Here is a 144,179-nt window from a genome sequence, read left to right on the forward strand (position 1 = left end):
TGTCATTATTATTAGCAGGCATTGGTAATTGCAAAGGCTTTCTGTCACCTTCAAATGAAGATGTATGACCCCACGTCTTTCCCAGTTCGAGTGGCACTGTGGATTCTCTGGAAAGTTGGTTTCTTCATTCTGTATTCATTTCAGTGTACAAAAAAGGAAAACATCTGCAGAGGGTGAAGGGCTTGTCATTGGAGGACGAATGAGGAGAGAAAGCGTGTTATTTGCATAAGCTGTCTCAGCATTAGCTATAAGATGGATTTCGCATCACTAGCTTTGTGATCCCCGACTGTATGAGTTTCTCTGAAACACCAGACGAGATGAGACTTGATTTGATAGCAGAATCTAAAACTGACACTCATCAAATGCAAGGAAAACTTTTTAAAAAGTTGAAACATTCTTAAAAATGAAGGTTCTTTCCCAGCATCTGTGGTTCCATTTAGAACTTTAAATATCCTTGGATTCTTTCCATTGCACAAAACGTTCTTTATAGTGGAAAAAGGTTCTTAAGAATATTTCAAAATTCTGTTAAGTGGTTCTTTTAAGAACTTTTCCATGCAAGGTTTTTTGAGGAACCCAATCCTTGGAACCTTGGAAGCTTTATTTTTAAATATAATAAAAAATCCCAGGTAAAAATAAAGTATACTTGAATGCACTAACAATCACTTACATGCAAGTATGTTTGTAGTACATTCTTATTTTTTGTGCTAAATAAAATTGTAAAAGTTATACACTATAAATACACCCATTTCTACTTCAGGGCATTTGAAAAAGTATACTAAATATCACTAATACTTAAACTGATTTTAGTGCATTAAAATAAATATACCTAAAAAAAATTTGATTAGTGTGTTACTTAAAAGTGCTTAAAAAATTATTTCAATCTTAGTAGACTTGATGTAGTAATCCTAAATTTAAATGAAATGTTATTAAAAACATATTACTAATGTACTAGCTATAAGTACACTTAAATACACTTAATAACTAATTAGCACTAAATAACACTTAAAAATTGATTTTAAGTGTAGTCAGATAAACTAAATTAAATATGCAGAAGTGTTTTACTTAAAAGTGTGCTATGAATGCTTTACATGTAATTTAAGTGGATTTTTATATTTATATTTTGATGGATTTTCATGAAAAAAAAACAAAACATTAAAATTACAAGTAAAACCATTAACAATTTTTTTTTTTTTTTTTTTTTTTTTTTTTTTTTTTTTAATTAAATCATTTATTTAAATCATTAAAATTATTTAATGTATAAAAATATATGGGCAATACATTATAAATACATTTTATATATATATTTATTATATATTATTCTTATATTTCATATAATTCATAGGTCTATTTTCCATGTACGATGACTATATTTAAAAGTGTATGAATGATGGGTTCAAGTGTACTACAAGTGCTAACTTAACTTTTAACTTTTCAGAGACAGTATGTTAAAGCAACGTTTTAGTTCATATTCATGGTGTTACACTATAGCACAGTTGAGCACTCTTAGATGTTCTTAAGATTATCTTAAGAAGTGCTAAAGAATAATTTTTAGCATATTAAGCACAAAATTGTGCATGAAAATAGAGCACTTTAAGTACATTATGGAGTGTACTGAAGTGTATTTTAATGCATTTTTTTCCACCTGGGATTATTATAGTTTTTTTTTTAAATTAGCGATAAACAATATGAGAAAGTCAAAGTGTCTTTCAACAGGTTACACTAGTAGATTGCATAATTCAATTATTCACTTAAGCAATTAGTTTAGGTGACAAGTGAATCGTTCAAAATCGCTGGATTCATTTAGTAACAAAATGTGAGTCATTGATTCATTCACTCAACTGATTCATTCAAAACACTGATTGACTACTTTCAATTGCTAGTAAATTTCATAATTAATTACAAAGAAGTCGCAAGTAACATTAAATTAAACATGAAATTTTGATGTTTGAAATAGTATTTTCTTGAAAAATGTACCAGTTACAGTGAACTGTAAAAATAAGCTGAAGTTGTACTGTAAATAAATCACAAGTTATTTAAGTTTTTCTTTTTGTTGAGTCACGCAATGATTAAATCGGCTTTGGTTCATTTGGAAATCAAGTGGAACAAAAAAAGACAAAGTAACTAGCAATATTTTGTCTAAAATGTCAGTTACGTAACATTAGCTTTTTGTTTATTGAACTGCTGTATTACAGTGATATCACACAAGTGAGGACACAGAGAGATTGGTTAATATATAATGTCTGAAACAATAACCGGCTCTGTTTGCCGCAAATATACAAGGGAAATATTTCTTTGTCACAGGGACACGACTGTTTCATTATGAAATACTGCAGCATACGGTTTCATGGCCAGTAAGAAAAATTTATGGCCTGTAAATTTTCTCAATTCACCTGCTTTTGGCAGGCGAGTCAGAAAGTAATTTTTCGACCCAGCTTGTTAACTCTTTCTATTATATATTCTGCTCTGTTTACCAAGATGGAAAGTAGGATGTAACACATTGGTGAGACAAATGGGCAAGCCAAGGAAGCGCCACAAATGATTTTTCAAAACAAATTTGTACATCGATTCCCTCAGGTTGTGGAACAAGAGTGCAGATTTAATTGGGAAGATGCCCTAGAATAGGAGCTCACCTGGAGACGACCATTTTTTACACTCCTTGCTCGTCTCTCCCAGTCTCTCTCCCTCCCTCTCTATATTCTTTATCTCAGTCTGTCAGAGAGGCCCTGTAATCACTTCATCTGTTATCAGTCATTGCCACTGTTTCTGCCATCCCAGAACGCTCGGCTCTCGGTTGAAAGTCTCCTCTATCGACAGCCCCGGGTTATCAGCAGCCTGTGAGGGAACATCGTTCGGATACTTCGTTTGCTCTGCGTGTCGCTTCTAGATTTATATTGTTTTGTTCTTAATCATTAAACTTTTACTCAGACTTTTTTGTGCACATTTCATTGGTTCTTCTTAGCAATTACATATATATAAAATCTGGAATCTGAGGCTGCAAAATATTAAGGAAATCACCTTTAAGTTTGTCCAAATGAAGTTCTTAGCAATGCATTTTACTAAACAAAAATTAAGTTTTGATATATTTACGGTAGGAAATTTACAAAATATCTTCATGGAACATGATCTTTACTTAATCTCCTAATGATTTTTGGCATAAAACAAAATCCAATCATTTTAACCCATACAATATATTGTTGGCTGTGGCTACTTCGACTGGTTTTGTGGGCGGGGTCACACACACAATTCTTTTTTACAAATACAAATGCAATCATTAGCAAATCTTAAAATAAGTGTTTGTCATACTGTATATTGTTTATTTTATATATTCTTATTGTAAACTGTACTGTATATTTCATACTGTATATTTACAATGATTTTATTGGTGTGTGTGTTTTATTTTTTATTTAGGCAAAATGCACCCATAAGCTCTGTCTCACTGGTCGTGGACTTTATACTGACAGCTACTGGTGTGGATGTATGGTTTGTTTACTAATTTCTGCCACTTCTTATTCATAAAATGGTCTTGGAATCAGTCCCAGCTGGGTTTTGATGCCTTTTAATGTGTTTAATTTGTTTATTACCTTTGAGAGACAGTAACTGAGTTGCTTTTTAAAGTACAAATATTCTCTATGGGTTTTAAAAAGACTTGTAGAATGTAGAAATTGCACAAATTGCAGTTTTTAAGACGCTGAGAAAAAAATTGGTGAGAAACAAATGGCCATGATTTTGTAAAGACAGAAATAATATTTTCTTGTAAAACATACTGTAGTAATTTTTGTTTTATTTATTAGAATATTTAATAGAATAGAACAGAAAACTAGACCAAATTATGTAGCTGCACTGGAATATATAGTCATAATTTGGTCTAGATTTCTATGAATTATTAACATGTATATGTTTTAAAACTAGACCACATTATGTAGCTACTGCTGTTCAAAAGTTTGGGATCAGTGAGATTTTTAATGTTTTTCTTTTTTACGTATTTTACATCGTCAAGGCTTCATTTATTTGATCAAAAATCCAGAAAAACTGTAATATTGCGAAATATTATTTCTATGTAAAATAACTGTTTTCTATGTTAATATATTTTAAAATGTAATTTATTTCTGTGATCAAACCTGAATTTTCAGCATCATCACTCCAGTCTTCAGTGTCACATGATCCTTCAGAAATCATTATAATATGCTGATTTATTATCAATCTTGGAAACAGTTGTGCTGCTTATTATTTTTTTGGAATCTGTGATACTTTTTTAAAAGTATCAACACAAAAAGAACGACATTTATTTAAAATTAAATCATCAGAATATCAAATATCAGAATGATTTCTGAAGGATCAGACTGGGGTAATGACTGATGAAAATTCAGCTTTGCATCACAGGAATAAATTGTGTTTTAAAATACATTAAAATAGAAAACCACTATTTTAAACTGTAATAATATTTCACAATATTACAGTTTTGATCAAATAAATGCAGCCTTGATGAGGATAAGAGAATTCTTTAAATATATACATTTTTATTTTTGGATTAGGTACCCCTCAAAAGTATTTTTCAATTATTTATGTATATCCTGGCATATAAAAAATAAAATAAACTAGCTTGTCTGCATGTCTGCAGATATTACAGTACAGCATTGTTTTACAGTCTGCATCCATCACCTTGATTAGGAACGCCGTCCTGGATGCGGTTTGTGCTGTCGGATCTGTTGACTTTGATTCGCCTGTTGTCTTATTTGCTCCCTTTTTTGCATCGGTTCCAAATCCATATCATGACTCAGCCCACAAGCAAGCTGTCCGCGTCTATATTTGCACCGACTCAAAAGCGCACCGTTAAGTGGGTCACATCTTAGGAAACTTTGGCCTGCTTTGCCAGTTGGACCCATGGTAATGAGGACAAAAGGAGGGCGAAATCTGTTGGCCCTCACGCCGCTGACTCATAAGCGAGAGCGATGCGGTCGTACCGATTTTGGGGCGCGAGGGTAGCCCGTATGACCTCATCGAGCATCCTCATAAATCAGAAAAGTCTGCCGTCTAAATTTTATTTTCCGGAAAGTTCGTTGCATAGAAGCGGCTAAGCAGAAAAGCCTGTGAAGGAAGCTCAGTTTTATGACTTTGCAGCTGAATTAAATGAGGCATGTTGATGGCTTTGTGCCTGGAGTGATAAAAGGGATTTTCTTTTATTTTTCGGTGGTACAGGTAGCCTCAGTACTTGGCTTGATGGGCCCTGTCCATTTTCAGCTCGCTTTTGCTCTAGTGGAGATGAAGAGGCCGTGATTGTGCAGAAAAAAAAAATATCCGGGAGTGCGTGTGCCCTGAATCAACCCTCGCTCACTTTGCTCGACAGTGTAAGGTCGCTCTCGACGGCTGGAGGGAGGAGGGGACGTCCTGCTAATCCAAGCTCACATGTAGGGATTACATCCTCGCTTTACATTACGACGGTCGGCCCCCGTGCATCTCGCCGTTGACCTGTTCTCTAAGCCGGAGAAAGAACATGACCAAAACACATGCTTAATCACGCCGTCTCTCTACAGCTGTTGCGTTTGCTGTACTTGAGGAGTTGCTATGGCGACAGTCAGCCATGTTGGCCTTGATGTTTTCACAGTCTCCTCTAATTACGCTCCGTGGTTTGAAATGACTCAGGACGTTTCGGTGCGCCGTGCAAATGCTTTTGACAGCACCGTCCACTGAAAGATAAAGGGACTGTGAAGGTAATGTTTGCGCCATGAAAACTTGAGGACAGCGTGTTTGATTCAGTGCACATCCTCTCTTCAGTAATAATGTGCATGTGTTTTTGTCAATATGACTGGTTCTCTACTTTACAATCATCCATGCCAGAAACAATTATTAAGACAAATACTATTTTTGTAAAATTAGCATTTAAATTAATGTAGCATATAATAATAATAATAATAATAATAATAATATATAGATATATATATATTATTATTATATATATATATATTGTTTATATATATATATATATATATATATATATATATATATTTTTTTTTTTTTTTTTTTAAATGAGGAGTTGTTAATTATATATATATATATATATATATATATATATATAATTAATCATAATAATATATTTCTTAAAAAGTACTTGTTTAAAAAAAACTGTAAAAACAATTCTGTTGGATTTGGTCTGATAAGTCGATAATTATTTTAAATATCAGTATTTGAAATTTGTTTTGGCGACACTCAATAAATAGTTTATGTTATAATTTAAATGGTTAAATATTAAAATAATTTATATCAAAATTCCAAAATTAATAAATTTATATATATACAATTTGTGTGTAAAACCAGTCAAAATTTTACAAGTGCTACAAATTTAGGCATTACAACATCAAAACTTTATAATATACAGTATGAAAATATTAGGATATGAATGACATTAATATTAATATTCATTTTGATATTTTCTAAAAATTATATTTAATGCAATTAATTTTAAGTGAGGTTTAATAATTTAAAAAAATAATTAAAATGTAAAAACAAAGGAAATGTGCAAGAATAATTAAATATTCAATACTGAATCCTCTAATAATGGAAAATATGATATTAGTATGTCATCTACCCAAAAATTCTAAAGACAAATACTATTTTTCTAAAATCAGTATTTGTAAAAAATAAATAAATAATAATTATAATAGGTTTTTTAAAACTACTTGTAAAAATGTTTCTGTGAAAAAAATAACATTTTGTTGGATTCTGTCTGATAAGTTGATAATTATTTTAAATAACAGTATTTTCAATTTGTTTTGGCCGACAATCAATAAGTAGCTGATATTAAATTTTTTGATTGTTAAAATTTAAGTGGTTTAATATTAAAATGTTTGACATCAAAGTTCTAAAATAAATAAATTGTTCATATATATATATATTAAAATCAACTTTAAGTGAGCTTTAATAACAGCTAAATTCATCCAAATGTAAAAACAGAGAAAATGTGCATGCATAATTAAATATTCAATACTGAATGATAATGATGCTTTTGAATGATAATGATGATAATTTTATTTTATTTATTTATGTATGTATGTTTTGTTGCTTTGTTAAGCTTTTTTCACTTTTTAAAAATAAAAATAATCATAAAAAATAAAAAACTGGTGTAGAAACAATTTTCACTCAGAAATTGAAAGTTTTACAATTACTTACCAAAAAATGGCAAGTAACACACTGTATTAAATTTGAAAATTTTAAATTGTATTTTCTTATAAAACATACTCCAATAATTATATTTAGTCTGATCTACAAGTTAAAAAAAAAAAAAAAAGTGAGACATTTTTTGGAGTGCAAAACAATTACTCTAAAATGCTGGGTGAAATATAAACCCAGTTTTGACCCAGTGGTTTGATTAAATGTTTAACCCAGCCTGCTGGGTAGTTTTATTTAACTTAACTATTGTTTAAAAAACTATATGGCTTTCTTAAAATGAAACCAAAGTAGATTGCAAATTAAAAATCAGACACATAATTACTAGAAACAATAGCAATAATCAAAATGTGAATATTTATTAATAAACTTTTTTTTTTAATCTTTATATTTATTTATAATTTATTCAACTTAATAAATGTTAATTTATTGAACACATTAATAAATGTCTTCCAATCTATTTTGGGTTCACTTTAAACCATATTTATAGTAATTTTTAAGCAATAGTGGAGTTAAATAAAACTACCCAGAAGGCTGGATTGAACATTTAACCCAACCGCTGTTTCAAAACAATCCAATCGTTGGGTTCGTCCGTATTTTAGCGCTGGGTTGTATTCATCCCAGCATTTTTGGAGTGCACTGAGAATACTTGATGAAACTTGATGCTGTGTTGCTGTGAAAATCCATTATTAAACCTGCCATAAATATGATCACATTAACTCTCCTTGAAATGTCATACATACATCATGCTACATAAGGCTTTGTGTGATTCAGTCATACGTTTCATTCATCACTGGGAACACATGAGCGTGAGATCCATCAACAAAATACAGGCTCTTGTGGTGCGCAGTAGATGTGAGGTGGCCGACACTCTCTGACAGCGTCTCAGAGAGGGACCGCTGAAACCAGCCCCTCCGGCAAACGATTTATTTTTAACTCTCCCTCATCCCACCGTCTGCAAAAAAAAGCTCCCGGCTCTCCATTAGTGCGATCACGTGCCGTCAGCGATGCACGGGCCAGTGGATGGCAACAAGGGACCGAGAGTCCCCTCTCCACATATCCAATCATCTCCTCTCCACGTGAGGGGTGATGCCCACAACTTGCGTCTTCACCTTGAGGGTTTGTGGTTATATCTGGCATTTTCATCAAACTAGCTTGGACAAGCTTAATCTCTGGTTTTAAAAAGCTGGTTTCAGGCAGTGTTTGATGTTTTTTTAGGTATAGCCTGACCATGATGACACCAAAAGCTCAAAATGTTTGGCTGTGTTTATATGCATGTGGATTCATTAATATGGAGAGCACAGCTCAGATATTTCTGTCTTGGATTAATTTGATAAGAAATCTTTGATAAGAGTTCATAATGAGATTTCTTGTAACAGTGGGAGTGAGTCGAGAGGCGAGCGGATCCAAATGCGAACTTTTATTCATCTGATGAGACATAGACATGGTCTGGCAGACAGGGTCAAAACAGTAGCAAACATAAACACAGAGCACAAGGAAAACTAGGAACAAGGAGCAAGGAAATACAGGACATAAACATTCAATACACCGTGACGTGCAGGGGAAAGTCCGGGGCTTTTATACTGTCGCTGATTGGTAATGGGGGCTGACGCAATCAGAGCGGTGGAGGATGGGAGATGCAGTCCGAGATGCAAAGCGACAGTCAGAGTGAGTGGGTGGAGCGAGAGTGACATCTGGTGGTGAGTAGACAACGGGACACCGACCAGGTTCGTGACATAGCCCCCCCCCAAGGAGCGGCTTCCAGACGCTCGAAAGAAACAACAGTCCAGGGGAGCGGTGGGATGGGAGGGAGACAGGGCGAGGGCTGGAGGACCAGGTCCATGAGGGAAGCCCAGAGATTGAGGCAGGACCGACAGAGCAGGTACCCTCCAGGGAGGGGCTGGAGGCGGAGCAGGAAGCGCAGGAGCCCTCCAGGGCGGAGCAGGAGGCGCAGGAGCCCTCCAGGGCGGAGCCGGAGGCAGAGCAGGAGGCGCAGGAGCCCTCCAGGGCGGAGCCGGAGGCAGAGCAGGAGGCAGAGCAGAAGCAGAGGGCGGAGCCGGAGGCAGAGCAGGGCAGGAGCCCTCCAGGGCGGAGCCGGAGGCAGAGCAGGGGGTGCAGGAGCCCTCCAGGGCGGAGCCGGAGGTGGGACAGGCGACGCCCGAGCCCTCCGAGGCGGAACAGGAGGCGGGGCGATCCTCCAGGGCGGAACAGGAGGCAGAGCAGCCCTCCGGGGCGGAACAGGAGGCGCAGCGGCCCTCCGGGGCGGAACAGGAGGCGCAGCGGCCCTCCGGGCGGAACAGGAGGCGCAGCGGCCCTCCGGGGCGGAACAGGACCCCGCTTTACGATCTGGGACCTGGGGAAAGCAGAGACAGAGGAGACAAACAGAGAAGGGAGAGAAGCAGAGAGCTTGTAGGGGGACGCCACCTCCAAGGGAGGATCCACAGCCATGGCTGACACCTCTGGAGGTATTGGCGCAGCTTCTCCGACCAAGTGGCACTCTGGAACAGGCTTGTGACCAGGCGAAAACTCTGGAGCTGGCTTGTGACTAGGCGGGCGCTCTGGAGCAGGCTTGTGACCAGGCGGGAGCTGGGGCGGAGCAGGAAACTGCGTTATGGCCTGGGATCTGGAAACGGCAGAGACAGAAGAGGTAGAAAGAATTTGGGGAGAAGCAGAGAGTCTGTAGAGGGACGCCGCCTCCATGGGAGGATCCACAGCCATGACACCTCAGGAGGCATTGGCATGGCTTCCTGAGGGGCACTCTGGAGAGTGACCAGAGGGGCCTCAGGGATTGACTTTGGAACAGACGTGACCTCAGGAGCTGACTTGTGAACAGGCGTGGCCTCAGGGGCACAGTGTGCAGCCCACACACACCTGGAAATGGCAACCGCCATTAAAGAAGAGCAGCATCGGGAGGTTGAGGTGGATCCAGTACGCTGGCTCCATGATAGGCCGTGATCTTGGGATGACTGACGAGAGTGACAGACTCATCGGACGGGGAGTGACCTGACTCTGGGCGGTCAGACGGGACCTCTGGAGCAGACTTGAGACCAGACGGGACGTGGCCAGACTTGAGGCCAGACGGGACGTGACTTGACTCTGGGCGGTCAGGCGGGGCGTGACTTGACTCAGAAACCGCTTCGGGAAGACTGGCCATGATAGGTGCCGACTCAGGAGCAGAAAACATGACGTGACCAGGCTGTGGCTTGACTGAGATGGCCTGAGCAGGCTGTGGCTTGACTGACGGGGCTTTAGCAGGCTCTGGCGTGGCAGCCATCTTGTGCGGTGGCTCTGGCGTGGCAGCCATCTTGTGCGGTGGCTCTGGCGTGGCAGCCATCTTGTGCGGTGGCTCTGGCGTGGCAGCCATCTTGTGCGGTGGCTCTGTAACCTGACTTGAGACAGGAAACACAGCTTTAACCTGACTTGACACAGGAACAACAGTTCTAACTTGACTTGCCTTAGGAAGAGCAGCTCTGACTTGACTTGACACAGGAAACACAGCTCCAGCTTGGTTTGACACAGGAACAGCAGCTGTAGCTTGACTTGACTTGGAAACTTGACTTGAATCAGGAAACGCAGCTGCAACTTCATATGGCTCAGGTATAGCAGCTGTGACATGACGGAGCTCCGTTCTCGCCGCCATTTTGCGAATGAGCCCCATGTTCGCCACCATTTCGAGAAGCCGATCCAACGCGGCCACCCCTGCTTGAGCGTGCTCCAGCAGGGCCGCCGTGTCGTGAGCAGGCCAGGCGGCCGGCGTGTTCGTGGCGTCGCGCTCCGGCGCGGCCGCCATTTTGCGAGCCGGCTCCACATTAGCCGCCATTATATGAGCGCGCTCCGACGCGCCCGCCACTCCGCGAGCGGGTTGCGCGACCGGCATCACTGGGGTATCGCGTTCCTCATTAGCGACACCCACCGTGAAAGACGAGCCCACAGTCAAATAAGTATAGTCCATACCTGGATGATGTCCGTGAAAAAAAGTTGCTGGATCCTTGTATGACGGTGTATTCTGTAACAGTGGGAGTGAGTCGAGAGGCGAGCGGATCCAAATGCGAACTTTTATTCATCTGATGAGACATAGACATGGTCTGGCAGACAGGGTCAAAACAGTAGCAAACATAAACACAGAGCACAAGGAAAACTAGGAACAAGGAGCAAGGAAATACAGGACATAAACATTCAATACACCGTGACGTGCAGGGGAAAGTCCGGGGCTTTTATACTGTCGCTGATTGGTAATGGGGGCTGACGCAATCAGAGCGGTGGAGGATGGGAGATGCAGTCCGAGATGCAAAGCGACAGTCAGAGTGAGTGGGTGGAGCGAGAGTGACATCTGGTGGTGAGTAGACAACGGGACACCGACCAGGTTCGTGACATTTCTGACTTTCAGTTGCAGACTTTCCATCTGGGCAAATCTAAGGAGAATTGTGAGTTTGAGATCTTCTCTGAAAGAAGATCTGTTATCATCTAAAAGAGATGAGTATGAGATAATTTGGGTGTTTTTCTTAGGAGAAAATTGTCTGGGTTTCTATTTTCAGCAGACTGAGAATGAATCAGATTTTTTGAAAGAAAGTAATACTTTTAGTCAGCAAGGTTGCATGGTTTGCACAACAATATGAAGCAGCACAGCCATTTTCACCTGTGATAATAATAATAATAAATGTTTTTTGAACAGAAATCAGCATATTAGAATGATCATTAAATAAATTAATATATATATATATATATATATATATATATATATATCATGCTGATTAAACTTTTTAAGTTTCCTCAACTCAGATATCCAAGTTATCACGTAGTACAATTTACAGTGTGTATGTTTTTTTTAAACAATATTTAACTTTTTTTAAATGTATTTTTGATCAAATAAATCCTTGGTGAGCATAAAAAAGTGACATTGCTTTTTATGCTTACCAAGGATTTTTTTGATTAAAAAGTAAAATAAATAAATAAATAAATATTTTGCACAATATATTTTAGATTTACTATATTTTCATGAGTTTTTTATGCTCACCAAGACATTTTTGATTAAAAAATGCAATTTTTTGCACTATATTTTAGATTTACTGTATTTTTGCTTACTTTTCACTTTTTAAAATGTATTTTTGACCAAATAAATCCCTGTAAAGAATAAAAAAGTGACATGGCTTTTTTATGCTTACCACAGATTTATTTGATTAAAAAAAATAAATAAACAAACAAACAATTTTTTTAATTTATTTTTTGGCACAATATATAATTTTTATGCTCACCAAGATTTTTTTAAATTAAAAAATGCTATTTTTTGCACAATATTTCAGATTTACTGTACTTTCGATCAAATGCACTTTTTTATTCTCTCGAAGATTTTTTGTTTTATTTTGTGATAAAAAATGCAATTTATATATATATATATATATATATATATATATATATATATATATATAGGTTTTTTAAATAATAATGCAGTTGTTGTTGTTGTTGTTTTTTTAACTGTATTTTTTATCAAATCAATCACTTTTTAATGCACACCAAGGATTTTTTGAATAATTAAAAAAAAAAAAAAAAAACAAAAAAAAATTATATATATATTTACAATATTGTAGTGTTTTTACTGTATTTTTTATTAATTACATCCTCTGTGGTAATAAAAAAGTTACATCACTTTAAATAAATAAATAAATAAATGACTTACAAACACAAATTAAAAAATGCTACTTATCCAAAACTTTTGAGAGTATATTATATCTGTATATATTAAACTGTAGGTGAAATCTAAATCAAAACAGCAGAATTTCTTTAATGCTGCAAGGCAGCAATGATATTAATAGAGACTTTATCCTTATTATCCAGTCTCTTAGACATTTCAACTAAGTAAAAGACCCAAATTATCTCTCATTCATCTCTCTAAGACTTTCTGTAAGAATTTCAGCATTTTAAAGTATGCTTGAATTTACCAAGACACTCAGTATGAACTCTGAAAATATCTATCCACTTTAAAACCATAGCTCTATACATGTATTGCCTATCAAAAATATTCTCATTTGCGTCTATATTTATATTTTCAGGGATTGTAGAAGAAATATCAAGATAATACTTCAAGGAAACATAAATGTTGCTCCACTAAAAGACAAAATGGAGTTCTTCAAAGCACAACCATAGAAAAATAAAATTCCTGCGGTGGGAATGAATATTTGCAGTTGACAACAAAGATGAGACGGAGCCAATGGATGATCGACGGAAACATGACAGCACTGGAACACAAGAACCGCGTGTAAGACGACATGTTTGTGCGTTAGTGATGCTTTATTTTGTCGTGCCAGCTCCAGGACTGCCAGCTGTGCTGTGCTCCAGTTTTAAAAGCCGAAGAATAGTCTCTCCGGAGAACAGAACATGCAGTCTTAGATGCAGGAGAGGAACGGACGCCCACTTTCCAGCATTAACGTGCTTCAAAAACAGCTTGGATGCATTAACCATCTCTGGTTAATATTCTGAGTGTGTGGTGACCCTGATAGAGCGCTGCAAAAAAACTCCCACCCGTTTTGCCATGACAGTCGTGATCTACGGGCGAGCGTACGACCGTGCGTGCGTGTGAGGCCACGGGTGTCTTTTTTACGATTCATTCTCAGAGCAATCAGGCATCTCAACCGCTGTGTCTATTCTGTCATTACCGCTTTAATGAAGCGTGAAAGTGGCTCGCTTGCTCACCTTGAGTGTGTGAGCGCGCGTGCGTGTGTGCATGGGAGGGGTGAAGAGTGTGTCAAGTGTCCGCTGCTGTGTGTCAAACTGACTCACCAATCAGGAGAGGAGGTGGATAAGTTCATGGCTGTGGCGGTGGGCGGACTATCCGAGCTCCTCATGCAGTCCCATCATCTCTTTTCCTCTGTGAGTGTGTGAAACTCTTCAGTGGGTCCTTATGCAATGGCCTAAAAAGAGTACAAGCCGCTGTTAAAGATGCATTAACGTCATTGCATTTGAAAATAAAATATCAAAACAAGGTCTCTAAGGTTTCAGCTGAGCTGAACAAGAACGTAACTGGTCATGTTGCCCACAAACAAACATGGTGCATAATGGTCTTCATTCACCCCTAAAGTCTTGCTATTTGATTAAAGAACATTTTTACATTTACAATTTCCAAAATTATATATATACATATATATATATATATATATATATATATATATATATATATATGTATATTTATAAAAAATTGTGCAATGTGACAAAAATAGGAAAAGTTTTAAAATATATAAATGAAATAAAATTACATTTAAATATATATATATATATATAAATTAACATATATAAAAATATACAAATTTAAATGAAATAAAACTATATATGTATAAACTGATTTTTTATTATTTTATTTATTTATTGTTGATATTATTTGTTTTATATAAGTGTTAACGCACTTACATAAAAAACGTGTATTTTTTATTATTTTGTTTATGATTATTATTATTACCTTTTAATTTACATATATACATTTACATATATATATATATATATATATATATATATATTTTTTATTTAATTTTGTTATACATATATTTTGTAAGATCTAGAGCATTCATATATATATATTTTGAAATATGAAGTACAGACTATAGACTGAAATTAAATATATATATATATATATATATATATATATATATACAGATATATATATATCAAATGAAATAAATATATATATATGTTAAAATAAAACTATATATATATATATATATATAAATGAAATAAAAATATATATAAATTAAAATAAACCTATATATATATATATATATATATATTAAATAGAAAGTAGAGACTATAGACTGAAATATAAAGTAAAATATTTGTGTAATGTGCAAAATATATATATATATATATATTCTTTTCTTTTTTATACGCATACACACATAAATTACAGTTATTTTAGATAAGAAAAAAAGATATTTTAGACAGAAAAAAAGTACCTGTGCAACAATGTGGAAAAACTAAATCTGGGAAATGTGCCATGTAGTTTAGTTTCAGAAATCTATTAAAATTCACCTTGTTGGTTTAAAACCACTGCACAATTTGGCTCAGAAAAGTGAAATTAGTTTTGAAAAAAGCTCTAGTGACATCTGCTTCCATTCGATGCCACTTGGGTTGATATTTTATTATCTAACACAATGATTTTAAAATGTAGCTTAACCGTTCAAAAACGGTTTGGGCCACTGTATCACTCTATTCCCATCAGTTCCTATGGAGCCTGTGCATATCTTAGCAAGAAATAAGGACAGAGGAATAATCACATGGCTGTTCTCTCTCTCCAAGAGTTTTGGCTGAGAATCAAGCCTCCCCAACACAAATTCTCCCTGTCTCTATCTATCTAAACGCCTGCTCTCCTGCTTTGCTGAAAGAGCGCTCCCAGGGGGCTCAGTGATGTCTGGCTTAGGGGAGAGGAAACTCTCTGACTAGGCCGGGTCCGACGCAGGAGGAGGGTAAGTGGCGCTTGGCTCGTGGTGCTGCCTTGATTTTTTCCTCTCGTGTTCCCCGACTCCCTCTGGCCGTGGCCGTAGAGCTCTGGGAGACATGAAGGGTGATGAATGGAACGGTTTGTGTTTTGGGAGGAGCGGCGTTCCCTCCCGAACCTTTCAGCAAGACGTGCCATCACTCATGGCCGGCTGGCCAGGAAAGCGTAATCCCAGGTGCTGCTGGCTGCTGATTTTCAGCCAGTTTTTTTGGCAGACTGCTCAACACAATGGATAATAGAGTGTGACAAAAAACAGGACTCACTGGTTGAGATATGCTTCTCCTTGCATGAGCCTTTGCATGTCTGCTCAATGCAATGTAAAAATTTATCTTACTGTGTTCAACCCTTCGTTGGCGCTCAAACAGCATTTCAATCAAACAAACCTAAACCACTCCTAAAATCGGAAAAAACACCCTAAAATCTAACTGGATGACAAAAATATTGTCAGGATGAACAATGACGTCTTATTATGCATGCATAATGCATTTATTATACATCTAATGCATGCAAAATGCAACAAAAATAACAAAACGAACAGCCTAACTGGATGCATATTTTTCAGTTGCACTGATTTTATGTATTGAATTGCACATAATTTAATGTTCAGTGCTGAATGTTTATGCAATATAAAATATGTCAGCCAGGGTCTAGTAACCTTGATTTGTGTATGGCATCAAAACACTCTAATGAACACATTTTCAATAATTCAGTAAAAGACCACTGATAAAAATATCTTCAGTGTAGATTTGCAATGCAAAGCAGTCCAAAGCTACGTTTCTAAAATACCATCATGCTATGAATTGTGTATGCATATGCAACATGCTCAATCATTTTTAATTAAGACTTCGCAATGGGCTGAATCAGTGCGTCAACAACTTGTCACCCTACTTTACATTAACCTTTGGTATATTAACTGGTTGAAAGAAACAGTTATTTGACCCTGAATACTTTATATGGCATTGAGAAGCATGAGGGACAGGACCACCTTCTTACGCTCCATCTGTCCAATGTGTGATCAAGCGGCAAACTGCTGACTAAGGCGACGTCCTACTATAGACTCGAAATAACTTGATTTGGGTCAGGTTGTCACACCTACCAACAAACCTGTTTTGGCAGCTAATATGGAAAGAAAATAATTTACATCAGCCTAAGCTGGCGTGCAGGTTTCTCAGCCTGGCCAAAGCTGGTGTTTTGCTGGTTTAGCTAATCAAAAATGACGAAAACTTCTCTACAACTGTTAAACCAGTCCACGAGACAAAAAACAGGATGCTTTTTCAACAGGATGATTATACTCACCAATTAAAAGTAGAAGACAGGTGACAAACTTGATGATCAACTCTCTCAATTCCCAACAACCTCATGTTGGACGATGTAAGAAAGGTCGGCAGGGCTATTAAAGAGGAAAAAGATGGGCTTTTGATAAAAAAACTGTCTATTTACCCAGTATAAAGTCAGTGTAAAGGCAATTCAGAGAACTGTTTCTAAACACATTATAAAAGTATTGCTGAAAACAAAGACTGTGAACTATGTAGTACTAAATCAACTCGGCAACACTGCAGCTCGGTCTCCTTATTAAAATTTACTTGTTTTTGACAGTTGAGTGATGCGTCAGCTTTCCCATAAGTGGGCGTGGCTTCAGCACAGACAGTGGACACGCCCCCCAGCATTTAAGAGCAGAGAATACTGCTTATTTTTTCAAGATTTAACTCATTTACTTGTCATTTCTTCTCATTCAAATTTGGCTGGGTGGTTAACAACACATTTTTCTGTGGTGTGACAAACGTAGAACACATATTTAATATTACTTTACAGACGTTAAAACTGATGCTATGTTACTAGAGAAAACAGAGAAAAAGTACTGTAGGGTCACCTATTGCCAAAAACGTCAACACCCATAAGGCTGGACAACAAAGTTTAGAGTTTGATGGTACATTTACACAACAGTTATGTACTATAAAACAGAAAAATTGAAAAGCCAAACAATACCCATTCACAGATCCATAAAAATGACAAAAAATGCTGTATTATGCACGCCAGGCCAGTAGTTGGCGGTGTCACTTTGTAAAAAAAACACTACGTGTTTGTGCACATATTATGATTATCCATCCTATTTTTCAACGCAGAAGTAAGCCTATGGGCGAGGCTTCCGGTTTATTATCTGCTGTAGAAATGAGAACAACATCGTGCAGTAAATGGTAAAATTGTGTTGTTTCCTTATTAAGATAATACATTAAAATAATATGGTAAGCAACTGACAATTTGCAATGTCAACCAGCAAAACAACCTGTTTTGTACAGCTAAAAATAGCTGGATGCAGATGAGACCAGAAGCTACACCCATTAAAATTTACAAATGCCGCACCCAATCTTAAGGGAAAAAATAAGGTGGATAGACAGAACTCGTAATATGCACATGCATAACGTCAAAGTTTTGTAGTTTACATGGAGACAATAACAGTTTTCAAAAACTTGTTTTCAAAAGTTTTCAGACCCTAAACGCAGTTGTCATGTAAAAAAACTGCTAAAATGCACAAAAAGTTTTTAGTTGAAAACAATGTTGTGCATACACTTCCTAAAGTTTATAATGGACTGGGTTTGACCTGTGAGCGTTTTATGTCATCTGATTGACTTTTGCTAACAAATAAACAGGAATATCTCTGTGCAGGTAACTCAAGAAGACTATGTAACTAAAACTTACAACTAATGAGATCCTTACTGTATCTCCAGTGTGTATGCTCTCAGAAAAAAAGGTACAAAAGCTGTCACTGGGGTGGTTTTCAAAAGCTATGCTTTTGTATCTTTTTCACACCTAAAGGGTGCATATTAGTAACAAAAGTGTACCTATCAGTATCTTTTGAAAGTGTCTGACCTTAGTCGCAACTTCTGTACATTTTTCCTGAGTGTAGAACAACTGAAAATTCAATAATATGACTGAAAGGATCATTTGACCCTGCATCCTACATCGTCACTGTCATTGACAGGGGATCGTGGGGCATCTGAGATCCGGCCACCCTCTTACACTCCATCTGTACGATGTGCACTGAAGCGCCCGGACTGGAATATCACACGCCAAACTGCTCGCTCAGCTTAATTGATCTGACGATTCACATTTGGAGCCAAGAGGAACAACTGCATCTTTGCCTGGGATTCATCCTAAGGGATCGATTGCATTTACTTCCAATCTTTGATCGGTGAAAGTAATGGCTCGGACAGAGAGATGCATGCATGTAACCTCTGAATCCTAATCAAGCGGAAGATCACCGGTCAGTTCAGATAAACATCACCGTACATCCCATTCTGAGGGTTTATTGAATGAGCGTAATACATTCTCACCAGAAGATCTCATCAATATTTCATTTATTTGATCATGGATATGGTGACTAACGCCTCCTTATGTTAGTAAGTTAATAATTCTCTCCACTGGCCGTGATGGCCGTATTATGGTCGTACAACAGCCCGCAGTCCCGTCGTGTAGTTTTAGCTTCAACAAACAGATTAATGTTGAATTGCAATTTCCTCGCAGTCACCTCGATTAATGGATCCCGGCGTCATTTCTGCAGCTCAGCGGTATTGAACAGGTCAGATTATTAAAAAGCCATTTTGGCTATACATGAAGGTGATCTACGAGGTCAGCGGCATGAAAGGAAACGTCTTAATGTTTAAGATCAACCGTGATACGATTGTCTTTCTCTTTTTATTCAGAGAACACACTGTGCAAAAATGTACAGGAGCCAAAGACAAGCCAAGTGTATATTCAGCACATGTAGGCTGGAATGGAAATTGCATTTTGTTGCTTCAAGTCGATTTTCTTTTTCCTTTCCGGTTCTGTCAGGGAAAATCTGACATGATTAATTCATGCTATATGCTCAAATGTAACACACCAGAATGAGACACAATGTCTTAAATGGCATAGCGTAACGTGCTAACTGAAGCACTTTATGCAAGACACAGCATGGTTTTATACACCAATTCCTGACAAAGACCTGCAACATTCATCCACAGAGACTGACGAGACGTCGTTCAGATGAAAGATTGTCTTTGCCCTGAGATGGATGAGTTTGAGGTATTGTGAGGTGTAGCTTTAGCATTCAACAGGCATTAATCAGCATCCTGAATGCCAATATATTTAAATACATCACTGAGATTTGACTCCATCCCTGTCTTTTTCATTTGAAGCCTGACATGCTTCTTGATTTAGGCTGTGATGTGGCTGCCTCTCCAAACAGCCTCTTTATGAGACTCAGTACATCATATTGATTTCTGTGGGAATGAGATTTGTAGCGAGCAGATCGCTTGTGCTGCTGATGCTGTGCTTGTCAGATGAAGGTGATCGTGCACCAGGAAAAAGAATGGAAAGATGGAGTTCGGTGAATCTGACCCCAATACCAGGAAAACGTGAATTAAGTTGGCTGTGTTTTGGCTGTATTGTGGCTATGGTTTATTACTAGTTCCAGACGGTAAACCTACAAAGCACCCACAGTCTGTTCACTGACTGTCTGAAGCATTTTGCACACAAAATTGCAAGAACTGACTGAAACAACCGGTTACAATCTGATTATACATCTCTATGGATCTTTCCAGGAGTCAGAGTACTTCAGTGCACCTGGAAATGAAGCCGTATCTGGGTCAAATGACATAAGAATGTCTATAATAAATGTAAAACTTGAAAAAGAGAGGACAAATATGCCTTAGAAATGTACTGAAAATATACAAGAATTTTATATTTTCCAAAGACCTTGAATACATGTGATTGTACACAGCTTCATCATTATTAAAATATATATTAATATTATATAATATATATAAAAAGTGATTTATTTGATTAATTTATTAATGTCATAAATCATTAACACCTCTTGAACTAAAAAATAAAAAGAAATTAATTTATAAATGTAAAAAACCTGCTCACATAAAAAAGTGTATTCAAGTCTTTGTATGTATAAGCTGTATTTTTTTTTATGTATTTTTAATTAGAAAGTCAAAAAAATGCATATAATTTTCAAGGTTAGAGTCTTCAAACCTTTAAAAATAATAATGCTATATTTATATTTAAAAATAAAAACTAATATTTTTTTAACTGTCTGTGCAATAATCAGTGTTTATGAATTTTAGATTACTATTAATTTCAGATTACAATGCCCATAGAGTGTACATAGACATTTTGATCAACATTTCTGTGCAATTAATTTATTTGTTTATTTTACCAGCTACTCCAGATAAACCTGTTCTTAAACAATACTTGAAACCAAAACAAACTAGAGCTGCAAAACGATTAGTCGAGATTAATCGATTTAAAGTTAAAGTTTGTTTACATACTATATGTGTGTGTACTGTGTATATTTCTTATCTATATATAAATACACACACATATGTATATATTTTCATAGGTATTGTATGTATTTGTATGTAAACACTTGTGTATAATTCATATTATATACAAATATAAATATTTTACATATAAATCTAACATATGTTTCCTTAATATACACTACCGTTCAAAAGTTTGGGGTCAGTAAGACTTGTAATAGTCTTTAAAGAAGTCTCTTATGCTCATCAAGGCTGCATTTATTTGATAAAAAATATAGGAAAAAAACAGTAATATTGCAAAATGTTTTTACAATATAAAATAATGTTTTTTATTTTAACATACTTTAAAATAGAATTTATTCCTGTGATGAAAAGCTGAATTTTTATCAGCTGTTACTCCAGTCTTAAGTGTCACATGATCCTTCAGAAATCATTCTAATATGCGGATTTATTATTAGAATGATCAATGTTGGATAATATCAACAGTTGTGCTGCCAAATATTTTTTGGAACCTGTGATTTTTTTTTTTCAGGATTCTTTCATGAATAACAAGTTTAAAAAGTACAGTGTTTATTCAAAATATAAATATTTTATAACAATGTAAATTATTTATTATTAACTTTTAATAAACTTTTAATTATTAACTTAATACATCCTTGGTGAATAAAAGTATTAATTTCTTAAAAAAAAAAAAAAAAAAAAAAAAGAAACAATAAAAATGTACTGACCCCAAACTTTTGAACGGTAGTGTATATACGTGTATGTGTGTGTATTTACATGTATATATAAATAATAAATATACACAGTATACACACATACAGTATATAAACATAAACTTTTTGTTTTGCAGCTCTAAAATAACTTTGACTTTTGACTTTACCAAAAAAAATATCTGGTTAAACTGTTTAACAAATATGACTTTTCTGGCTAAACTAGTCAAGAACAATCCCAGATGCTACAACATAAGCCTAAGTAAACAATAAACACTTTTTCACACATTTTTTCCCTCAGTGCAGCAGTATTTGACCTATACGTTGTGTGCATGGTTAAGCAGGACATACAATTAATTAGAGCAATTATCCTCTCTGGAAAACATTTAGTCAACATTCAAATCAAATTCAATCAGCCTGACTGAAGAGGCTTGCTGCTCTTTTTTCAAGTCATGGTGTTGAGCGGAAGAGCAGTATTTATATTTCATATGCCCCTTTTTAATGTGATGCTACATGCAGGTTCCCAGGTGGTGTGGAGGTGTACAGGTGTGCATAATTCATAGGTTTTTTCTCTCTTATTTTCTTTTGCGGAGGAGGAAGATGTGGATGGAGTCATGTAGCCCACAGAAAGTCCAGAAAGCACACATGCATTGAATCCTGCATTAATCCGACACGTCTAAAAGAGCCACATAGAATTATACGTGCATGCTTATTTGTGTTTGACTGACTCAGGAAGCATTCAAACACTTTGGATGGCACAGACCTCTCAATTATACATTCAACCGTCAGCGCTAATTAAAAAAAAGCCCACATCCCCTTTGTTGCACTTATCTTGTTCCTTCAGAATTACATGGCCTATTTTGTGAAGAATGACCTCAATATTTCATTCAAAAAAGGTGAATGTGGACTAATTGGGTGTATTTATAAAAGGCTATGACCCTTTAATGCACTCTGAGACGTGCACAGTTCTCTTTATTTCATCCTTTCTTCATACGTCTATATTATCATGTGCGCACACACTCGAAAAAGGCTCAAACTGCTATCCCACACATGCAGACAATCACATAAACCAGCTAATCTTCACTCTATTATTGCAAACGGTTCTGATGAGCAATAGAAGCAGCTTTTACACACAAGCATCAAAGAGCATGTTTTAAAATATCATTAATTAATTTGTACACAAGGGTGGAATAATAAGAAACAGACAAATAAATAAATAAAATGTTGAATATTTTTAAAATAATTTCAGAAAAGGTGCAAATGTGATATCTATAATTGCATGTTGTCTTATGAATAATATGCAATAAAAAACGAATTAATTACAAATATGGATATTTAAGTACAAGTCAAATATGACCAATTAGTCAACATTTACAGTGATTTAAGGTTAATTAACTTTAAAGACTCGAAATGTAATGGTTATGGTAAAAATAACGGTTTAGTGGGAGAATGAAATGTTGACTCGGTAGCGAATCTGATTCACTAAAATGACTCATATACCAGCCTGATTCAACTGGTACTTTTCACGAGCTTTTTACGAGTGATTATAAGAATCTGCCCGTTTTTGAAGGATTAGTTACTTAATAATTAACTAACTAACTAAATAAACTAAGTATATTGTGGGTAGGTCAGATTTTCAGGACAACAGCTCATACGAGTCATTTGCTCGTGAATCAGGAATCACGCACTTGCGCTGATTATACATTTTTACGTTTTGTCAGAGGACAATTCAATAAAGACGTTTTTTGACATGTCATAATAAGATGGTCGTGGTGATTTTAAACTATTTCGGTCAGAAAATGTCTACATGTTTACCTGAAATAGAGTCGTTCACTAGCTGAAGGTGTTCATCTTCATAACCCTGGTGAAAAAACCAGCATATGCTGGTAGGTATGTTTTGATGCTGGAATGCTGGTCAGGTAGGTTTTGATGCTGGTTTAAGCTGGTCCTTTGCTGGTTTATGCTGGTCCTTAGCTGGTCCTTTGCTGGTCATGTTGCTGGTCAAGGACCAGCATGAACCAGCAAAGGACCAGCTTAAACCAGCATCAAAACCTACCTAACCAGCATCCCAGCATCAAAACATACCTACCAGCATATGCTGTTTTTTTCACCAGGGAAAGTCCTTCCTTATTGTTACAACAAGGGATAGGATGCATTTTCAGCCTTGGTTTCAATGGACAGTTGGTAAACATCAATTTCTTCCAGCGCTGTTTGTGTAAAGCACTCTTTTTACAGTAAGTTTACTGTTTCCGCAGTGATAAACGGCTCCAAATGATTCAATCTGTGAGCTGTTCGAACGATTTAGAATGAATCATTGCTGACTTTTTAAAATTAGAACCGACTCAAAAGAATTGATTCATTTGCAAAGCATCGTTAATTCTGATTCTAAACAGAAAATAATAAAAAAGCCGAAACAAGATATAATAAAATATTTGCTGGTATATTGAAATCTTCTTTGCCAGATCTGGGGGAAGAAATGATAGAAATTAATACTTTTGTTTAGAAAGGATGCTTTAAATTGCTCAAAAGTGAGAAGACATTTATAAAGTTACAAAATATTTCTATTTCAGATGCTTTTCTTTTGAACTTTCTATTCATCAAAGAAACCTGAAAAAATTTTACTCAGCTGTTTTTTTTTTTTTTTTTTTTTTAACATAATACATGTTTTTGAGCAGCAATTCAGAATATTAGAATGATTTCTGAAGGATCACATGACTGGAGTCATGATGCTAAAAATTCAGCTTTGAAATGACAGGAATGAATTACATTTTAAAATATTTAAATAGAAAGAGTTTTTTTTTGAAATAGTAAAAATATTTCACAATTTTACTGTTTTGCTATACTTTGGATCAAATACATGCAGGCTTGGTGAGAAGAAGAGACTTCTTTGTGTGTGTGTGTGTGTGTGTGTGTGTGTGTATGTACATATATATATATATATATATATATATATATATATATATATATATATATATATATATATATATGACAGATTCCTTCATTTTTAGTGGGGTCATGCACCAGCCGAGCAACTGCCATTGAGATGAATGAGAATAGCTTTCTCTAGGTATTATAGACCTTCTTGATGTAGGTAGTAGACAGCTATGGGAGCTCATAACTTCTCTCTCTTTCTCTTTTCATGCTTGCAGAAGTTTGTGTGGGAGGCAGCCTGTCTTGTATTTACCCAGTCAGGGAGCTCCTACCTACGCAGGAACCTTGGAGAGAAAATGCCACACTTCGCTAAGGTTCCATTTTCGAGGCTGATCATAAAGGGAGCGGGAACGAGCCGCTTCACCTACTTTAACTTCACTGATTACTGTTTGCCACCGTGTTTTAAAAGCATACTGAGAGATTTATGCTTTCTATTATAGAGGTTTTATTTATAATGCTTGATTTTAAGTATTTTATTTCAGGCATAAAAATGAGAAATGATCATAACTGAAGCAACGTATCCCCAGCTTATAGCCTGCCCATCATGAAAGCATGGAATTATGTGTTTTATTATGTCAACTGCGAAAATAAAGAAATAATAATGCAGGGCTTTATGTTTTTCTTCACGAGAAACTCTCAGCCCACAGATACAAACACTTAAGTTATTTTATGTTATGTTAATATCTCACATCCTAGGGTCAGAACCTAGAACCAGAAAATTTCTTTCTTTTTATTTCTTTCTTTTTTTATTTTTTTTATAAGTGTATATGAGATTATTTTGGTAAATGGAAAAAGGCATATATATATATATATATATATATTTTTTATATATATAAAATAATCAGTCTTAAGTCGCTGGGGTATATCTGTAGTAATAGCCAAAAATACATTGTATGGGTCAAAATTATAGATTTTTCTTTTATGCCAAAAATCATTAGGGAATTAAGTAAAGATCATGTTCCATGAAGATATTTTGTAAATTTCCTACTGTAAATATATCAAAACGTAATTTTTGATTAGTAATATGCATTGCAAAGAACTTAATTTGGACAACTTTAAAGGCGATTTTCTCAATATTTTGATTTTTTTGCACCCTCAGATTCCATATACTAAAATAGTTGTATCTCAGCCAAATATTGTCCTATCCTAACAACCATACATCCATGGAAAGCTTATTTATTCAGCTTTTAGATGATGTATAAAGCTCAATTTTGAAAAATTGACACTTATGACTGGTTTTGTGGTCCAGGGTCACACACACACACACACACACACACACACACACACACACACATATATATATATATATATATATATATATATATATTCAATAAACAAACCGACTGATTAAATATGTGCATTAAATATGTAAACAACGTCAACGCAGATTTTACGCTTCGCCTTTGACCCTTCTGTGCCGCCGTAGTTTGGAGTCCGGAAGCATCATGGATATGGGGAAGCTAAAAACTCGTTGTCATAAACAAATGTAAGAATAATTCATTTTCCACATATTATTTGTAAACGAAGATTAACTGAATTACAAAAGGCAGTCGTTAATAATGTTCTGAAGTGTTGCCGCGATATTTGACTGCCTTCAGAGTGTTTACAATGATAAAGTTGAGAGTGTCTGGTCTGTGCTGTTTATGTGGCAGTTTCACATCTGACATCTATTAATCCTGAACTTTGGCACTCGTATTGTATTGAACAGGATCGGTCAACATAGCCTATATCTGTTATGCACACATCGTCGTCAAAAAATCGTATGATCGTTTAACTTTGCACAAGCATTATATGCTTAAAGCATGTCATCCCATCTCTCTTAATGTATGTCTGTATATGAAGCCGAGGCTCGGGCTAGTTGTCACACTTTTATGCTGTTATTCACAGATGCAGTGAATATTTTACAGGTTTGGGATGTTTTTGAAAGTCAGCATCCAAATGGAAACTGTATATTCTGCCTATATGTCTATTCTGCATAAACAACTGTAGATGATGTAAATAAAATATGCACATTTGTGCAGTAATTGGACTTTAGACTCAAAAACTTGTGATTTACGTGACATCTATCTATCTATCTATCTATCTATCTATCTATCTATCTATCTATCTATATGCCATTCTGTAGAAGTGGTGCAAATTGCTGTCCCACAACCAAAAACACATTTAAAAGCATTTTATGTATACGTGTCTTAGTTCCTTTTATTATCTATTGAAACCCACAATTATATAATAATAGAAAAAATGTATTGGGTACTTTCAGTTGGGATGTGTCTGTCCCAAACACTAACCACTAAATGATAACTTATGAACATAATATTAAAATAATTTTTGCATTTTATTTCATTGTAGTTTATATATATATATATATATATCTTTGTAAATTATGTATATACACTGTGTGCATAATTATTAGGCATGTTGATGATCTGGTCATATTTTTTTACCAAGCACATTTTACCAATTCCAAACCACAACAATCTTAATAACTACTATTAATTTTGTATTTAATCATTTGTAAGTGATATATAACTGTCCGTGAAGGCTGGAAGTGAAAAACTCCTTATATTCAGGTGTGCATAATTATTAGGCATGTTTTCTTTTACAGATAAAATGAGCCAAAAAAGAGATTTAACCCAGACTGAAAAGTCCAAATGATTAAATGCCCATGAGAAGAATGCAATACTAATGCATTACAAGAATTTGCAAAGTTAAGGCTTGACCATTGGACATCGAAATGCTTGTTGAGTCTGCATGGTCAGAAAAAACAGGTGGAGAAGAAAAGATGCATGTTAACTGCAAAAGAATTAGGAATTAAGGTGAAGAATTAGGTGTGACACCATCAGGAACCGTTTAGTCTCCAGCGCCACCATTTTCCAGAACTGCAACCCACCTGGAGTCTTCAGAAGTTCAATGTGTCAGGTTCTCAGAGACTTTGCTTGGTAAAAAATCCTAAATGCCCCTGACTTAATAAGAATAACAAGCTGAAGTGTTGTGAAATACATGAAGACAGTTTTTTTTTTTTTTTTTTTTTTATAGGCTTTATAGACAGATAAATTGAGAGTGACTCTTGAAGGACAAGCATCACATTCTCTTGTAGCTCTGATTCAAGAATTTATCTTCCAAAATCTGGCAGTAAGTTTTGGGAGTTCATTTTAGTCCATCTCTGCAAGACTTTTCAGGATAGAAGACTAAACATGAACTCCCAAAATGTACTGCCAGATTTTGGAAGATAAATTCTTGAATCAGAGGTCCAAGAGGATGTGATGCTTGTCCTTCAAGAGTCACTCTCAACTTATCTGTGTATAAAGCCTATAAAAAAAAAAAAAAAAAAAAAAAACGTCTTCATGTATTTCACAACATAATATATATCAATATATCACTTACAAATGATTAAATACAAAATTAATAGTAGTTATTAAGATTGTTGTGGTTTGGAAATGGTAAAATGTGTTTGGAAAAAAAATATGACCAGATTATCAACATGCATAATTTACTTTGTATATATATATATATATATATATATATATAACTTTGTAAATTATGAGACTTTACATAAAAAATGTGTACCGCATTTTCATGTCACTACCGAAACACTGTATGTTTTATTCCATTGGCTGAGACTGATTTAACACTACACCCTTACATTTATGATCAGGAAATATTTATGTGCCGCTTTCTCTCATAGCTACATGATGAGTAGATAGGCCTCTCATTATGAGGAAAATGTGTTCAGAAGTCTGAAAAATCTGTGTCTGTGTCTAATTTTAAACAATGCCACTACCAAACACCATTTTTCTATAATTAAACACACTTTTAGTTTTTACTGTGCTACTGAACTGTGCTAACTAACCATGTGCTGATTATCATCTTTGAGCTACGTTCAAAAGTATCTAAAATTGTCACTACCAAAACATTTGGTGGAGTTTCGGTAGTGACATCTTTGTTTTTTGGGTGTTACCCCATGAAATTGCCACTGTCCTAACAGTCACAACCGAAACATTTCATCATTGTTTCAGTAGTGACAAAAGGGAACACATAATCCTTTAATTGGGGGAAATAAACAAAATTTTAGACGTCCAGTCACTACCAAAACATGGGATGTTTTGTTGAAAATAAACTACACTGAATGTCAGATGTCATGATAGTGTTTGATTTAATGTATACAAACTGATAAATCCTTAACATTGAAATGATCAACTTTTTGCCTTTTACAAAGAAAAAATGGATTAAAAATACAACAAATCTCAATAATCACACTTGAAATATTGGTAAAATTGAAATTGTTATTGAATTACCTGTGAAAACTTTTTAATAAAATAGAAAAAATATATTTACAAGGAAGATGTAGGCAAATCGTATAGGTCAATATATTATAAATTACTGTGTTTCATTAGTGACAAATTTGGGGAGAAGACAAATATTCCAAAACCTTTTAAGAGTTAACTGCACAATTACTAGAAATGTGTACCTTGGATATTATACAACTTGCATACATACAAAATTTGTGTTTTTTAAGATGTTTCCAACTCTGACTTTGAACCAATTCTTTAGAATGGCCTATATAAATTATATGATTGTGTTTTTGATGTTTTGTAATTGCTGACTTTAGTACTAACAACTCTTTGTTTTATTATTGATTTTAGCGGAATGCATCACCATTATCTTTCTTAGTCTTGGAGGAGTGCAATCCTCTGTGATCATACTGAAAAATGTCAGGCCACGAGGAGTTGGACAAGGGTGTGGACATGTGGTCCTCCCTTCGCTGTCTGGGGTATCTCTCCAGCTTCAACCTGCTGGTAGCCGTGTGCTTGGGAATGTACGTACGATGGGAACAGACTTCAGAGCCCATGATTCTGGTCATCTTCATCTTGGGTTTGTTCGTTTCGGCCATAGCTTGTATCCTCTACTACTACTTTTCAATGGAGTCGGCCAGTTTAAGTCTCTTCCACCTGTGGTTCGGCTTCCTGCAGGGACTCCTGTGCTTCCTGAACAGCCCGTCTCTGGAGAAGGACATAAAGGAGCAGGTCACAAACTACCTGTTGCTCGCTAGCGTGGCTGTTCGGACACTCTGGGCCCTAACAGAACGTCTGTGCGGAAGCGCTACGTATAAACCAGTCGTTCTCACGTCGTCTGAGCTTTTAGAGCTCCTGGGATTTGGCGTTGCAAGCATCAGCTTGGTTTTCCACAAATCACTGGCCATGATTGCTCTGACGTTCTCGTTGACGGCCCTCATCGTTGACCTTCGCATGAAGTCGCCCTTGGCTCTTCCTAATCTAGCCTGCTTCGCTGTGATCACCGCCGTTACCTTCTTCCAGTCCTTGGCAATCCAAACAAACCCCTTCGCGCTCAGCTGCTACCTGGGACGTCTTATCTGCGAGCCCCTTCTGGACGTGTACTTCAGCAGCTTGTCGGCGACAGAACGCTGGAAGCAGTTTCTCTCAGCCGGTCGTCTTTGGAGGAGGTTTTCTCTGTTCCCGCTGACATTCGTTGAACTGGCGTTCTTCGTGCTCTGTGCCTTGAAACTGGGCGACCTGAAGGCCTGGTATCTGGTCATCCCTGGCTTCTGTGTCTTTGGCCTTTTGTGGATCCTGTGCCACATGGTGTTCCTCGTCACACTGTGGTGCTTCCACACCAAGCTAAGCGAGTGTCAGAAGGCGTGGGCGGCCCAGCGCTCGCAAACGCTCAATTTGGACAGGATCATGGCCTCCAGGGGCATGCGTCATTTCTGTCTCATCTCCGAACGGCTGGTGCTCTTCTGCCTGATGTCCACCATCATACTAGGGGCTGTCTCATGGCAGGTAAAGCATGTTGAATAATGCTTTCAGTGTCATTCTGATCTATTTAGATATCATGAATCCTGTTTGACAATATTTGACATTAACGTCCCACTTCAATTAATCATGGAGATGCATTATGATCCTATCACTCAAATCACTTTCAAAGGGGGTAAGAGCACCAAAGTAAAAATATAACATCAAAATGAAAATTATTAGCCTGATGTCATTCCTCAGTACAACACAAAAGATATTTCTAAAAAATATATATATATTTTTTGGTCCATACAGTTGAGGATAAATTTATGGAAACCAGTTTCGCCATTGAATAAAAAATGTAATTAAAAAAGCTAATTGTGACTTTTTGTCTTACAGTTCAGATTTTTTTCTCAGAATTGTGTCGTTTAAACTTATAATTGCGAGAAATAGTCAGAATTGCAAGATAAAAACTGACTTTCTTTCTCGCAATTCTGACTTAACTCGCAATTGTGAGTTTATATCACACAACTCTGAGAAAAAAGTCTGAATTGTGAGTTTTTATCTCACAATTTTGTTTATTCAAGCAATTCTGAATAAATTATTCGAATTGTGAGTTTTTACATCACAATTCTGACTATTTCTCACAATTAAGTCAGAATTGTGAGTTTATTCATGCAATTCTGAAAAAAAGTCAGAATTGTGAGTTTTTCTCTCACAATTCTGACTTTATTTCTTACAACTGTGAGTTTATATCACACAACTCTGAGAAAAAAAGTCAGAATTGTGAGTTTTTACATCACAATTCTGACTTTATTTCTAGCAATTAAGTCAGAATTGTGAGTTCATATCTCGCAATTGCGAGTTTATTCATGCAATTCTGAAAAAAAGTCAGAATTGTGACCTGTATGATGTTCTTTCTTCTGTGGAACACAAATGAAAATATTTTAAAGAATGTTTCAGCTGGTTTTAACCATACAATTAAGTCAATATAATAAAAATTGTTTGATTACCAACATTTTTCAAAATCCTCCTTTTGCGTTCTGCAGAATAAAATAAGTAATGCAAGTTTAGAATGAGTAAATGATAACATAAATGACTTCATATTTTTATTACTATATGCCATAATATCTTATCTACACCAATGATGCATATTGTTAAATGGGGACAACACAGGCCTTGGGCACAAGTGCCTAATCTAACCTTTATAGTAATCCACTTGAGATTTAATGTTAAGATATGAATGCTGCGGTGAGTCATTAGAAGCACTTCCAATATTGCTAATGTTATCCAGCGTGTAAAGCAAATGCAGTGTTTCATTTTTTATAATGTGATTTTGCTAATGAATACACAATGCTGGTGAGTCAGAGGTATATTCAGGCTGTAGTACACTTGATTAAAATGAAAAGGTCTGAAAACAAAAAGAATTCTAACTTACTACTCACTGAAGACTGCACTGTGTGCACTATTTTTAAAACAAATTGCATGTGAAATTATAAAGATAGCATGCAAGAGAAAAAAAGTAGAAATTACATTAGATTCATGTGACGTCATCAGACTGCGTGTTTAATTTAGCGAGTGGCATCTGGCAAACTGATCAGGTAATGAGTCGGGAAACAGATTGTAAAATGGTGGCTGATAGTCAAGTAACTCTGCAGTCTTTTGTGCAAAATTCTTAGCATTCAATCAATGTGTTTTATCTGTATGTGAGTGTCCTGAGAACTGAAACCTTGTCCATAGCGTTGCTAACACCATGCGACATGAGCTACAGGATCTAGTACACTAGTAATAGTAGATCAAGTCAAGCATATATCAGTGTTTAAATTAGTATGCTAGTATGCTGTTGCCACCATAGCCTTTTTAATTGTGATTTTGTGACCATGTGCAAACATCAAGATGTGTCAGTCTTTTTAAACGCTGCCTTCAAGTTAGAATGTGTTTGCTTGGATGTACCTTTGAAAGTTGTTGATCACTGAGGGTTCCTCTCCGCAGGTCACTAATGGACTCTTCATGAGTGTGTTGTTAGTGGTGCTGCCACTGGAGTCTCTGGCTCATGGACTCTTCCATGAACTGGGCAACTGCTTGGGAGGCACCTGCGTTGGATATGCGGTTGTAATTCCCACTTGCTACAGCAGGTAAATGCACATACACATATACACAGTAATGGCATACAAAGGCATTTTCTGACTTTCTGCTTGTTCACATGGTCACAAGTACATAGATAGAATAAGGCAAGAATAACATTGATATAAATAACCTTGCAGGAAGCATCTCATGTATTGATGTTTTATATAACATTATTGCCTGAGAAACTGGTTTTCTTATTTCTTACAATCACTTCACATGCTCATGTATGTATCTAGCAGAAGCTACTTACAACTTGGAAACATTTTAAATTTATCATACAGGGATAATATTAGCAGCAATGGAAGAGTGAACTTCAAGAACAATTCAAAGAATTAAAAAAAAATGGATATGCTATTCATACTTGTCGATTAATTGTTTCTTCTGTTTGTGTCTATCCTAATAAGCTAAATATGTGTACCCACTGCAACTGTATATTTATATGTGACCTTGGACCACAAAACCAGTCTTAAGTAGCACAGTATATTTATTGCAATAGACCAAATAGTTGTATCTCAGCCAGATATTGTCCTATCCTAACAAACCATACCTCAATAGAAAGCTTATTTATTCAGCAAATTATGTAATACATTTAATAAAACTGACCCTTATGACTGGTTTTGTGGTCCAGGGTCACACATAATAAATATTAGGTGTTAACTGGGCCATGTTTTACATATTCAGAGTATTTTCCCCCTAATGTCTACTTATAATCAGTGTTGCCAGATTGGATGGATCATTTCCAACCCAAAAGCTTACCAAAATCTGTCCACAACTGTCCAACAACAACTGAAAAAAAACAAAAACAAAAAACGGACAAAACTTTAACTGTCAAAATAACGTAAAGAATGTCATTGACATGTCAGTCAGGGTTTGATGAGAACAAATAACTTCTTAAAACAAAATAATAATGACAAAATAATATAAATATAGCTAAATTTCCCAGGAATACAGATCAAATCGGGACCAGAAGAGAATTATCAAATATGACTAAAATATGCAATCAAGCAATTAGCCGATACCCTCGAAAAAAAACACATGCATCATTTTCAATGTCAAAAGCCAGAAGAAGCCAATTTAAATGCAAAAGCACCCAATATAAGTGATCATAAAAAGCAACATAATTATCAAGTATTTCACACTCGTTCATGCACACATCATGCCAGCCAAAACCACCAAACTGACCCCAAACCATTTAAAATTTTGTCCACCTGCCCAAATCAATTTTTACCTGCACAGACAAATTCAAAACCACCCATCTGGCAATACTGCTTATAATGTTTGTCTTAGTTTGTTGCACTAAAAACAGTTTTACATGACTTCTTCCACCTTATTCTGACTCTTATAATTAAAGTTTTTCCTACTGTACCTTTAAGTCTTTTGACATTATATGCAAATTACTTACATTTTGATTGGCCTTTATTTACCAGCATAGTTCACAATGTTTTTCTAAGTCAGGTCAAGATGCTGAATGCTGAATAGCTTTAGATATTTGAATCTGGCCATGGTTGTGATTTCACTATGATGATGATAAAGTAAGTTAAAACTTTGTTTTGGTTGTGTAGCTTAATTCAGAAGATGACTAAAGGGTTAGTTCACCCATTAATTATTCACCCTCATGTCATTCCAGACCTTTAAGACCTTCATTCATCTTTGCATTTCAAGACCCAGAAAGGTAGTAAGGACAATGTTAAAATAGTCCATGTGACATCAGTGGTTCAACTTTATTTTATGAAGCTACAAGAATACTTTTTGTGCGCAAAGATGCAATGTCTTACTACCTTTCTAGGCCTTGAAAGTGGTAGTGAAAGTGGTTGATATCTTAATTTGTTTTCTGAAGATGAACAAAGGTCTTACGGGTTTGGAGCAAAATAAGAGTGAGTAATTAATAATAGAATGAAAGCCTTTAATAATCATGATTACACTATCAAGGGAAATAATCTGCTTCCCCACTCTTGCTCATTTTAAACATACGTCTTGATCAGTCCATTGCCAAGTGTCTAGAAAAACAAGGGTGGAAAACCACCCCAGATTGGATCTCTATGAACCCATGTTGACGTTAAATAAACTCATAGCCTTTAATAAACTTGGTCTATTGCTGGTCCCACTGGGAGAAGCATGTGCCATGCATACTGAGAGAGAGCGAGGGTGGGGTACAGGGCAGGCCTTCAGTCAGGTCGCTGATTATGATGTCGATTAGGATGCAGCTCCACAGCCTCTTCACGCTCAGTATTCCTGCACTCCAGGAGAAAAAGGCTCTGTGTGGAGCGGATGCATGAGGGGAATGTAGCAAGGTGTAATCTTCCATCTGATGGGTACAGATCATGTTTTTACCATGACGAGAGCCTCTTGGGAAGATGAGAGGGGAGGGAGGGATGAGAGAGAGAGAAATGCTCAGGTTGACGGGCTCGCCTTCAACAGCAAGAGCTCGTTTTTATTCTTAGCAGGAAAGAGCTCTGGCCATCATCCAGATTTTCAGATGCAGAAAGCATTTTAATAGTTTATATAAACTGTGAACAATTTATTAGCCCTTTTAATTAAAATCTTGTTTATCTGTTGTGATAAATGCCTTGCGGCTACTCGTGAAATGTTGTTTCAGCTAAAAATTTGCCTGATATTATTTTAAAAATGCTGTTGTGTTTGGGAACGAGAGGCATTGAACCAGGAATGGGTTGAGTATAAAAAATAGAATCTAAAGTGGTAGATAAACGCGAACAGGAAGGCTATGAGATTGAAGGAAAAGGAAAGAATCCTGACAAACGAGCTCAGAGAAGCGGTCATTTCCGCTTGAATAGCTCAGCACCTGCCTGGGTAGTTTTCATGGGTCACTGTGCCTTAGACTTGCCATTTCAGTTTTCAGCAAGCATGGGAAATAATCTTTCAACACCGCCACCACAAAGAGTTGGTCTTGGTTTTATAATCACAATCTTTGGAGGGGGGATCATAATGGTCTTAATTAATTGTCGACTTATTATTAGCGAGGGTGATATTTACAGCGGAAGCTTTGCTGTGCTCTTTTAGAAAGGCAGAACAGGTTGACTCTGCGAGGAGCTGCTTCCTTGCATTTTTCAAATGGATTAATGCCATCCTTACTATGGCCTCTCTCCTCTTCTTTGTACCTTTTTCTGCATCTTACATTTTCAAGTCTATTTTGAAATTACTCTCCATTGTGCCTAACCTTCTTCTGGGTTGGCGTACACTCAGAAGGTTAAGGTGACCCAGTTAGCAATTCAAAAGCATCAGCCTCCCTTCCACAATTCACCCGTCATTTTATCCTCTTTTTCTCAATGGGATTCAGTGCGGATGGACAGCTGTTACTGTTGCCTCCGGGGCAAGCCCAGGAATTGCACTCTACTGCTACTCTGAACGCTGTTCAGCGACTCTTCTCCCACCACCTCATCCAGACCTTTGGATGTGACTACTCCACCAGTCTAAGCCTGGACACCCTGCAGAACAAACTTCGCTCCTTTCTGGAGCTCTGTACCGCTGAAGGCCCACGGCACGACACCTACATCCTCTTCTACAGTGGCCACACACTTCCCAGCGGAGACTGGACTCTGGCAGGTAAGAGCAGGCGCAAATGGTAGGACAGGAATTATCTAAACTAACCGAGAGTTAAGGTTATGAATTGTAGCATGTGTAGGTGGTTTCATATGGATGAAGACCCAACGGAAGTTATTTATATCATAGGTCCTTAAATGCTAAAACCAATACTTTTTCAGGTAAAAGAGATCAAGTCACGAACACTTTTATTTTGGCTGGGCTATAGCAATTTATCGCTATGAAAGCTCTCCGAACTGTAAAGATATATCATGGCTCCATCTCTCCAGCATGCTTTATCTTCCCGCCTGTGTGCGCGTCCTGTAACTCGGCGAGGTATTAATCCTTATGAGCGATATGGGATGTCACAGCCTCTGTCATACTGTTTGATCAGACCGGGGTGGGTGAGAAACAGCCAGGAATCCTCATTCAATTTTTGAACGAGGGTACTTGCCGAGCGCTATTCGCAGTCTTTCCCGCAGCATGGCAAACTGTCAGATTTTTTTACACCTTTGCCGTGTTGCTCGCACCGTCTCTCTCCATTTCCCCTGCAGCAACAGCCCGTCACCTCTTGTCAGCGCTTTCTGTATTTGTGAATGGGAATTTCTTTACTGAATTCAAGCTGGTGCAATGATGATTGAATAGTCTAGTTGTTTGAACCGTTCTTGAGTTGGCAAACTCTTGGCAGTAAACAACCAAAGGTCTGGCACAGTTGATTCTGGCCACTTGGACATGAAAAGACCTTAAAGGATTAGTTGACTTCCAGAATAAAAAATTCCTGATAATTTACTCATCCCCATGTCATTCAAGATGTTCATGTCTTTCTTTCTTCAGTCGAACAGTAGGTTTTTGAGGAGGATTTTTCTCAATGTAGTGGACTTCAGTTGGAGGCAACAGGTCGAAGGTCCAAACTGAAGTGTCAGTGCAGCTTCAAAGGATCCCATCCGAGCAATAAGGGTCTTATGTAGTGAAACGATTGGTCATTTCTAAAAAAGATAAATAAATAAATAAATAAAAAAGGTATATACCTTTTAACCACAAATTCTCGTCTTGCACTAGCTCAACTTTGCGCATTACGTAATCACGTTGGAAAGGTCCAGCGTAACGTAGGCAGAAGTATCAACAAAGCGAGTGTGCAAAGGCAAGACAATTTTTAAGTTGGAGGAAAAAAGAGATGGAGTTTTACGCCCTACCCTACCTTTTGAACCGGAGTACACAGACTAACCGCACGTGACCTTTCCAACGTGATTACGTAATGCGTGAAGTTGTGGATGCGCATTGCAGAGCTAGTGCAAGATGAGCATTTGTGGGGTTTTTCTTAGAAAATGACCAAACGTTTTGCTAGATAAGACACTTATTCCTCGGCTGGGATCGTGTAGAGCTCTATAAAGCTGCACTGAAACTGTAACTTGGACCTTCAACCCACTGTCCACTATTGAAGTTCACTATATTTAGAAAAATCCTGAAATGTTTTCCTCAGAAACCTTAATTTCTTTTCAACTGAAGACAAGAACATCTTAAATGACATGGCATTAAGAAGCACCCGTCTTTTCTATTGATTGACTTTCGTCCACAGGTGGCGAGTGCTTGCGTCTGCAGCAGATCCTTGATATGTGGAAGGAACGCAATTCCAGCTTCTCCTCCCGCCTCATCCTGGTCCTGGACACTGAGAATTCTGCGCCGTGGGTGAAGGCGGTGCGAAAGGTAGAAAAGATGTATGTGGCAGTGCAAGGAGCCAAGATGAGCCCCATCCAGGATGCCGAAGCCCAGGAAGCCCCTCGTTTGGGAGACTTCACCGCTGAGTGGGTGAAATACAACTGCGATCCTGAGAGTGGCATCCAGTGGTCAGAAAGAGGTCGGGTCATCTCCGCGATATACGGGGTGTCCAAACCCTGGAGTGACTACGCTCTCCACCTCCCCACCGGAAGCGATGTGGCCAAGCACTGGAAGACGCATTTCCCCAAGGCCACGTACCCATTGGTGGCTGTGGCGAACTGGTGCTGTGGACTCAACCTCCTGTGGCTGTGTAGCGTGTGTTTGCGCTGCGTCAGGAGACTGAAACTTTCTTGGTTCCCTCCCAGCATACTAGACACGGGACAGGGGATTAAACTAGTACGATCATAGGTTGACCGATTGGTTTGCTTCTACACAATGTATATACATCACCATATTTTTTTTCTATGCAACTTTTGGGATATCCTTTAGTGAGTTCAGTTGCCTGAAGTTCACTTGCCTTTACAAATTGCTATAATCAGACAAACGTGGATCACTCAATCCTGCTTCTAAAGATATACTTTCCTATAGAGTTTAGAGTCTCACATACTTTTCAGATCAACCCAAAAGACTTTGATTGGAAGTTTCAAGAATATTTGCAGGTAGGTTGATCTTTAGGAACAGGATTAAGCTCCGTTGTCATACGAAAATGCCTTTGTTTATCTATGTGCCCTATATTGCCACTGTCTTATCTCATATGAATCTGTGATACTAAAAAAAGCATCTGCACAGTGTTGAGACAGTGCCAAGTGCCTTGTGTTAATTTATTAAGTCTAAAGTGGCTTTTCTCTGGATTTGGGTGAAATTTGTGTATTGCAATGCATTCGGTCTCAGGCAAAGTCAAGCAGGAAATCTAGCTGTACCTTTTTTTTTTTTGCCAAACTGTCTGGTTTAGTTGTTTCTTTACGACTTCTACAAAAGCCAATGCTTAAACCATACTGTGCCATATTTTATTTTGTATTCTTTGTCGGGTTTTTGTGTTGAAGAGTTGACCTTTATTAGTTCTTTTTCAACAGACTAGTGTCCTTTAATAAAGACTGTTTAAAGTAAACAATTTGGTAAGTAGGTGTTCTCTTTCAAGCCAAAAAAATGGAGGATGACTGCATATAGCGCTGAAAAATCAATGACGTTTTAATGCATACAATTGAGTCATCAGTATCCCAGTCTATGCTGGCTCTATCCCCATTCCAATGCAAATTCATGCTTACAATATCCTGATTCAGGACATGGGGAACAAAGGCAAGTAATGGGATGCAGCACCTGACTTTGTTTTATATATAGCTATAATGTACATATATAGCATTTCAGTAATGTTAAAACAGGGCATGTGATGTCATGGAAACAGTGATTCTGTCAGTTTGTTCATTCTTGTCCTTTAGAGAGCACGACCTGCGTTTCACTGCAGCTGAACACGTCTCCCAGGCAACATTTTAGAGTCACTTTCATGCATTTTATTAGTTCAGCACAGCAGGTGGGTGAACTACGGCTACCTTGAGGCTGTTTTTTCAAAGTGAGGGGGAAAACCTTTCCTTGCTTGTCTCTTAAATGTATGGAGAACATTTATGTCAGTTTTATTACCTATACCCTCCAGAACGCAGTTCCTGCTACTTGATGACATTTCTCTGTTGTTAGCATTTTTGCTAAGGTCAGTGATTCATGTACATACGACAGAACTGTTTTATGCAATGATTAGATTAAAGCTAGCTTCATCCTCTAAACTGAATTAGCAGTGCTCTGCTTCACCTATTGAGGATTGCTGAGTCAGATCACGATGAACAAACACACACGCACACTCATCTGGACCTTGTGCGTCTTTCCAAATCCAGATACATCGGCTGTGAGCAAGCAGATGTCAGAGTCATATTATGAAACTGCACAATTGGGGCAGAGTCATAACATGGAAATGCACAAGGTGCTCAACAAACAATTGATTTAAAGACATTCAATGCACAATTTAAGACAGATTCCTCTTGACCAAGCAGGTCTATACCTAGAGAAAGCTATCTACGATAGCTTGCACAGCCTGTGGTAAAACATATACAATAATATAATGCATTTTTGATTTATATGTTGCTTGTGAAAAAATTTGTTTTATCACAGTGCAACTCTTGGCAACTTTTGAAAAGCTGTCAATGGAGAAAGAAGCTTTTTGGCTAGTCTCAGCCTCAGGCATCACACCCACATACTGCTGGCTGAAGGTCTGATGCATAAGGCACATAAAATGGGACACACATAGGGAGTTTTAAAGGCATCACCTGATTGGTTGAATTCTACAGGATCTCCTGGAGATGTGTTCGTCACGTTCTTTAGAAGTCAGTTTGGAAACAAAGTTGTTGTGACAGCAAACCCCTAATGGAAGAAGAAAACCATCAACTGTGACAATGAGCACTTCAGAATCAACTACATGTTGGATTTTCAACAGTATGAGAGGTTCACAGGACCCCTTGTTGGAGTCTTTACAAAAAAAAAGGTAAAACAACGACGTCGGACAATTTTGAAGTTGGAGGAGAAAATTAGATGTTTTTCGCCCTACCCTACCTTTTGGAACTAAAATACACCGACGATGAACTAACCGTAAGTGACTTTCTGACGTGATTACTAGTTGAGCTAGTGCAAGGTGAGCATTTGTGGTTAAAAAGTATAAAAATTTGGGGTTTTTTCCTTAAGAAAATTACAGATTGTTTCACTAGATAAGACCCTTGTTTCTCAGAGATCATGTAGAGCCCTTCAAAAGTGCACTTTGGAACTTCCAACCGTTAATTCCCATTGAAGTCCACTATGTGGAGAAAAATCTTGGAATGTTTTCCTAAAAACCTTAATTTCTTCGGTTTCTTAGTTGTCCATCTGCTGGGGAAAAAAAATTGTTTACCAGCAGCCATGATCCCCGCTAGCATATATAGTCCCAAAGCTCATAGAATATGGACTTTTGATTGTGATTTCAAATTATTTATCTGAGCAGCTGGAGCAGAATAGCTTAAATTAAAAGCGTTGATGTAGCCAAATAACCTTGGAAGGGTAATTAGCTCACCTGTCATGAGCAAAGCCAGGCAGAGAGACAGAGCGATGGCAGATAGAAACTCACCCAGTGGACTGTGTCTAAAATAGACTCTCCCCGCAGATGCTTTTGATTGAATATAGTCATTTAATTCAATGCCAACAGGAGTTTCAGACTGCAGATGAGGGAGAGTCTTTATTGAATCACCTGGTAGCATGGTTTTTATTGAAAGGCAATAATGTGCATCTTATAATCTTTTTGTGGTGTGGACTTTAAACGAGGATAAATTTGTGTTTGCAAGATACCAGACAGTGAAAATGAAAGCTTGAAGGAAGTTGCTGGGTTTGCCAAAGTATACAACTATTTTTACATCATTTGCTTTATAGCCAAACTCATACATTGTCTGCTTGTTTCTTGTTTCATTTCTTGCTGCTCTGTAATTGTGCAGTACTGTGGTATTATATTGTGTACTGAAGAAAGAAAATGAACTCTGGTTGGTTGCTGTACAAGCTAGGCCTATCAATTCTTGATCAAAATATGACCCAGGACCAAAAAAAAAAAAAACAGTCATAAGGGTCTTTTTTTTGGAAACTGAGATTTATACATCATCTGAAAGATGAATATATATACGCTTTCCATTGATGTATGGTTTGTTAGAATAGGACAATATTTGGCCGAGATACAGCTATTTGAAAATCTGAAATCTGGGGTGCAAAAAAAAAAAAAAAAAAACCCTCTAAATATAAATATAAATAAATTAAGTTCTTAGCAATGCATATTACTAACCAAAAAAAAAAGTTTTGATATATCTACAGTAGAAAATTTATAAAATATCTTAATGGAACATGATCTTTACTTAATATCCTAATGATTTTTGGCATAAAAGAAAAATTGATAATTTTGACCCATACATTGTATTCTTGGCTATTGCTACAAATATACCCATGCGACTTATGACTTATTGTGGCCCAGGGTCACAAATTTGTCGTGAAGTGGACCAGACATTATGCAAATGGTCAAAACTATCATCCCTACCAAGAAAGACTTTGAGAACTGTTTAATTTTAATATTAGCATGTGCCTTTTTTCTTTTTACCAAGAAACTCCTCTTTCTCGGTTTTTCTTAGCTATTGGGCAATTGGGCAGTGGAACGGAATAGCCTAATTTAGAGGCAGCTGACAGTGACTGTGCCTGAATTTAGTGTGTGTGTTGGTGTGTGATTTTGAAACTACACATACTTGGTCGCTGATACACGCTGTTCCCTTCAGAATAGCTCATCCTTTATGTGATTCAGTAAGGTGCCAGTCCTGAATCTACTGCTAGTAAGCTTAATGATGACTGACCTGCCCACAGATGGTAAAAGCTGTATAAAAATAAAAAAAATGTCAAATGACTACTTAAATCTTAACATTATAGTTCCCCTGATATAAGAACACAAGAAATAATTACATGGACACAGTGCATTTAAATGCAAAGGTTTATCTGTAGACTACTCTCAGATGCTGAGCAAATATTTTAACCTTGAAGCACTGAATTATAAATATGATTTAGCACAAATCACATAGTGGGACTCGTTCATGAATCACGAGCAGAATAAATTTCAACAAGGTTGTATAAATGATTCACCCCAGAAATTTGTGTAATTCTATAACAAATCCGTAAATGTACTGCATTAATGCAAACACACTGATGCATACACAAACATGCATATGAACTTGAGGTCTCGAGGTATCTGAATTGTCCTCACAAGACAGATGGTGAGATCGCACCCCTGTCTCTGCTTCATAAGTGGAATCGATTGAGATGAATTTCACGTGCTCAGTGAGTCTCGTGTGGTCACAAGAGGGAACATAAAAGGCTTGGTGCTTTAAAAAACCTCTCTCTCCCTGTCTCTTTCATTAAGTTATCTCTTTGACAGTGTTAAAAATATCAGTAGAACTAGTCTTTGATGAGCTTTAGTTAAATAGCCCATCTTAGAAACTCCATTTAGATTAAGCAGCTATGTATTTAAAATAAAAATCTTATTTTATCATAAAATGAGTCGAAAGTAAATTCTCAGCCCAAGATTCAGGTATATAAAAAACACCCTTTTCACATCTGTATGACTAGTGAAGATCAGTTACATCTCTGTAAAGCTGTGAAATACAATTTAGGTTTCTTCAAGTGTTTTCGTGGCCTTGGAAATTGAGTAGGTGAATAGCCTGCACACAACAGTCACGAATCAATAATTTCATTGAAATTGTTTTGCAGGTTTTGTACATGCCTATTCATTCGGTTGAGTATTGGATATCGCACTTTGAAATGTGTCAACATTTCTCCTCTCTTTTTCACAGATATTTACAATTTCAATAGTAGAATGAAGCAGGAAAAAATGTAAGTGTGGCTTGTCTGTGGAAAACTTGATTGACGTGATTCTAAGGTGCTGTGCGTGGTTGTCAGGTAGCTGCTAAGCATTTGCTAAGGTGTTCAGAATATTTTATAGCATGTTTCTATGTGGCTGCTAGGGGTTCTGGGTGGTTGCTAAGTGCTTACATCCTTGACAAAGTCAAAATAGTGCACTTACAAGTCTTTACAATAGTCAAAAGTCTCTAGAATTATTATTCTAATCTGCAAAAAAATAAATAAATAAATTACAGACCACGAAAACACTTGAAGAACAGTTTTAAGTTATCATTCTACAGAGCCCCACACCATAACATGCAGAACAATATATATATATATATTGTGGCCACGAGTAAAAAATTAATTCCCACAAGATGTTTATTTGTGGCCATGATTTACTAATTCGTTCCTAGTTTTAAATCATGACCACTATTTAACATTTCGTTCAATTTTAGCTGTAAAACGTGGCCATGATTTACTAATTCGCTCCCTAATTTTAAAATCATAGCCACGATTTACTAATACATTCAATTTTAGCTATAAAACATGGCCGTGATTTACTAATTTGATCTCTAGTTTAAAATCATGACCACTATTTACCAATTCATTCGAATTTCATTGTAAAATGTGGCCGCGATTTACTAATTTGATCCCTAGTTTTAAATTCATGACCATGATTTATTAAATAATTCAGTTTTAGCTCTACAACGTGGCCACAATTTACTAATTTGTTCAATAGTTTTAAAATCATGGCCAAAATTTACTAATTCGTTCAACTTTAGCTGTAAATCCTGGTCATGATTTACTAATTTGTTACCTAGTTTCAAAATTGTGGCCACAATTTACTAATTAGTTCAGTTTTAGCTGTAAATCCAGGTCACAATTTACTAATTCGTTCAATTTTAGCTGTGAATCGTTTACTAATTCGTTCCCTAGTTTTAAAATCATGGCCACAATTTACTAATTCATTCAATTTTAGCTCTAAACTGTAGCCATGATTTACTAATTCATTCCCTAGTTTTAAATCATGACCACGATTTACTAATCTGTTCCATTTTAGCTGTAAATTGTGCTATGATTTACAAATTCAGTGCTTAGTTTTATTTAAATCGCAGCTGCGATTCACGTTAGTTAAATCAAAATGAGGAAATTAATTAGTAAAACGTGGCCATGATTTACTAAATAAACGCATCAAAGTAGTAAATCACGGCCACTAATTAAAAAGTCGAGGGAACAAGTTAATAATTTGTGGCCACAATTTTGTCCTTCGTGTTATGTGCAGGGCTCCATATCATTCAACAGTGCAAAACGATTTATGTGCTTAAGTTATGAAGTACAGAATAAGATCTTATGCAAAAATTTCAGCTATTTTTTCTTTCACATTCATTAATATACTGGGTCTAGGCCAGGACAGCCTCAAGCAATGGACATGATTTAATATATCGAGTGAACTATGCAAAATTCTCATCAAATGCCCCTTCAAGGTGTGTGTTCAACTGTAACAGAAGCAAATAATCAATCCTGACTTCCCTTATCAACAAAATGACTGGATGTTCAGAGCATACAGATTGTGTGTTTATGACTTTGGAGAAAAAAAGGCTGAAAAATAAACCCAAAGTGAGCTTAAACCATCTTTTGAGATGTTCAAAAAGCAAAAGCGCCTCATAAATAAAGTAAATAGTGCTGTTATGGCCACATTTAGTAAACATGTATGTATACCAGTCCCAACAAGTGTAACATTTGCTTGTATCTCCATATCATTAGCCTCACAGGCATGTGTTTCAAAGCATTACAGACAATTCGACGGCTGAGTAACTTAAGCTCAGTGCTCTAATAAGACCTCTTCTCAGATGGATGAGAAAGCAGTAAATGCTGTAATTACATTTAGAGTGACTGCTCAGTGCTTTCTGGACAAGCAGTTCTCTGCATTAACATTTCCCAGACGCCTTCGGATAAACAATCCTGTCATTTCAATTTGCATTTTACGAAAATTAACATTACCCTTATGAATGTTGGTGTTTAGATATTAATCTGCCGTTATCCTGCTTAATTCCATCTAATCAATAATGCTGAGCCCTCAATGTAGAGGGTGCATAAAACAGATTTGTTTTGTCATTAGCTATAAAAAAACTGAGATAAGCTACACAAGAACACCCTATTCACTATAAATGTCAGGAATCAGCTTGCAGGACACATACGTCCGAGGTTTTACTTGGATACTTGGAAGTGCCATTTGAAATTTTCTTCTAAACTGAGCATTTTTATCAGCCAGTTTCAGTAATTTCACTTCAATGGCAATGAATAGATTCACTAAGTTTTGAAATAGCACCAAAATCTCTTTTTATCAGTACAGTAGGAGTGCTTACCATTGTAAGTTCCTGTCCTTGCCATTGGCCCTCAAAAGATTTAGTAAGACACAGTCACCTAGACCTGCAAGCCAAGCATCGCACCAATTTCAGCCCGGCTAGCAAGTGTACGAGACGTCGTCTTGTGTAAGTTACATTGTGGTCCGAGGCAATCCCACATAGTTACTTTCTGTCTGACCTGGTAATGATATTTATGCCCTGCTCGAAATTGCTTTTCATTTCTCCTTTGGTGGGACTCAAAAATGAGCCGTCCGACTGGGATCCCGGGTTTACGCGGGGCTGAGAAAAGGCCCGGAGCCGTGGTCGTCGAGCATGCTGGGGTGATATTATAGAATTGATTTATATGTTCAGAAACGTTGCACTCCTCCTAATAGAGGCTGACGACAGCATGATGGACGGCTCTCTGAATAGACTGCATTGGTGCATTTCTGCGCGTTAAAAGCGCAAAATTTATAGTGGCTCTGTCGTGATAAATTAAACACACGCACGAATTCCGCATCCAAGGCTTTTCACTCTAATCAACAGCGTTGTAACACTGCCAGATATGTCACAGCGCTGTGAAGCCCTCTCTTCGTTTATTGGAGGAATAATGAACACTTTCATGCTTTCCATCCCACGACGTGATGGTTTATTTGTGGCTGTTAACAGATAAAGTACTTCATTGCATTGAAGAGACCCTGACTGCTCCTTGCAGTGAGAGCAATATGACATTTGAATATGAGTGAGAGGACTTAATATCTGTTATTACTCCTGTTTCACATTTGATTCAATTACTTAGTCCAAACCGAAGTTCATTTCCACCCTTCTCCCTCTTCTGGTTTTTATTCACCTCACAATTTTGGTTGGAACCACTACTAGTTTACCACTGAATATAGTATGAGATTCAGTAAGGACTAGGGCTGAAATTGATAGACATTTCCGATTCAATTTGATTATGATTCTGTTTGATTCTATTCTGATTCATCTGGATACATCATAATTTATCATACTGATTTTAACGCATTTGTAATGATTCATTTAAGTGATAGGATTTATAAGAGTCATTTGTTAGTGAATCATACCACTCTGATTGTGCTGTATGGTTTTGATTCACTAAAAAGATGCAGTTCATAAAAGTCGTTTGTTCGTGAATCATACTAGAGTGGGTACATTGGATGGTGTTGATTCACTAAAACGAACCAGTTTATAAGAGTCATTTGTTAGTGAATCATACTTCAGTGAGTTGTGCTGTATGGTTTTTATTTACCAAAACGAACTGGTTCATAAGAGTCATTTATTTGTAAATCAAACAAGACAAGTTGCATTGTATGGTGTTGATTCACTAAAAAAAAAACGGTTTATAAGATTCATTAATTTGTGAATCTGACAAGACTAGTTGCGTTGTATGGTGCTGATTTACTAAAAAGAACTAGTACATAAGAGTCATTTGTTAGTGAATCATACATAACTGGTTGTGCTGTATGTTTTTGATTCACCAAAAAGAATTGGTTCATAATAGGCATTTATTAGTGAATCGTACTAGGCTGGTTATGCTGTATGGTTTTGATTCTTTTTGAAAGAAGCCGTTTTGTTTATGAATCATACTACACTGTGTGCACTGCATGGTTTTGATTCACTAAAAAGAACTGGTTAATAAGAGTCATTTTTTTTGTAAATCAAACAAGACAAGCATTGTATGGTGTTGATTCATAAGATTCAATAATTTGTGAATCAAACAAGACTAGTTGCACTGTATGGTGCTGATTTACTAAAAAGGACCAGTACATAAGAGTCATTTGTTAGTGAATCACACTACTCTGGTTGTGCTGTATGGTTTTGATTCACTAAAAAGAAGCAGTTCATATAAGTAATTTGTTTATGAATCACCCTATAGTGGGTGCACTGCATGGTTTTGATTCACTAAAAAGAACCGGTTCATAAGAGTCATTTGTTTGTAAATCAAACAAGACTGGTTGCAATGTATGGTATTGATTCACTAAAAAGAACCGGTTCATAAGAGTCATTTGTTTGTAAATCAAACAAGACTGGTTGCAATGTATGGTATTGATTCACTAAAAAGAACCGGTTCATAAGAGTCATTTGTTTGTAAATCAAACAAGACTGGTTGCATTGTATGGTGTTGAATTACTAAAAAGAACCAGTTCATAAGAGTCATTTGTTTGTGAATCATACAAAACTCGTTGTGCTGTGTGGTTTTGATTCACTAAAATGAACGGCTCATAAGAATCTATTTGTGAATTGGACTACACATGTAATGCTAACAGTAAATGCCAGTTTTATCTCATCTGATTCAATTCAGATTGCAAACTTAGGGAAAATTTGCACAGTAAGTTTTTTACTTTATCTCAAAGGGTGGCAGTAGATGATGCTAAATATTTAACTTTTACACTGCCCACTCTTTCTCTTTTATATGACTATGGGCGGCCATGTTATTATTCCAAATGAGGATAATTGTCACATTTGGGAATTGAAGTTTGGTATCCTCACAGTTGTAATCCGTGCTTCTAAGTGTGTGATCCAATCAGCTGTAGCGATTCGCTGCAGCCCCATTCATGTGATTGGAGGAGTCCTTAGCATATCAGAGACTGATTGACCCTCGTGAGTTCTCCGCAAAGTCGTCTAAAACTCATTCACCTAGTAAATGGCACAAATCTGCTCTAATCACATAAAGTTATGGAGAGGGCTTTTTTTGTGATTTTTCAAGTGCCAGGATTTGATTCAGCCATCAAGGACTAATGTGTCTTGAGCCCTGACTCCGCATTTATAAAGCAGAGAGATAGAGCTGTGGAAGCACACATAAGGACTTCGCAGGGAAAACGGAATTGCTTTAATTAAAAAAGGCTACTAGCACGTACCAGCTGTTCGCGTTGTGTGCCGCTAAATCTAATGAGCTTTTTCCACTGCTGCCAGGCAACTTGACTGAGACGCTTCTCATACTTGAAGCTCCTTTCACAGCTCCTCTTTAGTTCCACAGATTATTTCTCAGAGCAAATTGTGTTCAACAAAATAGGACGCTTATGCTGTTTAATATTTCTGTGACATGACATCGGACAGTGTTGCGCCCTATACATGCGAAAATCAGATCCCATTCCCGCAGGGCCTGATTAGATTTCTTTGCACGCAGGACTAAATTTATAAGACGTAGCAGACAGTCTGTGAGTAGCATTTAAATAAATTGGGAGTTTGGGAAGTAAGAAATGTTATTTTGCCATTGTCTTGAGAAAAGACACTAATGCATTAATGTAGTTCTGTCATGACAACTCTGAGAATTTAGCTTGGTAATATACATGGCAGTGTTAATGTGTTTGGTCTTGGCAGAACAGATCTGCTACGCTGCTGAAGCTGCCACAGTACCAAGACTTGCTACTGCCAATACATCCACAGACATGCTGCTGCACATATAGCATATGAAATAACCCAGTAGCAGATCTATACAGGTGGAGCTGGGGAAGGCGGAGGGTTTCTGAAGCACGCCGCAACTGCTACAGCAAACAAAAGACAGGTATCTGAATGTTGAGCAGCCAGCTCATTGAACCAATCAGCTGTGCCATGTGAATAATGATGTCATTATGTGCCATCTACAGTTTCATGACAGAACTTTGTATTTAATTTAGTGTTGAAAGACAGAAATACAGCCAACACAATAAATATATCATGTCTCTTATTTATTTATTTATTTGGATGTATGGATATGTCTGTTCAACAGATTTAGCCATTTCAGTGGTCCAACAATTTTAATTCATTAATCTTTAATTAACTGAGTAATGTACATATGACAAATTCTGAATAAATGTGAAATACTTCATTCACATTTAACTTAAATAGTCAATTAAAATTAGCAACTACATTTGCTTTGGCATTATTTGAAGTAATTTGAAATATTTATACTTTAAGTTATAAGTTTATATTTGTTTATATTCAGTTTATATTTTAAATAAATATTATTTAAATAAGTAAATTAAGTGATTTAATTTATTGTTCTTTTCTTTTTTCTTTTTCTTTTAATTTTCCTTATATTTATGTTAATTTTATGAATTTTTTTATTTTTTTATATGATTTATTTTTTCTTTTAATTATTATTATTTTTTGTTACTTATGTTTTATTTATCTCTTTATCTATTCAGGCTTTATGTTAAATGTTTTTATTGTTATTTTTCTAACCTGCTGATGCAAATAAAATAAAATAAAATAAAAAGTTTTTTTTCTTTACACAATAACATTTTTATTTTTGACTCTATGGCTGGCATCAACTCATATATGAAAACACCTGGACATTTCTATGTAAAAATACATTTCTGCATACTTACATTTGTTATTTTGTATGCATAAAATGTATTAAAAGAATTACAATGTATTTCTTTATTAAATTAATAAATTATTATTATTATTAAAATGTCTTTATTCATGCATTTTTCTTTATGTTATTTTTCCTTACATTTAATTTTTTTAGTATTTTATATTTTCAGATATTTTTATATTTAGATTTAATACTTAGTTTTGTTTATTACTTTATTTTTTCTTAATTTTTGTAATCACTTATGCTTTTTTAATTTATTTATCTATTCAGGCTTTTTATAAAATATTTTCACAGTTATTTTTCTAACCTGCTGATGCAAATAAAATAAAATAAAATAAAATGTAACATCATTAAGACGAATTGTGATTTTATATTCATAATTGTGAGTTTATATCTCCCAGTTACTTACTTCTCACAATTGCATGTTTTTTGCAGGTCAAACGTAAAATGCAAAATGTGATGTTATGGCTTGCATAAACTCATAGCTATGAAAACACATCTGAGTCTGGACATCTTCTCTATGTAAATATACATTTATGGATACTTACAGCTATACTTACAAAAGTAGAGCAAAAGCAATTCGTTAAAAAGCCAACCGTATTTGTTAAACACAATGACAGGTTCATTAGAAAACTAGCTTAGCAAGCTAGAGTGATGAAGATGTTCTCTACATAGACAATTTAACCCACCAATACGTAAGCTGCAATAACAAAATGACTAATGCAGTCCATTCCCTGTTAGACTGAGTTTCTGGTGTATTGAACACTCAGTTATGACCATGAAGCGTAGGATACGGGCGTCTCTGGAGCGCCAGCGCTCTTGACCTTCACTGCGGTTTTACAGCAGCACCCAAATGGCTCCATTGGGTGTCATTTCTAATAACCACCCTCTCCCCCCACTTCAGCCCACTCTCGTCCCGATACCGCAGCTCAATGGACTCAATGAGTCAATTACACCGAGCACAGCCGCAGTTGAAGTGCTTTGTGATACAGCTAAGTGAGCGCGGCTCTGTGGCCTGAAACATTTCCTGGGACGGCCAATCGTCTGTTCCCGCTGGAACCACTCAGCCGCCCCATTATGACCTCTCTGTATATAACAGCGCTGCGGTGTGACGGTCCTATGGAGCAGATGCTGGCCCAGTGATGTTCTGGCTGAGGGCCAGAGCCCTGTGAGATACCGCAAAACTAGTTAAGATGACTTCATCAATTTGCTGAGCGACCTTTAACCAAGATTGTTATCTCGTGTTCTCCACGCCCGAGGATCGTCCGTCGCACTGAAATTATTCATTAGCCGATCGAGCGCGAGCTTCAAGGTTAAGTGTATGTGTGTTGACGGGCCCCGCGTCGACAAAGGGGTCACTGGGAAACACGCAAACGGAGCCACCGCAACCAAAGATGATCGATCGATGAGTTTCGTTTACTTCAATAGATGAGAATGCAACTCAATTTTAATATGCTGACTGCTGTTTTTTATTAGATGAGATGGTATTGATGATGAAATGAACAGCTCTCTGCATCGATACACAGATGGAATATTGGTAATGGTTTGAATAAAGCCAAATGTCAGACGTTTTTCATTTTGTATGCAGAGAATGTATTAAAATAGAATTAAAATGTTATATAATTGAAATGTTATATATTTTAAAAATTTTTATTAAATTATTTAATAAAATGTATTCATTTATTTATTAATTATTAATACTTATTTTAATTAAGATGTGTTTTTCTATTAATTTTCATTGTATTCATTTTTATTCTATTATTTTAGATTTCTATATTACATATATTTTCCATTTAGATTTAATACTTATATTTAATACTTAACACTTAAAACTTTTGTTTATTACTTTATTTTTTCTATCTATCTATCGATCTATCTATCTATCTATCTATCTATCGATCTATCTATCTATCTATCTATCTATCTATTTATTATGCATAGATGAATGGATGGATATAAAATGTCTGTTTAATATATTTAGCCATTTCAGTTATCCAATTCAGTAATCTTTCATCAATTTGGTAATCATATTACAGAATCTGAATAAATGTGAATTAGTTAATTAATTAAAATGAATTAAAAATAGTTTTTAGAACAATTTTGTCTGCATAAAATGTATAAAATTGTAAAAAAAAAAAAGTATTACAATTTATTACATTTATTAAATTAGCAATTTATTATTATTAAATTGTCTTAATTCATTTATTTTTCATTATATTTATTTTATTTTATTATTTGATATTTTTATTTTATATATTCATAATTATATAATATATTCTATATTATTTCTATTTAATTATATTATAATTATTATATATTCATAATATTTTATAACTATTGTGGTTTATTATTTGATTTTTTAAATTACTTTCTTTATCTATTTATCTATTCAGGCTATATGTGAAATGTTTTTATTGTTATTTTTCTAACCTGCGGAATAAAATAAAATAAAATAAAATAATAAAACAGAATGCATATTAAATATATATATAATAGTGTGTGTGTGTGTGTGTGTGTGTGTGTATATATATATATATTGTAGTAAATTAAGAATCAATAAATAAATACATTATTATTTATATATATATATCAATAAATAAGTATATAAAAAAATGAACAAGTTTTTTTTTTACATAAAAAGCTTCCAATTCAGTAAATTAATATTACATTTAACAATTATGTTTAAAATTAATTATTTATGTTTTTTATGTTTCCTTAATGCAGAATACATTAATTATATTATATTATATTTTTTGCACCACCTTAGTGCAAAATACCATATTCTAGGCCTTAATATTTTGTTCATATTTGTAACAAATATGTTTAAAATACATTAATGTAGTAATGATTTGGAGGTGGACTTGTTTGTCCAAAACATTTTAGTCAGCGATTAAAAATACTTATATTTGCCTGAAGTGTTCGGAGTATTGCATGTAAACAGTCCAAAAAGATTCACGAGAGAGTCTCAAACGTGGGTCATGAACATGTTTTTATCCCGTAAACAACAATGTAAAACTCCATTAGGACCGTCGTCGCTCTGCCGGCTGTATGTTTTTGCGTGCGCCTCAGGAAGATGAATGATCATCTCTGTATTCACTTTGCTGATTCAGTCCACCCACTCTACCTCTTAAAACCATTTGCTTCTCTTCTTTTCCATTCCCCTGCGACAGTCATTGTCTCGTTCATTCATTCCGAGTCTGAATTTCTCTGATTTCAAGCCGTGACCCGTGCGCGCACGTAAAGTTTCACCAAACCGCGTGGAGAGTTTAAAGAGCAGCGAGCTTTTTTGAGTGCCATTTCATCGAGGATGTGGAGCGTTACAGTATTAAACCCTCCTGCAGAGCCGGTGCACGCAGGAAATGACCTGGATTTAGTAATACATTAACCCCTTAAAGCCCTCATAATGGTCCAGCCACTCTCTGTGAGTTACATCCACAGTAATATGACACATTATCCGGCTTTAAATGGCTTCCCAAGACTATCGATTTGCCTACTTGTCGTATTGTGTTTCAGATCATAGTATTTATTCGAGCCGTGGATAGATAACCGTTCCCAGTGTGTTAGCAAACAGTAATGTCCCCGTGTGATTTAACTGAAGCTCACACGCTTGAGATCTTTGTCGTCCTGCGGGGTGGCGGATGAGTTACACCCTTGAACCGTCCTGCCGCACGCGCTCATTTCATCTCTAAATTGCCTCCCAAAAGTCCTGCCATGCAATAACATTAAATCACTGAGTGAGAAAAAATGATTTTGCAGTTTTTAAAGGGCAAGCAAGCTCAGGCGGTGAATTAAGGTGCGTGGGGTCGTCCCGAATCAAAAGGCCAATCAGAAGACATCAATAATGGGACGTCTGAAGACTGGTTTGAGACCTAGAGGTCAAAGGTTAATAGGCTTTGTGCAATGAAAAGAAGTAACTGGAATATCAGGTATTGCTGTGAATAGCACTTTGCATTGACAGACTGCTGTAATAAAATCTCAGTTTGTTTAATGCATAAGGATCAAATACACGGAAACTGTTTACTTCACCTTCTGGCGATTTTAAAAAAGCTTATGAATATTATTTATAAGGCACTATGTTTTAATATTGAGTGTTTATGTACTGGTGCATCTATTTCCCTAACCAAAGAAACATAATAATGTAAATACAAGCCGAGCTGCCTAGAAAACGAGGGAGCTCAGTAGGTTTGGAACGGAGCCGCAGAGTGTTGTGATGAATGCTATTCAACAGGTTAAAAATGGAAACAGCCAGGTTTGGTTAGCAATGGTCTTAATGATGAAATTGTAACACGTCTATTTAATTTAGGAATATTCTGGTGCTTGTATATCAGTTTTGTGGATACAACATCTGGATGCTGTGACGGTATTTGGCAATGTGGAAGATGTTTCTCTTCAGCCTGATTTCCATAATGAGATTATGCGTTGTGATTTATGCCTGAGTCACAAGATATTGTCTATGGGGTATGATGTTCTGCTCAGGAGGGACGGCAGATAAATTAGACGCACAATGTCGCTGAATTATGCTCAGCCGTCTGTTTTCTGTTTGTCTGTGATAGGTGAAAAGTCAGGGTATACTGGAATATTTTTGTGCTATTTATTTATTTATTGCAATATTGTTTGTTTTTTCTTTGTTTTTTTGCACACCTTAATGCAGGATACCATAATTGTAGGTTTTTATACTTTTGTGCTATTATTTATTTATTTTGTATTTATTTATTTATTTGCTTGTTTGTTTGTTGCAATATTTTTTGCACCACCTTAATGTAGGTTTTATATTTTTGTGCTATTATTTGTTTTGTTTTGTTTTGTTTTAATTTATTTTATGGCAATATTGTGTTTTTGTTCTACCTTAATTCAGAATTCCATATTGTTGGCCTTTATATTTTGTGCTATTATATTATATTATATTATATTATATTATATTACATTATATTACATTATATTATATTAATTATATTATATTGGAATACTGTGTTTTTTGTAATACCATATTGTAGGCCTTTATATTTTTATGCATGCTTGCTTATTTATGTATGTATGTATTTATTTACTTTTATTTAATTTAATGTAATTTTATTGCAGTATTGTGGGTTTTGTGCTACCTTAATGCAGAATTCCATATTGTAGGCTTTTATATTTTTTGGTATTGTATTTTTTGGTGTTATATTATATTATATTATATTATATTATATTATATTATGTTATGTCATATTATATTATTGTGTTTTAGTAATACCATATTGTAGGCCTTTACTTTTTTTATTTATTTATGTAATTTTTTTTTTTTTTTGGTTTTGTGGTTAATTTATTCATTTAATTTTAATCGCAATATTTGCAATTATTTTGTTTTTGCACCACCTTAATGCAGAAAACCATACTGTAAGCCTTTATATATTTTTTTATATTTTTGTCCTTTCTTTTTTTCTTTCTTTCTTTCTTTCCTCATAAATACTAGAATATTGTGTTTTTTGTACCACCTTAATGCAGACTAACATATTGTAAGCCTTTATATTTTTGTCCATTTATATTAACATAATTATTCATTTTTTTATTACTGTGTTTTTGAGAGATTACCACATTAATGCAGAATACCATAGTGTAGGCCTTTGTATTTCTGTGCATTTCTATTTACATAATTATTTATTTCACATTAGTCATTTGTCCAGAATGAGATCTGAGTTGGACCAGTAGAGGATTTTTTTGCCTGATCATGAAAGAGCTCAAATTAGACTCCCTGATGCTATTCCCAGAAGCTATTAGATGATAATGAGCTTCTCGTCACTCACAAGAAAGGTCTTTTAATGAAGTAATATCATCAAAATATGCTGCTATCACACTCACAAATGCATGCAAACACATGAATGCATGTATATTGTGTAGTCTGTCAGACAGAAGTGTTCATGCAAGTTGCATGCAAACCATGAAATGAGAGAAAAAAAGCAGAAAAGGGTAGATTAGCATTAGATTGGATGTTGTACATAGGTGGTTCTGATTTGATATGCATGGCCTGGCAGGATTCCACCGAAATGTGATTACCATTTTTATGTTTTCGGTGCCAGCCTTTTGCATTATCTATTAGATTTTCATTTGTTGCTTGTCCATCAAGTGTGAAGATACGGACGTTTGCCTGACACGGCCGTTGTGTCGAGCAGGTGTAACTGCTGGTCGTGGCACTGGTTTTATTATAAATATCACAGCTCACAATTCACGTGGCATTTCCACGGATGGAATAATCAAGTTGAAAAGGTTGTTTGTGGAACGGTACATGGAAAGGAAGTGAGATGGGGAATAAGAGGGAGCAGGAAAGAGCAAGATACAGACATGTCGAGAGAGGAAAACATGCAATAGCTGCAGTGAAGCGTACAGAGGGCTACTAAGGACACGCTAAACGCCTGCAGCCCTTCAAACCAACCCTCACGTTACAACACAACATTTCCGCTGAGAGGAAATAAAACAGCCAACGCTTGGATGTGATTCTTAGAGGTGTTAATGTATTTTAGGTTTATATTTTGGGTGTTTAGGAATTTTACTCTTATTTTATGTTATTTACACCTCTGGGCTGCAATTTTTAATTTCATGAAAAAATGTGTGATCAGAGCGTAAAATATTAATATGAGAAATTGTAATTTCAATATGGCAATTATAAGAAAGAAAGTCCTTTTGAGTTTGTGCATTAGCAGTTTGTTTTGTGTGTGATTTAAGTTAAAGAATCAAAATTTATAACAAATACATCATAACAAATACATCATTGCTAATTATATATATATATATATATATATATATATATATATATATATATATATATATATATACATACATTTTGTTATACCATTAAAAACCTAAAATAAGTTAAAAAGGTTAATATTTTTTTTATATATATATATATATATATATATATTTACTATCATATATTTGCAATTACATTACTTTATATTACAAAAGTAGGTTTAAAGTATATTTTAAAAGCATATTAGGTATAATAAAATGAAACTTTAAAAAAGAACTGTTAAATTTAATTTAAGTATACATTACATTATATCATTATAAGATCTAAAACATTTAAAAATAAAATATATATATATATATTTTTTTTAATTACATTTTAACATTTATATTACAGCAAAACATTTATTTTCAAAAAAATTACATATTAACATTTAAAATATATTAAACATTTTTATAGATTTTTTTTTTTACTAAAAGTTTTTGCCACTTTTTATCAATTTAATGCATCATTGCTGAATAAAATTATTAATTTCTTTAAAAATAAATAAATCAATCAATAAATCTTACAGACCCATAACATTTAGACAGTAGTGTGTAATTTATAATTAATTTATTTTATTGGTCAAAAAAAAGATAAGTCATCATAAAACATAAGACATAAATGAAAAAAGAAAAACAATTGCCGTCATATTTTAAATTTCAGTAGCAGTGTTGTGTTTTGTCACTTTCAGCCCTGCTTCACAAGTACAAAAGCAACATCCAGGCCTGATGTAAAAACTCAGCCGGCCAATAAATAACGTCAACGTATTTACTACAGCTGTAAAAGGCTGACGACGGGATACTTTTGAAGCCTTAGTGCATAATAAAACAGACGAAAGATGCATGAAATCATGACTGGCAGTAATTGCCAGCTTTGTTTGAGCAATCGTGTTTTTTTCCCCGAGAGGTGTTGTAAAGAGGTTATCAGTGATGTTAGAATATTTTAAAGGGTGACAGAGGAGAAAATCGTGCGGTGGAAATGTTAATCCAGAACGCCGGTATCTTTGACCTTCCATCATCTCTAAAGCCTCCGAAGTTCTCTCTCAATCTCAGCTCATCCCGATCTTAAAATCACCCTCCGTCTCTGAGTTTTATACCTCTGCGAAACACAGCGCGCATTTTAATGCGGCTTCCGTCTAGTCGCCGAGACGAAGCGTCGTCTTCCGAAACGATGCCACTTTGGCCTTGACGATCTCTTTGGACATGAAAGGCAACCTTCAAAGAAATCAATTAACGTGAAGCGTGGCATTGATTTTTATGGATTTTTGTAAGAGTTGTTGACTAAGATGTGCTCTCAGGTCGGGTTGCTTGCTGAGTTAATGTGACTAGTTTGGAATCCTCAGTCATTTGAGGGAACCAATCAGCTCGCGTTCTCCTTCAGAGCCCTGGCAACAACCCCCAGAGCACGGGCAAGTGTGCTTTAATCATCCTACTGAGCAGCCAATAGTGGGCACACACACACACACACACACACACACAGGATCACAGGCAGTCATACAGGCATTTATATAAACACACACACACACAAACAGAAGCCAGCTGGGCGTCTGTGTTGAAGTTCCTGTCCTCTTGATTTCTACCATAATTCCCTGTGCTATTTACTCATGATTGCTCTTATTTAACTGACCACAGATGAACTGAGATCTGCTCCCACAGCCCCATAACCTACATTTAATTCAGCTAAACGCCCTTTTATCTGTTGTAATAGAACAAACTGAATTATTTTCAGTCCTCTACATATTGTTTTGTCGACCCACGCTGATTTTCAGGCTTTATCACACTGCAAACTGATGTACAGATCTGCTTACAGGTATGTGCATATATATATGTGTGTGTGTATATATATATATATATATATATATATTAAAATGAAGAATATATATATATTTTACTTGAAAGGTATGTAGGTCACTTTTTGGATGAGTACTATGGTAGCACTATGGTTGACATATACACTGCTGTTCAAATGTTTGGGGTTGTTTTTGAAGTTTCTTATGATCACCAAGGCTGTATTTATTTGCTCAAAAATACAGTAAAATATTATTCCAGTTTAAAATAACTGTTTTCTATGTTAGGATATTTTATAATGCAATTTATTTTTGTGATACAACGCTGAATTTTATCCCTTAGAAATCATTCTAATATGCTGATTTGCTGCTGGAGAAACTTTTTTTATTATCAATGTTGAAAACAGTTGTCATGCTTAATATTTTTTGGGAAACCATGATTTTTTCAGTTGATAAAAAGTAAAATAAAAAAAATAAAATAAAATAAAATAAAATAAAATAAATACTACAAGGTACTTTCACATAATACCATAATATGTTTTTGCACTTTTTGTAAGTTAGATTTTGGTTAGACGTTTGTAAGGGATGTAAATTAAATCTATTAAATAATATCACTATAAAATATGAAGCATTTTCAAAAAATACAAATGATACATATTCGATTAAATTTTATAATTAAAAATAATTTTTTTTTTTTTTTTTAATATTTATTGTAATATATTTCAAATTACATTTTAACATTTAAAAATATATTTAACAAAAATTATAGATTGTATAATAAGTGAATTTTAATCAATTTAATGTATCATTGCTAAATAAGTTTAATTTCTTTAAAAACAAGTAAATACATACATGCATACATAATGCATCCTTGTTGACTGTACCATTTTTTCTCTAATTATCATCAAAAAATGAAATAAAATAATAATAATGCAATAAAATAAAATGATCACAAAATATAAATAAATTAAATACAACAAAATAAAAATAAAAAATACTACAAGGTACTTCCGCATAGTAATATAATATGTTTTTGTACTTTTTGTAAGTGTAATACCATGTTTTGGACACTGAATACTGTGGTACTATCATGGTACATGTGCAAAAACACAGTGATACTAAGAAACTTTTGGGTAGTTGTTTGTAAGAGATGTAGATACTATAATACTGCTACCATCACTTTTTTTTAAAAAAGCTAATAAATTAGAATACAAATGTACATTATTTGACACTTCTGATTTATATATTCCAAAAAGACTTACGCATACAATTGTCTAATAATAGTTGGATATGAATCGTAAAGGCCTGTATTTATCTTTAACAAGCATGAAATAATCCCTTTCACAATATAAAACCAGTAATTTTGAGATATATGCTATAACACCCTCAAATCTATTACTGGCAAAGAAGACAGATCTATAATGTGTTGTAATATCCATTGTAACACTTGTAATATCCATCTTTTATGTTATCAGCGCTCTTGTATAACCTCACGTGGGCGGGTCTGTGTGAATGGAGCTCTAGCAGCGATCTAATATAGTGATCTGCGCTTGAATAGAGGAGCTAAAGTGGCAAACCCGCTGCGCGCGCCGCTCCACTGCCAAGGTTCTGGCTCGTGCTGCTCGTGAACAGGTGCCTTCCCATGAACCCCAGCATTACCCCGCTTGGCACGGCCCAGTAAACAGTTGTCAGACCCTGTGGGCGTCCGAATGTGTCACCGGCCTCCATCACGAGATCGTGTGGCACCGGCTTCCACCGTGACAGTGGGTTTTTGGCCACAATGACGATTACGCGTATGTGTTTTTGTTGCAGGCTGGCTGCCGACCATAGGAGTGTTTAAATAGGCCTGTTCTGTGTTTATGCGTCACATGTTGGAGGAGTCACCTAACATCTGTGCCTGGCAGCACGCGCTGGCACGATTGCTTCCCAGTCCCAAAAATACATTTAATACACAATTTATCATGATCGTGATATGAAGGTGGCACATTCGAGGCCTCTGCATGAGCCTAATGAGGTGTATTTTCCTATTATGTGATGGAAAATTCGATTGTTCCTGATTTAAACCATCATAGTGGGAAAATTACAGGTTGATAAAGGTGTTGCGAGCTACTTAATTAGACCACTGCAGTTTTTGATAAAAAATGCAAAACAGTTCTTGCAGTTTAAGGTCATTTTAAACACAGACACCTCCTATTTTAGTAATATCAGTGATAATAGGAACATTTCATGTGTGAAATTTTAAAACAAAAGCTCCAGTAGGTATTAGACGATCTGTCTAAACATGTAGAAACAATTGACACGTTTTAATGTAAATAAGTTGCTGTGTGAATGTGTTTGTAGGATAATTAATGATGTAACCTCATTAAGATGATGACTTTAGGGACTTACATTCTCAACAGTGATCAGCCGCCATCTGCTGGAAGATTCAGCTACTGCAGGTAACTGTTGATTAATAAAAAAAAATAGTGAAAGTTGAGCTGTTTTCATGTTTATAACGCACCACAAACCTTCATTTTAGTGTAAACCCTGGTGAATAAAAACAGCATATGCTGGTTAGGTATGTTTTGATGCTGGTTTAAGCTGGTCATGTTGCTGGTCAAGGACCAGCATAAACCAGCAAAGGACCATCTTAAACCAGCATCAAAACCTACCTAACCAGCATATGCTGTTTTTTTCAGTGTATTTTTAAATAATACACTTTTCCACTGCTTAAATAAACCGAAAACAAAGCAAATAAGATTCAAATAAATGTTATTGTCTCAGTTTAAATGACAAAAAGGTTGATTTACCTGAATTTAGGTTACGTTAACTTTATTTAAATCTATCTATCTATCATCTGAAGTACACAAAAAACCGTTGTGTATTTGTGAACAGTAAAATACACCACAGTGTTATGCTAGGTTCTTCTGTGCTAATGAACGTAACATTACCTGAAAACACCTGCTGCTTTAATACATTTGATTATCTCCGTCTTTAAAAGCAGCGAGAGAGCTTTAACCAGCGTTTACTGTGTGATAATGATGTAACTAGATGAGTAAAGTTTGAGAACAAACTTTAAGTTGGCTTGAGAAAGCCTAGCCTGAAAGTTTGAAGCAGTTGTAATATGCTTCAAGCAGCTAGCATGATTTAACACATTGCTTACATGATTTAACATGTTGTTAACATGTTTTAGCACGATTACCCTGGTGAAAAAAACAGCATATGCTGGTTAGTTATGTTTTGATGCTGATTTAAGCTGGTCCTTTGCTGGTTCATGCTGGTCCTTGACCAGCAACATGACCAGCAAAAACCAGCAAAGGACCAGCATAAACCAGCATTAAAACATAACTAACCAGCATATGCTGTTTTTTTCACCAGGGTTAGCTTGTTGCTTTTATTTTTATAGGCTGATTACAATGTTGTTAGCATGATTAGCAAATTACTAGAATGTTGTTAGCATGATTAACAAGTTATTAGCATGTTTCTAGCCTGATTAGCATGTTGATAGCATGTTTCACGCATGATTAGCATGTTACTAGCATGTTACTAGCATGTTACTAGCATGTTTCTAACATGGCTAACATGTTACTAGCTTGTTGTTAACATGTTTCTAGCATAATTAGCATATTACTAGCTAAACTTGTAAACATGATTGGCTTGTTGGTAACATGTCACTGGCATGTTGCTAGTATGATTAGCAAGTTACTAGCATGTTGGTAACATGTTTCTAACATGGTTAGCATGTTACTAGTATGTTGCTAGCACAATTAGCATGTTGTTATCATGTTTCTAACATGGTTAGCATGCTGCTATCATAATTAGCAAGTTACTAGCATGATTAGCATGTTACTAGCATGTTTGTTAGCATGTTTCTTATATGATTAGCATGTAACTAGCACATTGTTAGCATGATTACCAAGTTACTAGCACGTTGCTAGCATGTTTCTAACATGATTAGCATGTTGCTAGCATGATTAGCATGTTACTAGCATGTTGTTAACATGCTTCCAGTATGATTAGCATGTAACTAGCATGTTGCTAGAATTATTACCAAGTTACTAGCATGTTGCTAGCATGATTAACAAGTTACTAGCATGTTGGTAACATGATTAGCATGTTGTTAGCATGTTTCAACTACAAATGTTTGTTTCAATTACAACTTGCTAATCATGCTAGAAACATGCTAGCAACTTTGCTAATCATGCTAACAACTTGCTAATCATGCTAGAAGTATGCTAACAACTTGCTAATCATGTTAGAAACATGTTAGAAACATGCTAGCAACTTGCTAATCATGTTAAAAACATGCTAGAAACATGCTAGCAACTTGCTAATCATGTTAGAAACATGCTACCAACTTGCTAATCGTGCTAGCAACCTACTAATCATGCTATAAACATGCTAGCAACATGCTAATCATGTTAGAAACATGCTATAAACATGCTAGCAACTTTGCTAATCATGCTAACAACTTGCTAATCATGCTAGAAACATGTTAACAACTTGCTAATCATGTTAGAAACATGCTAGAAACATGCTAGCAACTTGCTAATCATGTTAAAAACATGCTAGAAACATGCTAGCAACTTGTTAATCATGTTAGAAACATGCTAGCAACTTGCTAATCGTGCTAGCAACCTACTAATCATGCTAGAAACATGCTAGCAACATGCTAACAACTTGTTAATCATGTTAAAAACATGCTAGAAACATGCTAGCAACATGCTAATCATGTTAGAAACATGCTAGCAACTTGCTAATCATGTTAAAACATGCTAGAAACATGTTAGAAACATGCTAACAACTTGCTAATCATGTTAAAACGTGCTAGCAACATGTTAGTAACTTGCTAATAATGTTAGAATCATACTAACAACATGTTAATTATCTATCTATCTATCTATAATCTGACCATTACTATCTATCTGACAGACCGCATTCAAACTTTAAAACTTCAAAATATTTCAGACTGAAAACCATCCAAACTTTAAACTTTTTTTAAAAATTTAAACTTCTTAAATTTCTTAAACTTTTTAAACTTTTTAAACTTTTTAAAACTTTTTTAACTTTTCTAACTTTTCTAACTTTTTCAAACTTTCTGGTCCAGCTTTCTCAAGCCAACTTAAAGTTTGTCTTGACAAACTTTTTTATCTAGTTTTATAAAAAAAATTATATAATGTAATATATGTTTTATTTTTATTAATATATCTTAATACCTTTAACCACAGAAGTAAGCCTAAGGGTGAGACTTTGTTCATTATCTGCTATAGGGAAATGATGAGAAGAATAACAACATGCAGAAACCAGTAAAACTCATAATTAAGATAATACATTAACATAATATGGTAAGATACAACAATTTGCAATATTAAGTAGCAAAACAAGCTGTTTTGTACAGCTAAAAATAGCTGGACGCAGATAAGACCAGACCTATACAATTTAAAAATGGCCGCTCACACTCTTACGGGAAGAAAAAGGTGGATACATTCAACTTCAAATGATTTACAATAAACAGTACTGGTTATAATATGTAGCCTATGAATCTTGTATTGGGAGTCAACGATTTGGGAAATCTTAATCGTCTTCATGTGTATTTTGCAGACTTAAAGTCAGACATCTAACTTTGACACGTCGTTGAAAAGATCACTCCGAGTTCAACAGATTCTCACACTGACCCAGAATCCAAACCTCCAGCCGGATGCTACTTTCTGAGTTTTGAGGTCAAAGGAAGCTAATTATACCACAATGGATGTCACACATAAACATGAGGCCACCGTTGTGCCATCAGGACATGAAATATGTGGGTCGCAGTAGCTCCCTGAACCTTATTTATTCAAAACCTGGGGAAAAAAGACCAGGGACAAACTTGAATTGAGTGTTTTATGGTATTATGGAGATCAGAAATGGAAAGTCCAAAGGCAAAAGTCTGTGAAGATGCCGTTTTATGTGCAGTGCAGCTCCGTGACAAAATAACTCTAATCTACACATGAATTTTTCATGCCGCTCGGTCTGAGCCGTCAGGACGGTGGCAACAGAAAGCAGACCGGAGAGGAGGAGTTCTGTCAGGAAACATCAGGTCTGATTTATGAAACGTTACAGAGCTCTGCACCACCAGCTGCTGCAGAGATGCCGCTGTACATTTACTGAACGAGATGCACTCAGACGCACAGCTTTATTTGCTGACCTGGGTTATGCTGACATGCATGACATGACCTGACCTGAGGTGGATATGGAAAACATTAACAATCTGACCATGATTAAAGGAATCAATTGTAATCTTCTACTGAATACTTTTAACAAGTATATATTAAATTACAATATCTGAACTTGTATATAAAATAAATTATACTTTCTCAAAAGTGTATTCACTCGTAATTTGTGACTTGAACTTTTTTGTGAGTGTGAAAAATAAAACACATGGTTCAGAATAGCATACTAGGATACTTTTACTATTTATGTTGCATGCAATGTGTATATTTTGTGAATTTTCAACCACGTGAGCTATTACAAAATGTGCAGTAGCTTTACAATGCAATGCATGTGCAAATTAAATAAAGTATCCCATAATGTATTGGCCTTTCATTTTCAGACAAGTAAACCAAATTGTATTAAAAATGCAGATTAATCATTTTAAAATGGATAACTAAATGCCACTCAGCGAAATAAACTATTTTGACAGTTTAAACTAGTAGAAATGTGTGTCACTGCATAATTAATTTTATTTCACATTTTTGAAAAAAAAAAAAAAAAAAAAAAAAAAAGTATATAGGCAGTACAATATGAAGCAGCGTTATTTTTTAAAATAATAATAAAAATAATAATAATATATAACAAATTAATTTATAATAATAGAGAAACTACAGTAGTCAACATTTGAAATGGGTTAAAAAAAAAAAAAAAAAAAAAAAAAATTAATCAAAGTTGTCTTAAGACAAGAACGGGTATTGTTTTGGTTTAAGGACAACTTTTAGAATTGGAATTGCATACTACTCGTACTGTTTCTTCCATATGCTAACAAATGTTGTATGCTATTCCAAATTTAACCCATGTAGTGTGTACTTTTCTAAATTGTCTAAAACTTTCCCATTATGGCTGTTTTACTATTGTTTTCATACTTGCTGAGTAGGAAAACAAAGCCATTTTAGGCCATTAAATATTACGTTAATTAAATATGAAATGAAACGTAAATGAGGAGCAGGCATGAAAATGATAAAAAGCAGGTCAGTTACTTTTCCTCTAATTAACAAAACATAAATTTGTTATTCTACAAAGGATCAGGACACTCCCAAACAAAGCAAGACCGCTATCCACCTTATTCTTCAACGTATTAGCCTATGGACGAGACTTCTGGTTCATTAGCTGCTAAAGGAAAATAATGAAAAGAACAACAACGTGCAGTAAACGTAAAGCTGTTTGCACTACAAACCAGTGTGTTCATTATTAATGTAATTATACATAATACATTTAAACAATATGTTAAGAAACACCAATTTGCGATATCACAGTTTTGTAAGGCTAAAAGTAGCTGGACTCCTATGAGACAAACCCAGACCCATAAAATTTACAAATGGCCGCGCCCACTCTTACGGCAAAATAAGGTGGATAGAACGGTCTAGTAATAAGTTTTCATGTCCTGTAAGGGCTGACCTGAATCTTGATGACATGCTGTGTCAGGACCTGAAGAGCACTGCTCATGCCAGACGTCCTTCAAACCCCTCAGAGCTGACAGAGGTTTATGAAGAGGAGCAGAAAATCCCTCCAGCAAGATGTCCAACAATCACAACCGATTATAGGAGGCCACTGTTACGACTGCTGCAAGTAGGTACCACAAAAACCGCAAAGCTATACATGTAATGCTACATTAAAATAAATATTTTATATTCTATACACACACACCCCAAAATAGTACTACTTTGATGCTAAAATAGCTTTTTTGTTAGTGGTTTACTTATTTTTAATTTTGAAAATGTGTAAGCATTAGGCCACCTTTTTGTTTTGTTTACACAATTTCCCTCTAATGCTACAGTACAACAACACATAGAAAAGTACCCACAATGCAATAAAAGGCAAATCATGTTTGTAATAGCATATGACATACACAGATGGGAAAGATTATTTGTGAGGTACACCGTGTCCTCATGCCCATGTCAACATGTCATATGGTGCTGCTGACGCTTTGTTACAAAACATCAAATGGCTATTTCAGCTTCAAGGAACCGGTGTCCATGGCAACTGTGAATGAAGCAAACAAGCGAACAGATTTCATGAAGTGCAGAGGAGGTTCAGGATGTCTAATTTAGCCATTTCTTTAAGAGAGTTCAAGGCCTCTTGTCTTACTAAAATGAGTCATCCTTAATCATTACAGATGCTGGAAAAATAAATAAATAAATCAGGACATTCGAATAGGGGGCATCAACTTCATCTAATTTTATTAGTCTTTTTGGGTTTTTTTTTTTTGTTTGTTTTTTTGAAATGTACAGCCTCGTCACTACAGTACAGCCCATCGTGACATCCACTTACACAAATACTCATAAATACTGTGCAATTCATAACATTACAGGGTCAACAACTACACAAACAACAGAAAACATGATCTGATGTTAGCGAACCCAACACCACTTATATATAAACATAAATTAGTCTAAGAGAAATTTGTGAATTTATAGACAGCAAATATTAACATTTCACATAGATGTATATATAAAAAGAGACCATGTTAGGAATGTAAAGAATCGAAAGACTTAAATCCAAGATGAAAAAAAAATAATGTGCTTTACAAAACTTTAAAACTCCCCAACATCCACCCTTTTGTCCCGAAACTTGTTCCTGGCCTTGGTCCGAGCTTTAAACGCAGCTGCATTGTAGAGATGCTGAAAGAACAAAAGCATACAATTAAACAATTAAAACCTATAATTTCAAAAATATTAAATGGCTACATGTGGAAAATAAACAGCTTTCCTACCCTCTCCAGTCTGGAGCTCTTCATGGCTTTCAGAGCAGCAGAATCGATCAACATCGGTGGTCCCAGTTCAAACACGTCTCTTATGAACTCATTCGCCTGTGGTCAGAAAATTTAACTTCAATAATCCTTTCAAAGATCTAATTTTGGATCCATTTGCAACATCTGAGAGCTTTACCTGTAGATGGTAGTTCATCCCAGAGCCAACAAACTCTCTGAAGGCATCGTAAGTCCTCTTCCTCACCCAGCTGTCAATGACCATTCGCTCTGTGCCGAAGCGGATTGTCTCGCTCTGAAAATCCCCTTCCTGTTCCGGACACAGTAGAGAGGTCAGAGTCTGAGCTAGAGCACCCATGAGTCTGTCAACTATGACAACTCTTCACTTCCTATCTCACCTCTACGGCCTTGAGGACATCTCTGAAGACGGATCTTTGCTTCCTCTTATCGGTCTTGGCTCGGTGTTTGTTGCAGTCGGTGGCTAAAGCGCTCAGCTTCTCACACAACGGCTCCCATCCGTCATAATCAAACTCCTGTGAAAGTACAAGTCACATATTAGAAACAAAATTACTAAAATAAACATTGCAAATAAAATCAGAAAATGACACAAAATACCTAAATAGAATGCAACAGAATGCAAATTCATTCACTAAACTATTAAAACAATTTTATTGAAAGTTAAATACAAATCAGAATATTAGAATGATTTCTGAATGATCATGTGACTGGAGTAATGCTAAAAATTCAGCTGAAATCACAGGAATAAATTACATTTTAAAATACATTCAAATAGAAAACAGTTATTTTAAAACGGTAAAAATATTTCAAAATTTTACTGTTTTTGCTGTACTTTGGAGCAAATGTATGCAGTCTTGGTGAGCAGAAGAGACTTCTTAAAAATAAATAAATAAAAATATTTTATTATCAAAATCAAAAACTTTTGACTGGTAGCGTATGCATTTAATAAATTGAATATTTTAATATGCAATTAAATTTCATAATTACATTAAACTTTAAAATATTTGGTGACTCATATTTTTATAAATACTACTATAAATACATTATAATAAAATACATTTAAATATTACATAATATAATAAAACAAGTGATTTTATAATATATTTTAACATTAATACTTTATTAAATAATGAAATTAAATATATTAAATATATTTTGATACCATTATTTACCAAATACAATATTTATTCAAATAAAAAACAAAAATTCTATTTCAATTAAAAAGTTAAATTTACTTAAAATATATTTTAATATTAATAAATAAAATAATAAATAATTTTAATATTATAAACACAACTTACAGAATCAACATCCCTGATGAGCTCAAACAGGAGGGCGATGGTCTCCCCAGCAGCAATCCTCATGTTGACGTCGTCATTCTCCAGCAGACGTGGAAGTTTAGAGAGATGTCTGAAATCAGTAACACATGCTTAGAATAACCCTGGGAGGATGTGGTGCCTTAGTTTGTAGGTCCAACATTTCCTTCAAGATCAGTTTGTGAGCCATCAAGGATTTAAGGCCTAAAAACAGCAGTTTCCTGCACTTACTTTTGTGCGATGGCTCTGATGTGGCTCCCGGTGCAGATGGTAAGCAGCAGGGCCCAGGACAGGAGAGCGTTTGTATGGAGCTGTGTGGTTTGAGGATTCACAGAAGGTCTGCTTCCATCTTTTCTAACGTATGAGTGTGTGAAGAGGCTCTCAAAACACTCCATAGTGGCATACACATCCTGGAGGCGACACAAATATCAAGTCTGAAATCAATCCTGAAAGCCTTGGAAACTTCAACACGTCTAAGTACATGGAAAAAACTACTCAAAACATGTTTAAGCTTAACTTATAAACCACTCTGACTGGATCCTTCATTGACTCTTGAACCAGATCAGTCAGATTTCAGAATTAATCATTCAATCAGATTTGTGAACCAGTTCAGTGGAAACTATTGGCTCTAAAGACCAATAGTTCTCAGATGACCTAGTTTAGCTCAGACTCTATGATCTGTTTTCATGATGATGGTTTCCATGATGGTTGGTTGGTGTTTTAATGTCATGCCAGATTCCTTGGATATTTTTTATGGCAAGTAACCAGTCAAAATGCTATAAAAAGGCAATATGGCAAGCTATTCATGGTGTTTAAAAGTTTGCTTTGGATAAAAACCCTAAAATGGACTCAAGGTTGATTCGTATTTAAAACTATTCAAGTCATAATTTCCAAAGTGAATTTAAACCAGCACAATCTGAATGAATAGTCATTGTATGGAAAAAGAATCTGTATATAAAGTCTGTCAAAAAAATGATGTCCACAGAAAACAATTTTACATCTGGTTTCTGAGTGAACTTAAAGATTCCTTTAAGAATGACGTCTAAGTCAATGTTACAGACTGTACTTAAGCTTTTATTGCCCAACTTACCATGATATCATCTTCTGCTACAAGAGTGCAGAGGCCTAGACTTGTTGCACACTGGAAAACAAAGTCGAGATCAACAGACTGTTACAATCTCAGATTGGCCAGATTATGAAACTACTTAGGTCTTAAAGGGATAGTTCACCCAAAAATGAAAATTACCTCATGATTTACTCACCCTCAAGCAATTCTAGGTTATGACCTTCTTCTTTCAGATGAATACAATCAGTTATATTTAAAAAATCCTGGCTCTTCCAAGCTTTATAATGGCAGTGAATGGGTGTTGAGATTTTGAAGTTCAATAAAGTGCATCTATCCATCATAAAAAGTAGTCTACTCAGCTCCAGCGGTTTAAAAAAAGGCCTTCTGAAGCAAACTGATGCGTTTAAAAAAAAAGAAACCCATATTGAAAACTTTAGATACCAAATTAGAAGTACAAAACAAGGATTTGTAAAGAAAAATGTTGGAGGATTATTTTTATGATGGATGGATGCACTTTATTTTGCTTCAAAATGTCAACAGCCATTCATTTCCTCAAGTCAGGACATTTTTAATCTAACTCCGATTGTATTTGTCTGAAAGAAGAAAGTCATATACCTAGGATGGCTTGAGGGTGAGTAAATCATGGTGTCATTTTCATTTTTGGGTGAACTATCCCTTTAAAGGAGCAGTAGAGAAGCATAACCGCTTACGGCTTGTCTGGCTTGAATGTTAGCTGCTCCATCGTTGAGGATGGTCTTAAATACAGGTTTAAGGGTCTTAAAAACCTCTTCGCTCTCAATCCCGGAACCCAGCTGAATGCACAGGAGACACGCTAGCGAGGCTGCGGCGCACTGCTCCACTCCTTTACCTGTTTTGCAAGTGCAAAGTCTACTTAACTTTCTGCACTGATGTCATAGCAACATCTACAGACTTTTCGAAAATACAAATGAACCAAACCTTTCTTTAAGCAGCGCTCAATGCTGTCTGTGATGGTCATCCTTCTCTCTGAAATGAATTCGTAGAGGATTTTGGTTGCCATGGCAGTCTTTAGTCCATCAAGGGCACCTTGTCTGGTCTTGGCACTAGGAGGGAAGCATAATTACTCAGTTCAGACTGCTGCAGGCTGGAGGTTTTAGCAGAAATGGATTATTCTGAACAAGTCGACGTCAAACAATCCGAATGAACACAAACCTCTTATCCACTGTGCTGTCGATGTACACCTTCAGTTTGTACTGGAAGTCCTCTTGAGCCATTTCTTCAGTTTCACCAGCTGTCAAACAGAATGAGAGCTACTCAATGTTGCTTTCTTTTCAGATAAAGCTCTGCACAAGAGCTTTTGCATTGCATTGTACTGTAAAAAAACAAATGAGACCATGAATACCCACCTTCCTCTGCTGCACTGGTTCTTTCACTGAGGCTGCTGCAGTGACTGAGGGTCTCAATAGATGCATCTTCATCACTGAACGGCTGGACATTCCCCTGTTGTCCCCCTGCACAAACAGACACTATAAAATCATCCTTAAAATGAAAAAAAAAAACTTTTTGCAAAGCTGCATTACATTGTTTAATCATCACATTTTCAGCTCGGATCTGAATCGGTTACAGTCAGATTAACATAAATTATTATTATCATTAATATAAATTTGTTATACAAAGTAGCATAATCTCACCAAACAGGTGGTGTTGACGTGTTAATGTATGAATCATGTATTAATGCATTCATCTGGCTAAATAGGAAATAACACAAGTATGAAAAACAAGAATATGTTCTTTTTGTTTTTTTCAATAAGCTGTCCTTTTTTTTTTTTTTTTTATTGCAAAAGTTACATTTTTTTTAAATATTTTTGAAAGGTGTCTTATGCTCACCCCGACTGCATTTGTTTGACAAAAGCTACAATAAAACCAGTAATATTGTGAAATATTTTTAAAATTTAAAATGACACTTCTCTATTTGAAAATATGTTAAAATAAAATTTATTTCTATGAGGTAAAGCTGAGTTTTTAAGCATCACTGCTCCAATCTTCACTATGAATATTTATACACCATATAACATAGGATAGGATGATATTTGGCACAGATGCAACTACTTCAAAATCTGGAATCTGGGGGTGCAAAAATAAATAAATAAAAAAATATAAATAAAATAAAAATATTGATAAAAAGCATCTTTAAAGTTGTCCAAATGAAGTTCTTAGCAATGCATAATATTAATCAAACTAAGTTTTGATATATTTACGGTAGGAACTTTAAAAAAAATATCTTCATGGAACATGATCTTTACTTAAAATCCTAAAGATTTTGGCATAAAAGATCCATATAGTATGCTGTTGCCTATTGCTACACATATACCCGTGCTACTTATGACATGTTGAAAACAGTATAATGGAAATTAAACGGAATATATAATGGACTTTAAAATGGGAATGCTTTATATTATAAATATATTTACAGTGACAAAAAAAAAGAAATTGAGTTGTACTATACATTAATGACCTTTTATATAACAAATAAGTGATCTCATTTTATGAGGCCTTTAAACATTGACCAACCCTGTAGTGACACTTCCAGATAACTGCATTTTCCAGCTAACTTCAGACAGTCATAAGACAAGGGTGTGCATAACTTTGACCTTATAGAAGCATTAAGTCTGTATGAATGCATGTATTCGATTCAGCCATGTGTTATCAGCCTGGCAACATGCAGACATTTACAAAAAAAAAGTACAAAGTGTCTCATACTGTTTGGCAAGGTCAGAGGACGCAGTACCTTCTACTTTAGAACTTATGCAAACACAACAGCCACTGTGTGGGATTTCCCACAAATGTAAACATGCCTAGATATAGAATAGTACAGCAGAGATGCAGATAAACCAACATGTGGGATGGTGTGAAGGACTACAGCAGGCTGCCAGTACACGCTGTCTCTTCTCCTTCTCAAAGGCCTGTGTGAATCCAGCAAGCAGATGGGCTGAGAACATTTAATAACAGACTACAGACTGATTTATAGCAGAAAAATTTGGACTTCTTGTTCCTAGTTCCTTCTTTCAATCCTCTATTCGGTCCAAAACAGGCCTGTGTTATATAAGCAGGCTAGTGCGGCCGCATGGCCTGAAATAACCTCAAACACACATTGACAGCTGAAAGTTTACACAAAATATTAGTGTAGCTTCTTCCTATTTGACATTTCACATAACAACGTCAATCTTGTATAATATCTTATAGAATAATTAATTTATTAATCTTAAATCATATTATTTTAACCTAAATGATCCAAGTTGACTGTTGTTTTGTTATTAATCATACTGTACTATGTGCAAATTATAGTACTAGTTTGTTCCAAATTGTAAGTTTTTAGTCGTTTATTAAATGGAGTTAATAAAAAAAAACGGCTTATATAAACCCTAATATTTAAAACTAAATAACACCCTCTTAAAAACAAACACCACATGAAAAACTCCAACGTACATGTTGTACTTTCCACGACTCACACTGTGTATTATTCTTTTGTTTGTGTCAAAAGAAAGGCACTCCTGGCTGTCAACCAAAGCGGGTCACGTAGCAGTGGGAGTTGTAGTTCTCTTCCTCCAATTTCACTACGCGGTCAACGTGTAAAGAACTACAAATCCCAGAATCTCCATCAGGCCGCAAAAAAAAAAACAACCGGTAATTTCCAGACATTCCACCCTACTTACCTCTGCCGCTCCTTTTCTTGGCCCGTGGCATTTTGCTTAAATGTGTAATCCCGCGCCTGAAATCAACCAATACACGACCAGTTTTTACTATAATGTCTTTTCAGTTGAGTATATTCCAGTGGCACAGTGAAAAGGAAAGTATTAAAAGCGATTCCGGTGTTAGACTTGGAGCGCGAGCGATACATTTTCCCTCTCAAACTAGGGCTGCGTCACCGCGCTGCCGCGAAGCGCTTTTATACGACCGCTGGTGACGTGCTTAAAAAGGCGTTACCTCACGTGGACCTGGATACAGCAGGACCAATCAGGTTTCGGGATGCGACGATGTCGTCACATATGACAGACTTCCGCCTTGTTTGTATTGGTTTTTGCTGTCACGTCCTCATGCAGGTTCAGTGTGTACACGTTACAGAGTACAGCACATGTCATGCTAAATTATTGTCTTAAATATGAAGTGTTTCTTCCACCTTGCATACTTGAACGGTGTTTTTTAGTTTATTAAAACCAAGAGTTTAACATATATGAGCTATTTAGGAAACTTTTTAGTATGCATTAATCATTATAATGCATTTGTATAATTCAGAAATACCCTTCATGTATAGTTTTTACCTTATAAAAACTGTATATCGACTATTGGAGTTTTTTATCAGACAAATCAAATCTTTGCAAAGGCTATTTAATGTTCAAAAGTGGCATTTACACAACAATTACAAGTATAGAGGGTTTGCGCTCAAGTCACAATTTGGACTTCGGCCATATTGGCAATACTCGGATGTAAACAACACGTTATTCTGCTAATTTATGCTGTCTAAACCATGGAAAACTGTGAGGAAGCTGCTAAACCATATAAAGAAGGACTTAGTAAGCAGGAACAGGCACAATATTTTGACAATCTGATAAATTGTAAGTTAATAGGTAAAAGCCTAATATGTGACCCTGGACCGCAAAACCAGTCATAAGTGTCAATTTCTTCAAAATTCTTTATACATCATCTGAAAGCTGAATAAATAAGCTTTCCATTGATGTATGGTTCGTTAGGATAGAACAATATTTGGCCGAGATACAACTATTTCAGTATATGTAATCTGAGGGTGCAAAAAAATCTAAACACTGAGAGAATCGCCTTTAAAGTTGTCCAAATGAAGTTCTTTGCAATGCATATTGCTAATCAAAAATTAAGTTTTGATATATTTACAGTAGAAAATTTACAAAATATCTTCATGGAACATGATGTTTACTTAATTTCCTAATGATTTTTGGCATAAAAGAAAAATCTATAATTTTGACTCATACAATGTATTTTTGGCTATTGCTACAAATATACCCCAGCGACTTAAGACTGGTTTTGTAGTCCAGGGTCACATATTTGAAGGTGCAGTTAGCCTAATATTTTACCTAGCTGACTGGAAATGACTAGCACAAACATGAATGTTGTCGAGATTCTTGCCTTGGAAATCTTGGTTCAGTTTGGCCAACCAAAAACATGTTTTTCCATTGATTTGTTATAACTTTTGGCAGTCTGTAGCACTCCAAATTGTTTTCTCTGGTCCGACCAATTCGTACAGCCCAAAACATGACAATAATGGACCATTTTCAGCAGCAATAATCAGCAAAATATGTGGGTTTCGTCGGTTCAGTGGCATTGTTTACATTCAGTGCCGCCAATATGGCCGATTGCGTCATGAAAACACTATATAGTTTGATACTAGTGGGTGAGGTGGGTCAGAGCAGGCATAATTTAGTCTGGCTTTTATGCAGCATTGCGTGTTCACACTTAATTTTGAGCATGCACAGAACAGCCCTAACTCCGCTTTTAAATACACTGTGTGTTTAAAAGATTATTTTCTAAGTCCACAGGACCAAAAGTGCACATAGTTGATAAAAAACACCCTCCTATAACATTTCTGTATTGCACGTGATAAAGTCTTGAGGTGTGAAAGTGAATGAAGGACGTCCAACATCTTCAACCACATGCAACGCATTTTATAACTGCAGCATTGTGCTGTTGTGTTGCACGTGGGTTATCAGTGCAACAGGTGGACTCAGAGCAATGCTGACACTTTGACCAGCTGGCTGGCAAAAGCATAGACTGTTTCCTGCACGTGTCCATAAGCTGTTGTTAACATAACTCACACCAGTGGTGCAAAATATTTAAAAAATGTTGACATAAGAAAGGATTTTAACATCAGTAAACTTCTGCTTTTATTAAAGCAAATGTTTTATGTTTACATGCCCATGCAAAAGCTCACACCTTTATGCATTTTGATGCAAGCACTACTACTAATGAACAAAATCTGCTTTAAACATAAAGCGTAGCAGGATCAAATAAAATGGCACCACTAGAGGGAGCTCTTCGTGATGAAATCAAGCACCTGCCAAGTTCAGAGTAACATTGTTGACATTGTTGCATAATGCATAAAGAGATTCTTTTGATGATTCAAGATCAGTCGAATCAAATTTAGGTTGAAGTGCTTCATGGAACGTGTCCCACAGCGTTGCATTTTATCCCTCTAGCGTTTCCTAAATTAATTCAGTGCCACGTTGGTAACAAGTAATGGGTTTTCTATTTTTCCATCTGATCTGTGGATTATTTGAAAAAGCAGCCAAAGGAGAATATTTCTGTTGCTGACCTTTTAAAATTAGATTTCATATTTTTATGCTGTTCTCAACAGGTTGTGCGTTAGGATGTAACATCAAGAAAGCCTTTTCTGGGTTTCTGTTCACCTGTATGGGTCTTGTATAAGATTCGTTTTGCCTGAGTGATTCGTTTTGCCTGAGTGAACGCTTCCTTTTTGTACTTGTTGTCGCATTTCTCCAATACAGAGCAATACCAGCTCAGTGCTGTATGAAAGAATTGTGGTTATGAATTGGGTTTAAATATATATACATTCATCCTATATGTAAAGTCTGTTGAATTATTGATGAGACACCCTGAGGAGCTTCACAGGGGGTCAGTGCTGTGAGAAATCAAAAGAAGGCCCAGAAATTTAACAAGCAGCAGGTTTATTTGAAGTTTTGAAGTTCTTTACGTTCATTAAAATAATTTTAAAGTCAGGTGTACTTAAAGACATCTCAGCGGGTTGTACGTCTTGGGTTATGCAGTATTTACAATGCAGACACTTTTAGATAATACCATTTAAACAGGAATTAAAGGGTTTCCTCTGCTTTTAAAACAAAGTTTGATATTGTAGTACAAAGTTATATTCTCTTTAATAAATTATGTAAAGATAAAAGCAGATTTTCTTTTGCTTTCATTTCCTAAATGTATATATTATTTTGCAGATGATATTCAACGACTGGCAGTGCTTCACTAAATACATGATGAGCATGAGGTGGAAGGAAATAACAGATTGCATGAGGTGTTTGCCAATTCAGTGGCGTGTGAAAGTCTCACACATCCGCACAGGTCAGAGGTTGAAAATGAGCTGAAATCTCATTTGAAACTGACTGGAATATTTGCCTTTCGTGCTTTTAGGCTTTAATCAAACATGTTAACACTTTATTGGATGCTCTGGCTGTTTTATAAAAGTTGTGATGTAAATAATCTGTTTATGATTATTAAAACAGACTGCTAAAAGCCAGTTTGTTGCTATATGTTAGTTTGATCTGACTATTTTACATTATTTTACACAACATATTTCTGTCGTTAATTCAGGCCATCCAAGATGTAGATGAGTTTGTTTCTTCATGGCAACAGATTTGGAGAAGTTTAGCATTACATCATTTGATCACCAGTGTGCATTGCAGTGAATGGGTGTCGTCAGAATGAGAGTCCATACAGCTGATAAAAACATCACAGTAATCCACAAGTAATCCACATCACTCCAGTCCATCAATTAACATCTTGTAAAGTAAAAAAAGCTCTATCCTCTATCCATATTATTGCTTTCTCCAGTGAAAAAGTAATCTTGTTTGAATCAGGAGAGAAATATGCACAGATCAAGCATGGTTTACAAGCAAAAACAGCTCTAAACAAATTTGTGGGTGGAATCTGAAGGAAGTTTTTCACTGAAGGAAGTGAATATATTATGGATTACAGACTTATTTTGGCCAGAAATGACTGTTTCTGGTTTAAAAGATTTAACGATGGATTTGTTTCTTACAAACACACAGCTTTTCACTTCACAAGATGTTAATTGATAGACCGGAGTGGTGTGGATTTGTTTTTTTTATCAGCCGTTTGGACTTTCATTCTGACGGCACCCATTCACTGCAAAGCATCCATTGGTGAGCAAGTGATGTAATGCTAAATTTCTCCAAATCTGTTCCAATGAAGAAACAAACTCATCTACATCTTGGATGGCCTCAGGGTGAATAAATTTTAATCAAATTTTCATTTTTAGATGAACTACTCCTTTAATATCATCCCTAATGCTTTTCCGCTAAATATGTATTTTCCCTAGAAAAATCGAACCCAGCACAGTGTGCTGACAACCTGATTACACCTATTAAAAGTACATCAAGCAAGACATTACATGCTGGATACACTGGAGTAATGTACCCTGCCTTTTGGCAAATGCTAAAAGTGTGCGGTATTTTTGAAATCTGCTACAAATAAAGAAACAAAATGAAGGCTAGTAAGCGCTTCATCTTCTTCTGCTTTATATATGCATGAACAAAAATGTGAGGTGATAGAATTAACATCGTCATTGTCTGTTTTTGTTTTGTTTATGAGAGTACAAAGTGTTGTCTTGGCAGAAGGTGAGTCCTGGCAGTGTTTTCACGACCGTTTTCCAGGTTTCCACCCCACACGCTGTTTTTCCCGGGCATTGATTCAGACACTTAAGACTTCGGGACGGACAACTGAATGAATTTCATTTCCTCCACCGGTTTCCTCCCCTCATATCCCCCCTTCTTCTTTTAGCCTTGAAGTAAGTTGGAAAATGTTGCCAAGTTTGTTCTCTGAATGTATTATGTCTCCCCCGGAAGAGTTTATTCAGCCGTAAGGGTCATAAATGTCAAATTGTATATCAGCAAAGCAGGAAACAGGTTTACTATATCAGATTTACTTGGGGGTTTTGGATGAAATTACACATCCTTGTTTTCCTGATAAAATACTTTAAGTTTGACTAAGCAAATATACTGATCTCAGTGCCAATACTAAACCAAATTGACCAAGATGATGTGATTTGCTCTCCCTAAACTGCAGAAAGGAATGGGTTATGGGTAGGTGCTATGCAGTTAGTTTTTATTCTAATATTTTCTGTTGTCATTTTAATTTTACTGCAAATTGTAGTAATTTTAATGTATTTTTTTTTATGTCTATAATTTTTTTTTATTTAATTCAGTTTTAATTATTATTATTCAAATTAAATTGAAACTTAAATAAAATGTTTAAGGTTTTTATGTTTTTATTTTATTTTAGTTAATGTTTTATTTTACTTTAATTCAAAAAAATATAACCAAATATTATTATTATTTATAATTAATATTATTTGTAATTATTATTAATATTGTTATTAATAATATTGTTGTTGTTGTTGCTTATAATTAATATTATTTATAATTATTATTAGTATTATTATTATTTTTAAATTGTATTATTATTTTATTATTATTTAAAAAAAAAATAATAACCTGTTATTTACTGGACCAAAAGAAAAAGCCCACCTGCACATGTGTTATATTTTGATTCTAATAAATAATAATAATATTAATAATGATAATGGGGAAGAAATCCCAATATAAAAAAATTATAATATTAAATCCTAATATTATTTTAGATTATCAATCCCATTTTTACATTATTATTTTTTATATTCTTGTTTTTATATAGTTTTATATCGTTATCCCAATATTATTTTTCTATTTTTGTCACTACTTTTGTTGTGTGTACTGATGTTTACACAATATTTTATGTACAGCAATCTTGCCTTTAATGCCAAATACTTGAAAACAGACAGTAATCATTTTTAATATAAATTGACTTGCATTTAGCAAACACCACTAAATAGATTGTTCATTGCTGAAACACTGAAGTTTGGTGCTGATAAACTGATATGCACTAAGAAATAGATGTATTGCCCTTGAATACTCAAAATGATACGCGTGTACCATGTGACTTTACCATGCTGTTATGAATTTGCTCATTCAGACGGTTAAGTACAGCCTTGGCCGTCAGCACAGCGGGTCTGTCTCTTTGCTTAGGGCCAAGGTTACTTTGCTCTTCCTGCTTTGGGTTGCGTGACTACCGTCTTCTGACGCAGTTCATCATTTCATGCACTTCTCCTTTTTTTTTTTTCTTGTTGCTGCCCCTGAGATGTCTTTCTGCTGACCCACAGAACCACAGTGCGTGAGAGAGAGAGGGGGAAAAGGCAGGCTGATTGATCTTGCAGAATAACCACAAATCTCAACCTCCATCCGATCATGTTCCCCGAAACAACACAATGAAAATAAGATCATAAAAACACATGTGGCTGTAAAAACAATGAACCGCACACCCGGTATGGACATTTTCAGTAACACAAAGTGCACTGGCCATGTCATTCTGTATGTTTCTTTTCATTTTGTTGAATGACGCATTATTTTATGACATATGACAAGACCGCCTGTCTATATAGAGCAGTGCCACCATGTAGACCACAAGATCTCTGTGTTCATTCAGAGCTGGTTTGTGTCGCCTCCGTTGACTTGATGCCCCAATACTGACAAGCAAAGAGCAGCCCACCACAACTTGCATCCATTTTTAAAGCGCTTGCCAAGACGTCCTTAAATAATATATTCTGATAGAGAGAGGCTGGTTGCATTCTTTCATTCTGATTCTCTATGTACAGCTACGTCTGTTGAAATATCAAGACAAATACGGTCTTACAGGATTATTTCACTCCAAAATGAATCGCATTTTTGAGGGCCTAAACATGCTTAAAAACTCATGAATCTTGCACACACGCAAAAGTGGTCTGCGTATGGGTTTCAGAAGTGGGTGTGGCAAAATGGCTTGATAGTGCCACCTATTAAATTTCAACCAAGTGTCGCTCGAGCTGTTTCATGTACATGTACGAAATTCAGTAGACACATGTAACACACCAAAACCTACAAAAAGGTTCCTGGTACGAAGTCCGAAACCCAACAGGAAGTCTGTTGTTCTGAATTTTCTCTACAAGTTTTGTGCCATTTTTGCCTTTTTTAGGTGTATTTTAGCAAACTCCTCCTGGAGATTTTTTCAGATCAACACCAAATTTGGTCAGTGTAATCTAAAGCCCTTTGTGTCGTTAAATTGCGAAGATGTTGAGTTTTCATTGAAGAGGGTTTCCGTGGCGGCCTGACAAACTTTGATGTTTCACTGTAAAACAGGAAGTTGTTAAAATTCAGGTATACAATGTCCAATCTGCTCTAAAATTCATATGTTTGATAAGAGTCTGGTCCTAAACACATGCCCATATTCAGTTATAGTCATAGTGTCACCTGCTGGCAACAGGAAGTAACATGTTTTATGCTGTAAAGAACCCCTCCTAGAGATTTAATGACATCAACACTATATTTGGTCCATCTACTCTAAAGGCCTTTGTGATGTTAAATTGCAAAGATCTTGAGTTTTCATTAAAGGGCGTGTCTGTGGCAGCCTGACAAAGTTTGATGTTTCGCCATGAAAAAACAAGTTGTAGCTCAGCCATACCATGTCCGATCTGCCCCAACTTCACACGTTCGATAAGAGTCCTGGCCTGAAGACATCTAAAGGCCAATACTCAGTTATAATCATAGCACCACCTGTTGGTGACCAGTGTTGGGGCTAGTTACTCAAAAAAGTAATATATTACATATTACATATTACTCTCAAAAATAGTAATGCCTTACTTTACTTTATTACTCCCTGGAGAAAGTAACTAGTTATATTACTAGTTATATTACTAGTTACATTTTTTTTCTTAATTACTCTATAATTGCCTGAGATGCATCAGATGGAGGGAGAAGATACAAAGGAGGAGTGTTCTTTAGGGTCTTTATTACGCCAACAACTGGATATGTTTTTGGTCGATCGGATCACAAGTGGACAATGGAGACACAGTCGTTTACATCTGGCGTTTTAATCCATCTCTTCTGTCCACTTTCGACCACTTCTGACCACATTCCTGCATTTACATACATTACAAACTCAACTGACAGGCGTCTCTCCTGTATGACTTCATGTGATTCTCTTCAGACATTAGAACTGTACATGAATTATGAGCTTCTAGAACGTTTGACCTCCTAACTGAAGATCTTTTTTACAAATATAAACAAAAACAGTATAAATAAAAATAGTCTAAACAAAAGAATAGCTGTATTAAGTGCAAACAATAGTGCAGCCATAATCAAAGTAGGCTAGGCTACTCTCTCAATGTTCAAAGTGCAAATAGAGACCAATTTTTTTAAGCCTGATACAGAGCTATAGACAACTACACAACCTATTATAGGATACATACAAATAACAACATATATATGTTATGTAGCCTAATTTGCGCGCACTGTGGAACCGCTCTCTAAAAGCGCGTATTAAAATTGCTTTTGAAGGCGTGTGCGCGTTTTACTTTCGGTTTCGTTTTAAGGATCGTGCGAATTCTCAGCGGCGCTGCGCGTGCTTTCTACAATACGAGACATTAATTTAACAAACGAATTTGAAAGTGAGGGGGACACAAACGGGATTTTGAAAAGTGGATGTGGTCAAAAGTGGACAAGCTGAAAACGTTTTACACCCCTATTTACACCTGTACTTAGCATTGTCCACTTGTGATCAGATCGACGCATCAGAAAACGCATGTTAATACCAGGTGAAACAGGGCCTCTAATTCTTGCACAGTACCTCTCTCTGGTCAGTGTCAGTAATCTCAAATCCAAATCCAAAAAAAAAAAAAAAAAAAGCAGGTGTTCTCAAGTCCAAACTTATTTAATATAATCGCAACATTTTGCCGTCATATAATCGCACAGGCTGACATTGCGATTGCGATACGATTAATTGTGCAGCGCTACTGGGAACCTTCCTCTGAAAAAGAGCTTGCCGTTGTTGACGCTTCCATTTTTCCCCATCTGTCTTTGCGGGTGCCGCTCTGCTGCCGGCTGCCGGGTGTCGACCATTCGGTGATGGTAAATGATACCTCGTGCCAAACCCAGACCAATCACTGTTCCATTCACGCCCCCACCCCTTCCCTTCTGTTCTCTGTGTTGTGTGCCTTGTGTGTGATGAAGGTGCTACTGGCAAATGTAACGCAAGTAACTAGCTCGGGAAAACTGTAATAATATTACCATTTTCAGACGAGTAATGCCTTACACTACTAGTTACTGAAAAAAGTAATATTATTACAGTAACGCGTTACTTTGTAACGCGTTACACCCAACACTGTTGGTGACAGGATATGTTATGTTATTATTCTACATATCATGTATTATACAGATTTGAAGTACACTACAGTGTACAATTTGATTACACATTAATTAAAAAAAAAATAAATAAATAAATTATTGCTTTGGGCACATCTTTTTTGCCCTGACATAATTCAGCATGCCTCTGGAGACTCTTCCATTCAATCCCGCTGTTTTTGTAATACAGCATAAAAATGCTGCCTGTCTTGTTTATGTAGCCAGCTGAAGATGCCTATTAATGCTACCTAGATGGGCAGCTCACTAGCTTTTGATATAGAGCTTGTGTCTCACCATAAACACCCTAAAGAAATGCTCAGCTGTGGCTGTTTTATGCTCAGAAAACGTCTATAAAAAGATTCAACTTCCTCTCTGAGCAGTATTTACAGCATTTCCATTTGGGTTCGGGGACATCCATTTTGGAAACCAAAAAATTCATAAGAAGTTGTGAGTTGGACGGATGTGATGCTTTTTGTTATAGTTTCTGTTCTGCTTCTCCCAGGCTGTGATGTCTGGCGTTGACGGCAGCGTGGAAACAGCAACTGCTAATGAACTGAGTTACTCTACAGCAGTAATCGAGTACAGCATCTTAATTCAGGTGTTTCAATTCAATTATGTGTTATGTGAGAAGCTCTTTGGGGAATGTTGGTTTTCTCTGTGTTGCCTGGCAACCAGATTTTACATTTAATATATGGGGAAAACTAGCCAAGGATGACATCCATCCATTCAAATATGAGCTAATATGAGTGGGAAATGTTAGAAAATCCCTCTAGCTCCCTCATTAGCTCATAAAAGTGATGTAAATACAGATGAAACAGGAAGAAGGAATGAACTGAGTAACACAGAATCATCTTGCCAACCAAATGTAATGTGTATAATGAAGTGAAAACGATTGTAAAAACGGTTGTAAAGCAGTTGTCGCATTTTGATTTCTGATTTTAATTGTGGGTGGTTTTCATTAGGGAACTGAGACGTTTGACCCAGTTGATGGTGTCACTCCTCTGCTCTCTTTTTATGGCATTACAAATGTAATATTTGAGAAACACACACACACACATGTTTGTTTTTGTGAATTGTGGGGACTTTCCATAGACTTCTATAGATTTTATACTGACCAAACGATATTGTCTATCCCCTAACCCAACCCTAACCCTAAACCTAGCCCTCACAGGAAACATGTTTGCGTTACACTTTCAGATAAACATCATTTACTATTTTTAATCATTTTTTAACATTGTGGGGACCACAGGCCGGTCCCCACAATGTCAAAAATTTCAGGTTTTCTATCCTTGTGGGGACATTTGGTCCCCACAATGTAGCAAAAACAAGTACACACACACACACACACACACACACAAATGCTAAACTAGTGGATAAATACAAAAATAAAATAAAATAATAAAATATAGGCACCTAAAGAAAAAAATACTATTATGCATACACTATTTATTTATTTATTTATTTATTTGTGTTCACTTTTCATTTTTGGTTAAAGTTAAAGTTTTAGTTATTTTGTTATGTGCTCTTGTCATGTTTTTTTTATTATTATTTCCTTTTTTGTTTTAATGATTTTAGTACTTCAGATTCAAATTATTTTTAGTAATTTGTCAAGACATTTCTAATTTGTGTTTAAGTTTTTAAGTTTATTTTTATCTAATATTTATACTTTATTTTATTTGAAGTTTATTGTAATAAAAACAATTTTTTGTAGCTTTAGTTTTTTTGCAATAAATAATCATAATAATATGACAACGAAATACCAGTTTGCAATAAAAAGAATTTCTTGTTGGACAGGTAAAGTAACTGGAATGACACCAGAAAGGTGATTAAGGTGGATTTTTTTATGCTACTGTTTCTGCAGATTCCCTCATTGCACCAGTAGGTGGCGTCAAGTGACTGCGTTTATGAGTGAGTCATTCATTGAGTCATTCATTCAACTGATTTATTCAAAACCACTGATTGTCCGATCTGCCCCAAACTTTGGAGTCATTGAATCATTCACTTAATTTGGAACAATTAATATAGCAATTAATCTGAAATAACAACATTCTTGCTTGCATGAAATTGTGAATTATATGTCGCTCATATAACTGTATTGATTTTAAAGATACAGAGAATATTTTTGTAAAAAATAATTCTTTGCAGACCCATCCAGGAGCAGGATCATTAACTGTGGGTGATATTTAAATGAGTTTGGCATTGAAACACACAGCTCACTGTGAGTCGATATGTTTGTGTGTGCAGTAGAGCTGCTCATGCATGAGGTGCTTTTGTACAAAAAGATTAATTCGAGACAGCACAAAAGGCAATACTGTTCGCATTTTACTTTTCAAACAGCATTCAGGAGTTTGCAGCTCTAGGAAGTCAAAAGAATCCCTTACGGAACATGAAAATGGTAAAACACTTTATGCCTCATATGTAAAGATGTGTGTAGAATAATCTAACATACTATTGGAATTGCTATTGCAATAAATATTCAAAAAATTATTCAATTCAGATTCATATTTTACAATTTTTGCATGCAGTCATTAATGGATTAATTAGTTCAATCATTCATTTGCAAAAAAATATTTAAAAATCAAGTGAGTTCACACTAAAAATACATTACAAATCTTTATTAGCCCAGCTCATGAATATTAATTAGATATATAACAAGTAGGCGGTCCTGTAAGCCCACTTGTCCATTATTTTTAACATAGGATGAATTGAATTGCCTCGGATCTGCTCATATGTGCATTTCATACAGGCATATTGTATGTATTTCCCTTCTTCTACCATAATTAAACAGTCTCTTGCATCCATGTATACAAAGTCCAGCGCACCACATGCAGGATTCCGGACGTCCTCTTGAAATACAGCTTTTTTGTATGTATGTGTGTGAAAAGCGTGCTGAAAATAGAACAAGAACCCCATTGAGCATGTGATCCGCTGGAGCACCTGTGCCGATCTCCCGGCTTCAGGACTTATAGATGTGGATCTGCTGTAGGCGTCCTGCGTCTCTGAGGCTTCCTCCTCAAAGCTTAAAAGGCCTATTTACTTTTCACACAGGCACAATGCTCATGGAGTGTCTTTCCTCTTTGCACCTGTGTGTGGTTAAAAGGAACAATCCATGACCTTCAGCCATTCATAATAAGCAGAATGTGACAATAAAAGCACTAGATGCCATAGATATTAGTTTGTCCTTTCAAAAAAAAAAGTGTTTCAGTTTCTTTTAATCTTTTTAGGATTGAGCATTTGTAGTTTACGGTGGAAATGACATGTTTGAAGTGCATTAGATATATAGACATCAGATATAACCACAAAAACAAGTCAAACACCAAAAAACAAAGAAGTGAAAAAGTGTTTAACCTTGAAATGGATTTCCTTGAATAGATTTTCTATGTATTAATAACAATAAAGTCATTGCCAGTTACCAGTCAGTAGTGACTGTATGTATGTGTGTGCATGCATTTATTTATCCATCCATCGTCCATCCATTTATTCTATTTACTGATTGATTGAGTCATATCTATCTATCTATCTATCTATCTATCTATCTATCTATCTATCTATCTATCTATCTATCATCTATCTGTCATCTATCTATCTATCTATCTATCTATCTATCTATCATCTATCTGTCATCTATCTATCTATCTATCTATCTATCTATCTATCTATCTATCTATCTATCTATCTATCTATCTGTCTATCTATCTATCTATCTATCTATCTATCTATCTATCTATCTATCATCTATCTGTCTATCTGTCTATCTATCTATCTATCTATCTATCTATCTATCTATCTATCTATCTATCTATCTATCTATCTATCTATCTATCTATCTATCTATCTATCTATCTATCTATCTATCTATCTATCTATCTGTCTATCTATCTATCTATCTATCTATCTATCTATCTATCTATCTATCTATCTATCTATCTATCTATCTATCTATCTATCTATCTATCTATCTATCTATCTATCTATCTATCTATCTATCTATCTATCTATCTATCTATCTATCTATCTATCTATCTATCTATCTATCTATCTATCTATCTATCTATCTATCTATCTATCTATCTATCTATCTATCTATCTATCTATCTATCTATCTATCTATCTATCTATCTATCTATCTATCTATCTATCTATCTATCTATCTATCTATCTATCTATATCTATCTATCTATCTATCTATCTATCTATCTATCTATCTATCTATCTATCTATCTATCTATCTATCTATCTATCTATCTATCTATCTATCTATCTATCTATCTATCTATCTATCTCTATCTATCTATCTATCTATCTATCTCTATCTATCTATCTATCTGTCTATCTGTCTATCTATCTATCTATCTATCTGTCTATCTATCTATCTATCTATCTATCTATCTATCTGTCTATCTATCTATCTATCTATCTATCTATCTATCATCTATCTATCTATCTATCTATCTATCTATCTATCTATCTGTCTATCTATCTATCTATCTATCTATCTATCTATCTATCTATCTATCTATCTATCTATCTCTATCTATCTATCTATCTATCTATCTGTCTATCTATCTGTCATCTATCTATCTATCTATCTATCTATCTATCTATCTATCTATCTATCTATCTATCTATCTATCTGTCTATCTATCTATCTCTATCTATCTATCTATCTATCTATCTATCTATCTATCTATCTATCTATCTATCTATCTATCTATCTATCTATCTATCTGTCTCTATCTATCTATCTATCTATCTATCTGTCTATCTATCTATCTATCTATCTATCTATCTATCTATCTATCTATCTATCTATCTATCTATCTATCTATCTATCTATCTATCTATCTATCTATCTATCTATCTATCTATCTATCTATCTATCTATCTATCTATCTATCTATCTATCTATCTATCTCTATCTATCTATCTATCTGTCTATCTGTCTATCTATCTATCTATCTATCTATCTATCTATCTATCTATCTATCTATCTATCTATCTATCTATCTATCTATCTATCTCTATCTGTCTATCTATCTATCTATCTATCTCTATCTATCTATCTATCTATCTATCTATCTATCTATCTATCTATCTGTCTATCTATCTATCTATCTATCTATCTATCTATCATCTATCTATCTATCTATCTATCTATCTATCTATCTATCTATCTATCTATCTATCTATCTATCTATCTATCTATCTATCTATCTATCTATCTGTCTATCTATCTGTCATCTATCTATCTATCTATCTATCTATCTATCTATCTATCTATCTATCTATCTATCTATCTATCTATCTATCTATCTATCTATCTATCTATCTATCTATCTATCTATCTATCTATCTATCTATCTATCTATCTATCTATCTATCTATCTATCTATCTATCTGTCTATCTATCTATCTATCTATCTATCTATCTATCTATCTATCTATCTATCTATCTATTTATCTATCTATCTATCTATCTATCTATCTATCTATCTATCTATCTATCTATCTATCTATCTATCTATCTATCTATCTATCTATCTATCTGTCTATCTATCTATCTATCTATCTATCTATCTATCTATCTATCTATCTATCTATCTATCTATCTATCTATCTATCTATCTATCTATCTATCTATCTATCTATCTATCTATCTATCTATCTATCTATCTATCTATCTATCATCTATCTGTCTATCTATCTATCTATCTATCTATCTATCTATCTATCTATCTATCTATCTATCCGCACATTAATTACCATTGACTGTATGCATGTATTCATTTATTGTAAACATGTTAGTGTGTTACAGTTTTTCTCAGTCGCTTTGGTGCATTTCTCACAACACTATTTACATTTGCACAACAGTTAATGCATTTCTCAAAACAATTAGTACAAACTGCAAAACCTAGTTGATAACCTGCAAAAGCGTGTCACTTGCTCAAAATGGATAGCTCATTCCTCAAAAGCAAGTATTCATGTCAATGAAAGTGTCAGTGTCATCAAGATGAAAAGTCCTGACACCATTGTTTATGAACAAGATAGTCAAATGGCTTTGTCATGTTTTCATTATGACAGTTTACTCTGTAAATTTTTTTCCAATGCAAAAAGTCCGATTTTGGTGACACTTCCTGAAAATGCTCAAGACAGCACTATATACTATTTGCACAGCCATTTGAAAACTACAGTAAAGTTAGACATTACTGTATTTAGTGAGGTATCTGAGTACAAGACACTGAATATGTATGTTTCACATTTTTACTGCATATGCTCTTTGCAATTCTAATTTATTCAAAGCATTGTGCAAACGAATAAATACACCCTTATTTACAACAAACATAAACTCCCTTTGGGTAGAGCTGTGCACAACTGTAAACAATATTTCAGTACATATTGGAACTGAACCTACAACATACATAGGTCTGTAAATCATTCATGCACATTTGCAGAAATTGTTCAATTTAGAAGACATTTTCAGGAAAAAAAAAAAAGATTTAAACATTTGTATAAAATTTGCTTGACAGATTTTGACAACTAGTTCAACATTTTTGTATGTAATGACTCAAGCAATGAAATGAGGACTATTAGTTTTATATGGAATGACTATTCAGCATTCACAAGTTTAGTTAATTTTGACTGACATGACATAAGCAAATGATAATGTTATAAAACAGCAGAGAGTTGTATAAAAGCAATTGATGCATGTCCAAAAGCATTTGCAATTTATTGGAAAGAATGAGAAACTGCTACTATGATGTGCACAAATGACTAAATGTTGTGGAGGTTGAAGTAAATGTTGTGCAAATGTAAATAGTGTTGTGAGAAATGCACCAAAGTGACTGAGAAAAACTGTAAATATGTTTTGGCCCCCATTGACTTTGACGGTATTGACAAGACAGGTTGAAACATTCTTCAAAATATTTTCTTCTTTGCATTCTACAGAAAATAGAAAAAACTCATACAGGTTTGCAGCGACATGGGGGAGTAAATGATGGCCATTTTTCATGAACCGTTCCTTTAAGATAAAAAAAGACACACTTCACCTTCTAGAAAATGTCAGACTCAAAGGCCGGTGTGACATGAAGCTCCGCACATCATCAGTCATCAACACAAGACACTCTATTAAAACCGATGAAGGGTGTACATCCAGCAGTCAAGCCTGGCGGGACATTGGCAAAAATAGACGCGTCAGCTGCTGGGATCCACGAGGATCCTGAAGGTTATGTCACTGGAGCTGTGATGTCAGACGAGCGCGTTATGCGGAGCCGCTGGATTGTATGTACCAGTCTGCTGTATGGTCTGCTGCCAGTCAACAGGACCGGGCACAACACCATCAAGGTGCCACAGAAACTAAATAAAAAAGAGTGTCTATTCTATTTATATCAGGGAGGGAAGCAATTTTCCACTCCGAAAAGCAGCAACATTTTTATTCACCATGAGGAAAACAAATTAAGCCAGTTGCGATTATTTACGGTCTTTTTGGCGGGGTATGTGAGCACGGTGCCAGAAGCTGTCTGTACCTTTGTTAGCGCGAGTTTGTGAGGTCACGAGGCATGTCAGCGTAAACCTCTCACTGCCTGATGCCATTTTTATCATCGTTGTTTATGATGGTTATGAGTCGAGAAGCCGGCACCACACACCTCACCACTTGTATAAAAATAAAGTGTGTGTTTTTTGGACATGACTGACAGTCAATATTTTTGGAGGAAATATTTATTTATTTATTTATTTCACATTCAATAAACACATTCATTTATTTATTTAACACGCTCATGATTGTCATACTGACAATGAAATCCATATTGGTGATTACATTTATTTATTTATTTATTTATTTATTTATTTATTTATAACATACTCGTGTACTGACAATGAAATCCATACTGGTAAATTTATTTATTTATTTATTTCACGCTGAAATATTGACAATAAACACAATGTAGATTTTATTTATTTATTTATTTATTTTTAACACTTTATAAGATTTATAACACTCTATGTTGATGATAAAGTCATTAATGGTATAATTTATTTAAAAATGTAAAATATTTAATTAATTTCAATATTTAATTAATTTTTCCTTAATTCTTTATTCATGTACTTGTTTAATTTATTATTATTAAATAATAATTATAATTATTAAACACAACACACTGGCATATTGAAAATACTTTATTTATTTATTTATTTAACACAACGACATATTGATGATAAAGTCATTAATGGTGAATTTATTTAAAACTGTAAAATACTTTTAAAAATATGGTTAAATATTTAATTTATATTTCCTTAATTATTAATTTATTAATGTGTCCTTAATTATTTATTAATTTATTTGTTTTCCTTTTATTTATTTATTTATTTACATGTACTTACATATTTACTCACGGAAATAATGGCAATAAGATATTTATTATTTATTTATTAACACACTGACATATTGATGAAAAGGTCATTAATGGTGAATTTATTTAAAACTGTAAAATACTTTTTAAGGTTAAATATTTAATTACTTTTTCCTCAATTATTATTTTATTAATTAATATTTATTTAATTAATTAATTAATTAAGTTATTTATTTATTTGACACACCAACATATTGATGATAAAGTCATTAATGGTGAATTTATTTAAAAATGTAAAATATTTAATTAGTTTAAATATGTAATTAATAGTTCCTTAATTATTTTAATTTTATTTATTTATTTGTTTATTTATTTACACATGCTTACATATTTACACACTGAAATAATGGCAATAAAGTATTTATTTATTTATTTATGTTTCTTGAACACTGAACTAATGACACTGAGGTCATTACTGATCTCTCCCACCTAAGCAAACATTAGTAACCAACTACAAATGAGTATGTCTGTGTCTGTGGCTGTATCTGGTGAGCGTGATGTATGTGTCTGTATCTGCTGCTGTCTATGTTGACACAAACGTAAGGCTGTTTTTGAGCTGTAATGGCACCCTGTGACTTGTTTGCACTGACAAAGCTCATAGTTGATAACTGACTGTAATGATCCATTCAGGAAAGCTGCTTCTGCAGGTACGATCAGAGATGAGGGTGTGGGTGGGCTGTTTTTCTTTCATGAGCATGTGCTGAGTTTTTACGGGAGCTGCAGGTGGATGTTACACTCATTAGTGGAGTTCATGATCACCAATAAGTTAAATAGCAGCTGTTAGTCATGATTGTTTTGTCTTTGCACATACAGATTTGGAAACGTAATGGTAATGCTATGCTACATAATTAAAGTCATTAAATTAACATGGTGCAAGTCCAAAAACATGGACGTGCTGTCAAAGTAAAAACTTTTTAGATGTTTGATACTCAGAGGAAAACTCTTTGTTCCCTCTTCTGAAGGAAGAACAGATAAGACTTCACATGGGGAGCTTCAATCTTCAGCCGCCGCTCAGATGTGCGGAGGGTCTCTGGCATGTTCGCCACATGTTTGCATGGACGCATGAAAGGAGGAAAGAACAAAGATAGCTGCTCATCACATCCTCCTTCCACATCCTCATGCCTGCATGTGTTGTGTCTCTAAGAATCTGGAGATACGGGGATCAGATTCTTCCAGGTTACAGATCTTTGAGAAGCTCAAAAAAAAAAAACAGCACATACAAATTTCCCATCCAATTAAACTATTGTATCTGTTTTATTTGTTTGTTTGTTGAACACTGACATATTGATGATGAAGTCATCACTGCTGACTTTATTTTAAAATATTTGTTTAGTCTTTCCTTTTTATTTATTTATTTATTAACACACAAAATAATGGCTGACATTATTTAAAAAATATTTATTATTTATTTATATCTGTTTGTTTTAGTTATTTGTTTTGCTTTTTTAAAATTTATTATTGTTTTATTTCATTTTTTATTTGCATGTAGTCATTACTACTGCCTTTATTTGAATGTATTTATTCATTTATTCATTTTTTTACACAGTGAATAATAATTTATATTTGTTTGTTTTAGTCATTTGTTTTTCTTTCGTTCTTTCTTTCTTTTTTTATTATTATTTTATTGGATTTTTTACAGTTTTTCTCAGTCGCTTTGGTGCATTTCTCAAATCATCCTTAACATTTGCAAAGAAGTATGTGCATTTCTCAAAACAATTTGTACAACACAATGGATTACCTGCAAAAGTCTGTAACTTACTCAAAATCTTTAGTTCATCTATCAAAAGTAAGTATGCATGTCAATGAACATATCAGTGCCATCAGAATGAAAAGTCCTTGTGTCATAGTTCACAAACAAGATAGTCAAAATGCTTAGTCATGTTGTCAATCAAACAGTGTACTCTATTAGCATTACCTGATGTAAACTATAGCAATAGTTTGCATGACAGTTACTGTATTGAAATGCAGAAGGCTGCAATTCTTATGTGTGTCATATATCCATTTCAAAAGTACAAATGTATACATTACTGTATGTGAGATATTGATTGAAAGAGACTGGATAGGACAAAAAAAAGAAAAAAACACATTACAGAGTCATTGTGATAGACAAGAAAAAGAAATATCCTTGATAGTACACGTACATCACTCAGACGTCTATTTCACATCTACATTTACATCTGCAAGATTTATTTTTTAGAGTGTTCGCTCATCTGCACGTTTCCTACCAGGTGTCAAATAGACTTTTATTAGATGTCTTTACTGTAAGATGTTTATGTTTTAGAGTGTATGTAAAACTGACATCTTAAAGATGTCTGTCAGATGTTTGTACATGGCAGATGCACAAAAGCGAAAATACAAAATTAGAAAGGCAAACACAGGAATCACCCCTTGCTTATATTTAAATATTTATTTATTTATTTACTCAACAAAAATGAAAATTAAGTCATTACTGCTGACTTTATTTTAAAATATTTTTTTATGTTTGTTTTAGTTATTTGTTTTTCTTCTTTTAATTTATTATTGTTTTATTTCATTTTTTATTTGCAAACTGAAATAATGGCAATTTAGCCATTACTACTGACTTTGTTTAAAAGTATTTATTTATTTATTAATTTTTGTTTACATGCTGAATAATGACATTTTTATTATATTTTTTATTTACCCACCAAAAAAGTCATTACACTCTAAAAAATGGTGCTTAAATAGCACCTCAACTACACTGTAAAAAAACAATTTGTTGATTCAACTTAAAATAATTTGTTACCCAGCTGCCTTAAAATTTTAAGTTCAGACAACTCAAAAAGTTTCAAAGTTTAGTCAACTTGAAATGTTAAGTTGTACTAAGTGACAACTTATATTTTTGAGTTCATTCAACTTAAAATTTTAAAGCAGCTGGGTAACAAACCCAGATTTTAAGTTTAACAAACCAAATTGTTTGTTTAGTCAACTCAAATATCTAAGTTTTACTTAGCACAATGTAACATCTCGACGTATTTGAGTTGACTGAACTTAAAATTTTAAGTATGCAAGGTAACAAATTATTTTAAGTTGACTCAACAAATTGTGTTTTTGAACCACTGAAGAACCAATTTTTGTGTGTGTGAGTGTGTACTATTTACCTTATTTTGAGTGAGTAATTCAATGACTCATTTATAAAGAAGCTCACTTGTTTCGCTCCTGAATGAATCAGTGTTTTTGAATGAAAAGGTTGATTACATTATTCAATGCATCACTCATTAAAAGGCGGTCGCTTGTCGCCACCTACTGGTGTAACCAAGCGACAAACTCCTGCTCTCTCTATTGAAACCAACACAGAAGTGACTTAAACTGCAATTCATCGACTGGCCGCTAGAGACTGGCTCCAAAAGTGAGTCAATCCCATAGACTCCCCATGTTAAAATACCCAACTTTACAGCAGAAAAAAATATGTTTACAGCCTGGTACAAAAAGTGGATTTGGTCTATATAGCTAATTGGCCTTCATGTCAACTGTGAGGGGGGGGGGAGATTTTTTCTATAACTCATCCGTTTAAATTATATTAAGCCTTAAAGTTCTGCATAATTTAGGACGTGGCCACTTGAGTGACAGGTGGATTGCCGCTGTTGTCACCACCGTCACACTCGGTGGGCGTGGTTTCAGCAACCAGCTCCACCCACCTCCAGCCTCTTTGCCCATTTTCGATTATCCGGGAGTGACGTGCAGTGACGCGATTCCAAGATGGTGACGACCGACTCCCGCCCACTAAGAGCTTCAAAAATGCTCTTTGGACACCTATGGGTGACGTCACGGACACTACGTCCATATTTTTTACAGTCTATGGGTGTAACAGCGTAGTCTGCAAAAAGAATCACTGAAAATCCACCACTAATGCACAGACTGACACAAACACAGACAGTCAGCTCAGCCAATCAAATTCAAGGACTGTGCTGAATAAATGATAAAATGCCCCACAAAACAGCTGAAACATAAAAGTGTAGCCTAGTTCCTAAATCCTCAAATGCACAGTCGAAGTTGGACTAGGATACCTGGTGTGCGTGTATTGGATTCGTGGACAATGGTAAAGCACATTTCCACTGGTCTGAAAGCAGAGTCTGTGTGTCTTTGTCACAGGAGGGACCACCGTGCGAGAGGCTAAATCCAAGAATCAGGGTTCAACCAGCCATGCATACTAAACACATGCTGGAGCTTTAAAGTCTGCTCCTGTCCCAGCACGAATTACTCTGTCTCTCTTTCTCGCTCTCTGCAATATTTCAAGTGTCCTGCACTCAAGCCGGCTGGTTAAGACACAGTTTAAGACACAGTTTCTGTGGATCGCTCAATAGTGCTTTACTGGATGATTACCTTGCTTAAGAAAAACTGTAAAACAGCCAATAATCACAGCATATTGCCATGTTTTTCTGCTGCCATTGATTGATTTCTAATGTAATGAGGCCTGAAAGGTTGGTTAGTAATGTTTACTTTAATGGGAGAAAGTGCCTCAGTGGCACTGTCTTAGTTTGTTAAAGAAACAAAAAATTAAATACATGAAGGAATAAATAAATAAACAAATCACCATGGTCTTGTGGGAAAATTTGGAGAAAAACAGTGTAAAATAAATAAATAAATAAATGGGATACTAAATAAAATATTAAAAATAAGATACTAAATAAACTAATAAATAAGTTATTTGAATAAATAATACATTTAACAATGCAGTACTACAATGTAATAATGCAATGTAAAAAATTCCCAATAATATTTTTAACTTATTTATAATATAAATGTATAATTATACATAATATATAATATATTATATAATAAAATATATACTTATAATAATAATAATTATCAATAACAGTGTAAAATACATAAATAAATAAATAAATAAATGGGATACTAAATAAACTATTAAAAATAAGATACTAAATAAACTAATAAGTTATTAGAATAAATAATACATTTAACAATGCAGTACTACAATGTAATAATGCAATGTAAAAAATTCCCAGTAATATTTTAAACTTATTTATAATATAAATGTATAATTATACATAATATATAATTATAATAATTATTATTATCAATAATTGTTCATTTTTTTACTGACAGTATAAATTGGATTTTTATTTTAAAAATTAGCTGGCATTTAAATTTTATGATGAGGGTCCTTGCACAAAGATGATTAGATTTGGGGGTCCATGGCCTGCCATAGCACTTGTCGTTTAAGGGGAATATGAGTAAACAGACTTTCAGCTTCGTCTGTTTTGTCATTTAACGCCTCACTCAAATCCTTTTCCTCACTCTCATCCTATTTTCTTCTTTTTTTTTCTCTTTTGTGTCTCATATCAATGGTTCAACCAGGGCTTCTCGTGTTTTCATTCTGGATTTTCTATTATGTATGGAATTATGATAGTAAACATGCGACTCAGGTATTAAACAGTGTGTTGTGCTTTTTTTGGTAACACTTTAGAATACGGTTCCTTCATTAGTAAATAACTACAAAGGAATAAATGACTAATGCACTATTAACATTCTAGTAACTACTATTAAGAAGAAACTCTGAATCAGTAAGTAATAGTGCTTGGTTGAAAGTAGTAGTTCACTGTTAGCTAATCAGTAACTACTATTTTTTCCTATCTCCCAAAGAACTACTATATTCAGGTTCATAATTAATGTGAATGATGCAAAATGTATCATTAATTCCGTAGTAAAGATCATGGTAACCCACTAGTAATGACTAATGAGTAGTAAAGGAATTACTAATCAATTGTTACTAAAGTGAAGATTATAACCCACTGTAACTTCACTGTTACCAAACGGATCCAAATGATTAGTAGAACCTTACAAAAACCTCAATAGTTTTTAATGACTTTAGTCATTACTAGTGGGTTACCATGATCTTCATTTTCTCTGGGAGATAGGAAAAAAATAGTAGTTACTGATTAGCTAATAGTGAACTACCACGTTCAACTGAGTGCTATGACTTACTGATTCGTTAATCAGAGTTTCTTGTTAGTTAATAGTAGTTAGAATGTTAATAGTGCATTAGTCATCTGTTCCTGTGTAGTTATTCATTAATGACGGAACCGTATTCTAAAGTGTTACTCTTTTTTATTTCTTCATAGTGAGTTGGATTTAACCAGAGGAGGCATTTCCACCTTAACAGTGACAAAGAACACACTCCAGTAAAAACACTGTCACTGACTGTGCATCGATGACCTTTTATCCTTCTGTCTTTCCATAACAGCTGTTACAGTAGGTGGCAATAGACTGCTGAGCTGTTATTGAAGTAGGACATGATTCTTTTTCCAAGCAAGACCGAATTTTACTCTCGAAATTATTTTTCTGAAAAGATCACCTGAGTCATTTCTAGATGATCTGAATGCATAGATTTTTCATACAGGAAGTAGAGGCAGGTTGCAACATTGGATTAGTGCAGATTATTCGATTGTAAATTCAGATTAGATCTACACCAGACTCGTGTCTACCAGAACCGTTTGACTCATGCCTTTTCCCTCTCATTTATTTAACATAGACAATACACTGTATGAATGAAGGGTTATAATTGAATACGTGCATTTTATTTATTTATTCATTCATGCATTCATTCATTCATTGCATTGCATGGATGAAATCATCATTTATTTTTGCTTAACCTGCAAAGGGATTTATGGATTGTATGGATATATTTGCCATATTAATGGTAAATATATTTGAAAACACTGATTATTTGAACAGTTTATTTTGGCAGAGATTACTCATTTTAACTTTAAATAAATCTGAAACCTCATCCTCTTGACTGGATCTGGCAGAAGTATGTTTATTATAAAATAAATTGACAAATAAATATACTTTTCTGTAAAATATGAAAAATGAGGTATTAATACAAATCTTAAATTCAGACTTATTTAAGATATAATATAAGACTTATAATATAATATAATTTTAAATATAATAATATATAAATATAAATAAAAATGTAAATATAAAAATATTTAATAAAGATAAAAATAAAAAAGAGAACATAATGAAAACCCTATAGAATTCAATAAAGTAGAAGTAAATAATATAAAACATTTCATAAAAACAGGAAACAAAACAAAAAAACAAACAAAAAACAAAAAACAAAAAAAACTCATCTTCTTGACTGGTTCTGATAAATGACATGTTTATAATAAAATAAATAGTCAAATAAATAAGCTTTTCTCAAAATATATAGAAAAAAGGAAGTCATAATGAAATTCTTAAATTCCGACTTTAATAAAACATAGTATAATATATAATATATAAATAAAAAAAATTAAGTATAAAAATATTCAATACAGATAAAAATAAACAAAAAATAGAACATAACGAAACCCCTATAAAATTCAAAGTAAATAATCTAAAAAATTTCTTTAAAAACAAACAAAAACAAAACGAAAAAAAAATCTGAAAACATCCCCTTGACTGGCTCTGTTAAAATTACATGTTTATAATAAAATATATAGACAAATAAATATACTTTTTAATATTATATATATTAAAAGTAAAAAGTCTTAGTAAAAATCTTAAATTCAGACTTTAATATAATTTAATGTATAAATATAATATTTAATATAAGATATAATATATGAATAAAAAATATAAATATAAAAATATTTAATACAGATAAAAATAAACAAAGAGAATATAACGAAAGCCCTATAAAATTCAATGAAGTAAATAATCTAAAAAATTTCATTAAAAACAAACAAAAACAAAAAGAAAAAAAAAAAATCTGAAAACATCCCCTTGACTGGCTCTGTTAAAATTACATGTTTATAATAAAACATATAGACAAATAAATATACATTTTAATATTATATATATTAAAAGTAAAAAGTCTTAGTAAAAATCTTAAATCCAGACTTTAATGTAATTTAATGTATAAATATAATATTTAATATAACATATATGAATAAAAAATATAAATATAAAAAATGTAATACAGATAAAAATAAACAAAGAGAATATAACGAAAGCCCTATAAAATTCAGTACAGTTCAAGTAAATAAATTAAATATAAAATATTTCATAAAAACAGGGGGAAAAAAAACAAAAATCTGAAACCGCATCCTCTTGACTGGTAAAATGACATGTTTATAATAAAATAAATAGAAAAATAAACTTTTCTATAAAATATAAAAAGGAGGTCCTAATAAAAATCTTAAATCCAGACTTTATTAATTAAACCCTTCTGGTCTAATCACTATAGCTGTTCTGGTCCGCGCACGTCTCGAAACTACATTTCCCATCATGCCACTCAGCCGCCCAGTGGCCGCGCACTGGTTTATCAAAAGCGCGCCGCCGCGGTCTCGTCTCGTGCAGCGCAGTTCGCTCGAGCGCTCTGAACAATGACTGCGCGAGAGGATGATGTGAATCTGGACAAATGAGTGATTTAACATCATTACTGCACATCGCGCTGTTTTGTACGCTTTTTTCACAACAAACACACTGAATATGTGGATTCCTACGGAACACGAGAAATACGGAGTCGGTAAGTTTGCTGTTTATTTCTTGCCGCGACTCTGAGCGTCTGTTACTATTGAATCAGTGTTGTAACGCACCACACACCGCTATTGCTTTCACACCAGCAGTGTTTGCTTGTTTTTGTTTCTAAAGCCAAACCAGCTCGAGCTGTTTATTCGTGTTTGGTGAAGAAACAAGTGTTTCTGGACTTTGTTTAAGTGACTGAGTGGATGTTGTTTTACATACAGAGTGGAAATGAACATATTTGATCATATTGACGTCTGTATAGAGCATTTCCTCTACTAGGTTTCGCCCTTCACTTATTTGTTGAGACCCCAGTGCTGTTTGACCAAGAGTGGTGGAATACATCTGTGCCAATCAGAAGTCATACAGTCGCTGCTCAATAAATGAAAAGCAGAGACTGTGTTTTGTGGGCTGTTGTCATTCATACGAGAGCATATGTGAAATGAATTATGTGTTATGCATCGTATGCCAGCATGATCTGAGTTTCATGAGCTCAGCTCTGCTGAGATTACTGTTTTATCTTGCGTAATTGAGTTGAAAGTAGTGCATCCTCATATACTCGATTGGTGAGATTAGGTCAAGTGAGGTTTTGCGCCGTTGTCAAATTAAGATTTATGTCATCTGGTTGATGATATAGCCTAGTTATGCAGTGAACAGTTAAAATGCATGCATATTTGTGTCTCAAATCTGTAGATTGTGAAAACCAGTTTTAAGTCTTAAAAAATGAATGAATAAAAAAAATCATGAATAAAATAAAATATAAATATAAATGCATTTTAATATATTATATATATATACACACACACACACACACACACGCACACGCACACGTTTGATTTATGCAGTTGTTATATTTTATTTTTATTTTTATTTTCTGATTATACCTCAGTAATAAATAATAAATTACATTGCAATTAATGCTGTCAAGCGATTAATCGCGATTAATCACACTCAGAATAAATGATTTGTGTTTATTATATTTGTGTGTGTTCTGTGTCTATTTATTATGTATAAATACGCACACATGCGTGTATATACTTAGGAAAAATATGTTATGTTTATATATTAAAAATATTTATATATAATAATAATAATTATATGAATATAAATATACATGTAAATATTTTCAAAGTATATACTGTATGTGTGTGTATTTATATATACATAATAAATATACACAGTATAAACCTTATGTAAACAAAAACTTTTGTTTTGGATGCGATTAATTGTGATCGTTTGACAGCACTAATTGTAATACAAAATGCATTATAGTTTATTAATTATATTACTCATTCAGGTTGGATGCACATTTATTTTCATTATTTTATTTCATTTTATTTACATTGTTTTATTAGTTTGGGATTTATCTTAAATAGCTATACTTGCGTAAAGTTGATATGCAGTGAGAATCAAGTGTCTGCATTTATCAGTGGACTGAATATTGAAGATTTGTTCTCTGATATTACTATTAAATATTTGTCATACCAATACCACCTATCTCTACTTTGCAGACTTACAGACTTACAGGTCGTGCGGTTTGATTTTCTTGATCATTTTGATTTGATTTTTTTCTTTGATATGTCAGGGAGGTTGGTTATCAGGTTTAGGTAGTCACCAGGCTGTCTAGGTGAACTCAGCATTTCCTGTTGGTTGTTTGCCAGCTGGCTGAAGAAATTCATAAGCGTGATAAATGTATTCAGAGCTAACCAATGAGACCCAAATCTGTGGGCAAAAGAATGCTTGTTAGAGTGAACCCAAATGTTTTCTGTTCAGGGATCTTGTCTTGAGTTATGGTGATTTCTCGGAGGATTTTGTCGTCTTGCCACGTCTGCTACTTTAAAGTGGCACTCGCACCCCAACAGGGATTTTGGGTTTTATATCCAGTGGCTTGGTATTTTTGCGTTTGATCTTTTTCCAGAAACAAAATCCATGTTTTAGTGTTTAATTGGAGGCTGGCGAGAAGCGCTCGTATGTAAAGTAGTGAAGAATGACTCTCAGCCACTGATGAAATATGAATGAACCCCCGCAGTCGCTGCAATAAGACGCCAATTAGCCCTCAATTGGATTAATTACAGCTAATTAAATCAAGGCAAAGTCTGAAAATCAGACTCGAGTAAGAGTCTCAATGGCCCTCCTTTAAGGTTTTCTACCTGCTAACAGGGACTAAGAAGAGATGATCTTTTTTGCCCTAATGTTGTTTTTGACAGCCGTGGCATTTGAGGAAACAGACGCAGACGCTGAATGGGTGGAAATACCCACATTTTTGTCGGAAACCTTTTTTTGTGCATTTCTTCCTTTGCTGTCTTCATTTCGCAAGACAAATGTGATTAACTGCGAGCCTGAAATAGATCGAGGGTGGAATATGACTAACTTTTGAAACTATTTAAACTCCTCTGGATATATTCTATGAATCAGTCTGCCTTAATTTTTAGAAATGCTAAAAACACCCTCTGCCCCCTCATTTGAGTTTCAAAAAAATGCACCGCATTGCTAAAGCCGATTGCGTTTCCTGTTGAGCATGACAGCAATGAATTATATCAACTGTATTTTCTTTGCAAGTATTGCAAGAACATGCCTGGATCATAATTAACACCAAAATCAAAATAAGACAGAAGACTAAAAATATGCAAAAAGAATTTTATCATTTTTGCATAAAGAAAATGTGGTGTATTTTAAATCTAAAGCCATTTGTTCCCATTGGCAAGTACACATTTTCTGTCAGTCATGAAGTTTGAGTAAACATTATATAGAACAAGTGCACATTTAAATGCATAAATTCAGTGTGTATCTTCCTGTAATTAAATTGTATTATATTTGTAAATGAAAATAAATATCTACATTCCCACTCTTTAAATTCCCATTACTGTAGTGTGGAAAAATTACTGTAAAACAAAAACAAATAATGCAGTATTAGTTAAATCTAAATTATATATAAAAAATACATTATTCAGTGTATCTATACATTATGTAGTTTTGTTGTGCAGAGTTTAATTTATGCTAAGAAAACAAAACGGAAGGATGACTTTGGTTACTGTACTTTTTTCATTACAGTAAAGAGAGTTTTATGGGAAAATGTCCTAAAAAATGAGCTCAGTTTTCTTTATCCAGTGTTTAATGGCACTTGACTTGGAGTGATAATTAAATTGCATTATATATATCTATATTATCTATACATTAAACTACTGTAGTGCATAAAAATGACTGTAAAGTGAATCTAATCTAAGTAAATTATGGGTGATTTTGGGTTATAATTAAATTACATGATGTATATTTATAGTATCTATGCATTAAAGTATCTATACGATATGTATTTTTGTTGTGCAGAATTTAAATTATGCTAAAAAAACAGACAGGATGACTTTTGTTACTGTACTTTTTTCATTACAGTAAAGGGATTTTGGCAGAAAAATGTCTAAAAAATTATTTTATTTATCCAGTGTTATAAATAATAAATATCTACATTCCCCTCCTCCAAATTCCCATTACTGTAGTGCATAAAAATTGCTGTAACATGAATCTAATCTAAGTAAATTATGGGTGATAATTGAATTGCATTATATATATTTATAGTATCAATGCATTAAATTATTAAATGCATTATGTGTTTTGGGTGTCAAGACAGCGTGATTTTGATTGCTGTTTTGTTTTTTTAATTACAGTAATTATCAGCTCCAATTAACATCACTGGACATTGGGTGAGAAATAACCCAAACATTTTTCGAGATGCACTCAATAAAAAGCCACCACAGCCCATCATGAATGATTTGGAACAGAGCCCCCAGACGGGTGCCGTCTAAAGTGCCCTTGAATGCTCAGTGAGCCCAGAAGAGCTTTGACTGGGATGTTTTGGTGTGTGTTTTCATGAATGTGTGTGTGTGCGTTCGGCCCGGGGCTAGCTGTCGTGCTGCTCTTGTTTCCTATAGTATTCAATCCCTCGGGACAGTGGAGCGGGCGAGGGGGGTTAACACTGTGTGCAAGCGGGGCGCCCCGTGGAAGTGGCCACCCTGTGCGATTCCCTGTGGGATTAGCAGGTTGTTGTGGAAGTGCAGCGGGCCATTCCTTCATTACAAAAAATATTCTGTAATGACTGGCGCTGAGGGATCAGAGGGGGCGGGGCTTCTCAACACCTCAGCGCATGTAATTGCCTCTTCGTTCACAAGCCACGCCCCCAAAAGAGCTGACACAGTGATTTAGAAGGACCCGCGGGGAGGCCAGGAGATAATATCCTATTTCTTTCATGACTCAGACCCCAGATGGGGGAATAACATGCTTATATGCTACATACTAATGCATGGATAACACACAGGATTAGTGAGTGCCAACACTTTTACTCCAGTCTGTGTCTTTCCCAATGTTCTGGCATTTTTCATGTAGGGTTTTCTGAATATCTAGAAAGCAGTATGTCGTAGGCGGTGGTCTTTTTTTGGTTTGTGCCAATAAGCAACGTCCTAACAGCCAATTTGAAGTTCCTAGCAGCTATATAGCAGCAATTAGTTTCAGCCAATCAATGTATGTTGAGTAAAACTTTTAAAAGCATCTTATAAACTGGTCTGAATATCATATGTGACCCTTGACAACAAAACCAAGTAGCACGGGTGTATTTGTAGCAATAGCCAACAATACATTGTTTGGGCGAAATTATCGATTTTTCATTAATGCCAAAAATCATTATGATATTAAGTAAAGATCATGTTCCATAAAGATATTTTGTAAATTTCCGACTGTAAACATATCAAAACTTAATTTTTGATTAGTAATATGCATTACTAAGAACTTCATTTGGACAATTTTAAAGGCAATTTTCTCAGTGTTTAGATTTTTTTTTTTTGTTGCACCCTCAGATTCCAGATTTCGGCCAAATATTGTCCTATCCTAATACATATACTCCCATACATCAATGCCCTATTGTTCAAGAAATCAATCAGAAAAGGGGATATTAAGGAAATACAGACACTCAAATAATTCAGTAAGAGTTAATGTTTAATAGTAAAGGTTAGAGCCAAGATCCTGTTTTTAATTTGACAAATAAAAATGAGGATGTTAAAAACCTACATTCTTTTGACTTTATTCATCAATCAATCAATCAATAATTAACAGATATTCTAACTGACAAGATACGGCCTGAAAACATGAGTTATGATAATTAATCACTTTAGATATTAAGATATTAAGTAGAATATATCATTATGGATGTAGTATTTCAGCATGCTTTTTTCATTCATTTATTTTAAATGTATTGTTTTGGCTCATATTTGATGTTAATCAGTCTGTATTGAATATTTATTTTATATTTTTGGCTATTTTTAAGATTTAGATCATAACCTGTAATGCTAACTTTAAGGAATAGCAATGAATTACAGCAAAGATTTAACCCTTTCATCTTTTGAAGAATGCTTTCTTTTTAAGAGATGGTGAGTGCAAGTAATGTTTTGTTAGTGTATTATATTTATTATTTTTTATTTATATTAGGCTATACAAAGCATTATATATTGGTTATTTGCCATAATCTAAAAACATTTTTTTGCTTATTGCATTGGCCAATGTTTTTTTTTTTTTTTTTTTAAAATCTATGCATCCCTACTATCCACAAAACTGATTGCATGTGTATCCCTAACAGCCTTGTTTTTATTTCTGCCAAATTGGTTGTATAAACAGAAGCTAATGAAATGTCACCAAAACACCTTGCACCATCTTTTCACACCTCCTATGACTGCGGTTATGGACAAATACATGAAGCTGTCAGACAGGCAAATCGGAACAGACTCTCTTGCAAAAACAAGATCCTTTCTGAAAACCACAATCCCCCACTCTTTGAAACCAAAGTCTGGTTCTTTGCACAAATCCCATTATTGATCCTAAACTAGGCACACTCCCCCCGACCTCATAATCCTTCTGACCTTTAACCTCTCGTTCAGGGTGCACGCAAACAGGGAGATTATTAATACGCAATCGGCGGCTGGAACGTGGATGTAATTAAGTGTGCCGCTGAATGCCTCATTAATGCAAGGAAAAGGCTTCTGTGTGAATAGGGATCATGTGTGAGGGAGAGATGGATGTAAAGAGAAGGACGCTTGTTATCTGTGCTTTTGGCAGAAAGGAGGGCTGCTGGTGTCTGGCTCAGACGGCACTACAGATACGGCTTTCACAGACATCTGTTAAAGGACTAGTTCGCCCAAAAATGAACATACTGACATCATTTACTCACCTTCATTTCTTTCTTTTGTACTGTGGAACACAGTAGTTTCTGTTTCATTAAAAAATTATTGATTATTTATAATAAATATTTCGAATTTAAGTTGTTATTCATAAATATATCTGCCCGTGGTTTCATTTCAGTAAATCGGTAAATCAGTAATTTTTTTATGTTCAGTTTGGAGCATTGCTATGGAAGCCGTTTCCACCACTGCATAAAAATAAAGGTTATTGCAACGTTTTATCTCACAATTCTGACTTTTTTCTCAAGAGTTGTGAGTTTTTTTCTCATAATTCAGACCTTTTCTCTTGCAAATTGCAAACGCAATTGCAAGAATTTTGAATTTTTTAGGAAAAAAATAAAAACTGTGAATTTATATTTCAAACTTTTGACCTTATAACTTGCAATTGCAAGTTTATATCATGCATTTCTGAGGAAAAAGTCAGAATTGCAAGTTTATCTTTTGTTTTTCTGAGAAAAAAGTCAGAACTGTGAATTTATATCTCACAATTCTGACATTATTACTCACAACTGTGAGTTTATATCATGCAATTCTGAAAAAAAAAAATAAAATTGCAAGTTTATCTTTAGCATTTCTGAGAAAAAAATCAGAATTGCAGCATAGAAACTCGCGTTTGTGGGAGAAAAGTCAGAATTGTGAGTTTATATCATGCAATTCTTACTTTATAACTCGCAATTGCAAGCTTATATCACACAATTCTGAGAAAAAAGTAAATATTGCAAGTTTATCTTTTACATTTCTGAGAAAAAAGTTTAAATTTCACAGTTCTGACTTTATAACTCATAATTGCGAGTTTATATCATGCAGTTCTGAGACAAAAATAAAAATTGCATGTTTATATTTCACATTTCTGCGAAAAAAAGTCAGAATTCTGAGATACAAACTCGCATTAGCAAGAAAAAAGTCAGAATTGCAAGTTTATATCACGCAATTCTGCCTTCATTTCTCATAGTTGTGAGTTTATGTCTCAATTCAGAAAAAAAGTCAGAACTGTGAGATTAAAAATTTGCAATAACCTTTTTTTATTTTTTATTCAGTGGTTGAGACAGGCTTTTGTACATTATAGTACCTCATATGCTTTAAGGTGAACAGTAAATTTCTAAAGCATCCTTTAGCATCTTTTGCTCCCACATTTGACATTGTTTGGACAAACAGGTAGTCCTTCCCCAAATTCACATTATCCTGACATCCAGAACTTGACTTGCTGGACCGCTTGAACTGTTTTCTTTCTGTTGTTAAAGGTTTCTGTTGCCTGCACTCTGTCTGAGAGCATGTTTGAGGATGATAAATCCAGTTGTATACCCAGAGCTCCCTTGAAACCCACAGTGGCGGCATCCTAACAAGCCAAACATATGTTTAGACACGGGATGCCGAGCTTTCGCCAGCTCTTCCGTGTTCTTCATACCCAGCGAGTTGTTCCTCATTAAGCCGCTTTCTTCACGGCTGACGCCTGGAGTTTCCTGTGTCCCACTGCTTGTTCTTCCTCTGTAAAGATGCTTCTGTGATCTCTGCTCACCCTGACCCTGATGTTAAACTTGTTACTAGACTTGATGTGCTGTAAACATGGCTTACAGAGGTGCTAGGGTGTCATTATGTTGTAATTTCGGTGTAACCCAAATGATACGTGGTATGTTTTTGTCATGGGTGTGTACATAGTAATTTGTAATGATGTACGCGCTTGCAAACTGTCTGATGTTAAGGTGATGGTATGGAAGCCGTTTGCGCCACTGAATAAAAAATAAAAAAGATAATTGCGACTTTGTCTCGCAATGCTGACTTGTTTTTTTTTGTTAAACTCAATTGTGAGTTAGAAAATCAGAACTGCGAGATATAAACGTGCAATTCTGAGAATATATCAGTCTTTTTCCCCCCTGAAAATTGGACTTTATAAGTTTATATCTCACAATTCACAAAACTTTTTTTTTGCAATTGTAAGTTTGTATCATGCAATTCTGAGAAAAAGTGAATTGCAATTCTGACTTCATATCTTGCAAATGCAAGTTTATGAGTTTATATCTTGCAATTGCAATCTTTTTTTATGTTTATGTCACACAATTCTGAGGAAAAAAAAAGTCAGAATTGTGAGATAAAAAGTCTTTTTTCAGTGTTTGGGCTTTCATATGACAGTTCATCCAAAAATGATCCAAAAGTGTTTTCTGAATTTTCTCAAGAATCTTTCCATACATAAGTTTATGACAGTTTGCTGATGTCTGACAAGTATTGGTCAACTGACATATTGCCAAGACTGATATTTGGCATTTTATAATTATTGGCATCGGTCTGTAAGTTTGTTCTGATTGGCTGATGTGCAGGACTTTTATTTTGACAACGCTGAAAATTTCAGCGCCTGATCACGCAGAGCTCTCCGTCTTAATTGCATTACCGTCTCTGTTTAATAGTTTTGTCTAATGAATTAGCTTACCCAAATATTAAAATTTGCATTATTTATTTGCCGTCATGTTATTCCAAACCCATAAGTTTTATTTCTGTGAGAAGCAAAGTACTTTTTTCCCCCCTCAGTAATCTTTCCGTACAGTGCAAGTTAATGATAAATTGCCAATGTCTGACTCCAAATGCCAAAAAGTCAAAAACACACCATGAAAGCATTGTAAAAATGATCTGTATGATTTAAAATGCTTTCCACTGTCAATTTTCAGTGTTTTCCACATCTGCATCCAAAATCCAATGTCAGTGCAACCATTCATCTGATTTTTTTTTTTGGTCTGTCAAGCTATTGTATCACTGCAGAAGCGTTTGTAGATGGCGTATTTTATAGTACTTTTATTGTGCCTTTTTGCCCTTTTTAAAGATGTCCAATGTGGTCACTATAAACTATAAGCTGAGTTTACTGAAAAAATAGCAACCTGAAAAGTCCAGAGGGTCAGTAAACAATAACAGAATTTACAGTTTGGCTAAACTATTGTTTTAATAGACAGTCAGTTTTTCATAGTCTAGTTGGAACAGATTAAGACACTTGCACTCATGTATGTGTCTCGACAGATTTTCTCCGCTCTGTCCCTGGGGAAAACGAACTGAAAGTGGACCTGAGAGGCCATTAGCTGTTATCTAAGCTGTCAGGGGTGCGATGCGGTGTTCATATCCTCGCTTGACTGCTGCTGTCAAGGCAACCAAACCAAATTCGCTGCTAACATATCTCGCTAAGACTAGGTGCCACACTTTCTCATGCACTTGATGATGTGCTATGTCTAGATCACTTTACACCCAGTAAGACCAGGACTGGGGCAGTACTTCCTCTCAAGGATGCTGTTTGAAGGTTAATACCTATTTTCTCCTATACTTAATGCATTTTTCAGACATGTAGACAGCAGGGCTAATTAACACCCTGCTGATTGTTAATATGTCATCTTCTCATCGTGTGAACTAGTATTGACCTCACTGATTTGAGGTTTGGTCACCTGTGCAATTGGTTTAGTTTATGGCCATACTAAATAGGAGATACCGCAGAGCCCAGTTCTTCATAAATGAATGATTTTTTTATTTAATGGTTTGAGAGACACATTTGAAAATGTATAAGCATTTATACAAATAAAAAATATATTCAAATTATTATATATTGTAATATTACTATATTATATCAATTAATTAATATTATGAATAATAATATTTAAAAATGTATATGCTTTTCTAAAAATAAATATATATATGTAGTATTAAATTTATTATATATATTGTCATATTACTATATTGTAGCAATTAAATAATATTGTTAATAATAATATTTAAAAATGTATATGCATTTATAAAAAATATGTAGTATTAAAATTAAATATTTTCATATTACTATGTAATAGCAATGTAATATGTATTATTATTATTATTATTATTAATAATAATAATAATAATAATAATAATAATATTTTGAAAATATATATGCATTTATACAAATAAAAATATATGTAGTATTAAAATGATTATATATTGTCATTAATATATAATGCAATGTAATATTCTTCTTATTATTACTATATAAAGCAATGTATATTCTTATTATTATTCTTATTATTAATAATAATAATAATATTAATAATATTTAACAAATTTTATGCATTTATACAAATAAACATGTAGTATTAAAATTATTATACATTACCATATTACTATATAATAGCAATATAATATTTATTATTACTATTATTATTATTATTATTATTATTAATATAAAAATGTTTATGCATTTCTAAAAATTAAAATATGTAGTATTAAAATTAGTTTACATTGTCAAATAGCAATTAAATAATATTAATAATGTTTAAAAATGTATATGCATTTCTAAAAATAAAAATATATGTAGTATTAAAATGATTATATATTGTCATTACTATATAATAGCAAGGTAATACTGATTATTATTATTATTAATAATAATAATAATAATAATAGTATTTATATGTATATGCATTTATAAAAATGAAAATATGTAGTATTAAAATTTGTATATATTGTCAAATTACTATTATAGCAATGGAATATTATTAATAATAATGTTAAAGTTTAAAAATGTACTTATGAAAATAAAAATATTGAATATTAAAATTATTATAAAATCATATTACTTTATTATAGCAATGGAATATTATTATTAATAATAATATTAATGTTAAAACATTTTTAAATGGTAAATAATTGAATCTTTTATATTCAATATATTATTTTAATATTATAATGTATTATATCCTATCACTGCTTCCAGAACTTTATAAAAAGCAATAAACCAAGAGATGATGTGTTAGTGATTTTTACCATGGTTAAAAATGTCCCTATGAAAACTCTTTACCGTGATAAAATGGTATCACGTGGCTTATTTCTGTACTACGCAACCTCTTTTTATGAAGATTGATTGATTGATTGTACTTAATCACTGACAGCAAAGCATGCCGTTTCTCTAAACCCACATTTCCTTGCGGGATTCATTACTTTCTAAATGATTTGCTCTTTTGAAGCCCTTTGCTTATATGCAAAGAGATTCGCTTGGATTTGAAGTAATCCAGTAAATCACTTTTATTCCCTTCACATCATTTGAAGTTAGTTCGTCCAGAGAGGCAAGTTCTCCTTTTTACTTCTCATCATTGATTGAATGGGGTCTGCTTAGCATTCAGGCGGCGGCATCCGACACAGTTTACGAGCATTCAGGGATTTCCTCCTTTGCTACGAGCCCTTTGTTTTACGCTCAGACACTTTCTTTTGCCTTTAAACACGTTAATTTCACAAACAAGGTCTTTCTTGTTACATACGAAGAGAAACGTTGTCAAAAAATGTTTGTGCGACACAGATTTGCCACATTCCGATGCTGGTTAGCCGCATAAGGATCAGTGTCGGCTCGTCCTATTGGCCAGTATGGAAAGCAGCCTGGATCAGTTGGAGACCCAGATATTTGGGGCAGATCATCGCCCCCTGGTAGTCGTCCACCTGGCGTCCTTATTTGACTTCCCTCAGGGTGCAAATTAAGTCTTAAATGAAGTGCCACTCAGCGACAGCGACTGTAATGTATCTCCTTTGTGTGGCCAAGTGGCTGAATTGGACTCGTTCGGCCCGCTGGGAGTCGAGCCGTACAGTGAGTAAATGCAGACGGCTCTTTTATAATAACGACTGGAGCCTCGGGCTTAATGGGGTGTCTTCTGCTGTCTCATGCTTTCATACAGAAGAGATGACAACCAGAATTGATCAAAACAGCCATAGTCTACTTCTAGAAAAGTCAATAACGCAAATGTCACTCTGTATTTAAAGGGACAGTTCACCCAGAAATGACACTTACTCATTCTAAACCCATAAGACCTTTGTTCAACTTCGGAAGATATTTTTGATAAAATCTGAGAGCTTTTTGACTCTGAGTAAAGAGCAATGACATGAAGGCAAGTAATTCATCACATAATATTTATTTTTGGGTGAACTGTCTCTTTAAACTGAACTGTACAAGTTATTTAATAGATGTTTGTTAAAAACAAATGGGTTTTTTAGCAGGTGACAATATGCAAATATTTAGTCTAAAATAAATAAAGAACCTCATTCACAACAGCATATGATCTGTCTTGTGCCCTGCTGGTTTGGGTCTGAGTTTTGTGGTTGCTTGTGCTAAGGTGGGTTTGCATAATGAGCAAAGATGCTATAAATACAGCCATGTAAATGGGACACGCTGCATGTCACATACGTCTGACATCCTCTAATAGCAGTTGGTGCTAAACCACACTGCATTTTGTTTTCTGTGAAACAATTCTTAGCACTGTTAAAAGTAGACCACCACAAGGGAAAGCAGAGCCTTAGTCTTGCTGCAATCTTAGAGTCATGTTTTCAGCCATATTCACAGTTTTATATTAATTTGCATGTCGGCGAGATGAGTGAATGTGTCAGACCGGTATGTTTATTATGACTAGTGGGTTTAAAAGTAAAATTAAATTAATTACAAATGACAGATTATTAAAAAAATAAATAATTCATCATCTTATATATTGCATTTTTATTATTTTATATATTTATTTTTATATTTTGTTATATAGCATTTATTTATGTATTGCATTTTTGTATATACATTTCATTAAATATTATGCTAATATAGCATTTATTTTTATATTGCATCAGTTGCTTTTATATATATATTTTATTAAACATTATACGTATATACCATGTGTATATATATATATATATATATATATATATATATATATTTATATTTAATATATATATATATATATATATTTAATTAAAAAAAAAATTTATATACATTTTATTAAATATGTAGTATTAATTTGTATATTATATTAGTTTATATATATATATATATATATATATAAGGTGTTATTATATATTTTATTAAACATTATGCATATATAACATTGCATATATATATTGTTATATATACACGTTTATATTTTGCCTATATAGCGTTTATTTATATATTGCATTTTATTATTTTATATATAATTTTTATATTTTGCCTATGTAGCATTTATTTTTATATTGCATCAGTTGTTTTTATATCTATTTAATAAATGTTATGCGTAGAATTTTTATATATAGCATTTTTATTATTTTATATATTTTTTTAATATTTAGCCTACATAGCATTTATTTATATATTGCATTTTTTTTTTTTTATATATTTTGCCTATATAGCATTTATTTATATCTAGTAGTGTGTGTGTGTCTGTGTGTGTGTGTGTGTGTGTGTGTATATATGTATGTATATGTATAGAGACAGAAAGAGAATCTATATAAGATATAGCATGTTGCATATTTTGTTTTTTTAATAATTTTATAGCAAAAAATAAACATAATAGTGTAACATTTTTGTAATTTATATATATATATATACATTATATATATATATATATACAGAGAGAGAGAGAGAGAGAGAGAGAGAGATAATAGAATTCATATTTCTTTTGATTAATTGTACTAAAAAATGTTTAATTGACAAATGATAATGATATTTGTATATCACAGCTTTTCTGTATAGGAATGCTTCAGACACCTGTGAATTTGGATCTAGGCTGTATTGTAATCATCTCTGAAACAAACCTTGAAGTGAAACTTAACCGCAAAGTTCACAGGTTCATAATAGTCTTTGAACCTCACCATTATGCTTCATGACCCCTCGTACCCTCAAAGGGAAAGTTGTGGTTTGGACGGCCCTTACCAGGCATTTACCTGTGAGAATCCAACTGGATTACAGAGGAGAGACTAACCACAGCCTCCCATCTGGACGTGAGTGTTTGGTTTCAGCCTTGCTCCTCATTGGACAAGAGGTTCATTTGACAATCGAGTTCATTGCACTAAAGGAATTTTGAGACGGTTGGTTATTCAGTCCAGCTAAGCTACCTAACACCTCAAAATTACACAGGGCAATCCCAGCCCAAGCTGTTAGTTATGCAAGTATGTTTACTCCATTGTTTTGGGTGCACTGACAGTACAGTAGCTCATTAAGGCTTTAATTCCCATATCGCATCAGGTCAGGAAGAGGTCAAATGCTTCCACAGATGAGGCTTTGCTGTTGTGTTTGAGCCGGGAAGAAGGAAAACAAGCCACTCTCTTTTTTTCCCCCCACATTCTTCCATCTTTTCTATAAAACTGACAGCTTTTACAGCCTTCACACCTTAGCTGTCAAACTTCACACTGTTTTCTATCAGCTTTATTTAATTACAGACATGTTTATAGGGTGTAAATGGCTGCTGTTGACCCACTTCGGGCCAGAAACTGGGACACATTTGTTTTTTCGGCCTTCATTTGCTCCACTCGATCAATTCCGTTGATACAGAGGCTAGGATGAATAAATTAGCCAAGCTAGTTGCATTCAAAATGACTGTATACAGAAACACTGTTTAGTCAGCCTAATTATGTTGACTTGAGCAATACTTAAGCTTCTTCTTGTTCTAGTAACATGTTAATTCATGCCAGCAACCTGTTACCAACATGTTAATTCATGATAGCTAAATGTTAAACATGCTAAAATGTTATAATCAAGTTATCCACATGCTAATTATTGCTAGAAACGTGTTACAACATGTTAATTCATGTTAGCAATGCATAACATTTGATGTCTAAGTCAACATTTTTATTAACATGTTTATTCATGTCAAATAACAATGGCATTAACATGATAAACATTTAATTCATTATAAAAACGCTTTAAAACATGTTAAAACTTGTTAGCAAATGTGCTAGCAACGCGTTAAAATGTCATTCATAATACATTCTAGTAATGTTAAAACATGTTAATTCATGCTAGCAACATGCTAAAACATGTTTTAAACCGGTTAATTTGTACTAGCAACGTTGAAATATGTTCAAAATCTGTTAATTCATGCTAGTAACATGCTAAAACATGTTTGAAACCTGTTAATTAATGCTAGTAATCTTAAAACAAATTTGAAACCTGTTAATTCATGCTAGTAACATGTTAAAACATGTTCAAAACCTGTTAAATCATCCTATTAACATGCTAAAACGTTCAAAACTTGTTAATTCATGTTAAAAACCTGTTAAATCATGCTATTAACATGCTAAAACGTTCAAAACCTGTTAATTCATGCTAGCAACATGCTAAAACATGTTCAAAACATGTTAATTCCTGCTAGTAACATGCTAAAACATGTTCAAAACCTGTTAATTCATGCAAGTAATGTTAAAACAAGTTTAAAACTTGTTAATTTATGCTAGTAGCATGGTAAAACGTTCTATGCTAGCAACATGCTAAAACATGTATAAAACATGTTAATTTATGCTAGTAACATGCTAAAACATGTTTGAAACCTGTTAATTAATGCTAGTAATCTTAAAACAAATTTGAAACCTGTTAATTCATGCTAGTAACATGTTAAAACATGTTCAAAACCTGTTAAATCATGCTATTAACATGCTAAAATGTTCAAAACCTGTTAATTCATGCTAGTAATCTTAAAACAAATTTGAAACCTGTTAATTCATGCTAGTAACATGTTAAAACATGTTCAAAACCTGTTAAATCATGCTATTAACATGCTAAAACTTTCAAAACCTGTTAATTCATGCTAGCAACATGTTAAAACATGTTCAAAACCTGTTAATTCATGCGAGTAGTGTTAAAACAAGTTTAAAACTTGTTAATTTATGCTAGTAGCATGGTAAAACGTTCTAAACCTGCTAATTTATGCTAGCAACATGCTAAAACATGTTCAAAACATGTTAATTCCTGCTAGTAACATGCTAAAACATGTTCAAAACATGTTAATTCCTGCTAGTAACATGCTAAAACATGTTCAAAACATGTTAATTCCTGCTAGTAACATGCTAAAACATGTTTGAAACCTGTTAATTAATGCTAGTAATCTTAAAACAAATTTGAAACCTGTTAATTCATGCGAGTAATGTTAAAACAAGTTTAAAACTTGTTAATTTATGCTAGTAGCATGGTAAAACGTTCTAAACCTGCTAATTTATGCTAGCAACATGCTAAAACATGTTCAAAACATGTTAATTCCTGCTAGTAACATGCTAAAACATGTTCAAAACATGTTAATTCCTGCTAGTAACATGCTAAAATGTTCAAAACATGTTTGAAACCTGTTTGAAACCTTAATTAATGCTAGTAATCTTAAAACAAATTTGAAACCTGTTAATTCATGCTAGTAACATGTTAAAACATGTTTAAAACCTGTTAAATCATACTATTAACATGCTAAAATGCTCAAAACCTGTTAATTCATGTTCAAAACCTGTTAAATCATGCTATTAACATGCTAAAATGTTCAAAACCTGTTAATTCATGCTAGCAACATGCTAAAACATGTTCAAAACATGTTAACTCCTGCTAGTAACATGCTAAAACATGTTTGAAACCTGTTAATTAATGCTAGTAATCTTAAAACAAATTTGAAACCTGTTAATTCATGCTAGTAACATGTTAAAACATGTTTAAAACCTGTTAAATCATACTATTAACATGCTAAAATGCTCAAAACCTGTTAATTCATGTTTAAAACTTGTTAATTCATGCTAGTAGCATGGTAAAATGTTCTAAATCTGTTAATTTATGCTAGCAACATGCTAAAACATGTATAAAACATGTTAATTCATGCTAGTAACATGCTAAAACATCTTAATCCATGTTAGTAACATGCTAAAACATGTTAATTAATGTTAGTAACATGTTAAGTCATTGTGGTAATGTGTTAAATCATGTTAATTCATGCTAGTAACATGCTACAATGTTCTAAACCTGTTAATTTATGCTAGCAACATGTTAAAACATGTTCAAAACATGTTAATTCATGCTAGTAACATGCTGAAACGTGTTAATTTATGTTAGTAACATGTTAAGTCATTGTAGTAATGTGTTAAATCATGTTAATTCATGCTAGCACTGGGGCTAGTTGTCACATTTTCTACTATGCCGTTATCTGTTTGAAAATATGCAACCAATGTGCAAAAGTATTTTGCTCTCTGATGGAATGAGGAAATTTGGTTACTTACAGGGGAAGAACTTAGCATTATCTTTTTTTTTGGGGGGCATATTTAGGCCACACGTCGTACTTCAACCTTGTGCAGTAATCCTACATGATCCGTAAACGGTATGCGCCGCCTGGCAAAACAACCAGGCATTCGAATCTCTCAGCTTGAGTGGAATTTGAAACCACGTGCATCATTCAGAGGTCAGCTTTAACATGTGCAGATTTCCGTAGCTTGTTTTTATCTGCTTGCACCGTAGACTCATTTTTCCAGACATTTTTGGGAAAGGTTTGAAAACAAACACTGTGGGTTTCGTGAATGCATAATCCTGCATTAGATAGATTTGTATTAAGAGAAGACAGGCACCGTCTGTGTTGGCTGTGATGTTATTCCTGCATCCCAGAGAGCTCAGGATTATTGGGACGAATAGCAGTCTGGAGGGGCAGTTATTGATTCTTTTAAGTTAAAGCAGATGTTCCGGCTGCTCCTGGCGTGCCAGTGGCTTACGACTCGATGTGGGATGAAAAATTCTCCACAAAAGGGAAAAAATGATCGAGAGTCAAGTCCATTAGACGTGCTCTTTGCACCACTTCACTTTACAGCCCAACTTGGAAAAGAGTATGATGTTTTGGACATAAATCCACCTCGGAAAGCCATGCTGGATGACTGCGGTATTCCTCTCGGAATTTGTCGGAAACTTAAACCTAGTGTTACATATTTAGCCCAGATATATCCAAAAAATGCAGAACGAGTTAGCACACTGTCAAGCCTGATAGTTGTGGTGTTCTGCATGCTTTTTCTCATTTTGTGCCTTGTTGGAAATATGCATAGCTAATAACAACAACAACAACAATAATAATAATAATAATAATAATAATAATATTATTAATATTATTATTCTTAATAAAATAATAATTGAATAATTAATCATTATTCTTATATATGGTATTATATTATCATTTTGCACAATTACGGTTAACTTAATACTATAAATAATAAAGTATTATTAATTAGAAAATAATAATAATTTATTATTATTTATGCTGTCATATGCAAGGTTAATAATAATAGTTAATAATAATAATAATTAATATGATAGTAGTTATTAATAACATTTGTCATTATATAACATAATTATATAACAATAATAATAATAATTATTAGTAGTAGTAGTAGTAGTGGTAGTAGATGTATTATTGTTACTATTAATAATAATAATAATAGTAGTAGTAATTTATTATTTAATAGTAGTAGTAATAACAATAATTATTATTATTATTTATTATTATTACTATATTACTATTAATGTGCGTATGATTAGTATTATAATAATAATAATAATATTAATAATATTATTATTATTATTATTATTATTATTATTTTAGTAATTAATATTATTATAATAGTTATCAGTAATATAATTATTAGTATTAGTATAATAATAATAACCATTATTAGTAGTAAGTATTAGTATTACATTTATTATTATTATTATTATTATTATTATTATTATTATTATACACAAAAATATAAAAACAACAATTTCATAAGTTATTACTCTTATGTTATTATATATAATTGTGCAAAAATAATATAATATTAATAACAATAATAATAAATGAATATTATTATTATAATAGTTATTAGTAATAGCATTATTAGAATTATTGGGTTTATTATTATTAATTAAAAAAATAATGGTAGTTATTATATTGCCATTATTAGTGGAAGTACTAGTATTATTAAATATATTAATATTATATATAAAAAATAAGAATAATAACAATTTAATAATTTATTGCTCTTATTTGTTATTATATATATTTGTGAAAAAATGAAGTATTGTTAATATTAAAAACAATATTCATTTAGTATTTATGCTATTATGTTTATTATGTTATATTATTATTAAAGGGGTCATCGGATGCCCATTTTCCACAAGTTGATATGATTCTTTTGGGTCTTAATGAAAAGTCTCTAATATACTTTGATTAAAAATTCTCAATGGTTTTGTAAAACAACACCCTTTTTACCTTGCCAAAATCAGCTCTGCAAAAATCATCTCATTTTAAGGGGTTGTTCCTTTAAATGTTAATGAGCTCTGCTCACCCCGCCCCTCTCTTCTCTCTGTGGAAAGACGGTGTTGTTTACATTAGCGTTTAGCTGCTAAACTTCCACTACCACATTATAAGGAAAGGCGATCGCAAAGATTCATAAAAAAAGGCTTACACTCACTTCTGCTGTAAGTGAAGCTGGATCATGAATGATTCGCGCGAACATAGACGGATATATGTAGATCAGGAGGCGCATTCCATTCACAAACGTAATCTACTGCATCTTCAGCGGCTCAGATGTCGGGAGTAAATGACGACCACTATGTTCATTATTACATCCAAAAACACAACACCTCAATCGCTCAATCTGAGATATTCTTGTCTAACTTACATCCCCGCTCCAGCATCAAAACATGGAAAGTTACTGGACTGTGACAGCTGGTCTACGGTACGAGCTCATGTCAATCAACTATCGTGGGAGCGGCCTCTGTTGTAGTGATGGGAAGCTCGGATCATTTTACCGACTCGGTCCTTTGAGTCTCGTTCAGCAAAATGAACGAATCTTTTTTCGAGTCATTTCGTTCATTTCGTTCATTTTAGCAAAATATAATTAAAATGTTACGTTTTACCTCCCTAACACATCTACTGCTTACACAAACGTTGATCACACTACAAACAAAACAAAACTATAATGCTATAAGAAACAGAAAAGATTCATTCATTGTTTACCTGGGTCTTTAGTCTATGATTCGCTCACCTCGCCTCTTATCTGACAAGTTTTCGGGTTTGAGTCGTTCGTTCATCACGTGACAGCCCAATTAGCTAACCAACGCAGTCTGAGCCGGAAAGAGAATTGATTAGTTCATCTCTCGAGTCCTCGGGTTTGAGTCGTTCGTTCATCACGTGACAGCCCCGTAATGTTAACCTATGCAGCCTGAGCCGGAAAGAGAACCGATTAGTTCATCTTTTGAGTCTTCGGGTTTGAGTCGTTCGTTCATCACGTGACATCCCCGTAATGTTAACCTATGCAGTCTGAGCCGGAAGGAGAATTGATTAGTTCATCTTTTGAGTCTTCGGGTTTGAGTCGTTCGTTCATCACGTGACAGCCCCATAAGGTGAACGAACGGCTCTAAAACAGGTGAACTAATTCCAGTACAGAACCTAATAGGATGTTGCACATGCGCGACTGAACGAATCACTCCCCGAGGCGACTCGTTCGTCCCGAGTCACATTAAAGATTCGTTCAAAATGAACGAATCGTTCAAGAACGACCCATCACTACTCTGTTGGTGTAACGGCACACCGACAGGCATCTGAGAACAGCTCGATTTGGAAAAAGGGGATATTATTTTTACAGATTAATTAAAAAACACTGCATGGATTTTTATCATTATAGGGTAGATTTGTACATTCACTGCCAACACACATTAATGTTCAAACAACATGTAAAAGTGAACTTAGCATCCAATGACCCCTTTAATACATTTGTAAGTTAAACCGATCAGTCTCATTTGTTGAACTGACTGTACATTTACACAGTTAGACATTTAGAAAGTAATTATCTAAACAATTAATTTGTTCTACAGATATAATATTATTGATGAAATCATGCAGCGTCTTGTGCTATTACTTCACTATATGATTCCTTCTGAAGATGTTAAAAAAAAGTACATATATTATTATTTAGCTTAGATAAGTCTGCATGCACATAGTCATTCTGTATTTTTGCTCCTTGTTGAGAGTGATTGTTACTCTGATCCATGTTGATCCTCAGAAAGGTTCTCCAGACGCTTGCGCTTCTTCTCGACAGAGCGAGCGTGTAATGCCAGAACAAACAAATGCTGATGGGGCGTTCAGTAGCGGCGGATCACATTGTGATAACAGGACTTGCTGATGCGTGACTGATGATGCTTCATGTTTTCCCTCTCTTTCCTCGCCGTTGCTCACGGATGGGTAAACAGCAGCACGCGGCTGTCTGATCATCACTCTGGAACAGCCTGGAGTTGAAATATACAGATAACACAAATTACAGCTGCCAGCGAACCACAAAACACTCATGCTGCTTTCCTTCCTCCCTCACAGGAGTTTATGTGTCACTGACCACAGTTATCTTTGTCACAATAGAAAAATCACAGCTCTACATCCTTCGGCATTGCGTTTTGTAACTCTGGTAGTAGTGTGTGCTGAGATAAATATTAATTTTACAATTGATGTCACTGTGCATTGAGTAAGGGTTTTGAAACCCTGGTATTAAACCTTCGCTTGTTTTTAAGATGAATGATATTACTTATGGCTGATAGCGATGTCATTAAAAATGAATGATTGTGTTTTAAAACATTGTTTAAGTGTCCAATAACTGATATGCAGAACTGAAATTGTTCTGCAAATGGTTAATAATAATAATTTAAAATAAAACACCCAAAATTTTGATACCTAAAAATACCTAAAATGTTTTTATTCTAATTATAATATATTATTTAATTTACTACAACAAATACATGTAATAATAATTATTATTATGATTATTGTTATTATTATTAATATTATTTATGTATTATATGTACATTTATTTTGCAGCCTGTCACAAATTTATTTTCATATTTAAGCGGTATATTTGGAAAATTTATGAAACATTTTTAATAGGTACTTGTCATAAATGCTTTCAGGACTCAAATTTAGACATTTTATTAATTAAATTTAAAAAAAAATTAAATATATACATATACTTTTTTTTACCTGATTTTATTTTATTTTTACTTTATTTTATTTTTTCTTATTTTCTTTTTATTGTATTTTTCATTTTGTTTTTTTAAATGTTTTTTCCATTATTTTGTATTTTATTTATTTGTTTTTGTGTTATAAAATTTTGTATTATATTGTTATTTTTATTTAGATGTATTAGATTATTTATATTTTATGTATCATTTTAATTTACTTTAATTTTTAATATTTACTTCTATTTTTATTTATATTTGATTTTTACTTTTTTATTTGATTTTATTTTCTCTTTATTGCATTTTTCATTTTGTTTTAATTTTCCATTATTTAAGATTTTTATTTATTTTTGTTATTTATTATTATATTGTTATTTTTACTTAGATTTAATAGATTATATAATTTTTAATTTAATGTTTACTTTTATTTTTAACATAAATTTTATCTTATTTTATTTTTACTTTATTTTATTTGATCTTTTCTCTTTTTATTGTATTGTTTAATTTTGTGTTTTATTTGATTTTTTTTATTCATTTAGTTTTTGTTATTTTCTATAATATTGTAATTGTTTTATAATATATATTTTTTTATCTTTTTTAATATTTCATTTAATTGCTTTTTTTAACATTTTTCACATTAACATATTAATTCAATTATTATAGTTTTTTATAATTTAATTTTAGTGTAGTTTAGTTTATTAAAAAAAGTTAGTTAAATAGAGAAAGTGTTTAATTAAATTTGTTGTTTTTTTTATTTATTTTAATTATTTATATTCGACATTTTCTTTAATTTAATTGATTTTTATTTTATTTTATTTTTTCATTTTATTCCAGGTTAATTTGAAAAGTATAAAAAGTGGAAATATTGGTCAGTCTGTCTTTTTTGCTTTATTGATCTGTTGCTTCACCATCTATTTTTCTAATATAATGTAAAAATCTGCATGTAATACTTTAACCGTTCTGCATGAAAGTCCGTCGCCCTGTTTATTTTTCCAGTGCTGTTCATGTTGACGTTGTTCTGACCTGTAAGTGGGGCAGCTGTCCGGACAGTAATTGGCAGTGTTGCAGTCCAAACACATGCTGCCCATCAGCCTCCACAACACCACACTGGCTCTGCGGTCTGTTGCTGGACATATGGACGTCCGAGCGATGAGTTCACCTGTTACAGCCGTGTTCCACACCAGCAACCTCCAGCCTGAACCATGTGTACCGTTAACTAGTGCTTTTTGATTTGGGCTGACCTTGTTAGCTTGTCGTCTTTCGTTGTCCGACAGCACGGATGCTTGTTTTGAAGATTAATCACAGATTCGTACATTTTGGAGGCTTATTGCATTGATGATACACGCTCCAGTGGGTCTGGAGGCCTCTGCTGTGAGGACTTTGTGCTGTGGTCCACCATCTGGACCATAGAGAGAAAGAGAGACACGTCCACATGCTGTTCAGCGCTGTCTCACTCTACTTGGTCTCTTGCCTTTGGTGTCTCGCTGCTCTGTGAAGCGAGTCGCGTGTGTTTCTCATCAGAGGGGGTTTACTTCATTTGTTTTCTCTTTCTGTCCTCCTTTAGCTATTGTAACATAGTGCTCTACTGCTGATTGGATATATAGCCTGTCAATCATTTGTGTGAGCAGTTTGATTGGCTGAATCAGTTTTGGGTTTGAGGGTGATACAGATCAGATGTCATTAATGGATTGTGTATGATTGCTTTACTTTTGTTTTGTACACCACTCAACCTTAATACTTAGTATTTATGCATATTTTTTTATTTTTCATTGCACATTAAATACACACAAGATGCATTACTTTCAACCTTCCCTCTTCAAATGCTTCCAGGACTGTTTTATTTTATTTTATTTTATTTTATTTTATTTTATTTTATTTTATTTTATTTTATTTTATTTTATTTTATTTTATTTTATTTTATTCAAAAGGCATTTTACAAGTAAAAATATTTATCAGTGAGATTGTGTCTGTTTCTATTTCATTTATATTTTTAGTCAATTAATATTTTATTTTATTTTATTTTTGTTATTTAACTTTATTTTATCCAGGATTATTTTTTTCAAGATTTTATTTTATTTTATTTTATTTTATTTTATTTTATTTTATTTTATTTTATTTTATTTTATTTTATTTTATTTTATTTATTCAGAAGTCAGTTTGACAAGTGTTACAAGTAAAAATATTTGTCAGTGAGATTGTGTCTATTTCTATTTTGTTTATGTTTTATTTATTTTATTTTATTTTATTTTATTTTATTTTATTTGTCCATTTTATTTTATCCAGGACTTATTTTTAATTTAATTTAATTTAATTTAATTTAATTTAATTTAATTTAATTTAATTTAATTTAATTTTTATTTTACTTAATCCAGGACCTATTTTTTTTTTTCCAACATTTTATTGTATTTTATTTTATCCAGGACTTATTTATTATTTTATTTATTTTTATTTATTGCTTATGTATTTTTTGTATTTTTTTATTTATTTATTTATTTTTTATTTTGTTTTATTTTTAATTTTGTTTTTTAGTTATTGCTTATTTATTTTTGTATTATTATCTTTTATATTTTGTTATTTTTATTTTATTTAGTTGTTTTTCTTTTATTTATATTCATTTATTTTATTTATATTTATTTATATTCATATCCAGTGTATTTATTTGTTTAAATTCATTTATATCCGTTATTCAAGAACCTAAAGTGTTGATGGAATATAGTGTGGATAAAAAATTGCAGTATCATTATACAGTTGAAACGTTTTGTCATATAATCAATGTCATTTCTCCTGATGGACATTCATTTGTTCCTCGGCCCTCTGGGTGCAGAGCGCGTGTGTCGCTGATGGAAATGTTTGTAATAATAGCGGTGAGCAGATGTGATGATGAAGATGGTGATAATAATGACTGTGTATGACAATGACGAGATGATTTTTTTCCTGTGGTTTGTGTGTGTGTGTGTGAACAGCTCAAGGCAGTGTGAGGGGTTTAATGACGTGTATGTGAGAGAGAGACAGGGACGACTGATGCAGTCTGTGTTCTCTTTCACATCTCCGTTTGGGTGCGGCTGTCGCTCATAGATGAATGTGTGCTAAACAAGGTCACAGCAGCGGTGGAAATGTTTCTGGTCGTGGTAAAACATTTACTATGCCAGAAAGACTGGTTTGACCAATACCAAAGGCCACATGAAAGGCCAGTGTATAAAAGAAGTTCATGAAACACGGCTTGATTGATTTAAACCTTTACTTTCAGCCTTCCCTTGGTAAACAAGCCTCAAAAGCTGTTGTGTGCTGCACAAAGCCAGTAAACACTAGAAAGGTCATGTGACCATCAGTACTGTCCATAGGAAAGTGAGTTTGTGGCCTCTGGAGTGTCCTGAGACGAGGATCTCGGCTATATTGAAGGGTGTGATGCTGAAACCCAGGCCAAGTTTGAGCTTGATCTTACTTGCTTTCAGTGGTCTGGACTCATTTTATTTTTATTTTATTTTATTTTATTTATACAATTATTATAAATACTGATAAATATTGCTTTTTGAAATCTACAACAAAAACAACAAAATAATTCTATTTTATTGTATTCTATTCTATTTATTTCATTTTTTATTTTATAAATAAAATCTATTTATTTTATAAATAAGATCAGTTTGTTTCATTTTTTATGAAATTATTATAAATATTGATAAATCTTCATTTTTGAAATTAAGTGTAATTGTATTTTATTTTATAAATATTTCTAAAATATTGTATTTATTTATTTATTTTATAAATATTGACTGAATTTAGTCAATATTTTAAAATAAATACATAATTATAAATATTGATTAAAACATGTTTATTTATTTATTCATTTATTATTAATAATTATTGATTAAATTATTATAAATATTGATAAATATTCCTTTTTGAAATCTGCAACAGCAACAGAAATAATTCTGTTTTATTTTATTATATTCTATTTGATTCTAATTTAATTTAATTTATTTTCTATAAAATTTGATAAAATTATTATAATTATTGATAAATATTCCTTTTTGAAATCTACAATAACAGCAACAACAACAATCCTTAAAGTATTAACATTTTATTATTTTTACATTTTATTTAATTATTTTTTTATTGATTAATTTTCCTTTTTTATTTACTGATAAAAATAAGCATCCATAATGAATTAATTAAATTATAATAAACTAAATAAATGAAATAATAATGATGATAGTAATAATGAAATAATAACAACAACAACAACAACAACAAAACAACAATAATAATTATTGTGTTTATATTTTTTCATTTTTGTTTTTAATTTATGTATTTTTGTCTTATTGATAAATATTCATTTTGAAATATGCTGTAGAAAAATATTTAAATGGATAAAGAAGAAGTACCAATAATAATAATAATAATAATAATTTTTATTATTTATTTAATTAATTCTTTGTTGGTTTGTTTCCAGCATGTAATGTAATCCATGAAATTCACTGATGAGAAGGATTAAAAGAATAATGAAAAGAAGTATTGATTATTATTTGTTGACAGTTCAGGAAATAGTTTGAATATTGCAGTGTTTATCTGTTTGTCAGTTCTTAATTTAACAGCTTTCACAGTCCCACATCTGTAGCGATACAGAGGAAGTGGTTTAGCGAGTTGCTTACTGTCTGGTCTCAGGTTCTGGTGATGGAGATGGTGTTATGGCTGCAAAATCTGTGATAAATCTGTATTTTCAGATCTGAGGACATCAGAGTTACATACGGTCAGATGTCTCTTATGAGAAAGAGGCCAAGTATCAGGAGGATATTAAGGAAAAGAGAAGAATAGAGAAGCGAAACCATAAATGAAGGAACCATACAAAGAAAAACGGCATGAGCGGTGGGTAATTTGAGTTCTCTGTCAGAACACAGTGACTAAACATCACGAGAAAAACATATAACAATGGCAGAGGAGTCTAGATAGGCTATAGCGAATTTAGATATGAATCAGAGAAACTCCAGTGTGAAATCAGGATGAATTATCCAGCAGTGCTTTTCCAGCTCTTAGCATTTAAAAGCTTTAATCTAACATTACAGCAATGGATCGCATTGCAATCCCTCCACACACACACACACACACATATATACGGGGGGCGAAAGAAGCAGAGATTACGCCACTGAATGAGTTGAAGTGGGCAGCTTAACAAGTCTGACCTATATTCTCATCTAATCAGAGTCATGTATGATTTACTCTGACCTGCGGAGACACCGCTTGCTCCCGCTCCTTTATTTATATCACTTTTACACTGAAAAACACACGTTTTACAGCTTATGCATATTGGGCATCTCTGGGAGAGAGAATCAAGTATGAAGGATGTAAAGAACAGACAACGAATTTGCTTAAAATTAAATATATTACAATATTTATTTTAATAATACAATAATATATGGTTATCGTATATTTTTGCCTATATTGGACAACGTTTATTTTACTTTTATTATTTCTTAATTTCATTTTATTATTTTTTTCAATTAGCCTCAAATTACCTATTTTTTTATTTTGTTGTATTTATTTTCTTTCTCGTGTCATCTTATTATTTTACCGTTCAAATTTTTTATGTAATATTTTATGTATTTTTATTATTTTACTTGTTTTGTATTATTTATTTTTATTTGAATATTTGATTGTTTTATATTTTAGCCTTTTTTTATTTTTATTTCATTAATTTTTTACTTTATTTTATTTTTTATTTATTTATTGTACTTTTTCTTTTCATTTCATTTATTCATTCATTTAATGTCATTTAGTTTTTCTTTTATTTTTATTTGATTATTAGATTTTTTACTCTATTTTTTAAATTTTTACTGTTTATATTATTTAATTTTTTTAAAATTCTTTTCATTTCATTGACTCATTCATTTATTTTATTTTATTTTATTTATTTTATTTTATTTTATTTATTTCTATTATTTTTTTATTCGTATTTTTATTACTATTTCGATTATTTTACTATTTTTTTAAATCATATTTATTACATCACTTTATTACATTTACATTACAATATTGTTTTTTTTTTTACTTTTTCATTTAATTTACATTTTATTTTTTATTTATTTGTATTATTTATTTATAATATTATCATATTATTTATTTTATTTATATTTTTATTATTTTAAAAATACATATTTTTGTTTTATTTAATTTAATTTATTTCTATTTGATTTTTTGTTTTTATTTGATTCTTTTTTTTTTATCATTTTTATTACATTACTTTTATTTTTTATGTAAATGTTTTATATTTACTTGTATATTTTTGTATAATCGTAGCTACATATTTGGCATTTATTGACTCATTTTGTTCTCTTCAAGATATAATAATTTTGATGCTTAAATTGTTGTCATGCTTACATTGGATAAAGTCTGATGCTCTTCAGATTCCTGTGCTTTAAAAGAGACGCATAGACACACAATGCACCACTCATCTCACGTCTGAAGAAAGAGGAGACGCTGTGATTATTCTCTTTGTGAGACACCAAATGATATTTCTCTGACCTTTAGATATCTGAAATACTGATAACAGGCAATTCTCAGCCAGCGGCCGCTCGCCAGTAGCTTCATTTGTGTCTGATAAACTGCCAGAGCAAATCTATTCTTTCAGGGCAGTAAATGACACAAGCACAATGTGAAGGGAGTGTGTGGGATCTTTTGAGTGAAGATGCAGCCCACAATGGTGCCCAAATAAACTGAACGCCTGCTGGAGAGCTGAGAAGTGTGAATGTCTCAGGAGGACTGTGACTCAGATTATTGTTAATACCAAAATAGTAAGAGAGAGAGAGTGTGTGTGTGTGTGTGTGTGTGTGTGTGTCTGGATGCTGTGAAGCAGTACCTGAGCTTCTGGCAGACCAGAAATCTGTGCTGATTATCAGTGTTGATTAAAGTTTTTATTTACTAATTAATAATTAAATAAATAATTTTATTTCACTTTTATGTTTTATTTTATTGTACCTTTTTTGTTGTATTTTAATATTGTTTTTATTTTCATTATATTACATTTTATTTTATTTTACTCCTCTTATTGTATTTTTACTATTACTTTTTCTTTGTTTTCTTTTTCTGTTTCATTTTCTTTCTTTTTTCTTACCTTTTTTTGTATTTATATTACTGTTTTGTGTTTATATATTTTATTTACTTTATTTTTAGAATTTTTGACCCATTATTTGTTTCATTTTATTTTCATGTTTTTTTTCTTATTTGTTTTTCATGTCATTTCTTTTTTTATTTTACTCTATTCATTATTTATTTATTTATTTATTTATTTAGGTATTTATTTGTTTATTATACTTTTATTATTTCTTAATTCCATTTTATAGTTTGTATTCTGTTATTCCCAAATTATCTTTTTGTTTTAACTGTTTCCTTTTCTTTATTTCCTTTCCTTTTCTTTTTATTTTACCATTTTAATTTTTTTTTTTTACATTTTTTCTTACCCTTCTGATTTCTTATTTAATATTTTATGTATTGTTATTATTTTACTTTTTATTTATATTTATATTATTTTTACTACTTTTTTAAATAATTTTATTTTACCCTTCTAATTTTTTTTTATTTTATGTATTTTTACTTGATTATTTTTTTTCTTGTATTGCTATTTTCTATTGTATTATTTGATTCACATATTTGTATTATTTAACTTATTTTATTTTATTGTATTTATTTTTATTTTACTCTTATTTTGTCTTTATAATTTTAATTTTAATATTATTTATTTTTACTTGATTATTTGATTCATGTATTTTTATTATTTTACTTTATTTTATTTTATTACATTTTAATATTTTACTTTTTTATTTTATTTATTTTTGGTGCAATTTCCTTGGTTTCTTTCATTTAATTTACCTTTCATTAATTTTTTTTTTATTTATTTATTTATTTTTTATTTATTTATTTTAATTTTTCGGGAACGTAGACCTGATCCCTAAAAATTTTATTCCAATAAAATAATTACCATTCTCTTATTTCAACTACTCTTCCCCATCTGCTAACCTTCTCGTAGCTGTGTATCAGATATCTGCGTTTTAATTTTCGTCTCTTGTAGTTTTCAATTAACCTCAGGCCTTGAGATCCGTAGCAGACCGAGGGGTTAAATGTGTTCGGCTGTCAACATCCAGGCTAAGGAATGTCTAAACGAGCTCATTAATTAACAAGCCTGCTCTCTGTCAGCGCACGAACCCTTCACTCGCATTCACATCACCGTCAACGGCGTCTTCCTCTTCAGCAGCTGCGGTAATGAATGATTTCCACAGTGACCGCTCCTTTGGCACAAGCGTACCAAGAGCCGTGCCAAAGAACCCAGAGCTCCTGTTATGAAGCGCAGATGAATCGCCGGTCTGTCGGACTGCCCAAACATTCAGAGTCTTACATCATAGCATGTGTGTTTCTGTGCGGTTGAGGCTTACAGTGTTGGGATGACTGTGGTGGGATTCTCTGCATTGCTCAGAAAGATTGTGATTTTGCATGTGAAAGAGCTATTTGCTAATAACTTTCTAATCATGCTAACAACATGCTAGTGACATGCTAATCATGCTAGAAAAATGTTAATAACTTGATAATCACTAACAACATTCTAGTAACTTTCTAATCGTGCTAACAACATGCTAATCGTGCTAGAAACATGCTAATGACTTGATAATCACATTAACAACATGCTAGTGACTTTCTCATGTTAGCAAATCTAATCATGCTAGAAACATGCTAACAACATGCTAATTGTGTTAGAAACGTGCTAGCAACATACTAGTAACTGGTTAAACATGCTAGAAACATCATCTTGGAAACATGCTAACAACATGCTAATCATGCTAGAAACATGCTAACGACATGCCAGTCATCTTAGAATCATAGTAGCAACATGCTAATAACTTGCTGATCATGCTAGAAGCATATTAGCAACATGTTAATCATGTTTAAACATGCTAGTAACATGCTAACTTGTTAATCATACTAGAAACATGTTAACAACATGCTAATCATGCTAGAAACATGCTAATGACATTGCAATCATGTTAGAATCATACTAGCAACATGTTCGTAACTTGCTAGAAGTTACATGTTAGAAGCATATTGGCAACATGTTAATCATGTTAATCATGTTAAAACATGCTAGTAACATGCTAATCATGCTATAAACATGCAAACATGTGAATCAAGTTAAAAACATGCTAGCAACATGCTAGTAACTTGTTAATCATCCTAGAAACACACTAACAACATGCCAATCATGTTAAAATCATAATCAACTTGCTAATCATGCTAGAAGCATATTAACGTTAATCATGTTAAAACATGCTAGTGACATGCTAATCATGCTAACAACATCCTAGAAAAAATGATAGTAACTTGCTAATCATGCTAACAACATGCTAGTAACATAATAACCATGCTAATAGCATGCTAATCATGCTAGCAGCATGCTAATAAAATGCTAGTAACTTGCTAATCATGCTAGAAACATGCTAGCAACATGCTAGTAACTTGCTAATCATTATAACATTCTAATGACATTGCAATCATGTTAGAAGCATATTGACAACATGTTAATCACGTTAAAACATGCTAGTAACATGCTAGTAACTTGTTAATCATCCTAGAAACATGCTAACAACATGCTAATAATCTTAGAAACGTGCTAACATGCTAATCATCCTAGAAACATGCTAACAACATGCCAATCATGTTAAAATCATACTAGTAACATGCTAGTAACTTGCTAATCATGGTAGAAGCATAGTAACGTTAATCATGTTAAAACATGCTAGTAACATGCTAATCATGCTAGCAACATGCTAGAAAAAAATGATAGTAACTTGCTGATCATGCTAACAACATGCTAGTAACATAATAACCATGCTAATAGCATGCTAATCATGCTAGAAACATGCTAGCAACATGCTAGTAACTTGCTAATCATTATAACATGCTAATGACATTGCAATCATGTTAGAATTGTACTAGCAATATGTTTGTAACTTGATAATCATGTTAGAAGCATATTAGCAACTTGTTAATTATGTTAAAACATGCTAACAACATGCTAATCATGCTATGAACATGCAAACATGTGAAACATGCTAGCAACATGCTAGTAACTTGTTAATTAATACTAGAAACATGTTAACAACATGCTAATCATCCTAGAAACATGCTAACAACATGCCAATCATGTTAAAATCATACCAGCAACATGCTAGTAACTTGCTAATCATGCTATAAACATGCAAACATGCGAATCAAGTTAAAAACATGCTAGCAACATGCTAGTAACTTGTTAATCATCGTAGAAACATGTTAACAACATGCTAATCATCCTAGAGACATGCTAACAAAATGCCAATCATGTTAAAATCATACCAGCAACATGCTAGTAACTTGCTAATCATGCTAGAAGCATATTAACGTTACTTATGTTAAAACATGCTAGTAACATGCTAATCATGCTAGCAACATGCTAGAAAAAATGACAGTAACTTGCTAATCATGCTAACAACATGCTAGTAACATAATAACCATGCTAATAGCATGCTAATAAAATGCTAGTAACTTGCTAATCATGCTAGAAACATGCTAGCAACATGTTAGTAACTTGCTAATCATTATATGAACATGCTACATCAAAAACTACTTTAAACTTCAAACCACTTCAAACTGAAAACCTTCAAACTTCTAGCTTTTAAAACTTTGTAAACTGCCTGTTTTAGCTTTTTCAAGCCAACTTCAAAGTTTGTCTTGACAAACGTTTTTTATCTGGTTGCACATTGTTGGTTTCTCAAGTCTTAGTGTGTCGAATTAAACCACCTGCCCGTATCACAGGCGATTACATGCCCTAAATGGTGTAAAAACGGTATTAAATGCTTTAGCACACCCTTTGCCTAATTGTTTTGCAACTTCTTGATCCACCCAACAAACAAAATATTCCCAGTTTCTGCATTATTCATTGGGTCTGCGCTGCAGGATGTTCAGTGTGTAGACCTAAACATTGTGTTAATAATTCAGTCTCGTTTTGGCAACGTGGTCGTGGACAACACAGATGCCGGCGTACATTTGCATATTAATGTGGCGATGAATAATTAATGAATCTGGAGGTTGATTAGCTGTCAGGGTCATGGTCGGATCACAAATCAGTATGGGGTAAACTCGCTTTAAGTGAGGTTAAAAGCACAGGGGGATCCTTTTGAACCAATTTTGAGGTGTCTGCATGTTAAAACCAGTCATTTTTTTGGGTGGTTAATAGCTGATATGATGTTCATGTTGTTTGGATGTGTTGCTTAATCATACTTTTTTATATAGATTTTAGCTAATCATAGCTACATATTAAATGGGGATTTTAAGTCTTTAAGAGGTATTTCACTTTCATTCAGGCTGAAAATATTTGCTAGTTTTTGTAGCTTCTACTAGAATATACTTTAGCAATTATAAAATTTTTAAAAAATATAAAAAATTAAAAATATCAAATATAAATTTAATTATATTTTTATATATGTAATTTGATAATACTATTAATAATAATAATAATAATAATAATATAATAATAATAATTATAATATAATATTATTTTTTATTTTTGCTACAAATTATTAATTACAATTCATTTTAAATTACAGTTATTAATGTTTAAAATTAAAGACAATTACGTTGGAAATATTTGTGTAGTTTGGTCTATACTACTACTACTACTAATTATTATTATTATTATTATTATTATTATTAATATGATAATTACAATTATTAACATGTACAATTAAAGACAATTACATTGAAAATATTTGTATATATTCAAAAAATGTATAGTTTTGTTAATAATAATAATAATAATAATAATAATAATGTATTATTACAAATAATAACAGAATGTATTACTACTCTCACTACTATTATTATTGATGTTATTGTTGTTTTTGTTGTTTATTTTTTATTGCAATTATTAATTTTTTTACAAAGAAAATTCAGTTGAAATATATTTTTGAATTATATGATATTTGTACATTTGTAAATATATTTGTAAACAACCCTTAGTTTTGTTGATAATAATAATAATAATAATAATAATAATAATAATAATAAAAATGATATTATTTTATTATTATTATTATTATTATTATTATTATTATTATTATTATTATTTATTTTTATTACAATTATTAAAATATACAATTATGTTGAAAATACTAGTACATTTGTAAATTTATTTGAAAATTTGTATAGTTTTGTTTATAACAACAACAACGACAATAATAATAATAATAATATAATAATAATAATAATAATAATTGTTGTTGTTGTTATTGTTATTGTTGTTGTTGTTGTTGTTGTTGTTGTTGTTGATGATGTTGTGTTACGATATAACTTCAACAGTTTTCATATATATATTTTTTGGCATTATATTGTCCACCATACTGTCTAGGTACTGGCAGTGTTGTTTAAAACTAGTTAATGATTACTTTGAGCATTTAGTGTGTTTTTGTTTAGGAGCCAAACCATCTGATTCTTCCCCGCTTCACGCAGCAAATCTTTAGTGTTCCGTTTCTGTTTCCTGGACGGCTCAGGCACAAACCTGGAAGCACTGAGGCGGATACACATGTCTTGAGCGGCGCGGGTAAAGCCATCATCCTGAGCTCTGTGTCGTGCTGTAAGGAGCTTAGACGACCCGACTGTAGCATCACACCCTCTCAAACCAAAACCAGATTTGTAGTTAATCCACACAAACAGTCGTGTGTTGAGTTCTCTATTTCGATGTCTGAGCCAAAGAGATGAGGCTCGCTGTCTCAGGTCTGTGTCAGTCCAGCGGGATTATGGGAAGCGAGAGCGTGGCGCCCTGCTGAGGTTTGGACCGTGTGTTTGTTTCTTTGCCACTTTCCCACAATGCACATGCCATCAGAGTCGCTTTGACTTTGCTGGCTATTTATGCAACATTTTTAGGCATCATCTCCATCAACAGTATGAAAGATTATGCAACATTGCAAACTTTTTAGGACAAATCAAAGCATATATAATTTTCTGATAAGACAGTCCCAACATAATACAAAATTATTATTTTAAGTTATATACATTTTTATATTAAATAAAAATGCTTTTATTTTTGTATTATTATTATTATTATTATTATTATTATTATAAATTATATACATTTTATATAAAAATGCATTTATTTAATTTTTCATTTAATTAGTAGTGTGTATTATTATTTCATTTAATTAATGTGTATTATTTAATTTGTATTATTTATTTATTTATAAATATATCATTTTATTTAATTATTTTTTGTTCTATTCTATTCTACTCTATTCTATTATTCTATTTAATTTTGTTTTATATTTAATTTTTAATTGGAATCATTTATTTTATATTTTATTTTTAATGTTTAAAATTTATTTTATTATTTATTTTATTTTGTTTTGTTTTGTTTCATGCAACATTTTTAGGCATCATCTCCATCAACAGGATGCAAGATTATGCAACATTACAAGATACCATTTTTATATTAAATGAACATGCTTTTATTTTATGATTTAATTTTATATTGTATTTTGTTTTTACGTTTATTTAATGACATTTTTGTTTTATTGTGTTATTTTATTTAATTTTGTTTTATATTTAATTGTTTATTTAATTGTTTTATTTTATATTTAGTTTAATTTTTGTATTTTATTTTATTATTTTATGTTCTATTTTATTTTGCTTTGTTGTATTATATTTTAGATGTTTTTATTTAGTTTTTATATTATAAAATATATAACATTTATTTATATTAAATAAAAATCCATTTTTTATTTTATATTTTATTTTAATTTAATTTAATTTTTTGTTTTATTTCAGTTTATTAATATACATTATATAACATTTTATATTAAATAAAAAAATATTTTTATATTTTATTATTATAAATTATAGAACATTTATATTAAAGGTTTTTTTATTTTATTATTTTATTATGTGTTTTATTTTTTATTTTATTTTTGTCATTTTTTATTTGTAATTTTATGATGTAATATTATTTATTTATTTAATTTAATTTAATTTAATTTAATTTAATTTAATTTAATTTAATTTAATTTAATTTTTCTGAGTATTCAGGAGCTTTGGTTAGGAATCATGGATAAACATTATGTGTCCAACCAAGTGAAGAGAGATGGAGCGTCACGGTCTGTTTCATCTTCAGTGTAGTATAACTTACAGTTCCCCATGATTAGTGGTGTGCAAACATATTCAGTTTTGTTCTGTGTTAGTTACAGATGATTTAGAGATGCTTACAGATGATACAGATGATTCTTCTGACTCTACGGGCCAGAGTCCCAAACACAGATTATGGCTCGTGCTAAAAAGGATTTTCACTGCAGAATTACTGATGGGATTGTAATTTATTTCAGATTCACGGTTAATCTGTGTTTGGGAATCATAAATATGGAATTAGTTGTGAAATATTACAGTTGTGTTTGTTTTTGAAAGCAAAGTGGGTCTTTTTTGTACAGTTTTGGATTGAAAAGTGTGTCTACATGCATTTTTGGTTCACTATGACTGAGCTTTTGAAAGCGTGTTTGCCGTTTTATATTGGTAGTTCACCTTTTTGGAGCAGCAAGTTGTCTCTCTCCCTCTCTGTCTCGCTCTTTATCTTTCCCTCAGGTAATTAAAAACCGCAAAAAGTATTTTTCGGTCACTGAACACTTTTGAGGCTCTCTGGCGGCGCTCCGGCTCTTTTAACAGCTGCCGTACGGTTAGCGGAGAAGGATTTGAGCTCTGTCAAGGACTCCACATCCAGGCTGAATAATTTAATGTGCTGCTGCCGAAAACTAGTATAATTAATTCATCGGACCTACTTTGTTATTTTGGCTTCTGAATTTTAAAGTCAAATTGCACAGATAGGATGCAGCTGCTTGCAAAACTCAGGGACGTTTGGGCGAAGGGATTGTAATCGGGTGAGCGTCTCGAGGAGATGCGCTGAACTCAAGGACGGTCTGAAGTTGTCATTTTGTGAATCTATTCTGTTAGATCCAGGTTTTACAATTTTAGTGGTTATGCTCACTATATTTACAACTGAATGATGAAACATTAATGTGAACTACAGTTTTACATTCTGAGAAAAATAGTACATGTGCAAATCTTACTTTCATAATGCACAAGGCATCTTCAGTGTTTGCCAAGGCATTGCGATGCGGTTGCTAGGGTAGTCCGGGGTGGTTGTTGGGTGTAAGGATGTGAATCGTGAGGAATTCTGTTTCTGATTGCGCTTTTACTTGTATTTAAGTTTGCTCTGGTCGTGTTGTATGTTTTTAATTCACTGAAAAAGAATCAACTCATAGAAGTGGCGCACTGTACATTTTTGATTCACTACAAAGAACCAAGTCAACCAGCTCATAAGATTCATAAGATTCATTTAGCAGTTAGATTATACTGATCATGTTGAATGTGTTAGATTTGTTAAAAAGAACCAACTTGCTAAAAAGAACCAATTTTTGGGGGAATCACTTGGACTCCACTGATTGCATTTTGTTGATTCACTGATCAGAATCGACTCATTTGAATCATTCTTTTTGGAATCAGTTGAAATACACTGGTAATGCGGAATGTTTTTGATTCACTAAAAAGAACCGATTCAAACAGCTCATGCGACTAATTCATTTGGCAGTTTGATTACACTGGTCATGTTGACTGATTTAGATTCGCTAAAAAGAACCGACTCACTAAAAAGAACAAAGTCATTTTTTGAGAATTGATTTGATTCACTAATCAGAACTGACTCATTGGAGTCAATTTTTTTGAATCGGTTAGAATACCCTGGTTGCACTGTATGTTATGATTAACTAAAATGAATTCACTCATAGGAGTCATTTATTAGGGAATTGTTTGGACTACACTGATGGCGCTTTGTGTAAGTGATTCACTAAACAGGATCGACTCGTTGGAGTCATTCATTTTGGAATCGGTTGGAATACACTGGTCACACTTTGTTTTCGATTCACTAAAAAGAACCAATTCAACCAACTCATAAGACTCATTCATTTAGCAGACAGATTACACTAGTCATATTGATTTGTTAAAAAAAACAAAAAAAAAAAAACAAAAAAAGAAAATCATTTGGACTGCAGTGATTCCACTTTGTTTCTGACTCACTAAACAGAATTGACTCATTGGAGTCATTAATTCTGGTATCGCTGGAATAAACTGGTCTCATTGTATGATTTTGATGTACTTAAACAGTATCAACTCACGATAGGAGTCATTTATTTGGGAATTGATTGGACTATACTGATGTTGCTTTACATATGTGATTCACTAAACAGAATCAACTCATTTGAGTCATTCTTTTTGGAATAGGTTGGAACACACTGGTCGCACTGTATGTTTTTGACTCACTTTTAAAAAAACAATTTAACCAACTCAACCGACTCATTTACCAGTTAGATTACGCTGTGCGTATTGACTGTTTTACATTCGCTAAAAAGAACCAAGTGATTTTTGAGGGAATCACTTGGACTGCACTGATTGTACTTTTGTTTTTGACTTACTAATCAGAACTGACTCATTGGAGTCATATTTTTTAATCGGTTGGAATACACTGGTTGCACTGTGTGTTTTTGATCCACTAAAATGAAGCCACTCATGGGAGTCATTCATAATGCAGTTTATGTAAGTGATTTACTAAACAGAATCAACTCATTAGAATCATTCTTTTTTGAATCGGGTGGAATACACTGGTCCCACTGTATGTTTTTGATTCACCTAAAAAGAATCAACTCATACATTGAGTCATTCATTTGGGAATTGATTGGACCACATTGATTGCACTTTGTTTTTGATTTCATCAAAAAAGAATCGACTCATAGGAGTCATTGATTTGGGAATCGATTGGAATATACTGATTGCACTTTGTTTTTTGATTCTCAAAGAACAACTGACTCTTAAGAATCATTTGTTTGGTATTGTTTCAGTGTTACTGGGTGTTCTGTGCACTCACATGCATAAGTTCTCAATTAGGTCAGAGCCTCTGTGTGGGTATCCCGGATTGGCCTGTGCCCCGTAAAAGCGTGAAATCCACTGCAGAAATCATTTCTGCCTTGTGATCTCAGGCAGGTGCGATAACCTGATTTAACACACCTATCCCATAATCCCCTCTGTGTGAAGTGGGCAATGATGACATCTTTATAATAGATATGAGAGCTTTCATGCCGTTTGTTTTTGTAAATAATGCTGATTACACAAGACATGTCCTCTTTCTCTCTCTCTGCTCTCTCTTTGTCGTTTTCCAGTGCTCTTTCAATTCTTCTATTCCTCTCACATGTCTCTTACCATTGTTTTGTCTCCATATTTTAAATGTCTTCTCTACTCCTTGCCTTTCTTGACTTAGTAGAGCCTTGACTTCAAAGTCTCTTAGCGTACGTGTTCATCAAAGCGAGTCTCCTCAGGTGAGCCTCTCTGTCGAACGCTTATAAGTAAGAGAGACACGTCACTTTTATTAAACCTTCCTGCGGCGCTGAACTTCAGAGCAAATCTGGCAACCCTGCTCTGCTGAGCTTAAGCTGAGGTCACACTAGGCTTTGAGCATCTGAAATTACTCCAGAACACAGTAAACCGGGTGGCTTTTACATTTGTGCGCTCTTTGAATTCAGCCAAAAGGCAATCTGTGACATTTACATACTATAGGGCAAATGTCTTTCCACTTTTGGTTAATGTTTTTTTTAATTTCTAGTAATGAAAATGTTGTTTTTTTAATAGCCCTGGTAATATAATTGATTGTGGTTTTTTTGTGTTGCAGTGCTGGCCAGTTTTCGAGGAACGGTGCAACATGGCTTGCCTCTGGAGATCGGTGATACGGTGCAGATCCTCGAGAAATGTGAAGGTACATGATCCCTGATGTGTTCAAAACCCTCTGTTACATTTATTTCAAAAGTATAAACCCCCTCTTTATAAAGTCTGTCTCTTAGGCTTCCTCTTTTTTCATGTCAGCAGGGTTGTTTGAGTGTAAGTTGCCAGATTGGTTCGGGAGCTTTCCTACTAAAAAGACCAGCAGTTGGTCAGCAGCATATGTTGTTTTGGATGATGATGTGCATGTTTGTTCCTACCAGGCGTCTTAACCAGCAGGACTTCCTTTTTCATTCAGCTTTACCAGGAAGTCCATGCAGGTTGAACAGCTTCATTCATTCATGTAGGGCTGCAGCTAACCATTGCTTTGATATTCGACTGAACTAATGATTATTAGAACGATTCTTTGAATATTTGGCCGATTATATTTAATCAGTGACTGAAGTAAAATTGTATTTCAGTTATCTAGCAATGCAGACAATGAAGCAGGGTTAACATTAACTAAATGTATCAAAAACATATTTGCTAATTGAAATGAAGCTTAAATAAAACATAAGTATTAGATGAAAAACTAAATAAAAAATGTTGAATGTTGACTTTACAATGAACTGTTTAAAGTGATGCACTTAAAATTGAGCACTTAAACTAGAAATAAAAACTAAAACTAAACGAAAAATCAATTAATCCTAAGTGATTAAGGTTTTATATAAAAAACCACACAATTGAAGTTACTACAATTACTAAAAATGAAGCTAAAATTAAAGTGAAAGCTGAAAATAATAAAAAATAAAATCAAATTCAGAATAAAAATATAATTTATTTGTAATATATTAATATTAGTCTATAATATTAAAATAATACAAAAATAACACCGCAATGTAAATATCTAATGAAAATAATACTTTTTATTGACCTTAAATACATTTGTTATACACTGTTTTTCAAAAAAATAAAATAAAATAAATAAATAAAAGTTTTCTGTTTCATTTAATTGCATCTTTGTTTTTGTTTTTCTGAGCAAAAAATACATATCATACATTTTCCCCTAATTTACAAAAGACACCCACTAAAATGCCATTTAGTGTATAATGTTATAAAAGCTTTCTATTTCAGATAAATGCTATTCATCAAAGAATCCTGTAAAAAATAAAAATATAAATAAAAAATTGTGCAGAACTGTTTTCAACATTGATAATAATAATGAATGTTTCGTAAGCAGCAAATTAGGATATGTGACCCAGGATCCACAAAACCAGTCATAAGGATCAATTTTTTTAAATTATACTTTTAAATTTTTAATTATACATCATCTGAACCTTTCCACTGATGTAAGGTTTGTTAGGATAGGACAATATTTGGCAAAAAAATATTGAGAAAATTGCCTTTAAAGTTGTCTAAATAAGTTCTTAGCAATGCATTTTACTAATCAAAAATTAAATTTTGATATATTTACAAAAGGAAATTTACAAAATATTGCTACAAATATACCAGTGCTACTTAAGACTGGTTTTGTGCTCCAGATTCACATATTAGAATGATTTCTGAAGTATAGAAAACAAATATTTTAAAATGTGAAAATACTTCATAATATTACTGTTTTTGGATGAAGTAAATAAGCTGAGCAGAAGAGACTTTCTTTGAAAAACATTGTAAAAACAGTAGTGTGTATATATGTGAGTTTGTGTATTAGCAGGAAACTGTCTATAACCGACAACTGTCGAAATAAACTAGTGTGAAAAGTCATTCTGATCGAAGAGGGTCTTTTCAGCAGTGTTGGGTTGATTTGATAAACTGCTGACGCAGAAACACCTGTACCTCTGCTCATTCTTCAAGCAAGTGTGAGGATTTGAAACCGGTCTTTTTTTGTGACCCGCACTCGACTCCTTCGTTTCCTGTTTCCACCCTTTGAAGACACACTCCTTTGTTCTCGGGGTGCACGCGCTTCCTGTTTTTTTGAGTAAAAGAGCCGGTTTCGGTTGGAGAACACTAGAAACGCTGTGAAGGAGAACACAAATCTTACACAGTAGATACGAAACTAAATAATCATTAGTTCCTGACTGACTGCAGGTGATAATCATCAGATAAAGGGTCATGTTTCTATATTCAACTCCTGTTTTTACACCATTTACCGTCCAAAGCCCCCCTGTTTTTCACACCTTCGAAGTGTCACTCTTAGCTGCACGATTTGTGGGTTGCTTCACATCTGGGCAGTAGGTTGGTCACTGATAAAGATGTGCACATCTGTGGGAGTGCAGTCAAAGTGATCCTGAGGTTGACAATATCTGGTTTCGTCAAAGTCTCAGTGTGTCAAACTAGACTAGGTTTGATTAGGATGTGTAAGAATGAGACTGAAAGAGTGGGTGTTAGTGGAGTAAATGTAAATAAATATGCTGCTAAGTTCTTACAGTATGTGATAAAAGGTGTTTAACAAGCGTTTGTGTTGTATATGGCAAGTCTTTGGTGAAGCAAATGCCACAATGGCTATTTTATTACTGTAGATGCTGTTTCAGTGCTATATGGATGTTTGAGATATTAAATATATTTAGTTGTGAATAAGCATTTTTGACATTTATTCACTGCACACACATTTAAATTCTGTCAGATGTGACATACTTAAAGGGACGGTTCACCCATGTAAATTCTGTCATTTACTCAATCTTAAGTTCATGGTACCCATTGACTTCCATATAATGGAAAAAATGATTATTAAGTTTTATGTTTTTATGTAATAATATAATATAATACAATATAATATAATATAATATGATACAATCTAATCTAATCTAATCTAATCTAATCTAATATAATATGATACAATCTAATATTATATTAAATTATATTATATTATATTATTAATATAATATATCATTAAAATTACACGTGAGCCACACAAAAAAAAAAAAACTATGATGCAATATTAATTTCTATTTTTTTTATAATGTAATATAATATAATATGATATAATATAATATAATAAATACAATATATAATTAAAATTACACATGGACCACACAAAAAACTTGTTATATTAATTTAGACTTTTTTTAAAGCATAATATATAATATAATCTTATATTATATTATATTATATTATATTGTATTATATTATATTATATTACATTACATTACATTACATTACATTACATTACATTACATTACATTACATTACATTATTATATTATATTATATTATTAAAATAATGTATCATTAAAATTACACATGAACCACACAAAAAACTATGATGCTACAGTAATTTCTACTTTTTATTATGTAATGTAATGTAAAAAAATAATATATATATATATATATATTTATATGTATATGCTACATTAATTTCTACTTTTTATAATGTAATGTAATGTAAAATGTATATATATATATTTATATGTGTGTGTGTGTGTGTGTGTGTGTGTATGTATGTGTGTGTATATATATATATATATATATATATATATGTATGTATGTATGTATGTATGTATGTATGTATGTATGTATGTATATATATGTATGTATGTATGTATGTATGTATGTATGTATGTATGTATGTATGTATGTATGTATGTATATATATATGTATGTATGTATGTATGTATGTATGTATATATATATATATATGTATGTATGTATGTATGTATGTATGTATATATATATATATATATATATGTATGTATGTATGTATGTATGTATGTATGTATGTATGTATATATATATATATATATATATACATATATACATATATACATATATACACATACATACACACACACACATATACATACATATACATACATCCATATACACACATAATACACACACAAAGTAGACATTAGTAATTTTCATTTTTGGATGACCTGTCTCTTTAAGTAAATAAGCATTTGTCCTATTTTGTACTAATTTAAAGACATTTCCAATATTACTTACTGATTTTTGTTAGATAACACCCTATGAAAAGGCTCAGTCAGGAAACATTTGGCTGATATTACAGATGAAAGTCTCAGAAATGTTTCTTGTTTCAGGTTGGTACAGAGGATTCGTCCTCAAGAACCCGAATGCCAAGGTAAGCAACCGTCTCTTTGTCTTTTATCATTCGTGTCTGCGTCGGATGCTATTTTCAGTTCCTGAAATATCACAGCAACACCGTCAGCCAAACCGCATGGATCAAAGCCAGCATCTTGCTTTAGTTCTGTCTGTTTGCTCCCTTGATTATTAGACAACTTGTTTGTTTTTTATTTTGGTTTATTTATCTGTTCTTTCTTATTAGGGCATTTTCCCATGCAGCTACATCCATCTGAAGAATGCTCATATCAAGAATAAAGGGTGAGTTGAAAGAAGTATTCAGTATTCAGCTTGGTCATTGAGCTGTTGTAGTAAATCTCCCCCCATGGAAACATTAAACTGGAGTTTCAGTGATGTTAGTAACATTTCTGTACTCACAGGTATCCAGTGTCTCTGTATAAAGTGCAAACATGCACATTTTACACACCTGTTCGCTGTTGTTACTGCAATAAAGCCACTTTAACTTATAGCTTGCAGTCTGCAAGAAAGTGTTTCTCTATACACCACTAAACCGTCTAATTTGATATTGATTTTTCAAAGAGAAACATGAAAACTTTTGCAAAATATAATTAGCCTTTCCCCCATATCTCACATACTGCGGTGACTGAATTTTGTTGATAAATATAGATATGTACGCCTATTGGCGAATTATTGAGGCATGAAAAATTGATCACTTTTTTCATCTGAAAGTGAAAGTTGTAAAATGTAAAGTAAAAAGTAAAATGAATTTATTTACTTTGAGAACATTAATATTTATGTTGTGTTGTTA

General features: G+C 33.6%; 4 protein-coding genes and 3 long non-coding RNA genes across 9 annotated transcripts in view; 3 read left to right on the forward strand and 4 right to left on the reverse strand.

Moving 5' to 3' along the window:
- Positions 1 to 9,706: 9,706 nt before the first annotated feature.
- On the reverse strand, positions 9,707 to 11,529 carry LOC127163850 (skin secretory protein xP2-like). Its single transcript, XM_051107314.1, has 3 exons — positions 10,637 to 11,529; positions 10,277 to 10,546; positions 9,707 to 9,784 (listed from the first exon to the last, which is right to left on the reverse strand). Exons 1-3 carry the CDS (start codon positions 11,111 to 11,113, stop codon positions 9,707 to 9,709), a joined length of 825 nt encoding a protein of 274 aa, XP_050963271.1. The 5' UTR covers positions 11,114 to 11,529.
- A 5,317-nt stretch (positions 11,530 to 16,846) lies between these two features.
- Positions 16,847 to 40,844, reverse strand: LOC127164443 (uncharacterized). Its single transcript, XR_007827650.1, has 4 exons — positions 40,803 to 40,844; positions 40,030 to 40,123; positions 32,291 to 32,430; positions 16,847 to 17,030 (listed from the first exon to the last, which is right to left on the reverse strand). It is a non-coding gene; the product is annotated as an uncharacterized LOC127164443 (long non-coding RNA).
- On the forward strand, positions 26,010 to 39,559 carry tmem168a (transmembrane protein 168a). The gene is made up of 5 exons (XM_051108401.1): positions 26,010 to 26,073; positions 29,231 to 30,385; positions 32,330 to 32,472; positions 35,760 to 36,025; positions 37,578 to 39,559. The coding sequence occupies exons 2-5, from the start codon at positions 29,297 to 29,299 to the stop codon at positions 38,123 to 38,125; spliced, it is 2,046 nt and encodes a 681-aa protein (XP_050964358.1). The 5' UTR covers positions 26,010 to 26,073; positions 29,231 to 29,296; the 3' UTR covers positions 38,126 to 39,559.
- A 17,271-nt stretch (positions 40,845 to 58,115) lies between the features above and the next one.
- On the forward strand, positions 58,116 to 64,700 carry LOC127164441 (uncharacterized). Of its 2 annotated transcripts, none has more exons than XR_007827647.1 (2): positions 58,116 to 58,385; positions 63,943 to 64,700. It is a non-coding gene; the product is annotated as an uncharacterized LOC127164441 (long non-coding RNA). The 2 variants fall into 2 exon arrangements; XR_007827648.1 differs by lacking the exon at positions 58,116 to 58,385 and adding an exon at positions 59,101 to 60,800.
- A 2,053-nt stretch (positions 64,701 to 66,753) lies between these two features.
- Positions 66,754 to 73,606, reverse strand: ifrd1 (interferon-related developmental regulator 1). Of its 2 annotated transcripts, XM_051107843.1 has the most exons (13): positions 73,390 to 73,606; positions 71,083 to 71,187; positions 70,889 to 70,967; positions 70,655 to 70,779; positions 70,408 to 70,565; positions 69,722 to 69,772; positions 68,863 to 69,041; positions 68,617 to 68,725; positions 68,148 to 68,189; positions 67,696 to 67,830; positions 67,479 to 67,607; positions 67,304 to 67,399; positions 66,754 to 67,211 (listed from the first exon to the last, which is right to left on the reverse strand). In XM_051107843.1, exons 1-13 carry the CDS (start codon positions 73,418 to 73,420, stop codon positions 67,125 to 67,127), a joined length of 1,326 nt encoding a protein of 441 aa, XP_050963800.1. In that variant the 5' UTR covers positions 73,421 to 73,606; the 3' UTR covers positions 66,754 to 67,124. The 2 variants fall into 2 exon arrangements, with proteins under 2 accessions (XP_050963800.1, XP_050963801.1); XM_051107844.1 differs by lacking the exon at positions 68,148 to 68,189.
- Positions 71,668 to 73,383, reverse strand: LOC127164124 (uncharacterized). Its single transcript, XR_007827599.1, has 2 exons — positions 73,163 to 73,383; positions 71,668 to 72,639 (listed from the first exon to the last, which is right to left on the reverse strand). It is a non-coding gene; the product is annotated as an uncharacterized LOC127164124 (long non-coding RNA).
- A 25,837-nt stretch (positions 73,607 to 99,443) lies between the features above and the next one.
- The window catches only part of dock4b (dedicator of cytokinesis 4b), a 128,244-nt gene continuing 83,508 nt past the window's right edge, over positions 99,444 to 144,179 (forward strand). The window contains 4 exon segments of the mRNA XM_051107299.1: positions 99,444 to 99,624; positions 139,309 to 139,392; positions 143,371 to 143,411; positions 143,616 to 143,671. Of these exon segments, the coding sequence (XP_050963256.1) occupies positions 99,588 to 99,624; positions 139,309 to 139,392; positions 143,371 to 143,411; positions 143,616 to 143,671 (218 nt within the window). The 5' untranslated portion in view covers positions 99,444 to 99,587.

Source organism: Labeo rohita, chromosome 4, assembly GCF_022985175.1.
Source record: "Labeo rohita strain BAU-BD-2019 chromosome 4, IGBB_LRoh.1.0, whole genome shotgun sequence".
Taxonomy (NCBI): domain Eukaryota; kingdom Metazoa; phylum Chordata; class Actinopteri; order Cypriniformes; family Cyprinidae; genus Labeo; species Labeo rohita.

Coding starts and splice junctions, on each gene's coding strand:
- LOC127163850 (XM_051107314.1), bottom strand. CDS start 11,113: ATGGACTATACTTATTTGACTGTGGGCTCGTCTTTCACGGTGGGTGTC. Junction 10,547..10,636: donor TGTTTCCTGTGTCAAGTCAA/GTCAGAGCTGCT, acceptor GTCTCAAGTCAG/GTTACAGAGCCACCGCACAA. Junction 9,785..10,276: donor CGGTTTCTGAGTCAAGTCAC/GCCCCGCCTGAC, acceptor TGCCGTTTCCAG/ATCCCAGGCCATAACGCAGT.
- tmem168a (XM_051108401.1), top strand. CDS start 29,297: ATGTCAGGCCACGAGGAGTTGGACAAGGGTGTGGACATGTGGTCCTCC. Junction 32,473..35,759: donor ATTCCCACTTGCTACAGCAG/GTAAATGCACAT, acceptor AATGGGATTCAG/TGCGGATGGACAGCTGTTAC. Junction 36,026..37,577: donor CGGAGACTGGACTCTGGCAG/GTAAGAGCAGGC, acceptor TTTCGTCCACAG/GTGGCGAGTGCTTGCGTCTG.
- ifrd1 (XM_051107843.1), bottom strand. CDS start 73,420: ATGCCACGGGCCAAGAAAAGGAGCGGCAGAG. Junction 70,780..70,888: donor GACAGCACAGTGGATAAGAG/GTTTGTGTTCAT, acceptor CTTCCCTCCTAG/TGCCAAGACCAGACAAGGTG. Junction 70,566..70,654: donor TGAGCGCTGCTTAAAGAAAG/GTTTGGTTCATT, acceptor CTTGCAAAACAG/GTAAAGGAGTGGAGCAGTGC.